Source organism: Panthera pardus, unplaced genomic scaffold (assembly GCF_024362965.1).
Source record: "Panthera pardus isolate Hobbes unplaced genomic scaffold, ASM2436296v1 HiC_scaffold_13, whole genome shotgun sequence".
NCBI lineage: Eukaryota > Metazoa > Chordata > Mammalia > Carnivora > Felidae > Panthera > Panthera pardus.
The window spans coordinates 87,641,911-87,786,089 of NW_026526688.1; the positions used below are offsets into that span (position 1 = coordinate 87,641,911).

A 144,179-nucleotide genomic window follows, 5' to 3' on the forward strand; every position below is an offset into this window, starting at 1 on the left:
GCTCAAACATTCTCAAAAAAATTGCAGTACAAAAATCTGAAGATTTTAAGTACTCTGGGTGTTTTGGAATTGCTCATCTATGAATGATTTTTGTTTGTCAACCGTCTGTTACAAAAGAGTACTCTCTGGAATTCCCTGATGATTGATAAGAATTTATATTATAGAACATTAAGTACTCTTCCCCAAATCTCTTTCATGTCACAATTTAGGCTTAGTTGAGTAAAAGAGTTACAGGCAAGACTGGACACATCGTATTATTCCAAAGATTCCAGTAATTCCCTTATGTGTGTGCTATGAATTCTTACTGGAGTTGATGGTGCTCACTGGGACTTTAGGTAGAGTCTGAGGTATGAAATTATTTCGTTATATAATTCAATTAAACTTAAAAATTTTTTTTAACGTTTTATTTATTTTTGAGACAGAGAGAGACAGAACATGAATGGGGGAGGGGCAGAGAGAGAGGGAGACACAGAATCGGAAGCAGGCACCAGGCTCTGAGCCATCAGCCTAGAGCCCGAGGCGGGGCTCGAACTCACGGACTGCGAGATCGTGACCTGAGCCGAAGTCGAACGTTTAACCGACTGAGCCACCCAGGCGCCCCTAATTCAATTAAATTTTATTGTTGAAATAATTCAAACCTACAGAGAAAGTTAGAAAATATATTACAAATATGGGATGGGATGTATGATTTAGATTTAACAGATATTATTTTGCCATGTTTCCTTAAGTTCATACCTTATTTTTATTTGAAAGAGATGAAACATTAAAGATCCCCACAAAACCTCATCCTTGTAACCCTTTTTTCTTTTGCCTCCTCAAAGGTAACCACTCTTCTAGCGTTAGTTATATCCCCACGTGTGTTTTCATTCTTTTACTACGCATGGAATAGATTCATAAACAGTATGCAAAATTGTATTGTGTACTTTTAAACTTTACATAAATGGTGTCATACTTTGTGCATCTTACTGCACCTGCCTTTTTCTCATGTGAGCTTGTGTTTTTGAGATATTAATGCATGCAACTTTAGTTCATACTCTTTCCAGTTGTATTACGTTTTATAGGAATAAACTACAATTTATCCATTTCTTTATGATGAATGCAGGAGGTATTTCCACATTTTTGCAGTTCTAAACAGTACTGCAGGGAAAGATCCTTGTACTTGCCTCCTTTGAGCAGTTGCATGGGAATTTCTTTAAGACAGATTTCTGGAAATAAAATTCATAACTCATAGGGCAAGTGCAACTTTAACTTTTCTAGATATTTCTACATAGTTCTCTGAAGTTGTTGTATAAATTTACACTCTCAGATCAACATGAAGGTTTATTTTCTCTCATATCCTCACCAACATGTGGGTGTTATCCATCTTAAATATTTGCCAGCCTGGGAGGGGTGAAACATGAACCCCTCTTTCTCTCATTTCCCTGCATAAAATAGCTGGTTAAGATTTGTTACTATGAGACCAGAAGGTACAGTTACGTTCTCTTATTTCCTTGAGGATCTCAAGCAGAAGGAATTACATTTATCATGTTCCTAGGTTCATGATACAAAATCATTAATAGTCCATGCATGATCAGATTTTTATTTGCCTGTTTATTTATAAATAATGTCATGGACACCCTTGAACTTTTAAACCTCTCTCTTTGCATCATATAATCCTGAATTTTATTTTTATTAAAAAATATTTTTTTAATGTTTATTTATTTTTGACACACACACACACACACACACACACACACACACACACAGTGTGTGAGCGGGGGAGGGGCAGAGGGAGAGGGAGACACAGAATCTGAAACAGGCTCCAGGCTCCTAGCTGTCAACATAGAGCTCCACTTGGGGCTCGAACCCACAAACCACGAGATAATGACCTGAGCTGAAGTCGAACTCTTAACCAACTAAGCCACCCAAGCGGCCCGTATAACCCTGAATTTAAAAGTGTTTATCATTTCCTTGCTTTTTTAGGAATTGTGTATTTGTGTGTGTGTGCGCGCGCATATGTGTGTTGTGCGTTTGCTTTTTGAACTTCACGGAGACAGTATCATACTGAGTGATTGTGGAGACTTTATTTTACTTAACATTATGTAAGCTTCATCCATGTTGCAAGCAGTTTATAGTCTCATCATAATCACAGTCCGTTGTGTGAAGAAAACATAGTTTTTAAAATATTCTCCAGCAAAAGGAATTTGAATTGGTTTGTGATGTTTTGCTTTCTGATTGTTCTTGTGGACATCTCATGGTGCACGTCTGTAAGCCTTTCTCTTAGCTAAATTGCTATGAGTCGAATTGGTGGGTTGTAAGGTGTGCAAATTGGCAGCTGTACTAATCTTTGAAAGCTTTTGTAAGACTCACCTGGAAAACCATGTTGATTTGCGTTACTTTGTTATGCTTTTGCAGCTCTCCAATTTCTTTAGTAGTTACAGTGCCATTCAGACATTTTGTCTTCACAGGTGAGTTTTGTTAAGTTGACCTTCTCGAAAAACTTGTCGCCTAGGTTTTCATTAAGTTTGAATAAAGTTGTTGATAATAGTCACTTATTTTAAAATTTCAATTGCATTATTAGTATTCTGTCTTCTTTATCGTCCATATTATTTACGTATTCCCTGTCTCTTTTTATGCCTCAGTATTCCTGGAAATTTGCTTTTATTTTGTCACCCTTCAAAGATCTGACTTTTGGTTTATGGAAGTTCACAATTACATGGTCGTATTCGATTTCATTATTTTAATGATCTTCTTTACTTTCTTTGGGCTTGTTGTTTGTTTCTAATTCTTTATATTAGACACTTTTTAATTTTGTAGTCTTCTTTTCCAACATGAGCTGTGAAGGCCATGCATTCTTTTCAGTGAGGCCTTAACCCCTGTGTCTAAATTTAAATACAGCATTTTGATTTTTATTAATCTCTACAAAGTTTAAAATTTCATACCATGCATTTTGTGACCAATGAGTTCTTAATGGGGATTTTATTTTTTCCTGCTTTCAGCTTCTAACTTAATTTTGTTGTGGGCAGAGAATATGACCTGTATGATGCCTTTCATCTGAAAAGTTGTGGGGTTTGTTTTATGGCCTAGTGTGTGGTCAACTGTGGTAACCCTTTCACATGTATTCAAGAATAATGTGTTTTTCTTCTGACTCTATTTTGAATGAGACTATGTTAGCCTAGGGTGGGTGAGGAAGTTGGGTGAAGTTTCTTCATGTCTAGGCATAATGTAGGTAAATTGCAATCAAATTGTAGATTGTATACTTCTGAGATAAACCTGGCCCAGATGTGGTGGTTTTGGCACTTACCCAGATTAGTTACATGTAGAATTACTCAGGATTATTTAGGTCAGGTGAGGTCTGGAGAGTAGATGTCATGCTAACAGAAAGTCAGGGGGGACCTCACTCATTTATATGTTATGTTCTGCAACCGGGCAACTAGAACCTCCATTGGTGCTGGAGAATATAGCTGAGATCTCTAAGGAATGTCTTGAGTATACTTGCTTCCTCCTCTATGCTTCAGGTAGGTAAACCTCATTTGATTCTTCCAAATGGTGCTGGAAGTGGCAAATTTCTCATTGCCATTTGTCAGTAAAGTAGTCATGTACCTAAGGTGGTACACATTTTCATGTTTCTTGCCAGTTAGATTTTCTTTTCTGTGTATAGTTTGATTAAATCATACCTTTGTTTTCCTTTTCTTATAGATTTGCACATATCTTTATATATTCTGACCTTGAAGTCTTTCTCTGATGGGGAATATAAAAGATCTTTCAGATATGGCCTATTTCTACATTTGTGAAGACTTCTACAGAAAAATTTCAACTCACTGTGGTAAATTTAGAAATCTTTTTCTTAATTTTTAAATAAGTTTTGTAATTCTACAAATGTTATTGAGAGAATACTATGTGCTAGGTACCTGATCTTGGGTAGAGAGGAGTGAACACAATAAAGTCCCTACTCACATTTTAGCAGTGGTATAATTTCTATGATGACAAATAAAGCAGGGTAATAATATAGAGAATATCAAGCATCAAGTATGAGGACTAGTACTCTATATCTGGTGGACAACGATGGCCTTAACGATAAGGTGACATTAGAGCAGAGACCTTATTAGGTGAGAAAACAAATCATGTAGATATCTGTATTGTGTAAGAAATCTGTCACTAACTGGTGATACAAAATTTACTTCTATATATTCTTATAAAAAAGATATATATTTTAAATTTGCTTTTCATTATTTAGGGATTTATCTGTGTGTGTGTGTGTGTGTGTGTGTGTGTGTGTGTGTGTGTGTGTGTGTGGTGTGAGGTAGGGGTATCATTTAAACTTTTTCTGCACGGACATCTTTTCCTACACTGTGCCTTAAATAGGCCATTCTGTCTCCGCTCTTCTGTAATGCTGGCTGCCATATGCCAGTAGCTCCATATATAATTAAGTCTTTTTTATAAACTCTTTGTTCTCTTCCATTGGTCTACTTATTATTATTATTATTATTTTTTTTTTTGGAACTAACATCACATGAATCGAATTACCTTGTTATTGTAATAAGTCATGATTTCCAGTTGGTTGAATCCTCTTCTTACTAACACTTTTATTGATTGTTCACTAGATGGAAACAATATATTTTTCCATATATTAGCTTATTTAGTTCTCTGCCGCAGAGCCATCATTTAGCAAGTTTCAATTAATGATACTATTTAAAAGATTATATTTTATAATTCTTTATGCTTAGAAATGTAAACTTTTTATATAATGGTTTCCTATACAGCAACCTTACTAAAACATTCGTATTACTTTTAATATATTTATTGGTAGGTTCTCTTGGGCTTTCTATTTATATAATAATGTCATCTGTGAATAACAAAGATTTAAAAAAAATAATTCTTATACTTTTAATTTCTTTTTCTGTCCTTTTCTTGTTGGTTAGAAATTCCAATAAAACATTGAATAGAATATGTATGTGTTTATTTTACTATATATGCATATGTAAAAATAACATATATAAAGGAAATGAAATTTATAATTTTTAGCATCCACTAATTACATAATTTAATCATTGCACTGCTTTTTCATTGTTAAACTAACTTTATATTACTGGGATAGCATGACTTGATTATTATGAATTATTAAATACATTGTTGACTATAGTTTAATAATATTTTTATGATTAATGTGAATACTTTAGCATGCACTTACCTGTTTCAAGTAAAACTGGACTCTCATCTTCTTTATTTTTACTGTCTATTTTTTGATATCAAGACTGCACTAACTTATAAGAAGAGTTGAGATTTTTTTTCTCTCTTGCTACTTTGGGTAACAGTTTGCTTAAGACAGAAAATGTGTTCTTTGAATGTAGATTTTCCTACAAAATTACCTTATATTTTCTGTTCATTTCTCATATATGAGTTTTCAAGCTGTTGATTAGTTTCTAACTCTTAAAGAGGTCAAAATTTCTATTCTTGAGTCATTTTGGTAATATTATAAATAATATTTGGAAACATAATTCAAGGTCATGTGAATATTCTCTTTCTCAACACGGTTTCACCCAGTGGTGATCTTTATCTGAATCAATTACTGCATTGAATTGAAAAATAATTGATTTTCTAATTCTTCACTCTTTTTACATATTTTAGCTGTGAGTTGTTAAAGAAAAACTTTCCTTTTTTTCTCCTCCCTCTTCTCTCTTTCTCTCCTAGGAAAGCTATACCATCATTTTTTTTTAATGATTTAAAAATTATTTAAAAATTTATTTTTTCTTGCCATCATTATCTTTCCTGATGCTCAAATTATTCCAGGTTTGGCCAATAAGAGCTGCTTCAAGAAAGCTTCTCTTTTTGATCAGCTCTACTTATCATTGAATACATCCTTGATTTATGGAACTGCATTTCTCTCAATATGAGTAAGCTTGAGCATCTTTTCATATGTATGGAGGCATTTGTATTTCCTTTTCTGTGAATAATTTATTAATAGCCTTTGCTAATTTTCTGTTGCATTGGATATCTTATTTTCCTATTGATTTGTATAAAATTATTAAGTTTAAAGAGACTAGATCTTTAGCTGTAATATTAAATATATCATCCCCATTTTAGTTTTTGACTTTTTGATTTTTTTGTGACATGGATTTTAAAATTTGTATCTTCTTAATATCATCATTTTATGGCTTCTGAATTCTGTGTCAGTTAGATAAACTTTCTGCACTCTTAGATTCTATAGGAATTATACTATGTTTTGTTACAAGACTTCTGTGATTTCATTTTTACATTCACATACACCCTGGGACTATTAGGATTTTATTTCTGTTTATGGTGTGTAGAATTGATTCAACTTTATGTTTTTCTAAATAGGTATCTAGCTTTCTTTATTTCTTTATTTCTTTATCTAGATTTATTTATCATTATTGAATTGTTCATATTTTCCTCTCTGGTTTGAGATGACGTTTTTATCATGTGATAAAGCTCTGAATGTATTTAGGACAATTTCTGTGTTTTATATTCTGTTCTATCACTGTATTTTTAAAGTACTGATGCCTCATTTTTTTAAATTTATTTATTTATTTTGAGAGGGGCAGAGAGGGAGAGAAAATCCCAATATCTTTTTATTTGATCAAGCTGATTTTTTTAAATATAGGTTTTACCAATTTCTTGTTAATTTCATTATTTGGTTTTAAACTCGTTATCATAAATGACATAAGTACTTTGGTTATTTTATATAATTGTTTACATATATACATATATATGAAATCTGCTGTTCTATGGATTTATTTTTATTCATTACCTTACATGTACTTTGATTATAGTAGGGATTTTTCATTGTTGTTAAACATTTTGTCTTTTCCAGTAATTATAAAATAGTGAGAAATTTTCCTTTTGATTTTTCATGTTTTTAATGTATAAGTTCTTTTTTCTTATCTAATTGCAGTGGCTAACAGATAATGGCCAAACAGATAATGTTGAAGTGGCCAAACAGATAATGTTAAATGATAACAGTGACAGTGAATTTCTTTGTTTTATTCCTGACATTAAGGGGAATGCTTCTAGTGTTGTCAAATACCAAAGAGTTTGTGCAAGGCAGTGCATCCCTTTCCAACTGGTTTTATCCCAGTTCATCTCAGATGAAAGTCTTAGTAATTGCAATACAGCAGCCTGATAGGGGCTATTAGGACTCTACTTGCCACTAGTCTTGGGGTCCTTACTGCCATTTGACAGGTGAGTGAGTAAACTACAAACCTCTTTCTTAGAGTTTGCATTATAGACTACTTTCAAAACCCACCATCTTAGGTCAGATTCTCCATAAAAATACTGTAAGGTAAAGAATCATATGCAAGTGATCTACTAAAGAATGTTTTAATGACTACTTGTAAGGGAATACAGAAAGCAGGTCAGAGAGAGAAAAGAAAACAAAGATACAATTTCATGTAAAGTTCCAGCCTGATCCTACAGGAAGAACTCTTAAGACTCTTAAATAACTTCTCTAAGAAAGGATTACTTATTTTTTGAAATTTTGGTAGGTTTTACATGTAAAACAAAGGCCTAGTTTTTTCATTTTTGTTTGTTTGTTTTTTGTTTTTTTTCTTTTTTTTTTTGAGTCAAGTATATCCTTGAGTACCACTTTTAATTGTTATTCAATTTTTCAATTTTTTTATTTACTCAATTTTTATATTTTTTCTAGTGCCATTTCAGAGTCCAATATTTGTTTTCCAGAAACATGTCCATTTATACTAGGTTTTCATATTATTTGGCACATAGTAATTGTATCTCTTTATTATTTAAAAACTCTCTAGCTCTCTAAGATAGTTTCTCTTTTTCATTATAGATTTAATTAATTCCCTAATTTTTCCTTTCTCACTTTTGTTAGACTTTTATCTGTATTAGTCTTTACAAATAATTAAAATTTGCTGGTGGAAATGTTTCCTATTGCCTTTTTATTCTTACCTCCATGCCTCCTAGAATTATCATTTTTCTTCTTTGAATATAGTCTTTTTCTCTCAAATTTCGTGTTGGATAATTGGCTTATTTGCCTAAATCTTTCTTTTTAATTTTTAAAATTTTATTTTTTATTAAAAATGTTTTCATGTTTATTTTTAAGAAAGAGAGACAGAGTGTGAGCAGGGGAGGGGCAGAGAGAGAGGGAGACAAAGAATCCAAAGCAGCCTCCAGGCTCTGAGCTATCAGCATACAGCCTGACACAGGGCTTGAACCCATGAACCGAGAGATCATGACCTGAGCTGAAGTCAGATGCTTAACTGACTGAGCCTCCCAGGCGCCTTTAATTTTTAAAAATTTTTAAACATTTTAATCCCAGTATAGTTAACATACAGTATTGTATTACTTGTAGGTGTACAATATAGTGATCCAATAATTCCATACATCACTCAGTGCTCATCCTGGTAAGTGTAATCCCTTTCACCTATTTCACCCATCCCCATTTCCACCTCCCCTATGGTAATAATAAGTTTGTTCTCTATAGTTAGGAGTCTGGTTTTTGGCCTATCTCTTTTTTCTTTCTTCCATTGTTTTGTTTCTTAAATTCTGCATATGAGTGAAATCATCTGGTATTTGTCATTCTCTTATTTCGCATAGCATAATACTCTCCAGATCCATCCCATGGTGTTGCAAATGGCCCAATTTCATTCTTTTTTTATGGCTGAATAATATTCCATTGTGTGTACATATTATCTCTTCTTTATCCGTCTACTGATGGGCACTTGGGTTGCTTCCATAATTTGGTTAATGTAAATAATGCTGCAATAAACATAGAGATCCATATATCTTTTTTGGATTAGTGTTTTCATATTCTTTTTCAAAAATTTTTAAAAATATTTATTTATTTTTGAGAGAGAGACAGACACAGTATGAGTAGGGGAGGTGCAGAGAGAGAAGGAGACACAGAATCCAAAGCAGGCTCCAGGCCCTGAGCTGTGGAGCACTGAGCCCAACATGGGGCTCGAACTCATGGACCATGAGATCATGACTTGAACTGAAGTCAGACGCTCAACTGACTGAGCCACCCAGGCGCCCCTAGTGTATCCATATTCTTTGAGTTAATACCCAGTAGTGGAATTACTGGATCATATGGTAATTCTATTTTTAATTTTTTAAGGAACCTCCATACTGTTTTCCACAGTGGCTGTGGAAATTTGCATTCCCACTAACAGTGCATGATGGTTTCTTAATATTTTGATTAATGCAACGTACAGCTTTAAATTTTCTTCTTATAATTTTTTACTGAGTCTCACAAATTTGAACATATATCTATTATTTAATTTTAAGTATTTTGTGATTTTTTATGTTTCTTTTTTAATGTAATGATAAATTGATAATATATATACACACACACATATAATATAAAGGTAAATTGATAATATATGTATACACACACACATATAATACACACACATATATATGTGTGTGTGTGTGTGTGTGTGTGTGTGTGTATTTTTAATTTCAAGACATGCAAGATGTATTTTTTTTAGTTTTACAATTGTTATTTTTAATTTTGTTGCATTATGGCAAGGGTGTATAGTATGCATGTTAATTCTTTGGAACTTATTAGGATTTCCCATGTATCTTAGACATGGTTTTTTTTATGAAAGCTTTATATTTACTTCAAAATGATCTGTATTTTCTATTTGGTGGACAGGAAGTTCTCTATAGAGCTACTGTCCTGAGGTTGTTAATCATATTCTTCATATTTTCTGTAGTTATGCTTATTTGTCTGCTTGGTCTGCTTTTGAGAGGATATCATAAAATTTCAACTAAAATGTTTGTTTTAATAAATTGAATTTTTATATAAATAAAGTAAAGTACAAAAATATATGTGTACAGTCCAGTGAATTATCTCAAAGTTAAAAAATGAATGTAATCACTCCACAGGTTGTTAAGTAGCACATTACCAGGACCCTAGAACTGCTTTTGTGCCCTCTCTCAATCACTAGAATCCACTTACCTCCAAAGAAAATCATAAGAGTTCTTACCCATAGAGTAATTTGCTTGTTTTTAAATATGTAAATTAAATCATATAGTATGTATCTTATTTTGCATGTCTCCTAACATTATATGAGAGTTATCTATATTGTTGTACACAGCCATTGTTCCTCTTTTATTGTTGTCTTGTATTTTGCTGAATAAGTAAAGGGATACATCTATCCATTCTACCCTTTATGGACATTGGTGTTATTTTTATTATTGGCTATTATAAATAAAGCTACTATGAATATTTTCATCTATGTCTTTTTGCACATGGATATCCTGAATTTGGGAAATGGAATTTATTGGTCAAAGAATACATGTATGTTTAACTTTAGTAGATTATACTAAACGATTTTGCATAATGAATGCAACAGTTTGTACTCCCACCAGCAGATTATTGCACCACACTCTTAACACTCTGGCTGTTGTCACTCTTTCTTATGTGAGCCACTATGATGATAGGAATTAATATCACATTGTGATTTTAGTTTTAATTCCCCTAATGAGTAGTATGGTTTTGCAGTTTTTTTAAAAATACATTGACCATTTTATCAACTGTCTGTTCATATTTCTTGACCATTTTCTATTGGGTTGTCTGTCTTTTCCCTATTAATTTGTAGGTAGGAATTTATTATTTATTCTGAACATGAGATCTTTGCCAGTTGCAAATACTTTCTCTTATTTTGTGGTTTGCTTTTTTAATCATTTAATCATGTCTTTTGATGAACTGAAATTCTTAATTTTACTATATTTAAATATATCTTTCTTTTATGATTAGTACTTTGTATGTCCCTTTTAAGAAATCCCTGCTTACACCCATTGAAGAATATGTTTTATATTTTCTTTTAGATCAGCAGTGTCTATTAGAACCATAATGTGAGCAAGAAATTTATACCACATATATATTTTTAATTTTAAGTAGCCACATTAAAAAATAGAATGAAACGGGTGAAATTAATATGAATAATACAATTATTAAGGAGATTATTTTGTTCTTTTTTTTAAAAATAAGATTTCAAATTCTAGTGGATATTTTACACTTACAGCACATCCCAGTTGGACTAGCCACATTTCAGATGCTGATAACCACATGTGTCTAATGACTATCATATATCATATACCAACCCAGTTTAGAAGCTTTAATGATATGCCATTGTCATTTACATTTAGCTACACCATTCCTGTTGCTGTGTGTGTGTGTGTGTGTGTGTGTGTGTGTGTGTGTGTCATGAAGTAGCTTATCTAACAAGGAAACTATGTAGCTTATAGGATTGAAGAAAGATCTTCAGGATCTAAAGCCAGTCTGGGTCCCTTAGGAACTATACCTGGCCTTGATGATGCTGGGATTTTGTAAGTGTCTCTTATCTCTGCATATTCTCTTTTATGTCATGAGGATTTACTAAACATGGCAGGACACATGGCCACCAGTTGTTCTGGGTCATATCTTTACAACTTCCAATAGTTGAGAAAAGATAAATCTAATTTTGTTTAATAATATCCTGGCTCAGGTCACATTCCTAAACCCTCCAACCAGGAAGGGTATTTTTTTAACTTTTTTTTTTTTTTAAACGTTTATTTATTATTGAGACACAGAAAGAGAGAGAGACAGAGCATGAGCATGGGAGGGGCACAGAGAGGAGGAGGCACAGACTCTGAAGTAGGCTCCAGGTTCTGAGCTGTCAGCACAGAGCCCAACGTGGGGCTCGAACTCACACACCACGAGATCATGACCTAAGCCAAAGTCGGACGTTTAAGTGACTGAGCCACCCAGGCGCCCCTAGGATTATTTTTGGCCAAGTCATTACGTGTCCATATTTATAATCATGAGACAGAAATTATTACCAGAAAAGGGAAGCTACCACAGTATATCACATCTGCTTCTTATATAAGATAATTTAGAGATCTGGGGTTATCCATTGTATACAAAAAGCACTAAATAAATATTTGTAAATAGGGATAACCTGGGATAACCTCCTGATTTGACAGGAATGCTTAAAATAAGGACTGAAGCAGGTGGAAGAATATAAATGCATTTGCTTGGAATTCGTTTTTATGATACACACATATTTGAAGACTATAAATTTTTAGTTTATAAGTTTAGGACTGTTGATTATAAGGGTTTGTTAATATTGAAGATAACTTAAAATTTACTGTGTAACCTGAATTTTCTGCAAATTTGTGGGTGGCTGGAAGAGGTATGCTCATGTCTGCAGCTTTGCAGAATTTTTGAATATGACTCTCTTACATGACAGTAATAATCCTTTTGGCCATTAGTCTGGCTTCAAGTTTTCTCTGTACATATGTTTAAAATACTGAAAAGGAGGAGAATGTTATTTAATATTGAAAAAAACATTTTTTCTGCTTTTAGAATTTATCTAACTTCCTGTCTCAGTGGGATCTTAGTCTCAGCTTATTAATTCAATCATTTAGCACAAAATTTAAAATTGAAGTGTGGTTTGGTGTGAGGTACGGATAAAAAGTTATTCCCTGGGATTTCCAGTGTTCTACTTTTAAGTCCTATTTCTTCAGCACTAACCTATTCTCCTTTTGGGGAAACAAAAGCCTCTCCCTTCACTTGTGTGAGGGGAAAAAAGGTAGGGGGGAGGAGGAGGAGGAGGAGGAGGAGGAGGAGGAGGAGGAGGAGGAGGAGGAGGAGGGGGAGGGGGAGGATTTTCCTTTAGCTGTCTCTTTTAGGGATATCAACAAGGTTAAAAGAGGGAAACTACCCATTTTTACTTTATGAAAGGCATAACGACAGGGAAAAACTATTTGGGCTGTATAAAAACCCTGACTTGGGATACCTAAAGCAAATTATATAGGAATTAGGTGGAAAATATGAAAAGGAAATGATACAGCTGCATTTATTTGGATGGTAGAACACTGACATGGTATAATTTTCTCAGGTGCCAAAATAACAGAAAATGGTTCTGACCTTCTTTCTCCACGCTGCTTTCCTAGTGGCTATTTCTTTCTTGCATCCTCTGGACCTCCCACCCACCTCATCCCCCACCTCTTGCACACGAGTTTTTTTGTTTGTTATTCTTGTTCAGACATTTCGAAGTATATTTAATGGTGTTTGTAAACGTAGCTTCAGGATAATGATAAAGTCAAATTCTTTCCACTGCATCTAAAACCACCTACAACCACAGCCAAAAGTGATATCTAGAATGAAATCTGGCCATTTGCAACAATATGGACAGAACTGGAGGGTATTATGCTAAGCAAATTAAGTCAGTCAGAGAAAGACAGATACCACATGATTTCACTCATATGTGGAATTTGAGAAACTTGACGGATGATCATAGGGGAAGGTAGAATTCCTTTTCTGTTGGTATTTGTTTTAGGGACACTAGATTCAGAAAGTTAGTAGGGTTTTAAAGTGTTTTGCCTTTCTTACCATTTTAAGTAAACATTTTAATCTCAGCTTATATTTTCAATTCATTTTAAATTTATAATCATGATATAACAATACTTCATACATGTTAGAAAAAAAATCATACCTAATATCATCACCTTCCCAAACTATTATTCTATGTGTTCCTTTTTAAGTTTTTGCTATATGCATAGTTTTATGTCATTGTAACTACTGCTTAATTTTAAAATTACTTTTTTTTTTTTGGTAATTCAATGAAACAACATGCAAATGAAGAATATGTATCTTTTACTTTAGGACGACACCTAGAGCTGATGAGAATCAGAAAACAGCTGTTTTCTGGAGTCACTGTGATTTTTAAATTTGTCACACTCAGGTAGTGACTTTAAATACAAGTTTACTACTGGTAGCAAGAAATAATTTTTCTCTTTTAATGTTGAGTAAGTCTCACAGTTGTATGTCTGACAGCAACCATACAGAATCAGTCTCGCTTGACTGTATTGTTCAGAAACCCAAAGTAAAAAAAAAAAAAAAAATAAGCAGAAAACATGAAATCTCAAAATGTTTTGTTATAAAGAATGCAGCTTTGGGTTACGCTCTATTATCAAGACAGCTGCGCGTGACATGTCTTTATACGTAAGTTAAAAAAGAAACTCCTCGCAAAGCAGTGATCATTTCCTGTTTCATTTTTCATTTTCTTTTCGCGCGAAGAGCTTTTGTCCCTCACTAGGAGTTGCTTTAAATCTCTGGGAAGGTCTGTTCCGAATTTACTCCTCCTGGATTGGTTAAGATCCCTTTTAAGTGTGTGCTTTGTTCTCTGAAAAGCTGAGGTCAGTTGAGCAACATGCTGCTAATGTTTGGGGGGGAAAAAAAAAGAGCTGAGTAATGCTGGAGCCTTCTCATGTGGCTGATGCAAACCTGGAGAATTTGCATCATCATTAAGCTGGAATAAGTTGGTGTGACAGGCAGGAGCTTAAATACCAGCCCACGAGGAAGCTGAGCTGGTCTGTAATGATAGGGCGGTAGCAGCAGCCGCAGCCGCAGAGGTAGAGTCGGAGGTGGTGGAGGAGCGAGAGCACCATGAACACACAGGTGTTTCTGAGGAGTAATCAGAGAGCTGTGAAGGAGAAAAAGGCACCTTTGAGTTTTTACCTGTGAACACAATAGCCCTGAGAGAGACAATCTGAAAGCAAAGAGGAAGAGATTTGGTCAGTCACACCAAGAGAGACCAAAGTGGAAAGTTTTGGGTTTTGTTCTTGTTTTTGTTTGGTTTTGTTTGGTTTTGTTGTTGTTGTTGTTTTTTTTTTTTTTTTCCTGTGTTTCCTTTTTCCCCGCGTGTCACTACAATGGTCAAAAAGCCTGTTGTGTCCACCATCTCCAGTGGAGGTTACCTGCAGGGGAATGTTAATGGGAAGCTGCCTTCTTTGGGTGGCAAGGAGCCACCTGGGCAGGAGAAAGTGGTGCTGAAGAAGAAAATCACTTTGCTGAGGGGCATCTCCATCATCATTGGCACGATCATTGGAGCAGGAATCTTCATCTCTCCTAAGGGCGTGCTCCAGAACACGGGCAGCGTGGGCATGTCTCTGATTATCTGGACAGTCTGTGGGGTCCTGTCTCTGTTTGGTGAGTGCAGCTTCTTCTCTGGGGGGTATGTCTGTGGAGCCGGGCAGTTTGCTCTCTGGGAAAGCAAAGAGTACTTTTTAAGGAGTGAATGAATGGCAAAGGCTACGCCAGAGGCTCTGATTCTTGTTGAAGTATGCGAACTACCCAAACACAGCGTCCACTGTTGGCAGGATCCTGCATTCCACCGACTTGCTTCCACAGCCCCTACTCTCTTCCCCTGACTCCGACAGACTCTTTTCTGACTTTTCCCTGTGGCCATGAGAGCAAAGGCTCACTTTGATGACCCGGGAAAATAGATGCGAGCTTTCTGTACCGGGCAGTGGTTCTCAGTGACTTGTGTTTGAGGGATCTTGGCAGCTGGCCCGCCGAATGAAACACCTGTGAAGTGAAACCCGGCATGGCCTATTTAGACACAGAGCTTAGTATTCAACAGAAGTTTGACAGTGTTTTTATTGGCAAAATAAACCGCGGGTGGGGGGGGGGGGGGGAGGGCAGTCTTCTTCTTTTTAATTTTTTAACTTGGCGTGCTTGTCCATTGCTGCTATTATTTCAAAAGTCCTTGCTGTGGAAATGCGTTGTGGCGGCACATAACTCAATTCCTGTGATAAGTGGGAATATTGCAAGGGTCTGAGCGCATTTCAAAGTTTTTCAATCTCTCGTCTCTCCCTGTCACCCCTAAATGTTTGCAACATGAATAGTAAAACCGGAACTGAGTGTTAGTTTGCTGTGCTTGCCCAGATCTACTTTCTTCATTTATAGTTCACTGGGTCTTCGCGGACGTAGATAACTTGCCCGCCTGTTCACTGAGTTAACCTGCACAGAACTAGTAGTAGAAGATGACTATTAATTTTGCTTCAAGTTCTAGATCTCTTTTGTTGATTTGATATTGACAGCAAAGAGGTAATAGATACCTTTCACGGGGTGCGCAAGTTACTAGAAAGCTACCCGAGTTCCTTACAAAGGTGACAAAAGCTGGTGAATGGTCAAAAAATAAAATTTTATCTACACTATGGGGGAAAATGTCCAAGATGTATCTGCTCTTTCGTGGCAACCAGTATGTTTTAATTCCAAAAGGCCCTGCTCTTTAAAGGTACTAACAGAAAGCTTTGTCCTAACTCTAGGACTAAGTACTAACTCTTGGTCCTACATGTACCAATCCATTCATTCTGAAGGCCTTGTGGTGTTTTAATGCATTGGTTTGGGTATTCATCTAGAGAAGTCAGATTTCCATCAGGAAGAAGTAAAATTCATTAAAACAACGCTGTGGTATAGAAAGATGTGTAGAAGAATTATTTTAGGTTTTTAAAAAGAGTTGGTGGTATTCTGTATGGTTCTGGCATGTACATTTATTTTTTTATTTTTTTTTTTTCAACGTTTTTTATTTATTTTTGGGACAGAGAGAGACAGAGCATGAACGGGGGAGGGGCAGAGAGAGAGGGAGACACAGAATCGGAAACAGGCTCCAGGCTCCGAGCCATCAGCCCAGAGCCCGACGCGGGGCTCGAACTCACGGACCGCGAGATCGTGACCTGGCTGAAGTCGGACGCTTAACCGACTGCGCCACCCAGGCGCCCCTGGCATGTACATTTATAGACAAAGAGAAACCTATTCATTGCTCTTCTTAACTGACTTTGTGCACCCTCAGTCTTTACTCTTCTACAAGTACTTGTAAATTGAGAATAAATCAATGTCTGATAGGAAAAACCATAACCAATTTCCTGGACTTTTCATACTTCTATACATGCAGCTCCCATTATGTGATTCGATTTTTATACATAATAAAAGGTTATTCACATATAGTAAAATGAATTGCTGTGAGGATTGAACTAGTTAAAATGCTATTCCACTAGGAAAATATGGTTCTGTGTAAGTATATCAACTCAAGCAGAAGCTCAGGAAAAAAAAAAAATGTTAAAAGGACTAGCTCAGGTTACATTTGAGTTGATATTCTTTGATTACTAATCCCAGGGAGCATGCTCCTGTATTAATCTTCTTATCTGTATTTACATTTTATTTGTCACTTAAGTTCCTAGGAGCTTTTTGACAGGAGTGCCTTCCTAACAGGAAGCAAAGCAAAATGTAAGGAAAACAAATACTTTCTCTTAGAACTCTAGAACTCGGGAACTACGAGTAAAGAATCTGTATATTTGGTTTACAATTTTTTTAAAGCCAGGGTCAATACATGGATTTTTACATCTTGTTTTGAACTTTTTTCATCTGGGTAAAATGGTTATGGAGCTTGAGACTTTTAAATGAAAATCTCATTCCTCCCGAACTCAATTTAAACCTAGGGCAACCGTCCTGGAGTTTTAGCAAAGCAGACACAGGTCTAGGTATTGATTGTCTGGCAATAAATTCTGAGGTACTTAAGACTTTCCAACAACATTTTATATGGGAAGCTCTTTTATACAGGCTACCAACATGGCGACTGGTTTCCCCCAGAGTGAATTGCAACCAGTTACAATTAGTTACAAATAGGCAAACTATATTAGTGGTCCTCAAATATTAATCTGCAGACTAGGTGTTTTAAAATCATCTGTATAGGGATGCCTGGGTGGCTCATTTGGTTAAGCATCTGACTCTTGACTTCAGCTCAGGTCATGATCTCATGGTTCATGAGTTCAAGCCCAGCATGGGAGTCTCCTTGGGATTCTGTCTCTCTCTCTGCTTCTCCCCTGCTTTCTCTCTCTCTCTCTCAAAATAAATAAAAAACTTAAAAAGATAATAAAATCATCTGTACAAAATTTAAAATAATAGACTTGTTTGGCTGTCTCTGTTGGAGAGTTTGGACTGACTTGGTAGCGAACAAATTGTAGGGTATGGCCTTAGATTCTGTTTTCGTGTGTATGCTTTTGTGTGTGTGGAAATTTACTCTCAGGTGATTCTGATACAGAGCTAGGTTTAGGAATAGGATCAACGATACTAAGATATAACTGAATATCCAAATTTTATACATGTTGACGGTTCTGCATGAAACTTTACTATAATAATTTCCCACACTTCTAGTCTCTGAAGTAGTTCAAGCAAAAATCTGTGTTACATTTGAGTACTTTGCGGAATGAATAGAATTTTTCACGTAGTACCAAGATGTATTTTTCATTTTCTTGGTAGTTAATTGCTCAAATTAATAGGCATATTTCATGAAGTATTCTCAATGTATCAGGCCCAGTACTGTCCTTGGAGCCCAATATCGCATTTATAAACACAACTCCCTTATGAGGTAAGAATTGAGATCTCATTTTATAGATAAAGAAACTTACATTTGGGGAGGTTACATAACTTGCTCAAGCCCATGTGGATTGCGTTGCTAAATGTTAAGATGGCTAAATGTTTATAATTAATTTTACCTAATATACATAAGTTATAGCATCTCTTTTTAAACAGTATGTTCTTTTAACTACTCAGAAGTGTCGTCTTCAAAAAATATCCAAGAAAATCTTTTCTAGAAATAGAATATTGGAGTCAAAATTCATTTTCTTGACAAACCATATCCTACAAATTAAATGAAGTCTTGCAAGGCCAAGAGTCTATACTTTTCTGAAGCACAAATAAATTTTGTTAATTTTGATGTGCAACAGAAATACCATTTATTAAAAGGATTCTTAATATAATAAGGTCAATTTGGGATAATTCCTTGTCTTGGTGTGTAGTTCCTTTTAAAATAGGTTGGTATTATTGGCATCTATCTTCTCTTTTTCTCAGGTTTGAGATTCATAATTCTTAATAATATGATATTATTTTAGAAGTTTGTCTTTACCATTTCAAATAAAATTACATTGTTTGAACAGAATGAACTAGATCTCAACCATGCAGAAGTTAGAAAAGGAATTTGATGGCTCCTAACAATCAGATGACTGTTACTTCTCTTGAAATAAACACCTCACTCAGACCAAAGGATGTAGTAACATGTTACCTAAACATAAATATTGTTGCATCAACTCTACCTTCGGATGACTAATTAATATTTTAATTTTGTACCTTTTTTATTATGAATACTTCACAGGAGCCTTGTCCTATGCTGAATTGGGAACAAGTATAAAGAAATCTGGTGGTCATTATACATACATTCTGGAAGTCTTTGGCCCATTACCAGCTTTCGTACGAGTCTGGGTGGAACTGCTCATAATACGGTGAGAGCATAGATAAGAAAACAGTTAAGGAAAAATAAATCCATTCATTACACCCTTCTTTAAATCATCTTAATTGTTTTTAACTGATTAGAAATATGTGTGTCATGTGACTATGTTGTAAACATGTCTATTTCAGGATGTGAAATCTATGATAAGATACCTCTCTCAATGTTTTGAATGCAGTTTTCTCACTGGCAATAGTTCTCAGTTCCTGCCAAACTTTTAAAGTGTCTGATTTTCTTTAATATTCAATTATCTTCTGACATTTCTAGAAAGTATGTTGACTCGAAAGGATACGAAGCATCAAAATCCACCTTGATAAATCATGCGTTTTGACTGGCCAGACAAAATTAAATGTTATGCTAGTAGGTGGAGTTTTTCTTCCTGTAGATTCCATTGTCTTTTAACTTTCCTCAATTGTCGTGACTAGGAAACTTCTGTGCCTAACAACTTAGTGTGTCACTGAGTTTTATACTTTGCACACAAAAATGACTTGACATGAATGACTCATTTCCTCTTGTTAAGCAAATCAGCGAACTATAGTTGCCAAAAAAAAAAAAAAAGCTTTATTGCTGTAAAAAATTGTCTTCATTTAAAATCCAAACAAATATTGCTAAGTCACTCTGAATAGCAAATTTCCTTTCACATTGTGGGAAACCTGTGATGTCATGTGTACAGTTCAGAGTAACATGCTTCCTTAAGGTAACTGCTGCCATAAGATGTGACTTAAACATCCTGATTGTAGAGCTTAACGGTAATAACTGGAGAAACTTGTTCTTACTGTAAACTTATCAGACATACACAGCTGAGAGCACCAGCGAGCTTTTATCCTAGTATTTGGGGCATAAGTGGCAAATGTAGGGCTATTAAGTATCGATTTAACACTAGCCATGATTTTTATAGTCATAGGCATTTCTTTTTTAACAAAGAGCTTAGATTGGTATTTACTTCTCTGCTAAGTCTGTTCTCATTTTAGACAATTCTGCATTATTTAAAACCTGTTATAATGAAAATAATATTAAAGAAGTATTTTGTTCCTTTTCTAAAATCTAGGATTTGCTTAGGATGTACCTTCTGCTCTTTTTTGATTTATCTGAATATTACTCTTCAAAGGTTAACCTAAATCTTACCTCTTCCACAGTTAATTTCCTGGTTACCCTAGTTTCTATTTCTTTTCTCTCTTAATTCTTCTGAAAAAAATTCAGTCTCCCATTTTTATTTGGCATTCAACATATCTTGTGTTCTTACTTAATATGTCAGGTGTCTATGTTCTATTTACCCATTGGAACTACAGGCATTTTAAGTGCATAAGACCAAGCCTCACACTTTTGAAACCATTATACTTCTTAATCAGTGTCCTGAGCATTATAGACAGTAAATTCTTTTTGAACAACAATATTAAAGTCTTTTTGGACAATTTAATTCTTTTTGGCTGAAAGTTTAAGGTTACAATATTTTGGACTTGACATTCTCAGCATTCAAATGAAGACACTTGGGGCACCTGGGTGGCTCAGTCGGTTGAGCATCTGACTTCAGCTCAGGTCATGATCTCACAGTTCACGAGTTCCAGCACTTTGTTGGGATCTCCACTCTCAGCAAGGAGCCCACTTCCGATCTTCTGTCTCCCTCTCTCTACCCCCTCGCTCTCTCTCTCTCTCTCTCTCTCAAAAATAAATAAACATCAAGTGAGGACACTACTTATTCAGGGTGCTGGGCTGTTAGGATGGTGGGCGCTTTGGAGCCTGATATAGCTGCACCTGAATCCCTCTTCAGCTAGGTATATATTGCATGGCTTTAGCTAATTACTGGGCATTGTGATGAAGGTGATCATTGTGTTCACAATAGCACAGATACAGTGTTCATTCACTTATTTATTCATTCCTTAAACAGCTACTGAATGGTGAATGGTAAGTTAAAGAGACTGTAAGTAACAAAAAAAAAAATAAAGAGACTGTAAGTGGAATGACCCACAATTCTTTCTCCCGGGTAACTCATAATCAAGTGTTATTTACATTGCAAGACAGGTGCTTCATGGGGTGTGTGTGTATGTGTGTGTGTGTGTGTATGTGTGTGTATGTGTGTGTGTATGTACTGACAGAGGAAATTATCCAGATATACTCTAGAAGCTTTTTTTAAAGGGTTCATATATTCCTTTGTAATAAGAGACTCCCATTGCCTGGTTGGTCTTCTAAATAAACAGAGTAATGAATGACTTGTGGAGTGACAAGATACCTAGGTACTTTAATATTTCTCATCTGCTCATAACACCCAGGATGCCTAAATACTTAAAATTTTGCTTCAGGGTAAATCACTCTTGTCAGAAATAATCTGTAGAACACAGATTTCAAGAAAATAAATATCATATATCAGTACATAGCAGGGTCATTAGATGATTGAATTCACACATTAACCATATATTCAATGTTTATTTGGTTTCTACTTACGATAGATACTATACTAAACACTGGCAAATAATAGTGACTAAGATGGACACAGTCTTGAACTCATGATCCTCAGGGTCATGTGAGGGAAAGAGTTATCAATCAAGAAATCACATAGTGAAGATAAAGTTGCTATTGTGATCAGCACTATGAAAGGGAAGCCATGGGCCTTGGTAAGGGAGTATACTCAGAGACCTCTCACCCAACCGGAAGGGTAAAGGAATTTCCCTGGGCCAAGAAAGACTGAACAAAGATATAGGGTATAAAAAACTACCAATGAGTTGTAGGGGCTCCCGGTAAAGGGTGTTCAGCTCCTTCCAGTGAGAAGAAGCAAACTAAGAGGAAGGGAACACTTAGACTAGATGTAGCCTTCACGGAAGGATTTTGCATATTCTGAGCATGTTTTGAAAGCACTAAAATGAGGTGATCAGATTTTAATTTATGCATCAAAAATTTACAAATGATGAAGAACAGGAAAAACAGTCTTTTGTTGGGGTAAGGGAGAAGAGGGGGTCCTTGGGAAAAGAAGAAAATGAAAAAAAGTATGGTGCTATTGAGTACAAGCAGGCCAAGTTTGGAACGCGATTGTGGTTAGTTTTCTGACAATCTAAGGTGTTGGGCAACTATGAGAAGAGAAGCTGAAAGAGAAGAATGGCATGAGAAATTAGATAATTTCATGAACTTGCCTGTGTATTTAAAGAATATATATTCATACATACATGTATTTAAAGGCACATGTAATTTTCTCATAGAAATATTTGAAGAATTAAAATAGAACGGTTTCTTACCTATTTACTATAAACCTGCACTTATTTCATTTTCTCATTCATGTTTTCTCAGTTGTATAAAATTACAAGAGCATTTTTACTTTTTGACTTTTACTTTGCATCTAAATATTTCTAAGAAATTAAGAATAATCACTTGCCTCTTCACGCTTTTGTCTGTACTAGAAAAATAAGAACATAATGTTAAGGACATAAGCATGTATTTTCAATGAATACTTATTAATACTAATTTTTAAATCTGAATTTTGGGGGCCCCTGGGTGGCTCAGTCGGTTAAACATCTGACTTTGGCTCCAGTCATGATCTTACGGTTTGTGAGTTCGAGCCCCGCGTTGGGCTCTGTGCTGACAGCTCAGAGCCTGGAGCCTGCTTCTGATTCTGTATCTCCTCCTCTCTCTGCCCCTCCCCTGCTCATGCTCTGTCTCTCTCTGTCTCTCAATAATAAATAAACATTAAAATTTTTTTTTAAAAAAATCTGAGTTTTGTATTCATTTTCTTGACTGGGCTCCAACTCATTAGATCTACACCCTTAACCCATTCATGCTGTGGCTGGAGTTTAGTTGTTGACTTATTTTTTTTAATGTTTATTTATTTTTGAGAGAGAGAGAGACAGAGCACGAGTAGGGAAGGGCAGAGAGAAAGGGAGACACAGAATCCAAAGCAGACTCCAGGCTCTGAGCTGTCAGCACCGAGCCCAATGTGGGGTTCGAACCCATGAACTGTGAAATCATGACCTGAGCCGAAGTTAGACGCTCAACTGACTGAGTCACCCAGGCACCCCTAGTTGTTGACTTATTAAGAAGACTGCTTCTTGTATAGCCCAGTTCTGCCAGGATCTCAAATAATAAACTAAATTTTTAAGGAAAAAAAAAGTCAAATATAGGAGAGCAGGGGCAAAACTGATAGCACCCAGTCTTGCTTCCATGAATATGTGAAGTGTAAGTTAGCCACCAAAGTTATAGGCAATATTTCATTTGGACTATCTGTGACAACCTAATCAAATGTGGAGTTTGGAAAACTATAGGCTTTCCTATTTAACATGTTCTATATGTTGAATGACATTACCTCAAGGTAGAAAAAGTTTAGCAAAGATGCTATTTATTTTTTCCTTTGTTAACCTGAATATTCTTTTCCAGCCCTGCAGCCACTGCTGTGATTTCTCTGGCATTTGGACGCTACATTCTGGAACCATTTTTTATTCAGTGTGAAATTCCTGAACTTGCAATCAAGCTCATTACAGCCGTGGGCATAAGTGAGTATCATAGGTCTAAATATGAAAAAGAAAAAAAAAAAAAGAGCAAAAGTGATTGATAACAAAGCTTCTTTAGACATATATGATGGGACTGCTTTCCACATCATGCTCTTTTCCCTTCAGTTCCTTGCCAAATTTATGTTGGAAAATAAAGAAAAGATTAAGGATTTGGAGTGATCCCTGGTATTACATTACATGCCAGTTTTGCCTTGGGTCAATAGATATGATGGCTAATCTTCTGATATAGGCAAACAAAAACCACCTTATTAGTAAAATAACAGTTCTCATGGAGTACATGAGAAGAGAATTTTACAGATGAAAACCCAATTATTTCATGGGTTTTTGAATTAGAATTTTATCCTTTCTCACTGATAACATGTTACGTGATAACTCATTCTCACGGAGTGCTGTTCATGTGTAGGGTGTGTGCATTGTGTTGATATATTTTATACTGTCAGCAAACTGTCACTCTCAGTGTTACGGTTTTAGCTGCCCGTTGATGGTCACGATAAAAAGTCTTCTTTTTCATATTCGCTTAGTAGTAGCACTTCTCAAATTGGATCTCCAAGTTAGAAATTTGTTCACGTTTATCACTGTGCCCAAATTCTGGATAGTTTTTAAAAGAAATGGAACAGGGGAACATGCACAACATTACCTAAGCGATGTGAAGCCAAACCTTTGAATAGTATGGGAAACAATAATACTTCTAGATGCTAATTGGCTCAGTTTGAAGAATCAATATGATCGTGTTTGATTAAGTTTGAACTATTTGGAAATAGCAAGCAACGCAGGAATAACTAATTGCATACTTATGAAGAATTTTCAGTTAGGCATGTCTAAGGTGTTTCAGTACAACGATGAAGAGAACAATGTATGGTGAGTGGTTCATTTGCAGGAATTACACGTAAAAATATCTCTAGTGTAGATACATGTATTTTTGAACTTAGGTTCATCCTGGATTTCCTACTTTACCCACCAAACATGTACCCATTCTTCTTCTGTGAAATCTCTGAAGAAAGACAAAGAAAAATACTCAAAGTACATATATCTGAGTTTGGGAGAGGTAATGGCAAACTGAACTCATCATGCCCTTCATGCACACTGTAGATGTGAGACTCAGGGACAAATCATTTAGCCTTTCACATCTCAGTATTCTTACCTGCAGATCCTGTGGACTCTCAGAGAGTGTTTTGTGAGGATTAAATGATATTCACTGAGACAATGTATGTGTAGTGTTTAGGTCATGCCTGCAATTTATTCAGAACAATTACAAGTGGTAGCTATTTATACTCTTGTGGGAAAACATCATTTGAAGTTCCATGAGACTGGGGGCCCTTTTACTGCCATATTTCCAGCCCTTCTCATGGCTCCTAGTATGGCGTTTGTGTTCAATAAATATTTGTTGACTGATTTTTTATGCGGAAAGATCTACGAAATTTTCTCTAGCAGAAAAGTCTACTCGTTAAACCTGGAGGATTACACGTCTTCAGTTTTCTCACACAGCAGGACAATGGTGGGAAATGAAATACAGTTTGCTGAATGTGATATTCAGAACTAATACCATGAGCTTTTGTGGGATGAACTATCTTAGCATAGTAGTTACAGCTTAGGCTTTGAAGGCAAACAACCTGGAGTTGAAACTTAGTGTCACAATTTCTTAGTTGTGTGATTTGGAGCTAAATATTAAACCTTCTTAAGCATTACTTTTATTTATTAGTAAGATACCTGTGAAAAGATAATCTGTCTTGGATGGCTGCGGAGAGGTGAAATTACGTCAGGTTTTTAAGGCCTTTAGCAAAGTGCCTGGCCCAGAGAAAGTACTTAATATATCTGGTGTCCCACTGAAGGATTGGACTAATAGCCATTATTGTAACCATTTTATTCTTGTCCCTCAAATAACTGAGGCAGAATCATACCGTGATTATTTGAAAAGAAGACAGAGGTCATCTCTTTGAGAGATTTGTAAATTTACAATAAAAGTTTTAAAAGGTATCTCTCGTGTGGGCGTACGTATTTCTCAACTTAAATAAAGGTTATGATTAGCACGCGTTCAGTAGATTTTATGTAAACACAAATCTATAAATATTACCTGCTTTGGACTTGAAATGAGATAGATAAAAGCAATATATTACTATTTTGGTAAGTCTAGATGACTCTTTTTCCTTATCCCAATGCTATTACACTTTTTTGGAGGGAAAATCTGTATTTTGCAGGAGGAAATGGACACTGTACAGACCAAAATTTTGTCACTATTATAGGGAAGGGTAACTACGTGTGTTCTAGTTTACCAAACTCCAGTAGTAGAGATTGGTGGTAAAATAGTTCACAAAGCCTGTGTTAATCTTGGATGAACCTAGACATTTTCTTCCATTTTTGCCATTGTTTATAACATCAGCTTAAAAGTTTTGATGTTCCATTTGCAAGCTTGAGACTGTGAGGAATTGGGTTCCTATAATTTGGAGATTTCACTGAAAGAGAAAACAAGGTATTGTTATGACTCAGTGTGGTAGGTAATGTAAATCAGTGGTCTGTCTGGGACCGTGAAACTAACTTTAAGAAGAATTTAGCTTTAATGGGGCAACCAACCAGGGGTGGAGATGGAGACAAAGAAGGAGAAACGTACCGGGGGGGGGGGGGGGGGGGGGGGCAAATCTTTCACATTCCAAGTTGTTACATATGAGTGTGTGCTAAGGGTGGAAAGTTGGTGAGACGTAGAAAATAGAGTTTAACTGCATGAATTGCTTCCGTGTATTCTTTAGGGAAGGAAAGAGTTTGTGATCATTTGAAACGGCTAGTTCAATTGTAGAAAAGAGAGGAAACCTGAAAGATCTTGCTACAATCAAGTCACAGAAAGAAAGATTTCAAGTTTTGTGAAATGTTGACCAAACATTTGAGAAGGGACACTGGGGTAGGAGTGGGCAGTTACTGAATGCTAATCGATCTGCCCTTTGTTTAAAGTATTGGACTTCCTTGCTGTCAAATTAATAAAAATGAAAAGGTTTTGCTTATCCCAAATCCTTTCCATTCGAGTAAACATGTCAGGCACAGGGAAGTCGAGCTGGGAAATCTTAGGCATTCGCATCAGGTGCTCTCTGCTAGCCCATTGTGGACATTACTCCCTTCTGTGCGACATCATCAAGTTTCACTGTCCTTGTGGCTTTGGTAAAAACTGAAGGATGTTCAATACTTAAAATGATATCCAGTCTTTTGTTCTGGTCTCCTGAAACTATTCCCTATGTAGGTATACAATTCAATGGCAGAATATTATGGTAAAAATACTTTCTTTAAAATATGAAATCTAGTGCCAGATCCATTCCTAACAATCTTCAATCCCAACTTCCTTCCTGGCTTAGTGTGTATAGGTGAGTAAAGAGCCCCACCCTGCTTCTCACACCTTGCGGGAATAATTAGAGGAAGGAAGAAAATAACACCGTGAGTGCATTATAAGAACAAATTAGCCACTTCCATTACTATATGACTGTACTTTCTTTTCCCAAACTGTTTTCCTGCCATCACTGAATTGCATGAAAGAAAATCCAGGACCAGTTCTGAGTTAGCATTTCAAATATAGCTTGTGGAGTGGTTTTGCTTAAATATTCTGAAGACTGGCTATGCCTACACCTTTTTTCACCATAGCTAAATTGCCAAGACAATGAGTTCTTAGGTAGGTATACATGGTATTGATATATATATAAGGACTGAAAAATAATAACCATATCCTTCTGGAGGATGACAAACAAAATGTGGGAAATTGCTGCCAAGGTAAACATGAACCTTAACAGCGAGAGGCAGAGCCACTAGGAGTTTGAAAGGACTAGGTATATTAGTGAGATCATGTCTTTGGAGCTATTCCTGCATTATCTCCTGTGAGCTAGGGGTAAAAGTGTGGACTCTGAGGTCAGTTTACCTAGGCTCCAATCCTATCTTCACACTTACCTGTGTGAACATGAGCGAGTTAAATGCTATCTCAAGTTTCAGCTGCCCATCTGAAAAATTATGCCAGCAATGATGGTGACCACATCATAGAGAGATAAGGATTAAATAACATTATCCACGTAAAGTCTTTGTACAATATCTGCCATATAGTAATAGTTTACAATTATTTGATGCTTGCATTTTTATCCCAGGCATTGAGATCCTAGATCTCTCTGGTTTTTAAAGATGTTTATAGCTAGAGGGGCTTATCCTCTCTGAAATTAGTACGTTCAGGCAATGAATGCTAACAAAGAGAGTGGTAACTCAGGCAGATGTTATGAAAACCAGTGGACTGATCGACTTTAACTCACCATGCAGCATCCCTATATTTTATCGATTTAGCGTGAAACAGTCAGAAGCCAGAAGCCAGAGAGAACCTGAACCTGAGAGAAAACCCAGTACACCCAGCTTCAGTAATCTCACTCTGCAAATCCAAAGATAGACTTGAATAGAGAAGTGCAGACAGAAAACCTTGTCAGTCCTTAAATCCCAGTGTAAGTCCTTCGCGTTCCCCTAAACATCTTCTTCAGATACAGCTCCCTTCTAAACATGTATTTCTTATCTCCAGGGCCGGTTGGTTGGTGGGTCGGTCAGTTGGTCGGTCAGTCTGTCTGTCTGCCTACCTATCTATCTTTCATTCTTGCATTTCAGTTCTTAGCAGACTCACTATAAGTAAGTAAATAAAAATGATATATCACGGTATTTTCATTTGGGCAAGAGAAAAAGCCAAAGTTGATATAAATATTTTCTAATTGTGAAATTTACAATTATTATTCAAATGAAGTAAAGCTAAGTAGGACCACAGAACTTACTCAAATTTCTTTTATTACAATGTGGGTAGATAGTCTGTATAAAAACAAAGAAGATATGATGTGTTTCAGAAACACAGAAAGCTCTTGCATTTAGTGAATCCCAAATCCCCTTTTCAATATTGTTGGATAAGCAACATATGTAGACTTAAATTTCTGTGTAAAGACACATGATGAAGCAGCATTTCTAGTCACTTGAGGACCTTCACAGTGCCTCTGTACTTGCTGCCTTGTTACTTGTTAAGCCTTATCCTTCAGGGTCATAAAGGTACATCTCAGCTGGAATTTGGTATACCAAATAATGAGTGCAATGTCTGCATGTTCAGATAATGTGAGGTTTTGAGAAACCTTTGAGAGAAATCAGTTTTAACCAGAGTTTTTTCTTCAGCTGCCTGAGAGGAAAGCAAGGTGAGATTATCAATTCATAAGATTGCTTTGATTTTTCTAAGAACACTTTGCAAAGTATAAAAGAAAACCCCAAATGCTCACTTTTTTTTCTCTTTCAATAGACATTAAGACTTACACTCTTTATGAAAGTAACAAATCCCCTTTCCTCTTCTCAGATAGAGGTTCCAAAAATAAGAATGCCTCTTTCTCTCTCCCCCCCCCTCTCTTTTCTTTCCCTCTCTCCCTCTCTCCTTTCTCCCATCCACCTTTATTTTCTCCTTCCTCCCTCCTTCCCTCCCTCCCTCTTCCCTTGTCTTGTCTTGCCTTCCCTTGCCTTCCCTTCCCTTGCCTTCCCTTCCCTTGCCTTCCCTTCCTTGCCTTCCCTTCCCTTCCCTTGCCTTCCCTTGCCTTCCCTTCCCTTCCCTTCCCCTCTTTCTCTTTCTCTTTCCTTTGTACTTTTTTTCCCTATATACAACTCTTTTCTATTGTGGAGTACTTTCAGAAATAGTGTTTCAGGTTTTAGGAGCTCTATTTAAAAGAAAGCAGTGCTCTTTTGTTGGTGGTAGGAACATGAGTCCAGTTTTTTTTTTAGGTCAGTGTTGTCCCTTTAACTAAATAATGCTCTTCATATGATGACTCATTTATCACAGTCATTTGTATAGAAAAAAAGAAAGGGATAAGTGGATGATGAAGTGGGGAACAGAGCTGCATTAAATTATTTCCAACATATAAGTGCTTTATGTTGGAGAAAGAAAAATAATTTTATTTTTTATCCATCCTCTGACAAAGTAATGCACTCTGCCATTAACAATGGACCTGCTTTTTTTCATGTTTTTAGCTTCAAACATAGGTAAAATATTTCCCTTAGCCTCGCATGGATCCTATATGGGGTTCCAGCCTTCCTGATCATTCTTATCATTACTCCTTTGAGACATTTCTTCATTAGTAGTCTCCTGTTTAACTTTGTGTGGGATCTCCTGATCCCTTATTTTCCCATCTTTGAGATTTTTCAAGAATGAAAATTGCTTTATTGATTTTCACTTTAAAAAGCTGCAGGTCCATTATAAAAATTATTAAATGTAGAAAAAGAAATACAAATTGAAAATTACTGACTATTCCATCATCTATAAATACCTTCTGTTAATGTTTTTGGTAAAACACTGTTTCAGATTCCCCACCCCCCCCCTTTATATCTCTCTGCCTTTGTGTCTCCATTCATCCATCCATCCATCCATCCATCCATCCATCCATCCATCCATTCTTCTCTCTGTAACTTGCTGTATTGGTCAGAAATATATCATGAATGTCCTTTCGTGCAATACATATTTAACTGCATCATGATTTTAAATGGTTACATAACAAATCATTAAAAAAAGTGTACTTTAGTCTTCCTTTAGGGGTCTAGGTTATTTTTAAATTTTGCCATTACTGTATATGTTGTATGTCGATAACATTTCACTGATTCTAAAATTCTGAAATGAGCTAGTGATTATATGATGCAGTGGAAACTATGGAGATAACCGATTACTGTAGAATATGAATACTTCCTATTGCAACTTGAATTATAAAAATCCTGTGTTTTGTTTTATCCCCTGAGAAGTATATTCATACATTTGTGTTATTTGCTTAGGGGGGATACACCTTTTTAAAAATAAAGCTTAAAGATAATAACTGCAAATATCAGGTATGAAACAGCTTTGGAGGGGTGGTTAACACTGAGTATTAACTATCAGAAAGAGCATAAAGTTGAATTCCATGGTCTAGAAGAACCTCTAGAAGTTATTCCAGCAGAGGATAGTAGGCAGAGTCTTAGAGTATCGTCATTCATTTCATGCATTCTTGCCTGAAGGTATTTTTTTTTTCTTTTTTCTTTTTTAACTAAGGATCCAACTCAATCATTTATTCAATAAAACTGTGTTGATTATCTTCCTGGGTCAAATATAGAGTTGAACACAAGCAATACAGAGATCAAATATACTTGTTCTAGTCTCCAGATTCTCATGGTCTACCACATGGGAAAAGTGGATAGTTGAGTGCTACTCAGGAAACTAGACAGCATCAGTAAGAAAGGGAAATTCTGCTGGCTTTAGACCCAAGGTGTGTCCTAGACTGGGAACTCTTTTGGACTCATTAACTTACAACTTTTTTTTCCAAGTCTCCAAACACATTTTGGAAGCCTATATTTTTAAGGAAGGTTGAAAGTCAGTCGTTCATGTGCTGATTGGAAACTGGAGAGGAAAACCAAAGAGTGCTAGATAGGGCTAGTTTTGAGAGTGAAGAATAGAGTTGTAGCCAACTTCTGGACATCTCACCCCTTCTTGAGTGGTTCCATACTGGCAGGTGCATATGGGTAACATCATCACAGGAGGAAATAGTCGCCTGACCTACCAAGCTAGAAAGTCATATTCAGCAATTTGATTGAATATTGTGATGACTTCAGGGTTTTGTTAGAAGATACTTTTATCTGATTTTTAGGAAGCTATAATATATGCCCAATCTTACTGACATATACAAAAAATGAGATAAATTTTTACTGTCCATTGGTTTTATTCAAGCATCTCAAACTTCAATGTGCATAAAAACCACCTAGAGATCTTGTTGAAAGGTATCTATTAGGTCAGGGGCAGTGCCTGAGATTTCACATTTCCAAAATGCTTCTAGGTAATGCCAACTTTGCTGATTAATGGATGGCACTTTGAATAGCGAGGTCTTCATGTCTTCATGCCAATGAGAAATCACCTTTTGTAACTTTCATTTATTTGTTTGCAGCTGTAGTGATGGTCCTAAACAGCATGAGTGTCAGCTGGAGTGCCCGGATCCAGATTTTCCTAACCTTTTGCAAGCTCACAGCAATTCTGATAATTATAGTCCCTGGAGTTATGCAGCTAATTAAAGGTATGGACTGGAAAGTAAATGCTTTTTAAAATACGTATCTGCTTTTGATCTCTTCTAGCCCTAACTTTTGCTTGTACTAGCAGAATCCCTTAATTAGTCTCTGCTTGTGGAACTTAGACTCTATACTGTCATCTAATTGATTTGAAAGACGGTTGCATTGGGGTGTGTTGGTATTTACAGCTGAATGGCAACAAGAAGATTAAGACTGGGCCAGGCAACAAAATAAGGCATTAGTGAATTCTCTCCATCTATAAACTCTTTGGAGTGAAACTCAAAGTGGAAAAAAAATTGCAATTAGTTTTAACTACAGATACCTATATCCTCTTAGTTTTACTTTAAAATAGTTCAATAATAGTAATAAAGACTAGAGAAGAAAGGATATCTGGAAAATGATGAAAGATGACCAATAATTCTCTTACTCTATGGCTATTACTGCTTTTATCTTGAGAATAGAGTCTTGACAGAAAGGGAGTCAGATATGGGACTAGCATTCCTAAAAACCAAATATTATCTGACAAAAAAGTTGTAAAACTTAATTTTTATTGTTACATTAACAATAATTAGGAGCTGCTAATTGTCCATTTATGAATAGAAGATCTTAGAACTGTCCTGGCTCAATGTTCGCATCAAATCCAGCAACTTCAGCCAACTCAGAGGAGATACGATAAAGATTTTAATGCCATGGCTTACGCTAAAGAAAGAGAAGACATGAGCTCGCTCTTCCAATTCACATTGGTCCCCATAGAGCTAGCCTGCTCATTTTATCTGATCAATTAGAAATGCAGAGAAAATAATCTGTTTTATTGCTGCTTTCTTTTTCTGAGCTAACTCGTTAGTCTTCTGTAAGGGGTTTCTTCCATTTGTGGAAAGTGCAGAGACTCTGAGTTGTTGACCCTACTTTAGTTCTAGTTTAGGTTCCAAAAGATGATGTACTATCCTTTAAAACTAAGATTTTTTTTTCTTTTTGGTGTAATATAACACTGTAGTCATTTTTTTTCCACCTATTGATATATGTATGAAGTGAGGTTTTCCAAAGGTTATTTTATTGCAAATTCCTTAAGAGCAGAGATCACAGTGTATTTTTTGGGTCGTTTTTGACATTTGAAATAGAATGATCTTTTAATTAATACTTATGCTATCAGTGCTTAATGTGAACAGGCTTCCTCTTCTAGTTCACCTAGTAGAGAAATACCGTAAGAATATTACTACATTTAAAGTAAATTTTAATATTTTGGAGATCATATTTAGCAAGTGTATTTACTCTATTACTACAAAATGTTGATTTTCTTTCTAACTTAATCACATATTTTTCACATTAATTTGAAACTCCAAGAAGAGAAAAGCTTTATTGATACAGATTATGCACTTATTTCCACTCTAATAAGATCTTGAAAATATTTGTGTGGTCTATATTTATTTATGAGGATTTGGTAAACTTTCCTTTGAATATTAGGATTTTCATATTCCTGAGACCTCTGTTATGCGGCCAAAATATTCCTGAAGTTTAGAAAAGCCTGTCTTTTGTAATATTTTAAAAATAACATTTTTTAGGATTTATGCTTTAGGACCTGGTCTTTAACAAAGTTTAGTTTCTCTTCTTGATTATTCAGTACTGTACTCTTAGAATATTATCTCTTTTGGCCAAGGAGACAATAGGTCATGATAAAAGAATATTCAATAGATATTTTTATCTGAGCCCCAGTATTTATATTTCCCTTCTATGAGGTATTTCTAAATTCACTGTGTCATTTTTTTTTTTTTAAATGAACTATATTTTGGAACTGGACACTTTGAGGGAAAAATTATTTAGCACACAATTCAACTTTCTTTGTTTTTGGTCTCAAAACTCATACTTATTATATTAATATATATTGTTGTCTGGGCAACCCAGGTAAGAATTGAGATTTGAATGAAGAGAGAGGGTCGTAATCACATACATCATCCAACTTCCATCCTCCTTTTATTTACTTAAGTGAAGACCAATTTCGAAACAAAGTCACATTTCCCCTCTGGGTGATCTCATTTGCTATTTTCTTTGGGAAAGAGACTTTTTTTGTATTTAACTTTGAATATTGGCTGAATAAATCTGAATTTTGGTAGGGTTTTTCTTGGTAGTTATCCAAAGATACACACGAAAAAGGCCCAGTATCATTCATGAAGTAGGGAAAAATGTTAAGAATTAAAGCATTCAATCCACATGTTGATGCATAATTTGTTAAAATCTATCCATTTTAAAATTTAGTATAATTCCTTTTCAGTGTTTGTAAAAGGAAACTACGTCATTCTCTAAGACGTAGTATTAGTGGACTTTCTCCGTAAAGGCCAGACAGTAAATATTTTCAACTTTACATGCTATACAGTCTCTGTCACGACTACCCAATTCTGTTGTTGCAGGGTGAAATCAGCCATAGACTGGTAATATCAATCCTAATACACAAACAAGTAGGCCTAGCTGTGCTCCAATAAAATTTTATTTAACACAGAAGCTTTGAAAGGCCAGATTGGGTCCACAGGGTTTACCAACAATGGTGGATGCCTAATAGATTACAGGTTGAAAACAGAAAGAAGAAAGAAAGTTAAATGATATGAGAAGGTGGTTCTTGGATTTTTTTGCTACCTCCTCATTGAGAGTAGACCTGTCGATATTTCTTTTCCAAGTATAGAAGACAGAGCAGTCTGCCAGCAAGATAAGACACTTTGGCATGAACATTATTTTGAGTTAAGAACAATCCAAACACAGTAGGTTCAGGAAAAACTTTTTACCCCATCCTGCTTATACCAGGAAGAGAGCTATTAACAGAGATTCTTTTTTACTTAAGAGACTCATCTGCATAACAGGGCAACTTTTGTTTTCCAAACATCTCCTTTTACCTTCCTACAAATGTCTTTCTCCCCTTTGTATCCTCAGAATGCTACCCCTCTTCTTAGCTCATCTAAGTGTCATACTGTCTCACTGTCTTTGGAATCTCCATGTCTGTGGAGGTTCCCATATGTACGTTTACTAAATTTGATTTTCTCCTGTTAATCTGCCTCATGTCAGTTTAAGTGTTAGTCCAGCTAGAAGGATATGGAAGGGCAGAGGAAATTCTAGCTTCCCAACACAAGCTTTACATTATCTTCATTTAAAAGAATTCTACTACACTCCTATGAACTATAGCTTACAGAGTATTCTTTAGTCTTCTTTCATGCTCAAACTCTAAAAGAGCAGAGGCACACTCAAACACGGAAATGGTTTTTAAATGCTATTTTCCTCTTTGCTATAATTTTATTAGAAAAGAAATGTGAAGTAGTTAGTGTTAGTGGTGATCCATATACTTTTGGGCCTCCTTCTCTAGAACGGATAAAGTATTAATAGATAAATCTGGCAATGAGCAGGGAGTGAGAAATCTGGACCTGGAACAGCATAGTTCATCCCCAACCCTCCCATTTCTTTCCCCATGTTTATGGCTTATTCTTTGAAAAGTCCTAAAATCTTTCTATTCTCATCGCAGGGCAAACACAACACTTTCAAGATGCCTTTTCAGGAAGAGATGCAAGTATCATGGGGTTGCCACTGGCTTTTTATTATGGGATGTATGCATACGCTGGCTGGTAAGTTGATATCTCTAGATCTGGTGGTTTGTATGGTTCATTAATTCCTTCAAGTAGTTTGGCTAAGTGCCAAGCAAGGTGCTAGACAGTGTGAATAACCACAATCCAGCACAATCTACTTTTTCTTAAAGTGAGAAAGATGGTGTGGCTCCCTCCACCAGGGCAATTACTGTGCATATGACTTAACGTAAACATAACTGAGTTTTTCAGTCAAGGTGACTATTAGATTTAGCCTGGTGTTGTAAAAAAACAAACAAATGTGGGCCTTAATGTTACTGAAAGATCTATCACAGCCATTAAGTCAGGAAACAAATGGGTGAGCCCTGGTGCATGTTGCCAGGACCAACTGCTCCATCCTGGTGACTCCTGAGGGGGCTGGACAAATTGAAAGTACACCTCCTGGGCTGAGCTTGCCAACACTGTTGCCGAACAAACTTGGATAAACGTGTCACAAGAGAAGCCAAATGCAAAGAGGGTTTGGAAAAGAGGAAGAGAGAAATTTGTTCTGGGTGCTGGCAGCGGGGGGAGGTGACAAGCTCAAGCGTTAACAATCCACCTCTCCACCGATAAGAAGGACACCTAGAATTTTATAGGGAGAGGTTGGAGCATCTGTGCAAAAGAGCGGACAGTGGGTATGTTTTCAGTCCATGATCATGGGTAGGGACTGGGATGTGTGGGGTGTGGTCTTCTAGGCATTCCGTTGCTATCAGGGCTTTTCTGGTCTGGTGGTTAGAACATTCTGGTCATTGCAAAATGTCTTTGTCAATGCCTCAAGAAAGTGCGATAAGAAATAAGCACAATAGGTTTTAGTTAGAGCATGAGTTAAATGGTCTTATCTATTTCCGGTTTTAACTGCTGGGGTCTATGAGCAAGAGGGCTTGCTGACATTAAGAACCAATACAAATCACTTAGAAGTCTGTATCAGTGAGGACATAACAGTGCCACGGGAAATTAAAGATGAGTTCTTTGCTTGTCAAAAGGCCTTTCAGCTGAAGCTCCAAGGTTGTTTGTGAATAGTGATTAATTGATTTTTCTCTGCTTTCCCATGAGAATGAAATAATTCAGATATAGAAATAAGTAAGATGTACCCAGGAGGTAAAATGATACTCTAAAGGCAGGGTAGGAAAACTAAGATAATGAAATTAGGCATACTAGATAATCTACATTTTACTGGTTCTTACAAATTCCTTAAAATTTCCTCCACATTTGAAAAATAAAGTATGCAGCAAAAATGATGAAAATCACTCTGCCATGGGTACATTGCCTTTGTGCTTTCCAACTGTGATAACCATTCTGGTTGAAGCATTAGAACTTTGTTTCTAATTTATGCCTTACTTTATTCAATAACTTGAATAACAATACTCATGGATAAGAATGGGATTTTTCTCTAATTAAATTTTATCGATGTAAGATTCAGTTGAAGTGACTATTACGAGAAAGCCCACCAGGTAGCAAAGTATTGCTTAAGCATCAAAATCTTTGCAGTAAAATTAAATTTCACAGTTTTGGCATAAATAGTGGCAAAATCTCTTTATTATTATTATTTTTGGAGCTAATAGTTGTACAATTTTAGCTATGAGAGTGTTCTGTAAACATAAAAATAGTATCAGGAAACCACACTAGCTCAAAAATTATGTTAAGTGCATTACAAATGCAAATAAAATGTACTTTCATTCCTTTACTTTTTAGATTTGTACCTTCCAGCTAGTGCATGGAATATAAAGATGTATTTCAAAATAAATGGAATGTTTACCATATAAATCTCAATGAATTATGAAAATACAGCATTAGAGGAAAATCGGGAGGGTACAGGAACTTAAAAAAAAACTTTAACCTAGCTTTTGAAAGACATTCAAAGATTGTAGCTCTAAGGAGTATAGTGTAAAATATTTGTATATTCAAGAAATATTCTTATAGCCATTGTGTGTGTTAATCTTGAATCACACAGTATATTTGAAATCTTTTTATTTTTGTCCAAAGCATAATGTGATGCTGGGCAGAGAGAACAGAGTTGTGATCACAGGGTTCGTAGCAGAATCAACTATTCTATGGCCATTCAGCTTGGATCAAAGCTCTGGTGCCCTGGGGCAGCAGCCAAGCTACTGGGAAGGGCACCCGGAGACCAGAGTGAAGTGGGGAAGTGATAGAAGCTTTCAGCTAGAGCCAAGTGTTGGGAGCCCAGCAATATTCACTCAGGAATGTGGAATGTGGAGATAGTCACAAGGGAGATTTGATTAATTCTATTGAATGAAGTTTCTTTTGCCTGTGACTACCATGCATCTGTTCCCACGGAATCTTAAAATACTCTTCTACCCAACTCACTCTCCCACTACCAGCACCAAATATTCGGGTCGCCCGCTTCATGTAGAGCAAACCTTCTCCACTTCTGTAGGCTTTTGAGAGCTGATCGATTTCTCCATTTCTCTCACTCTTTTCATCTTGAATTATCTTATTATCTGAATATTTTGTTTGATTGGTGCTGAACCCAACATGTGCCTCTCGTTAAAAGGATTTAAGAAAGCAATTTAGGTGATACGGATCAACTTTCTTTAGCAATGCATGAAGTGGGCAGTCTCCACTTTCAAGAGTCCAGAGAAGTGCAAAATGGGATGGAAGACAGGGAACTTTTATAGGATGGGCTTAAATTAGAATTAATTAGAATTCTTAGAATTGTTTCAAAGAATAAGGAACAAGAAAGAGAAAGATAGAAAATGAATAAGGAACAAGGAAATAAAGATAGATCCCAGAGTTGGTGTTTGGGGACTGAGTGCCCTATCTTGGGCCTAGAAGTTTATTTCAATTTCTGTTTACAGGGAAAGTGGGTTTTACGTGAACTTTTGTTTATACTTTTACGCATATAATCCTCATATCCACTCCCTATTTTAAAGAACAGAAAACTGTTGATTTTCTCATATTCTTAAGGGATCAATTCTAGTACTAGAAATTAAGGCCAGGATTTTAAATGGAATGTTATCTGATACAAGTGGTTTGTGGAGAGACAGATAAGTAACTGTATTTCTATAACAAGGTGTTTATGCTACCTGAATGCTGCTTTGTGGATAGGCAGAAATAATCTGGTTATTAATCTATGGCCATCAGTCTTAGAAAAAGGAAGCTGTGTTTAGAAGAAACAGTTCTGTCGGTTTGGAGTTCCAGAGGAAAAGTTAATATCTGGCTGTAAATGGAACAAGATGGAGACTAAAAGAGTTCACAGAGACGGGTATTTATTCCCTTCCCAAATGTGATCCTGCCTCTCTGACCTCTGTCTGTCTTTCACGGTATAATTACAAGACTAGGTGGTGGAATTATAAATGAGGCACTGTAAATGAGCCTCTGCTCTCTGTGCTGCTGCTGTGACAACGTTTGATGCAAACAAAAAGTGTGGGGGGCATTGCAAATAAGTCAGACAGAAGCAGCCACTGTCATCAGAACTCAACCACCTAGGGTGTAAGTAAAAGCAGCAAGACCTTTGTTGTCCAGGAGGCCTTGCTCTGTTAGCAATTCAACTCCTCCATGGTGAATGGGAAAAAGATCCTGCCAAACCTTGGGTCTGAATAAAGTAGGCTTTTGGCCATGAGGAGTGCAGAACCTTTTTAGAATGATGAAAACTCCTTCACAGAAACATGATTAGGGGGAAAGAAATCATTAACCCAGCCAGGTCACAGAGTTGGGTCAGAGCAACTTTAATATCATTGCCAATGTCTGCATTCAGAGAGATAGGTCTGCCAGTGTTCCCTGTGGCCCAAGGGAACTCAACCAATTTCAGTCCCATATCCTGATCCAAAGCTAAATATTGCTTGGTGGGATTTTTTTTAAACTGTGTAATAGAAAGTTTTCCGGTGTCTTTCTTCTCCCTTTTAAATCCTATCCTCTAGTGGATTTAGTCTTTCGAAAGCACCTGCTGGGATTATTTTGTACCATTGTGTCAAATCTAATCTAAAGAATAAGTTTTTTTTAAAAATAATTCACATAGTTGGGTACTGGGATGCATTCACAGCTTTGTGGTGCTTTTTATACACAATTATGGAAGAGCTGAAACAATAGATCTTGTGAACATTCTCTAGAGGCCTTGAGGAGATGTACAGCAAGGAGAATGCTATGGACTCATTGCTGGAAACTAGGAGAGCATAAAGGTGTATTTCCCATAGGATGTGAATGTTTGGACCAAAATAGGAAGCTTTCTCCTTTGCACCCCCACCCAGCCTTTTCCTTTTCTCTATTCTCTGGAGCTATGGCAAATATTTCAAATTGTGGCCTCCCCCCCCCCCCCCACAAATGTTTCCTTTCTTGCTGTAAACATTGTTGGAAAACACCAGTTTCTAAAACAACTATTAAGAAGGAACTGGATATTTTTGACGTGAGAAGCCTGGAAACCTCTCTCTCTCTCTCTCTCTCTCTCTCTCTCTCTCTCTCTCTCTGTGTGTGTGTGTGTGTGTGTGTGTGTGTGTGTGTGTGTGTTTTGTTTCATTTTGGGGGGATTTTTTTTTCTTTTTTTCCCCTGCATGTTCTTCCTGTATTTCCCATTGCTTTGGCCTTATAACAAACACATGAAATCCCTCAGAGTGCATATTCCAGATATAAGTATTGATTGTTACTTGCCTTCCTGGTATAACTACAGCCTCTATTTTTAGAAACTTACTCTCCAGTCATTAAAAAATATCCTTGGCTGCTAACTTTTTAGATCACCTTTATTGCTACTATTCTGTCAGCTATTCAAATGTTTCTACTTAAGACACAGTCCTTAAAATATTAGATGTCTTCACCTTGTTAAAAGATAAACTGAAGCGTATTAAAATTTTTAAGACTTTATTTGAGCAAAAATCAATTTGAATCAGGCAGCATTTAATCTAGCAGATAGAATGGAGCTCAGAGGAACTGTACAAAATGAAAAGACTTTTATAGGCAGAAGGGAGCAGGAACAAAGAAGTTAGTGTAGGCAAAAAAGCAGTTGGTTTTTGCAAGGTTACTTTCATTTAAACGATGGCAGAGATCTATCAGGCAGATTACCTAACTAGTACTAATCAAGTGATTCCTGAGTGGCTGGTTTAAAGTTCCGTTACTGGGAGAGTTGAAACTATAATTGCCTTGGTTTGGTGTTGTGGAGCTTAGCATAAGTGACTCCATTTGGAGCTTATTGTCTAGTGTTTAACAACCATGAACATCAACTTTCTACTTGTGAATTTAGATGGGTTTTTATAAAGATGGGATAAGACAGGTTTTCTCATTCTTGTTTTAAGCTATGACATACTTGATATTAAAGTCTGTTGGGCTAATATTCTAGCCATTTGGTTTTAGGTTATAGAAAATTCACACTTACAGACCCAAGCTTCTGTGTACCTATATTAATAGCTATTTTATCTTCCATGGAATAAGAGAATAGAAAAGTGTTTTGAAAATATGACTTTTTTTATTTTGTGGAAATGCCCTAAATGTATGAAATGAAGAAGAGAAATGTCTTTGTCTTCATATGTTTAGCTCTCCCGTTATGATCTCTTAGCTTTCCCATCTTCGCAATCAAATTATCTACATATGCTTGTTTGAGGATGGAGTCTGCCTTGGTCATACATCTTAGAACCTTGAAAAAGAACTATAAGGGCTTAAAAGAGTATCCAGCAATCCCTTTAGATTGGAAAAAGAAGTCAAGGTTGCAAGGTGGTAGACATTTCTGGGTGGGGTGAGTAGAGTCACAAAGTCAAGGAAAGGAATCTGAATTTCTTTCTCTAGGGCCATAACTTTAGGGGGATATTTGTAATCCTATCAAACTTGAAAGTGAACTATTTTGTGCCTAGAATACTTTTTGTCATGTAAGGGACCCAGAAAAGCGTTCAGGACTTGGGAAAAGTGTCCAAAATGTTCTGCTGTTTAGTTATCCACTTATAGTGTAATGACTGTATGTCTAAAAATGCAACTTCATAGTCTTGTGACTTGAGGTATCTGGATAGGCACATACCAGAAAACAGTGAATTGAAAGGAAGAAGTGAAGATTAAGAATCTATTATCTTTGATCCCGTTGTCAGTTCCTACTTGCCCTTGTGTGCAAGTATGAAGCCATGAACTCTAAAACTGAGAAATGCTATTGTCACACTTCTATTGTCCTATAAGCTTTGATTGACCTGCCACCACTACTAAAATCTGGATTCCTGAAGCCTAAGGCCATCTGGTACTTAAAGTCTGTTCTCACTACCCCTGACACACTTTAGAGCTGCAAAATACTAAACTGTGGCTTCCACCCCTGTGCTTGTGTGCTATACTCAGTCTGGAATGTTCTTACACCACTTCACTAGGGCTAGACGTTAAGCATTTTTGAGGACTCAACTTGGGTGATGGCTTCTCTAGAAAATCTTCCCTGACTTGCCAGTCTGGGTTAGACCTTGCCTCTGGCTCCCATGGTACCCTGTGCACACTCCAGCACTGGCTCCTATGCTACATTGCACAAGTCTATGCTCCACTGTATATACTATGAGGTCCTTGAGGAGAATTAGTGTGGATTTTCCACTTTGTTTTCCCTAGTGGCTGACACGTGATAATCTCCTATATTGCTGGGAATGCAAAAATGGAAAAAAATAGTTTGACTCTAAACATACATCCACTTGTTGACTCAGTGATTATATTCTGAGTATTTTGGGGATTGCCTGGTCCCCAAAAGAACATGCATAGGCATATTTATGGTATCTATTCATAATAGCTATATATTGGAAGTAATCCAAAACCATCAACAGTAGAATGTATAGTGTAACAGTACAATAGAACACATCAATAAAAATAATGAATTATTGTTACATACAACAACATGGGTGAGGCTCATGAAAATAAAGCTCAGGAAAAAAAAGCCAGACACAAAATAATAAATATTGTATAATAGTTATACAGGCAAATATTAGTCTAGTGTGATGAAACAAAAAAACTTAGCAATGGTGATAAAAGTCAGAATAATGGTTGCCTTTACAAGAGAATGAAAGAGATGATATTGACTAGAAAAGGTGATAAGGAAACTTTCTAGGGTTCTAGGAACGTTTTATCTCTTGATCTTTTTGTTGGTTCCATGGGTATATAAATATGTAAAAATTCACCAAATTATAGATTAAGATTTATGCACTTAAATATTCATATGTTATACCTCTGTAAAAATATTAAAAAATAAAAAATAACTGGGGAAGCCTGGGTGGCCCAGTTGGTTAAGCACCTGATTCTTCTTGATTTTGACTCAGGTCATGATCTCACGATCGTGAGATTGAGTCCTATGTCAGACTCCATGCTTAGTGTGGAGCCTGTTTGGGATTCTCTTTCCCTTTCTCCCTCTACCCCTCCCCCACGTGCTCTCTCTCTCTCTCAAAATAAACATTTAAAAAACAAAAAATAAAAAAATAAGAAAAATAAGAAATATGGCTTAATAGAAAAATGATTTGTTGGGGCTTTTGAGTATTGGAGATTTTCATCTCACAATAATTATTTGTTTATAATTTTTTATAATTCTGAGTTTGATTGTAGATATTTAAAACTTGAAACTTTGGTTTATAGTCATAAAATATATTGGTAATTTATAATTCATTTATATCTTTTTAGGTTTTATCTCAACTTTGTTACGGAAGAAGTAGAAAATCCTGAGAAGTAAGTGGCCATATTTATTCTGAAATATTTATGAGGAATAAAATGTAAGATTATAGAGTTGAAAAAGTACACCTAAAGAAGATCCTTAGTGTGGGCTAATTAACTTTATCATCATCATCATTATAATTATCATCATCATTTTCTCAGGGAGATAAAATTTTATTTGACTTTGTTACAGATTATATGTAAACAACTTTATTGTATATTCCACATTCAACACTAAATTATCTGATAACCTGAAGATATAAAGTTATCATATAGTTATGTTTTAGATAACCAATTTCATAAAAGTCTACATATGTTACGTATGTTAACGTATGATAAGTCATACAAATGTTCTGTAAGACATGAGCTCCAAAAATGGATTATTTCTAGTAATTCATGTGAGTTTTTTCATAACTATTCTATTAAAGAGAATAATGCAGTTAATGAACAATTAGTTATGAAAGCCTAGAAGTGACTGTAGAATATTATAAGAACTTACAAACTTTAGTAGCTAGATGATTGCTTTTACTTTTTGTTCCTAGGTAATACTTTTGGTGATTAGGTAATTTGATGATGATCTATATAATATTCCTAAAATGAATTATTTTTAATTCAGGACTTAGACAAATGAATTTTGTGATTTGCATACAAACGCTTGACTTTATACAGCAAAACAGCATAATCTATGGGCAGAAGAGGGAAATTTTAAGAAGTACAATGTAAGATATGGACAGAATTATAAAGTAATTTAATTCATCTGACATTGATTTTACACCTACCCTATTTCAACCATTGTGGTAGAAATTTCTTACATGACGATAAAACTTATATTTAAGATTTTATGGTCTAGTCAGTTAGTCAAATGTGTAAACAAATGAAAGTAACATAGTATGATGCCATCATAGATTATTTACTCATCTGACAGAGAGTAAAGGAGGAAACACTTAACTCTGTCTAGGGGGATATACCTATACCGAGTCTCAAATGATAAACAGGTATTTTTCAGGGGAGAAAAAAAAACAGGAAAGAATGAGAGAGAGAGAGAGAGAGAGAGAGAGAGAGAAAGGGGAAAGGGAGAAAGACTTCTGAGAAACAAAACATGTACAAAGATGAGTCAGTATAAAATTGCCTAGACATCAGAGACGAGGCTCAAGTGTTCACCATTCACTTTAAGGTAGACTGAGAAATCCTGGGACTATGTCTGTCTGTCAGGAGATGGTAAGCCAGTTAGATCTGGCGAAGTACCACGTCAGAATTTTGAACACGCACACCAGCAACTAAGGTTGAAATGACGTCTTATACCATCTGATTCAACCATTACACAAGTCAATATGTAATTTAAACATGTGAAAAGTTTATTTTATTGAGAAATATGAGAAATTTATGATAGTACTTTCATATTTAGAACTGGAATTGTGGTACAGTACACGCATTTACCGGGAACTAGTATCTTCTAGCATTCCTTTGAAATGATAAGCCACTTTCTGGCTCTAAATCTATTGATGACACAGATAAATAGGTTGCCCTGTTTTTACTATTTTTGAGAAGTGTGTAAATGGTAACACAGAGAAAAGGCTGTTCTTACTAGATTTTATATATGTAAAATATTTATTGGAGTTCCATTGCAAAGAAGAGATTACTATGGTTTATGTCTTTTAAGTTTAAAGGCATTTTAAAGAGTCTAGTTACTAAAAACTAGTATTAGAGAATATTTCTTATGTAAAAAAAAGGCAAACTGTAGGTTTGTGGATGTGACCTATAATGTAACATTTATTGTATGGTACATCGATGGCATAGAGATAGCTCATGTTCTCCTGTAATGGTATTTAACGGTTTAAATATAGGTCTATTTGCTGTGTATACACTACTCTTGTGTATATTGAATATATTTTAAACCTATTTATGCCATAATTACCCTGATCTGAACTTCTGATGATTTCTACAAGAATAGTATGCTTTTCAAGATTCTCTCTTTCTTTCTTAAGGGTCTTATTTTCACACATTGATAATGTCTGTGATTATGTACAACTACTAAAGAACAGTGATGTATGCATTCAGTGGTTTTTTGTTGTTGCAAAGAAGTTTCCTCATCTCGAAAAGTGAGAATAATTGTAGTGCTTACCTCATTGGGTTGTGGCGATGAGTTAATACGTATAAAGTACTTAGTTTAGGGACTGTACTTTTTAATCACTACATAATTGGTTGTTGTTACTATAATTATATTTCCTGATTGTAAGAACAACATAAAATGTTACTCACATAAGAGTATTTCCTAAGCAACAATATCCTAGCCAATTCTCTTCAGTGTTTTTGAAAGAAAAATGAAAAGTATTTCACACCTGTTGAAACCTGTTCTATAAACTTTCAGCACTGAAATTGAATATGTATTTTATGATCTCTCCTATTCTTATGTACAGATTTCATATAACATTTTATATTTAGAGAAAATAAGACGTTTATAATAATTTAAAAGTAGCTATCAAAACTGATTTAGACTGATTATTATCACTGGTTATACCAGATGAAATGTTTTCATTTTCTGGAAATTATGATTTTGCCAACTTCATTAAATATTCCTAGAATACTTTTAATTTGATATTTTAAGGTCTCAAACTAAGGAACTTCTCCGGAGAAATTAAGTAAGAATCTGTGGAATTTGGGATCGAGATAATTAATAATTGCTAATACTTAAGGTGAAGAAGGAAACCTCTGGTACCTTTTTGTTCTGTTATACAAGGTACTCAAATATTCAGTTTTTGTCTGAATGATTCTGTGTAAAATTTAGCTAACAAATTTATTTTCTCAAAGTCAGAATATGAGAAATCCACAAAATCCCCTTAATGAAAAGTAAAGATTAAATTTGTACTGTGTATTTATCAAACCAAAGAAGTTCAAGCTTTTAAGCAACGTATTCAGTGTCTTAATTTTAAAAAATAACATTTCTCTATAAGGTTGGCAATCAGTCCAGGTCTTTTAAAACTAAATCTTATTTTTTAAACACAAGGAATGATTTGGGAAGTATTTGTGGTTGAACATAGAGAACAGATGGTAAAATTATGTGAACCTCATCCAGATGTGTAATTTGTATTATTTTGTAGGTAGATACAGCTCCAAAATGTATTTAGTTACAAGGGAGAGTAATTAGAATTCCATCTCCTTTGTGACATGCCAAGATAAATGTGTTTCCCAATCAGTCACGGGTGCATGTGTCCAGGTGTGCTGCAACGTGTAACTTTCTGGCAGCTGGTGAAATGAATCATCAGCTGAACATACAACACCTTTTACTATCCTTCTCCACCTAGGCAATAAAATTTTGCTACAATTGTGCCCTAATAGAAAAAGTGATCATTAATTTAGATCACTGAAAATAACAATGTGATTTAAAATATATAGAATGTAGAAAGAGGTTTCATGATCACAATGGACTGCCCTTTACATATACTTTAATTTCAGTGGCGATTTTTTCAGATTACCTAACATCACTCTATGGAGTCATTTCTGAACTGCTATTATGAGAATGACTTATAGAACAGCTCCCTAAGTGTTATCACAAGTGAGAGGTAAACTGAGAGATTCATGGAATCAAAATAACTAGCTCATGACTTCTTTCTTCTGTTAGGTCTCAGTTCCTCTTTAAAGCTTTTAAAGCACTAATCCTAAAAATTGGGGCAAAATCCCTGCTATATGATTACATTTATAAAGTTAAAAATGTTGCCGGTGTCCTTTTATAATGTTTTCTTCTCTAAGAGTGGCTTTGGATCTATGGGAGTAGCAATCTTTTAAGAGGCATTTAACATATTTATGTAAAATGACAGTAATTATCACTGAAACTTTTGTAATAATATAAAAATATTACATTTAAAAATTATCTATAGCATGGTGGCTGACTCTCTAAGAGTAAAAATAGTATTTTGCGGAGTTGGAATGTCCAAAGTTTGGATCATGAAGGTGATAGAATCCCAAAGAATCTCTGAAATTTAAAATGCCCCCCCAAGAAATGAAATGGGTAGTAGTAATGATTGGTAATGTGTACATTTGTTTTTAAAAACCAGTGTTTTTATTTGCAAATATAATGAGTTTTGCCTTATGACATTATTTGTGTGGCGACAGTGCAATCTATCATTGTTCACAAAGTTACACAGTGCAAAGAACATATCATTGAGATGTATAATGTTTGTAATCCTGCCCTTCAATTGATAAATCATGTCTTGTGTTGATGAAAGCCAAGAAATGAATTGCTTTTCTTTGACCTTGGGGGTCTGAGATTAGTCAGTTTGTCTATTAGACTTGTTCCAGTGTTCTTCTCACTTCATTTATTCCTTCTGTCTTGAAGAGTTGGAAATAGTAGACTTGGTGAAAGTCAGTAAAGCTCGATATCATCAGTCATTTTTGAAGAACAGGCTATCAGCATGGTCTGAATAATCAACTTTAATAGAAGGTTTAAATAATCAGAGTGTCATGTTTAATTAATACTTTGCCTGCTTTCAATTTATATTAATTGATGCCTGAAAGTCATTGCACCTTGTACCAACGATAACTTGGAAGAGAAACTTGGCTTGGGAAAAATGCCCAAAGACCTTTAAGGCAGTGTAATTGATCAGACTGATTCATAAATGGTCGATAATCACGTAATTTATATTCAGTTCAAATGTTGCCATTCTAAATTCTTAGTATATATGTTTTTATTCCTATTGACTTGTATTAAGCCAGTGTAAAGGCACTTATTAATAATATCATACTGTTTTACCAGGCCCATTGCTTATAGGACATGTAAAACTGGTAACCTGATTAAAAAAACACGGCAAAGCAAAACAATCTAAAAATCTTGTCCCAATGTGCTATAGCTAATTGCATGACAAAACATTAAAGGTTGATTTGAGGTCTTTTATTTTGCATTTTTGGCATTTTAAGGATGCAGTTTTCTGTTAGAGGCAAATTTCATCTTTATATGCTTTATAGCTTTCTAACAGTTGCTAGAAAATAGCATATAATGTCTTGACTATGTATGTGTAGATTATAGTAATGTTATGATTTTTTATTAGAAAGCAAGTTTCTCTGCATTCTTAGACCATTTCTAGAGTTTATTTTACAAATACTCAAGTGATATATGTTCTTAAGGTATATAAACTAATTTCCCAGAAAATTACCTCACTGTAAATAAAGGCATTTAGAAAAATCTGGACTAGTAAGCAGAATTAATTTGTAAAAGTATTTGCTGGAGGAATCTCTCAAAAATGATTCATTCATTTTATGCTAATTGAGTTAATACATAAATTGAATTTATACCCAACTTAACAAAGATTTCTTTGGCAAAATGAGGCAGCACTTTATTAATAACAATAAGGAATTGTTAGAATTATCTTAATATGTGACAGTGCTTCTCTTTAATCATTGATAATTGATACCTAAGTTAAGCTCATTCAGTTTTGTGCATTTCTTCTGGAAATACATGTAAAAAGTTTTGTGAATCCATTTTTCAATATATTTCAAAATATGTGTACAATTATACTGGTTGAGCAACTGAGGCAGTTGGTCGGTATCTGGCCAGACGTCACAGAGAAGAGATGGTTCTATGTTCAGAGAACAAGGTTACCAAGTTACTCTTCCTTGCCCTTGCTCAGTCTAAAAATTTCTCACTGATGGGACATGTAGTTGATATTCCCTAGGATCGAAATTCTTGCATTTCTCAGTTTCACATATGTCTTTATTAAGGATGCTAACCCCATTGTGTGGCCAAAAAATTTGAAGGTCAATGCTTTTGATTGTTTTACATCCTTTCATAGTACTTGTATCTAAATTTGAATTTGAATTTTATTGGAGCTTATATTTTGAGTTTAGAATCATGAACTCATGTTTTAGGTACAATAACAGCGGCTGTCTTAATTTTACTTTATGTTTCTGTTTCCTTTCATTATTTACAAAATAAGAGACCACAAATGGTATAATGAGTAGAATCAAAGAATTTGAGAATTAGAGGGGACCTTGAATACTATGTAATCTAGCTTTCCACCAGATGCATGAATGTCTTCTATAATATCTTTAAACAGATGTAATTCATATAACATAAAATGAGAAACTGACTATAACTTCCCTGAGCTGGGCTACAATTATTTTTAACTTTCACATGTTGATTAGGAACCTGCTAATTTCTATGACCATTTTAAGGTTTGATGAATGTTGGTTGGGTGGCATAAATAGAGTAGGGCAAATGTTTTGACTGTAATAGGTACAACCCAGATGAGAAATTGAATGACATTAAGTCAGAGGTTACAGAGTTAGAATCCTTTTATCTGAAAGGAACTACTTTTGCAATCAGAAGTAAATGTCAGTCATTACATTGTCTCCTGTTTTTGAGTTCACACTTTAGCGACTCCCCTCATCCATATTCTCATTTATGGAAATCAGCTACTTTTCTCTGTGCCTGGATTTGAATATTAATGTTTGTACCCACAAAGTGGCTCATAAATACCTTTTACATTCTGGGTTATACTTGGTGAAAAACTTCTTAGACCACTAATATCTAGTCTGTGGCCTGCTGCTTGGCATTCATTCAGATACAACGTTGTTTAAGATCCTCACAAAAATAGAATACCCCGTGTTGTTCCTTAGGCACAGAGACAGTATGCATCCAGGCCATTATATCTGCACTGGCCAAACACAAGAATGGTTTTGTTAATTTTGTTCTAGTCATTATCAAACATTGACTCAGTTTATCGATCTACTCAGGAAAATGAGCAACTTTTGAATTTGTATAGGCACAAGCTAAAACAGTATTGCCAATGTAAACATCTAAAATGAGTCAAATGAAGTCGAGACTTTCCAGTAAAGAAAGATTTCCTTCACTTTTATGAACTGTGGAAATATTTACTTACTGAGTCTTTGAAAAGAGTACTCATTTAGAAAATCAAAATTCTAATACTGTCTCCTCTTAACTAGCTGTTTGACCTTGGGCAGGCCTCCACGTTGCTTCTGAATCTTTGTTTACCAGTTTTAAATAGAGGGTGATAATCCCCATATTAAAGTTCTCATGGGGTTGCGAGGATAAAATATGTGAAATTCAAAAATGTTAATGAGTTCGGCAAGTAATACACAAATGCCATCTGCAACCAACACCCATATTCTTGAAAGATTACAATATTCATAATTTTTGAAAAAAAAATGAGAGGATTAGCATAATTGTTTTATGAACAGGGGTGCCTCTTCTACACACATGACCTATTAATCAGCTTGAAAAGTTGTTCTGCATCATCAGCAAAGAACCCAATCATTAGTAGTTAAAAGGTTCAAAAGATGATGAGAACTGCTTTTTATTTAGTAGTCTCTGATCTCCCTTAGGTGGCAATATGCTCACTCATCATAATCAGAATATATTTCTTGGCAGAATTTTTTTTCCTTCGAAACCAAATATTTGTATGCCCACACCCACACTGTCACCGTCACACTGCTGGCTGATGGTGCGGATATAATGGATGGACTATTTGTACTTCCACTGCAGCGACTTATTTTTAGGTTCACGATCTTACCAAGAAACTCCTTTATGAAATCTGCCAAAGAAGGTTTTGACCTGAGTGGCTGGTGTCATGTATTTAAATTTTTATTTTTATTTCCGGCAAAGAAGCTATGGGATTGTTCTAAAACAGGAGAACACAGGTGTTAGTTTGTGTCCCCCCCCCATATGTTTTTTTTTTTAAGATTTATGTCTAATTTAAAAATGCACAGCCTTAATTAAAAATATAAACAGTGTTTGTTGTCTGAGTGATAGATGGATTACAAGGTAGCACTTCAGATTATTTTTAATAAGATGATGTATTTTATTTCCATTCCTCAGTTGAGAAAGTTAAAGCTTTGAGAAGTGAAGTAACTTTTCATGGCCCTGTAATTAGTACATGAGAAGATTAGGATTATAATCCATGTTTGATATAATGTGATATAATGCATGGATTGTTTGGCTTCCGAGCTCATACTCTTTCCAGCATGTCAACTAGTCTCTTTGAGAGGCAAAGCAGAAGTGACCCATGGGTGTACAAAGTGTTGTAATGACTAAGAAAGTAACTTTGCTGTGGAAGGGGAAGTTGGAAGAAGAGTAAGATTTACAAAGGTAGAATAGAGAAATAAAACTATTTCAACAGGGCATGGGCACACACAAAGCCATGGTTTCAAGGAATAATGTGTAGACTGCTCTAGCTAAAGAAAAGATTGTAAAGAAGAGAAGAAGGCAAAATGGCGGTACGATGTGGATGCTGGTATGGGATGAGCCTCCATTAGAAGAATTTTGGACCTGATCCAGTAGCCAATGGGATGTGGTGAGTGGTGGTATGGTACAAGTTTTTGGTCTATGAAGTTGTGTTTAGGGAAGATGAACCTGATGGCAGTTTCAGTGGATTTTCCTTTTTTTGACATATGTACAGTTTAAGGAGAGTTATAATCCAAAAGGTCACATTTAAGTCTTGTTTTATGTTTATTTTCAATAAAAGCAAATGTCTGTGAAAAGTTAATTGCCTCCTGGACATAACCCATTATTACAGTCAGACATGGTGGCAAATCATGTGATAGAATTTTCTGGCAAATAGCATCATAATGGCCACATTGTCCCAGCTCAAAGATATGAACTAAACTGCTTAGAGAACATGGATGAGTCAACGTGGTGTTCATATACTCTTGAAAAAATAGAGTTGTCTTCTTTTTTTTTCTTTTAATGAAAAAGATCGGATCATTTATTCTCTATGCCAGAGGAAGAACAATTGAAATCAAGTTAAATGAGAAGAAAGTTCATTTTCAGATAAAATTATATTCAAAAGTATGGAAACAAGAGAATTGCATTAGGCATTGGAAATCCCAAAATAGAGAAAAAAAGAACTTACCATTTAGCCGTGATTCTATAGATACTGAGGTGGAAAAATGAGGCAGACCAAGTTTGCCTAAGTTTGCTTCTAATTCTATATTTTGGTTCTACATTTAAGTCAGTGAATATATACGAACCAATGTGGGGCATCATGTACTGTATTATGGTCTGTGTTATTGGGGAGGGATGTCACATGCTAGGGAGATAAAGGAAACCCTTTCTTAAATTTTAAGGTCAGATAGAATCCTAAGTCAAATTTGGAAATATTTCAAACAAGATGTGTCAAAAACCTGACTTTCACATATTAGGTATTCGAGGGAAGGGTGGGTTAAGGAGGAGAGGGAAATAGCAATGCCATTACAGGAGAAGATTTGGGCTGGGAACCAGCAAGCACAGTGAGATTCACGTTGGTGTTGTGGAAAGAGCTCTGTACCTGGAGTCTAGTGACTAAAGTTCTAGTTCTGGTTCTAGAGTTATGTAATTTTGTGATCATAGCTATATTATTTATCCTCTCTGAGCCTCTGACTTCTCAGCTATGGAAAAAGAATGGTAGAGGATCAAATTATCAAATGTGTGTGATGATGAATCCTGACTTTTGTTTATTGTTCTTTATAATATGTGCCTAGAAGGTATAAAATGGTCTATAAACTTGTGTGCTGCAGGTTGTTGTTAGTACTAGTCTTTTTCTATGTGTTTCTTATTTGTCTCAAGAGTCTAGATATATATTATGAGGGAATTGCCTATGTAAAGAGGTATCTTCTCTGATAGGTCTATTACTTTAAGCATTAGACATTTCCAACAGTCCAGATGGATTTATTTATTCATAATAATAAATATTTTATGTTGCCTACCTAAGGAGAAAAAAGAGGGAGAGGGAGAGGAAAGGAGGAAAGAGAAAGAGAGAGAGAAAGAGAAAGGGGGAGAGAGAGATTTGTGATAACTTTAAAATATATATATTCATTACTTTAGCCATCTGTTAAATGGATATTCTAATGCTTACCTTGCAGAGTTTTTATGAGAATTAGAAATAATATACCGATGCTTCTGACAATACTTTGCTCAGTGAGGACACTTATTTAATGATAAACCATTTACTTCTTATTTTTGTTATGAAACATGTCATTGGCTCATTTGTAATCAAAGAGGGATTATCAGATCAGGATTTGTGAATTTGGCCAAACTGTTTGTTTGTTTGTTTGTTTCTTTCTTTCTTTCTTTTTCTTTCTTTCTTTCTTTTGCACTAGTTAAATGTTGGGTTTGAAATCCATCATTATAAGGTAAAAGACACCCTTGTTTGAAATACTTTGCCACGGGAATCACAAATTCTCTCAGTCTCAGAGTTAGGCATTTCTAATCTCTCATACTGGAGGTTGTTTTTCAAAAACATATAGTGCTTTGTTGGTTTTCTAAGGAGACATGCTCATAGCTTTTAATGGTCAGATGGTTTACCCGGATAACTGTTTACTACTGTGTCATTTTCTCATTTGTCCCTTTTCTCATTTTCTCTCTCTCTCTTTTTCTCTCTTTTAAAGTTAGATGTGTGGAACAGATAGGGAGAGCTATCTGTGGCAAAAGCTTGATAATAATCAATACTAAAGCATAATAGTTGAGAATGCAGTGATTAAATACCATGGCCACTGTTTCATATAGTGAGATATACAATATTACAGGGAAGATAATTTATGAAATTAAGTCTGTGGCATAGCACTCAGATATTTCATAATATGTAAAACTAAAGCTTTTGACATATATTCATTTATCACAAAATAAGAGAGACTAAAGATTATAAAGCATGACTTTGTGAGCAGTCATTTCTAGAGCCTCGTTGGTTGCCTCATCACACAGCTTTATATAGACCCCTCATATCTCACTTCCTCCAAAGTATCTCTCCTGTTGGTCTTTCATGATGTCACCTTTTTATTTTTCCCTGACATTCTACTGTCATGGTCATTCTTTTAGGGATAGATAGCAAGGGATGCGAAGATGTCTCAAAATTTCCAAGTTGTTTCAGTTTTCACGTTACCTGTGTGCACATAATAACTAGTTCTCCACTCGTTTCCCTTCTTCCATTCACATGCTGGCATGGCTGGCCTAGTTTATTAGACTAACTCACTGTTACAATTAAAAACACAGTGAACTTGACCTTGAGAAAATATATCACAAAGGCCTGGGATTTTTGAATCGGGAGGAAAGTAGCCATCAAATTTCCTATCCTTTCATTGTAAAGAAAAAGAGTTGAAGCCAGAGAGATGGATTAATTTGTCTGTGTTTACATTTGTTTATATTTAAAATACTGATCCCTTTCTAGTCCTCTTTTCAAACATTTAGCCTTGTTGACTACAGATCTAAGAGTGATGGATATGGCAAGATTGTAGCCTCGAAATTAGCTGGGGGAAGAATGTAATCATTAGGAGTGACCTGTATGTTATTTGAGAATGGAACAAAACTGCCTTTTAAAATGTATAAAAGCATTAACATTTGCCTGCATTCGACTTTCTAAAGCTGTTTTTCAAACACGTAATGAAAGGGGTCCTAGGCTAGCTGAATTAAATAATCTATTCCAGGTCGTTTATTGAAGGTCATTTGGTTACAAGATTAAAACAGAAACTTTATGACTAGGAAATGCTGAAATGTTAGGATCCTATAGGGAAATAGCTACTTTTTATTTTCTCTAACATTTTTACAGATAAAACTGATTCTTAAAATAGTTCTGATATCTCTTTGGGGGGAACAATATTTAATTTTTCTGTATTGATATTGTCAAACAATCAAAATCTCACTTCCCATATTCTGGCCTGAGGCAAGCAAAAGAGAAATTGATATAGAAGACATGATTAACTTCATTTTGAGCCAGAAAATGACAAAAGAAATGAGTGAGATAGATAGCAAGAGGAGATCATGATTTGAAAAAGCTGTTTTGTAGCTGCTCAGGGTCTGGTGGAAGAAAGGTTAAATGTATTTTAAATGTATGTAAGTGTTTAGCTATTCGATCCTCGTAATGTCACGGCCTCTGGCCAAGGAGAGGTGATCAGTGGCAAATGCTGAGAGAAGACAGCTGCAGATTGAACTCAGCAACATCCCTCCCTGGTACACGGAGCCCTTTGTCTTTTTGGGCTACAACCTGAACTCTGAACTGCAGTGAGAGAGACAGCTTCAGCCTCGATATGTAGGTGCTTTCAAACCATCAAGTTTATGATGCAAGTCTGACCAGGCAGGGCCAGAGTTTCCTGTTCTCCAAAAGACAGGCTACTTCTGCTCCCGGTGTTGCTGTTTCTAAGGCATCTCCCTGCACACTTCCCTCACCTCTTGGCCCGGTCTTCCCAGCTCCACATCTCCCATCCAAGAGGCAGCCCAGAGCACGGGACATCCTGACTATCTTGTTCTCATATTTCTCCTAACAGACACATCTTGTCTGTCCTATTTTTAAGTGTCTAGGATACAAATTTCCACCTAGCAGTTATGGTCAGGTGATCCATTTAATCAAGTAAGCTTCTTTCTATGTATCCTGTACATAGAAAGGGAAGGTTCTTTCTATGTATCCTGTACCCTATTAGAAAAATTAAAACTTTATGATTTTCATAGTATTTTTTCATAATGGTGTGTGGTTTTTCTTCATTTTAATAATAAATAATAGTTAAATTTTAAAATACCAAAAATTATGTGGAAGAAAAGTAAAACCACCTATTATGTCATGATTACATAAAATAAAAACACTTGTTACTCTGATGTTTTGCTTCCCCTCCCCCCGTGCGTGTATGTGCGTGTGTTTGTTCCATGCACGTCTGTATTGCATTATATTACTTGGGATAAATGCACATATGCATTTTTCTTTGTAACTTTGGCATTACATTATAGATTTATGTGTTTGTTTACTGTCTGTTTCCCCTATGGGGGTCAGGGGGTTTACTGACACAGGACTCCATCTGTGTCATTCACTGTTGTATCCCCCGCAGCTCGATGGCACCATGAAGTCTGTCTGCCTCTAGATTTGCTCAGCTTTAGCTCTTTGTTTTTTTAGGTTTATTATTTATTTTTGAGACAGAGAGAGAGAGAGAGAGTGAGTGAGTTGGGGAGGGGCAGAGAGAGAGGGAGAAAGGATCCCAAACAGGCTCCACGCTGGTCAGCTTAGAGCCCGTCAAAGGGCTCCATGTCACGAACCATGATGTTTAACTGACGGAAGCACCCAGGCACCCCAAGTTTTTTGCACTTATTATTCATCTAGACCTATACTGCTTTTTTTCACTTAATGTCATTTCATTGGATTTTCCTAGATCTCTAACATCCTTGTAAACGCCATTTTTAATGGTGGTATAATATCTCATTGGGTAGGTATACCAACAATTACTCATGTTTCTGGGAGCATTAAAATGCTTCCAATTTCTTTTAGGGTGAAAGTGATGTATTATGCATTTAATATAGAAATCTTTTTGTATATTCAATTATTTTTTTAAGAAGATTGCTGAAAGGGAAGTACCATGTCAAAGGTGATGGACTCTCAAAAAAGTCTCTTTTTGTGTTGCCAAGTTGCTTTCCAAATTGGGTACATCCGTTTCCTCACTCAACAGCAATAGTTAAGAACACTTAATTAGCATTGACTATAATTTACAAAAATCTTTGTTAATTGAAAAGCAAAAGTGATAGCTCATTGTTTTAAATTACATTTTTTAAATCACATATAAGGCTTAATACTTGTCCCAAGTTTAGTAGCTGTATGTGATTGCCATTTTGAGGCATGAATATTTGTAATTCAACAGAATTCTTTTTTTTTTTTTAATTTTTTAATGTTTATTTTATTTTTGAGAGAGAGAGAGTGAGAGAGAGACAGAGTGTGAGCCAGGGAGGGACAGAGAGGGAGACACAGAGTCTGAAACAGACTCCAGGCTCTGAGCTGTCAGCACAGAGCCCAATGCGGGGCTTGAACTCCCAAACTGTGAGATCATGACCTGAGACAAAGTCGGATGCTTAACTGACTAAGCCACTCAGGAGCCCCAACAGAATTCTTTATATATTGTGGGTACTAATTGCTTATTATATTGATTGCAAAATTTGGCCTCAGTTTTTCATGTAACTAAATTTTCTTTATGATTTAGCTTATAGAACTTTGAATTTATATGTACTAATTTAATAAGTTAGTATTTATATTGATTACATTTAAATATGAGTTTTTTAATATTTCTGTATATTGGTTTGATATCATAAATCTTCATTCAGCCCTGGATCATTTAAATATCACTCATATTTTCTGTTTGTTTGTTTCTTCTTTTTGACATTAAGCCTTTTAACTTATCTGGAATGGATTTCTTTAGCATGACATAATGAATGTAGGCTTTTAATCACCCCCCCCCGCCACCAGCCAGTTTTCCAATATCCTAGCATTTACTGAATAGTCCTATCACCCCTTAGTTTATGATATTTACTTACTTAGTTTATAATACTTATAAAGTATGACAATTGTTATATATTGTTTTTACATTATATACTGTTGTATTTCAAAGTGATCTATTCTGTTCTACTTGTCTTTCTATTGATACATCAGCCAATTACTATACAATTTTTACTGAAAGTTTTAATATTGTTATCTGGACAAAAAGATGGCCTTAATTATTACTTTTTTTCCTCTGAACAAATTAATATAAATAATAAATTCCCTGAATAAATTAGTATAACATATTTATACGGAGGTGGCTTTTCATGAATATGAGGAAAAACTGTATCATTCTTAGAAATTTAAAGTTCATAATTTTCAAATTATCTTGGTAGCATTATTTTACAATATAATTTGCCCTAAATAAAATTATTCTACATGTATGGTTAAATCCTTTATAGTCCCAAAATTTCCTTCCCTGTATCCTATAGTTAATTATTAATTTGTTTTCTTCTTTCAGATTTTGAAAATACTAACTAATTAAAGTAACCTACAAGGCATCTGCCAGTGATATGAGTCTTACTTTTCCCCTTTTGGCCTTTCTTTTTTAATCCCTGTACTCTACTAACAGAGTACTTTTTATAATGATTTTCTGTTTTCCAGAATATTTTTTAACTGAATACCGAATACCAAAATATTAATGGAAATATCAGTGGAAACATGAAAAAAACCCATTTCCTTGTGATCCTTATAATTGCTGAAACTTCCCTATATGGGATTAAATATGGATGAAGTTAATTATTTTATATATCTCCAACTAGTTGAATTTATATTCCTGAGAAGAAATCCCTTACCACATAGGTTATGAACATGGTAATAAACACAGTTCCTAAGCAAACATACATGAAAAAGAATAAGATACTTTTTTTTTCCCTTGACATCTTTCTTACCTTTGGACCAAATACCTGTTGGAAAATATTTGAATCATGTTTTTATGCATCTTTTAGATGTTTACTACTTTTTTTGCAGGATGAGAATGGCAATGTTGGATTATTTAATTACTAGCCTTTGTTTTCTCGTGCTGGTTTCCATTCCTTTGGTATATTCTAAATTTATGCATAAAATTCAACACAAAAATACACTTGTGTTGCTCTCTCAAATGTAACAGTCAACCAGGAAGCTCAGTGTTCTGACCAGAAGTGTGAGCTGACTGCTCTAATATATTTAGAAATGAGTCTTCCTTGAACTCCTCTCCCTTCCTCATTGACATCATTTCAACCTGTGTTTCATTTCTATTGGCTGCTTTGTCTAGATTGTGAGGCCTGATCCCTCCCATGGTTCAAACACCCTGTTTGTTTGTATTGCTGACGCCCCACTGATGGCTGCCAGAAGATTGTGCCGTGCTGTGTTTGTGTTTTATGGGGAAATGTTCATGTGTGGCTGCTGTGTTTGATATTAAATCTGAGATGAACTTCAGGAGGTTTCCTGCTTTTTATTAAAAATGATTTTGGCTAGGGGCTGTGTTATCCTGTTCATAAATCAGGTGAACTCAGAGATTTAATAATTTAGAATTCTCATGAGGGTTTGGTAGAATAAATATTTCTTTTCTGTGTTAAAGCTGCCTCTTAACATTTTTTCCCCCTTTTTTCTCTTCATGGCTTGATTTATTAATTTTTTTCAAGTCTTCTTTTGGGAGGATTGTGCAGTTTTGGTCTCATGGCTGTGAAAACAAGGTAAAAGAAAGAGTCAAGATGATAACATAGTTTGGTTGAAGTAATTTAAATTTATAAGTTTTATGAGTCCTCCCATCACTATTGTAAACAAACTTCTATTCAAAAAATTTCTTAAATCCCAAGTTGTATCTTCCGAAATACTTATCTTCTCTCACTGTTTTAATGAACCACATGTCTTAGAAATAAAAGATTGATAAAAAGCAAAAAGAAATAAAAACAAAAAATAAAACAAAACAACAACAACAACAACAACAACAACAAAACCCAGAAACCAAGGAGGCCAGGAACTCTCTCCCTATGTGGTTACAAGCTACACAAAAAGCAGAGGTATCTTTGAGGATGATGAACAGTCCTGGCAACAGCTCTAAAAAATGTTTGCACTAGATATTTAGAGGCAATACTTTGAGGACACTTCGTAATGCTCAGTGAATGGCCTCCATTTCTTTGTAGGATTTGGTGTATTATGAATGCATAAAGATATTGAAAAAACTATTAGGAGTTAGAAGACGTTTTGTTTTGTTTTTCTTCATATTGAAAATGATAGGGAATGGGTAGTTCTGGCATTGGGGGAGGCATACTTAGAAAAAGGAGGGAAGATTTCTCTGAGGGGGAGACTTGATATGAGCCTAACTGACAGGAAGGAGGCAACCATGTTAAGAATGGGGGATGGGGAGTCCTCTGTGTCTTCTTGTTTGAATTTTAGATTCCATCCATGAGAGAATAAACTTTTTGTTGTGGTTGATGTCGTTATCCCTGTACTTACAATGTCTGGCATAAAGAAGATATTTGATAAACATTGATGAAATGAATGAAGTCTTTATAAAGAGCTTGATGGATGCAAATGACAATATTGCTACAAACGTCCTCCTAAAATTCAGATGGTTTTTAAAACTATGTTCGCAATGAAGTTTGGATAAAAGCTGAGGCATAAAATATAGTGATTTGCAAAGACATTCCATGAGTGTCTAGGATAATATGACCTTGTAATGTGGCCTTCCAGAGGTCTGACCTGATCCACAGATACCATTTTAGGATCTGGAAGAATGGACGGACCACTTTTCCTTTAAATGATCTTTTGTAATGATCAATTTTTTCAGCCAGGCTGACACTTTGAAGTTTTAATGATGGAAGGTGCTTTGATGTGCTGGTATTCCTGGTTGAGAATAGAATCATAATCTTCAGTGTTCAGGAGAAGAGATTGTAAAGTCAGCATCCTATTTCTTCCTCTGAATGACAGAACAAGGCAAAGGCAGGCATTTCCTTAGAATGCTCTGGTACATGAGTTCCACTGAGTTTTTAAAGTGTTCTGTTAAACAATCTCTATGGATTAGCTTTATTTGCCAAAGTGGTTGAATAATGAACTTTCAAGTAAAATGGACTTTAGACTCTATTAACTCAATACCCTCTTTAACTGTTAAGGAAGTTTAAACCTTGAGAGATCCAGTGATCTCTTGAGTCCCTTGCTATAGTGACTGGAATGTGACTAGACTCCACCTTAGGATTGGAGTCCAGAAAAATTTTCAAAATTCTATGAAGTTAAAACAAAATCAAAGGTAAAACTCCAGAGAAAAGATGTTGCTAAAAGAAAATTTACACCTGGGATGGTATGTATAATTTTTTTCTTGGTTGTAGGTATTTGGGGAATAGGGCCAAGAGAGAAATTATGAAGGAGAGGGTGGGTAAATGTCAGGATGACTTTAATTTTCCTAGTCCCTCAGTCACTGCCCAGTGTATCTGACTTGAAAAAATTATCCCTAGTGAGAGGTTTGCCTATGAATGCTTGTAGTCTAAGAAAAGGCGCTAGTAAATATAAACTAAAGCACAAAAGCTTGTTGTTGGAGGGGATTAACTTTTGAGCAGAAAGATAAAAGATCATGAAATTTCCATTTCTGCTGAGCGTATGAATCTTTGTGAATAGACAGCCTGCGGAGAGGAGAGGGAGGGCTTGCGGGCGATTCTGCCGTTCTGTGGACCTCTGTGACCTCTTCAGGGAGCTATGAACAGTTCTAATCTGGCGTCTTCATCACCACTTTCTTGACGGTGGCATATTCTCTCTCTCAGCGGGCGAGCCACTTAGCCCCTCAACCCTACTTCTTCTCATCCTTGCCTCTCCCTACTGCTCTATCAGGTTGTTGTGTCATGTTTTCTGTGGCCCTACCATGTGGATTTGCCGCTTACTAAAGCCAGGCCATAGCTATTGGCTCCTCTAAGAATTTTTCCTTCGGGACACCGGGGTGGCTCAGTCGGTTAAACGTCTGACTCTTGATTTTGGCTCAGGTCATGATCTCATGGTTCGTGGGATCGAGCCCCGTGTGGGGCTCTGTGCTGATAGTGTGGAGCCTGCTTGGGATTTTTTCTCTCTCTCCTCTCTCTCTCTCTCTCTCTCAAAATAAATAAATAAACTTAATTTTTTAAAAAAGGATTTTCCCTCAATCACCCTAAGAGTATAAATAGGGACTTGTTGCAGTAAAAAAAATTATTTTCAACTTTATAGGGTCAAATATATATACACATACCTATATAATCAGTCACATATGGCTCCTTTATGAAACCAATTCATATATTTTCAAAACTGTACTTTAAGAAGCCAGAATTGGATCCAAAAAAATTGATCCAAAGACATAATATGACTTGTAGAGTGTAGAGCAGTGATGTTAAAACTATTTGAGAGCCTCTATTGTGTGGCAGAATATCAGTGCATAAAGTAAGTAAAAGAGGACTGATCTGGTTGAAGCCAGTGAGACTAGGGGGGGCGTCTGTAATCTTACCAGTTGTCCAGTATCTGTTCTGACTCCCAGAACACCCAACTGGAAACTCAGTTATCTACCTGACCAGCAGATATCAAAGTGAAATTATTACTAATAATTAGATTTGTCACTGTTGGTCGGAAATGTTGCAGACAATTTTTGGTGTAGAAGCAGTAGTTTTTCGTCATGGTTGAACGTCTCCAGGTTTACCTGTTCCATTTCTTATCGTGTGACTGATCAGAAATGTGACCGGACCTGATTTATGCACAGAGTAAGAGAAATAGTATCAGTTCCTTCTAAGATATGTGTTTATGGCCTGAGTGGGTTTTGACTCTAATTCCCATTTACTGTGCCAAAGTGGGTATATTTATTTTATGTTGCCTTGTTCTTGGCATAAGATTACATTTATTTAACATTGCACTGTCTTATTATATGTCCTTGGTCAAAACAAGAGGCAATTGTGCTCTGACCTTTGTTGAATTGGTGGCAACTGGCAGAAGTGTAGGGGATTTTGTTTTTTAAAGTAGAGAGCGGTGGGGTCTATCTTTGCTCTGTTGAATAATGATGAATTTTCCCTATTGTACTGTTTTCAGATATGAATGTTTTTAGTTGATTTTTATAATTTGGGACCTTATTTTAAGGATTTTATATCTTAATTTTATATATTATACAACAATATAATGTAGGATACAATTTGGTGATGACCAATTTTAAGTCTTATATGAACTAATTAACTGAGATCTTGATATAATGAGCAGCCTTTCATTCCTTTATTAGGGTAATGCCAGCTGCTACAGCAAACAAATGACAAATTTTCAAGGACTTTAAAAAATCAAAAATTTCATTTTTGATTTCCAGTTGGTGTCCCTCGCTAACCGGTGGGCTTTCCTACGCATGTTGATTCTGTGACCTCGCTTCCTTCCTTAGTGTGGCTTTGCCACTGTATGGATTCTCTGTAAATGGCTGTCCATTAGGGAGGGGGGTGTCAGGTCAAGTCACTTATAACCACCTTGGCCTTTACTTGCCACATCAATCGACACCAAGAATGAGTCCCATTCCCACCTAGATACAGGAGAGTCTGGCAAATGTAGCCTATCCGGGTAGCTGCTTCTTGGGAATAACTTCTGCTCTGGACACAAAATTGTGGTAGGGAGTTAAATGTTTCAGCCATACATCTGAATCTTGGGAACTCTGTTATGATAGAACGGTTCACTGAGATGTTGTATTCTTCTAGTGTATGTCAGGCCAAATCCTGAGGGAAATAATGAAATTTTAAAAGGCGGGTTGTAAAAACAGTGTAGCAGAAATAAGAATTGAACATCAGTGTGAAATTCATTGTTATTTAAATAATGTATCTTTTTGGTAGTTTAATTGCTAACATCTTATTGGAAACCAATTTTGTTTTTGTACGTTCAAATGTGCCTACTAATATTGTTATGCTTACGATAAATACTAATAACTGTAATATATCTAGAAGACATACCATAAATCTCTAGAAAATGAGAAAAAAATGAGATGTAGACAATGTTAATTTTTTTTGTATGAAACTCAGGCAAACGAAAATTTACTCTCAAGCTACATTTTGCTGAATAATTTTATTTAGTGATGAATTTATTCTAATAGGATAAAAAAGTGAAGGGTTCTTTTAGAGATTAAATGCTTATACCAATTCTTCTGATTGCTTATCACCCTATGTTTCTGAGTTGTAAGTTTCCATGTTCTTTTTTCTGTTTGGTTTCGCTGTACATTTCTCCTTACATTTTCCCATGAGCCTTCTTCAGCCCTGCAGCCTTTTAATCTGTGTCTGTTCATTTCTTACGTCTCTCTACAGGTCTCTCTGTCTTCTCTTTCTGTTTATGGAGTTCTTCATCTGTGGACAATGGAGAATGGTGAGATTTAGATTAGACCTCAGCGGTATTGAAATTTAAAGTGTCTCAGTGAAAACATCCATAGCCTTGCTGTGATACTTATTGTAAGGAGCAGAGGGCAGGTGTTTAATGCCTGAAGTCAGTGGGATCGCCGTGTACCTTTATATGACAATCTGCTTGTCACATCTCTGTGTTCATCCTTGGCCCAGAAATTGTCATTAAGTTAGAACATGAACATGGTTCTTCCTCTTGCTACATTTTTTTTCAGTGACAACCCACACCTTTCCCCCACTACTTACTATGTTTCCTCAAGTGCATTTCTTTCATGTTATTAACAGCCCGATTCCCACTCACAGTGGATAAGTAGAGATACCGCGATAGCACTAAATGACAATGAGGCAAAATCATTGAAAACACACAAAGGAATTTGTGATTCCAGCCATCTGTAATCTAATTGTTTCAAGTCCTGGAAAATTATCAAATACACTTATTTGTAATTCAATCCCTGCTAGAAATGTCAGAAATCACATAGCCAGGTAGTACAATTATGTGTCCAGGGCTCTTTGGAGAGTTCGGTATGAGCAGGAATCAGGGAGAGTGTATAAAAATGTATACAAGAAAAACCATGTGAATGAAAAATATGGATTGATTTTCTTTAAGGTATACTTTTTACTTATCTTTTTGTCCATAACGTATGACTGAAGTTTGAGGAGTGAGATGAAATTAACAGCAGTGTGTAAACAGAGTGATTCAGCAAAAAATAATTAATTAATTCATCAGTGGATACAAAAAAGGGAAATAAGAGATGGTTGAGTCATTTCTGTGTCAGTTCTACAGAAAAGCTTTCAAGGTCTTCCTAGGGCAATTATAAGGAAAGTGTGAAACAACTATGATTCTAAAATAAAAACTTGGAATCAAAAGGTACTTAATATAATTTTATTTTTTATTATTACTATTTTTTTAATGTGTATTCATTTTTGAGAGAGAGAGAAAAAGCATGAACAGGGGAGGGGCAGAGAGAGAGGGAGACACAGAATCTGAAGTTGGTTCCAGGCTCTGAGCTGTTGGCACAGAACCTGATGTGAAGCTCGAACTCGCACACTGTGAGATCATGACCTGAGCCAAAGTTGACACTTGACCGACTGAGCCACCCAGGGGCCCCTGGTACTTAATATAATTTTGAATACTTGGTGTTGAGATGAATCACAGTTATGTTTCAATTATATATAAATAAATAGTGCCTTGTTTATTAATAGAATTAAAATATTCTGAAAATTAATGTTTTAGTTTTTTTTTCTATCTCACATATTGAGAAGTTTACCATTTTCTTGTTCTTCTTAATCCTTCCTTTTCTCCCTCCCTCCTTTCTCCTGCATGTCACCAGTGCATGTGAAAATATTAATGATTTTTAAATAGAAAGTGTGAAGCATCAATCACTTCTCGTAGAAGATTCTTGAACACAAAAGAGTAGGCTTTAACAGAACTGACTGTCATCATGCCCAGTTCCACGGCTCAAAGACAATTTTAGATGCCCTAGGATCAGTGAGTTCTGTGGTCCCCACTGTATGTATCCAACACAGGGGATTGTGTGAAACTTATTTTGTTTCACACAAATCTCAGAAGATTTTGGTCAAGTTACAAAACAATTTTAGGACTATCCCAAATTCAAGGGATTACCGAATTACTCATATGGTTTGAAAATCAGAAATCCCTGTAACCTTCAGGTATCCTCAGGTATCTGGAGAATCAAGCTAGATTTACTCATTCTGTGTTTGTAGCAAGAGTTTTTGTTTTTAGCCAATGCAAAGCACTGGAAACAATGGTCATTTCTGACGCTCTGTCATACAGTTGCAAAGCATATTAAAACATGCGTTCTATGCTGCATTATTTGCAAGTTTATTTGTGATCACTGTTTGGTGCATGAAGAAATACACTTGGCTTAAAATGTGTCGCATTGTTACATTCAGCCTTCTGATATTTGTGCTACTTATATAAAATATATCTTTGTCAGCATGTAAGAATCCTAGGGATCTTATACAGGGAGGTAAAGTAGGGACAAAGCAGCCATGATATCATGGCAGGATATACCGTGAATGTGAAACTTGGAGCTGAAAGGTTCAAGTAGCAGCCCTCCCACTTAGGATTTTTGTGGCCTTGGCCACAGCACTTAACCTTTCTGAGCCTTGGTTTCCTCATTTGGAAATGGTGGGAATCATTTCAGGAACCTATTTCATTCGGTTGTTGTGAATTTTGTTTGTTATTTGTTTATACTCTCTCTCATTCCACAAAGGATTTGAAATGGCATGTGTATATTTGAAGATAAAACGTATTTGTCAGTGCTTTGTAGATTACACAAATGTAAGCTACCAGCCATTACTTTGGGGACCTTTTGGGTTCCTGGGGAAGTCTATTCCTTAGAATGAAGCATTTTTAAGCAGATGTTCCAGACAGTTCTATTTAACAATTTCAAATAAAACAAATATTTATCCATGTGTGACATAGACTGGTTATAGGTGCCAATTTAAAATAAACCCACGGGAAAAGAAGACTCTCCAAGGCCTTTTGGCTGAAAACTAAGTGCAGCTAATAAAATTATTGGATTCTCACATACTTAATGGCCCTTAATTGAGAAGGTTATGTACAATGACTAGAGGTCTTAAGGAGTAACGCTTCAAAATACATTTGTGTTTTGTTAATCATCACAAACATGCATAAACATTTGAAAAAGGGCAGCGCTCATAGGTGCGAGTCCTTTTTCTTCAGCTTAAAGACAATGCTTTTGTTGCACTTAGAGTTGAAGGATACCTCACAAGAACACAGAGGCTTTGAAATACCAGTGGTCTGCTAGTTCCTTTAATTCGTTTTATTATCGTGTGCCATTTGCCTTAATCTGGAGTTGCTAACCGTGCTTATCTGCCCTCTGCATCTAAAGCCTCCAGAAAGATTGCTCTGGCATGGCCTAATAGCTTTTATCAGCTCACCCAGTGGCTCTTAAGCTTTGATGCTTGAAACTCAGGAGTTAACCACACGGTGCCAAGCCCTTCTGAATACGTCAACTGCTTTCCTCCGTAATTGATTGCTGTTTATGCCAAGGCAGCCACAAACCCTTCTCCTCCTTCCCTTTGTCAAAGTGAAATGGAACCTAAGGACAGAAGATAGTGGCTCTTTTGCCACACCCCCTCCGATTCTCATGGCCTAATTTGCTCAGAGAGGAATTACTTCTGGACATATGCATTGCCACAAGGTTGGACCCTCTCCCACTTTTGTCTTCTGCTGTAAACGCCTTTGATTTTTCGGTCTAGTCTCTATATAGTATATCTGAGCTGATAGTAAAATTGTTAATCATCTATACATTTTGGCTTCTCTGGCAGACATGCTTGCTTTTCATCCTTTTCTGTAAAAATGGTCTAGGGAAATTTACTTATTTAATTTTTTAGAGAGAGAGAGAGAGAGACAGAGCATGAGTGGGGGAAGGGAGGAGGCGCAGAGAGAGAGAGAGAGAGAGGGAGGCACAGCATCTGAAGCAGGCTCTAGGCTCTGAGCTGTCAGCACAGAGCCCAATGTAGGTCTTGAACCCACAAACCGTGAGATCGTGACGTAAGCCAAAGTCGTATGCTTAACTGACTGAGCTACCCAGGTGCCCCTGTCTAGGGAAATGTATTAAGTGAGCCTCTATTGTCTTTTAAATCTAAAAAATACCCCATTTCTAAACATTGAAACTTCTGAAAACATTCACTTGACATTCCAGTTCATGTTGCACAGAAAAATTATAAAAATCATGGAATAAGTTTTTTTCCCCACCCTTATAGTAAATAAAGCTGCATTTTCAATGACTACATGAGAAATACAGGCTTGAGAAGAGTTTTGCAATAAATGTTATATTCAGCAATTATGATTTCTCTGAAAATGAATAGTTAAGAGGCCGAGGGTCCACATGCATGAGAGAGAGAACGCTTTAGTGGTTAAAATGCTCTGACTTTAGCTAGGATGGATCAGCTGAATTCTGGGTTCCCATTTACCAGTTGTCTATCCTCAAACAGTTATTTAAACTCTCCAAGACTTCATTTCCTCACATATGAAATGGTGATGATGTTCCTAACTCACAGGATATTCGGGAGATAAAATGAGGCAAATATGTAAAGCACCTAATAAAATACTGGGCACATAATACCCAGCAAGTTAATGGCAGCAGCTATTGCTGTGATTTTTGTTGTTGACAAGCTGAGAAAAAAAGTTGCATTTTTTTTTAGTGTTCCTTCTGCTAAAGTCAATTTAGAAAACTTCCCTCAGACATACCATAATCTCTAAGCAGGAAACAGGCAGCCTTGGAAGAGCAGAGTTTGGAGACTGGATTCTATGTGGGGAGGGCCACAGCCCAAATCTCAGACTGCCTTCTCCCTGCTAATTTGTAGCATCATATGATGTGACTGTACCGTCCTGAAGAGGTTAGTTACTCCTCTGCACTTAACAATGTCACCTCAATTTTTATTAACAGGAACTTTACACTTCTTAATCCCATTCTTGCAAGGGAAAGAGAATCTTTTTCCCCCCTTCTCCCTCCCACTTCTCTCCCCCAGAGAAAGAGCTTCACACACCATTTGGGATGTTATAAAAATGGAAAAGACTCAAGTTTAAAATAATATAGCGAGTGGTTGAAAAGCTGCTCATCTACCTTCACGTTCGCCTTCTTAGTCCTTTGCGTTTACATGTAGCCTTTCTTTCAAAGAAACAATTCATCTTTCATATGTCTTATGCCATTCACTCCTTTATATCTAATTGGCCCAGTGATTTCCTCTGCTTAAATGTAGCATTTATCAATCACAACTAGCAATGCATGTTATGGTATTAACAGAAAATTCCACAGGACCCTCTTCACGCTGGGGAAAGGGAACATCTGCTACTTTTATATTAGGATGCCAGGATTTAGAGGTCAATGTGTTTCCCCATCAAGGCTTAAGGCTTTGGGGATCAGGGGAAGTGTCAGGCTCCAAGCAGCATAATGAATGGCAGTTGCTGACTGGCGAGGTTTGCCTGTTCTCAACGGGGGATAGTGCTGTTCAGCATAATGAGCTGGGTCTCTGTGTGCTAAACGTACCCAGCCTGGGGAGGGAGGCAGACTCTGCCTCCCCCACCCCCCACCCCCACCTCCAAGTTCCGAACTGTATTTTCATCTTGGAAGAAATTATATTGAGATCTTCATTAGTGGCACCCAGCAGGGTTAAGGCTCCATGAGGGCTGATAAGCTCTATGGCTAAAAAACCCATCAGCCTTTGTGCAAGGAGCTGAAGGTTTAAGTTGCTTGAACTGGAAAGAGTCTGAAGAGGTGATTATGTTAAGCAAGTAATGTGTATCGGTAACATGGAATCAAATTATTAGGGTCAGTAACTCCTGGCTTTCCCAGTGCATTAAATGAAGACATAACATTGCATTTGTGCCGGGTTCTTCTTGATGCCACGAGTGTCAGCACTGACCGGTCATATGTACTTCACAGCATGTCACCTCTAATTTCATGGGATTATCTGCACTGTTGCTTTAATAGATACTCATGATCTTCAGCTTCCTTTGAACTCACAGCAGGGCAGTGCAAAGTCATTATTGTGAGCACTTCTGTGCTTTTTGTGTTACATATAAAATTATCATTACTACCATTGAGAAAGGGAGATATATCTTGCTCTCATGCTTCCAAAAGCGTGCAACTTACTTGCTGATGAGGGAAGCTACCGAAGGGGAAAAACTGAATGGGAAAGACCTTTCTGAAGGTTAGTGTTAGAAAGGTGTCAAGGCAGTAACTTAGTATTAGAGAGGTATAGAGGACCATGGTTCTCAAAGAATGGTCCCCTGGCCAGTCACATGGGAATTGCCCAGGAACTTGTCAGAAATGCAAATCCTACTGAATCAGAAACTCAAGGTGGGTTCAGCAAACTGTGTTTTGAGAAGCCTTCCAGGAGGTGGCTGTATGCTCAAGTGTGAGAAACACTGCTATGGCATTTACGGGGGACCAGAATGGGATAGACCCATTTGTTCTGGGGGTAGAGAAGTAGAGAAGACAAATGAAGTATCTGCTCCCATGGACCTTATCAAATTACAAAGGAATATGTAGTACTTCTCCCCAGTAAAACACACATACAACAACAGATCCTGTAATTATCGTGTACACCATTTTAGTCTTTGTCTGAATCAGCCTGTTATCCTATCGTCTTTGCTTTCAGAGAATGACTAACAAAAGATGACTAATAAGCAATTCCTTTGTGCATTTCAGAACCATCCCCCTTGCAATCTGTATATCCATGGCCATCGTCACCACCGGCTACGTGCTAACAAATGTGGCCTACTTTACGACCATTAGTGCTGAGGAGCTGTTGCTTTCAAATGCAGTGGCAGTGGTAAGTCCAAGTTGGGAACATGCCAATTTGAATTTAGGTTAATGAGTTGATGCAATTTTACAGTAGTTCCCTCCAGCAGAAAGTGTTTTGAAATTCAGTAATCTTTTCTTGACCTGAATGATAATGAGTATATAAAAAATTTAGAACACACCTTAGCAATTCCATTTAACTGAGACAGCCAAAGTCCTATATGGTTTCCTGCATTGTTCGTTTCCTGTAAAACATTTCCACATATACGTGCTGGGAAATGCATTTCCACATGTTCATGTTGAATAGAAGATACTTTTGCAACGTGACTTTAAGGATAGGTGGGCAGTTACTGAACTTAAATGAATGTATTTTTTGGCATGCAAATTGTGATTTATTCTTTATTCTTTCCTGTTCATAAACTTTTCAAATGCTGAGTTCAAATCTTTTTTCCAAAGCACCACTTAAGAATTTCCAAAGGACCATACGTATTTGTTTTTTCTAGTATATCCTTTTGAATACCAGTAATGGGATATTATTAATTTTAGGAAATACTGAGTTATTCAAAGTTAAGCAGATGTCATTGCTCTAGCACTTCTCAGAATACTAAAGATGCTAATGTGCATTTTAACTCCCTAAGAAGTGGATACTTATAATTTTACAACACTTTCCAAAATTTATTTGACCTCAGGACCATCTTTGCTCTCAAAGGTCATGTTACAGGAATGTTATTCTGTGACACATACTTTTATTTTGTATCAAAACTTAGCTGGTAAAGGAGCATTTATTTGTGACCTCATAACAATGAAGGGTGAAAATATAACTTCCCATCGCTAGATGTCAGTTCCTTTTAAAATAGTCACTATTACCTCATATCGGCAACATCCACAGGGAACAAATTATCTCATTTCGTGTGAACCTCCGTGCGTGTTCACTGTATTAAAGCAAGACTTTGCCACTGCTGTAAGTCCTAACAGACAACCAAACGTACAAAGTTTGCTAATGTCGGGTCAGTCATCTCATCTTCCCAGACAAAGGGCAGCACTTACTCTTTGAGTGCAACTTGGACCATTAATTACATAGCACCAGCTGCATCAAGGACAACTAAAGAATCCCACATAGTGGTTGTTGGGTTTTCGTTTTTTGTTTTTTGTTTTTTTTTGAAAATACATCCTTCATGGAAATTTGCAGTGTTGCATATACTATGGCATGAAAGGAAATTTTGGAAGTTTTGTTTATCTTTCATATTTTCTGTGGCTTGATCTTCTCAAGCTTGTATTTGTATTCTAGCCTTTTTATGGGAAACCACAGAAGGAACTGGCAGATCCCTGAGAGGGAGGGAGTGACTCAATACAGAGAGATTCAGCTAATGTGATTATTCTAGGCACAAGATTTTTGGAAGTGGTCGTATATAGGTGAGATAAGCGATTAAGTCATCAATTATTTCTCAGTATACTTTGTGTCCTAACAGGAGGATTGGGATATGAAACAAGTTATCTGTAATACTTCTCAGTGTACATTTGTACCTCACTATAAAAATGTGGCTTTCCAGGTTGAAGAGAAGGCATTGAAGGATTTCTGTCTCCAGTGGGAGAACTTCTGAATTGAGCTTTTTTTTTTTTTTTACTTACCAGAATCAGAGATGATAGACATCGTAGTTAATAAAGATTCAATAAATGGATCGTTGCTTTTTGAAAGTAGAGAGAAGGTGCTTATTTAGACCTTTGGCCATAGTTTTGCAAAAAGCAATGGCACGATACTGCTTTTGATTATGGTCTAAGAAGTTAGCCTGACCCTCACCACAAAAAAAGATTATAAAGCATACACGTATCACCAGACTAAAAAAGAAAGTCAGAGAGCGAGTTTGGACTAAATTGTTTCATTTTATTCCACTTTCTGGCAGAGCATTAATTTGCTTCGTTCTGTCTCTCACTAGACCTTTTCTGAGCGGCTACTGGGAAATTTCTCATTAGCAGTTCCGATCTTTGTTGCCCTCTCCTGCTTTGGCTCCATGAATGGTGGTGTGTTTGCTGTCTCCAGGTGAGCGAGTTCAAGCATTTCCAGAAATGCATTTCTGTTTTTGAGATTGGATGTGATAAGAGTAGGCTTAAAAAGAAAAGAAATAGTGCCTCCAAACCTGTTGTTTTTAAAGAGACATGTAAGATCCAAGTCCTCGTCCAAGTATCAATAGCATGTCTCATTCTGCCCAGTAGAGGGCACTGCTTGTCTACTCATAGCCTACACTGAAGCCTGGCAGGGAACTTTTTTCTTTTTCTTTTCTTTCTTTTTCTTTTTCTTCTTCTTTTTTTTTTTTTATAGTATGTATACAGAGTCTAACAACAGCATTTTATTTCTGGTGATAAAATCTCTGTTTCTCTAAAGGTGACAGGAGAAAAAGTAAAGCAAGAGACGCCAGAAATCACTACCCCACCACGTGTGTCCCTTTTGTTTTGTTTGATGCAAAAGTCCCCTTTATTTTAACATAAGATTAAAATCCAATCAGAAAAATACAAATATAAGGTCATACATGTGCATGTCTGTGCGCGCGTGCACGCGTATGTGTGTGTAGGTGTATGTATTGGGCTGGATCGGATTGACAGCACGCATACAATACTAAGAATCTAGAACTAGATTCACCCTCAGCTATTTACATGTAGGGAGAGCTATGCTGAGTCGAATGTTGCTATTGTTTCCCCTCAAAGAATAATGTAATGTGTTGGTAGATTTTCTGAAATTCGAAGTCAGATTTCTCTTGATTCTCTGCCTTATCTGAAAAGTGAAACCGAAGTGATCTCCTAAGAAATGACAAACCATATGGTATAAAATTAGATGCAAGTGTTCTCTTCGGTTTCTGGATTTTTCCCTTTGAAATGATCAATTATCCAGTCAACTCCATCCACATTTTTCTCCCATCAGGTTATTCTATGTTGCGTCTCGAGAGGGTCACCTTCCAGAAATCCTCTCCATGATTCATGTCCGCAAGCACACTCCTCTGCCAGCTGTTATTGTTTTGGTAATGCATATTAAAAAGTATACCTAGATAGAAGCTTGAATAATGGGTTAGCAAAGAGGAATTCAAACCAGACTGTAGCTAGTGCTTTACTTTCTATTCGTTGCTAAATCGGATCTATATATATCTTGGTGGAGAGTGAGAGGCAGGATATTTTCCATCGCTTCCCAGTATTTCTTATTCAGTATTTCTGATGTGTATTTGATGCTATGGGACAATAACCACATCACTTCTTTTGCACCTTTGTAGAAATGCGTGAGGTCTAAGGGAAGTGATTACCTTGGCTTCTGTCATCGACACAGAGTCTCACAGAAAAGAATGTAGAACGAGTCCCATTTCTACATACTGAAAGTGGAGCTAAAAGCCACAGTCCAACAGCACCAAGATGTCATATCATAGGCCCCTTATAATGAAATGCACGCAAAATTAGAGGCAAAATTGGATGAAATCCTAGACAGTGCAGTGATTCTGTGATAAAAAAGGGAAATATTTGAGTGCACCTCTAAAGGGAAGAAATAAAAGCACCAAACCTGAGATGCGAGTTATAGAATTCATCATGCAGAGAAAAGTAGTTGTGAAGGGTCGGGTACAGAAGACTGTGCAAGGTATAAAAGTCCTCAAATACCCATTGGCAATGTTATATTCACTTTTACCTACTACTTTGTAACATTTTTGTCAAATGGAATCTGCTGTCAGGGAGCAGAGTAGAATACATTGGACACTTTGCTCTATGCATTTAATCTGTTTCAGAATGTTTCCTTGAAATTTCTTTGTAAAGTATGCATCCTCTCTGTGCGGAATCTGGAAGTTAACGTCACTTGTGGGAACAGAATGTATTATTCGGTGAAGAGGGCTTTCATTTTAAGCCTCTGGTATCAGTGGTGCTGTCCTTGGCATGTGCAGCTGCAGAGACATTGCTAAGCTGATCTCTGTGCTTCATTCTTTTCTGCAGTCTTGAGGGTCACACATGGCAAGCACACGGGCAGAGTAAGTGTGGAGGAAGAAAAGGTCAATATTTTGCATTCGGGAGACGGCAGAATCCCCTAGAAGTGGCTGTGTTTCATGTGTGTGCATAGCCAAGGGCCTCTCAGAAACCATTTACAGAGCCCTTTGCGCGTTTTCTAATTGGGCACACTTTTGATCTGGGGCATTAGTTATTTACCAATCCTCTCAGTCTCTAGATCTTTAAATTTAAGTCATTGACTATCCGGTGTTTTATTCTTTGAAAACACATTCTCTTCTCTCAAATGAAAAAAAAAATAATAAATAAATAAACCGACTAAAAACTAAACATCCACATAAAATTCTCTCTGATTAAGTGGTAATGGTGTTCTTCTCATGCTGCTACTGCGTAATGGAGTATAAGAGCAGAAAATACAGAATATCAGTGTGGTAGATTATCAGTATAAATAATCATGAAAAAGATCATCATAATTTGTAGTGATGTTATTGTTTGTTATCAGCTGTGTTCTCTCTTAACTCACTGAGTGTGGTTTTTCTCCCCCTTCCCCCAGCACCCCTTGACGATGATAATGCTCTTCTCGGGGGACCTCTACAGTCTGTTGAATTTCCTCAGTTTTGCCAGGTGGCTTTTTATTGGGCTGGCGGTTGCTGGGCTGATTTATCTTCGATACAAACGCCCAGAGATGCATCGTCCTTTCAAGGTAACCTCAGTAATCTTGATGGGTTTACATAAATCTTTCCCCTAATACCTAGTCCTCCCTTAGTCATAACTTGATGATGAGGAACTTGGGCGGGGGGCAGCATCCTCTGGAATAAAATGCTTAACTCTTGCAGGCAGTGCCTTCTTATCGGATTTATTTTAGCTTGGAAAAATAATTCAGCAAGTTGTTTATGTGCAGTGCCTAACTTTATATGTCACATTTCTGAAAAGTGGTAGATATATAGGGCATTTGTCATGTTGCTTTCTCTTGAATGTGTCTAATGACCTGATGTGTTCAAAGTATGGGATACTTGTGTTTTTATGCTGAGTAATTGTGGATAGCCATGCTGAGAAAGACAGAAGCAGATACATATGGAATCGTCACTAATTGAAACTCTAAAAAGGATGCTACTTTACAAAACAGGCACTTTAAGTATTCTTAGATGTTATGACTTGTTATGTTGCTCTTCTTATACATCCTAGAAGGTATATTCTAGAAGGAATAAAAATGTAAAATAAAGAGGGAAAGTGAAGATGTATCAACATATCCTTAATAGAATACCCTTTACCGTGACTAAGCATTTCCTTTTGCAAGAGTTGATGAATATGTTTCTCATCTCCTTTAGCCTTGAACGTTCATGGATTGATTTGACCTCACTATCTATTTGCTTTTAAGAAATAACACAGATAATGTTGTCAGTCATGTTGTCAGAATTTGTTTCTAATTACATCCATTGCCTAATGCTGGCAACATCTTTATTAGCGGTTGAATAGGAGTTGGTCTGTTTTATTCCTGTCAGTTCTTATTGTGAGTCTCCCAAAGAAAATCAATATGCACTGAAAGGCTTCAACACGTAACAAGCAGCCCGTGCTCTTGACTCTACATTCAAGCAGATTCTAATCATAATTATCAAAGAGCCAACCTTTTAAAATCAAAAACATAAGTCACACTGGTACTTAACTAGTGAAACAATTCAAAGAAAACATCTCTCATGAAACATACTTCATTATCCTAGGTTTGTTCTTTTCAAAGATTTTTTTTTAAAGATTTAAGGGAGTAGGTTTGCTACATTCTCTGTGCCCTATTAAAGAGCTGTTGCTCTTACGGTAAGGTGGGATGGTGCCTGTAACCTGCTCACATGACCAGCGGGGATCATCTGATCGTATGACTTGACCGACACACTCTTCTTGAACCCTTCTTCTGTCTCTGGAACTGTTTGAAGTGATTTTTTTTTTTCCCCCTTGTGCTGTGTTCCAGGTGCCACTGTTCATCCCGGCTTTGTTCTCCTTCACGTGTCTCTTCATGGTGGCCCTTTCCCTGTATTCGGATCCATTTAGTACAGGGATCGGTTTCATCATTACTCTGACTGGGGTCCCTGCATACTATCTCTTTATCATATGGGACAAGAAGCCCAAGTGGTTTAGAAGAATGTCAGGTAAGACTCTTACACAGTTTCAGGACCTCTTGAGAGACTATATTGTAGAAGACCCGTCTATGTGTACATACACACATGCACCTTAAAGTTAAAAGTATGAGTAAGGCAACTGCTAGTTTAAATACATTATTACATGTTAATTAGAACTAGGAGAAGAAGCAGCAGGAAGGATGTTTAGGGTAGAGCCACTCAATCCTTTCAGGATATTTAGTTTGAGCTGCTCTAATCACTTCTTCAGAGAGCTTTTTTAGATAGAATTTTATCAGCAGTTCTATAAATGACCTAATTGCTTTCTCGAATCCCTTACTAACCTAATTATTTTTTACTCTGGGTTGAGCTCAGCTTATTGATTCTATAGCATAACCTGCTCTTGCTGAGTGATAGGGAGTTAGGCAGAGCCCTGCAAAGGCCTCAAATATCACGATTACGACACTACCCTATTTCATAGGCATGGGGAATCGCTAAAGGGTCGTAAGAACAGCAAGAACAATGAAGAGAAGAATTATACCTCACATTTATGTTGTGATTTCTGTGTGTTAGCACATATATGACCTTATTTAATCCTTGTAACAACCTTCTGAAGTAGGAAAAATCATTATCTCCATTTTCCAGATACTGAGTTATAAAGTAGAAGAATTCGTATAACTTGTTCCAAGTCATGCGGATATTAGGTAGACGAGCTAGAATTCAAATTCAGGCAGTCCTGTATTTTATAAAAATCGTTGTGGGTACAGTGAGGATGGATTACAGAGGGTCAAGGCTGAAAGGGCCCACGATTGGTAGTTACCACGGTAACCCTGCATAAGGACTGAGAAGGCTCTGATCATGGATGGTGCTGGCAGGGTCCAAGAGAAAGTGAAAGATATTAAAGAGGAAAACCTAAAAGGTCTCAGGGACCAGGTAAATTGCGGGGAGAAGAAATATAGGAGAGGAAATATTGGGGAGAGTAGATAGAAAGGGTGCTTAGGACAGCCTCTGTTGACAGCCTACCTATCTGTCAGGGCTCTGCTGAGTGAGGTTTTTCCTTACCTCATCTTGTTCTGTCTTGCACAAGCGCCATATGTGAGATGGTGCTTATTAGTCCTATGTCTGATGGGAAACAGGACTCAGGGAGACAGAGAATTTATTTTTGAGTGTAAAGATTTTAAACCATTGAGCCAGGATTTGAACCCACATCTGCTGGACGTCAAAGTCCATGGTCTTTCTAGAGTGGGCACCTGAAGGACACGAGAGAAGTGAAAAATGTAGCCAGAGGAACAACCATGTTCTTGCTACTGAGTTAGGGGAGTTTAGAAAACAACTTTTGTTCTCACCCACTTGAATTTACTTCTTTTACTGTAATTAATTTTTAAAAACCTGGTAAAAAGTTCAGGGAGATTTCTGATATCTCTGATAAAATTGTGAACAAATAATGTCAGTGTTATTAAAACTCAAAAACAAACAAACAAAAAAAAACCCTGCAATAATATGTCTACATATTGACTCTCTAGTGTGCTACAGAAACTCATTTAGAAGTCAGCCATTTAAAATAGACTTTTGATACTACTCTTTATTAGCTTTTAATTGGTATTTGGTATATTTAGACCTTACACTGCTATTTATATCTGAATTTTGTTTTCTAGCTGGTAACACTATTCCCTGAAGAGGTATTACTATAAAAATTGGGTTCCTCAAGGCTAACACGGGCACACTGATTGTCTAGCAGGGTATTTAAGCTCGATTTCTTGTTAGATCACACCAGTTTTCTGTGGGATATTTTTAGTTCCGTTTTCTCCATGGTAGGCAGCAAATATAGAAACTTTTCTGAAAGGAAAAAGAATCTTGTTGAACAATAACTACCATCCTGATGACCAACGTTTAAGACGAATTAGCATTCATCACTGTGAGGACTGGGTCTATCTCAGATCCTGGCCAGAGACAGTTCAAACCCCTGAGCACCATGGAAAAGCCAGAGAACTAAAGAGGAAAGAGCTAGTACTCCTACAGTTGGGCTATGATGAGAAGGAGTATGATGAAAGAGCCAACTCCATGCTTTCCCCCACGTAGTAGGGATTGTGTTCTTCCTGTTGGGAGGCAGGCAACTCTCAGTGCCCTTTCCTGTTGCTAACATGCACGTATTTTGCACCATTTCTTTGTCAGTGCATGCCAGCTACCCACTTTTCACACTTGACCCCTCTTTGATGGTTTTCCACGCTCATGTGATGTTGACGTTTTTTGTTGTTTTTCTGTCTCTAATGATGTTTCAAACATCTCCAAGGACTCCAAATTTAGTGTAGCTGTTTGTGAAAGCAGCCGCCATGCAGTAGTCCCCTAATGGTTATTTGGATCTCAAAAATGCCATTAAGTCTTACCAGGGAGCATGGCAATTCTGCCTTTAAACTGTGAGCCTTGTAACCCTTTATCTTTATAGCTGCCTTGAAAGTGAGTAGCAAAAACAACAATCCTCCATAATTTTGTTTGATTTTCCTCTTAGGCGGCATTCTTGTAGTAAAATAAAGAAAATTCATAATATTTATTGCTGCGATAGCAAGTATTTTCCTCGCCTTTGGCCAAAACAAAACACTCATACACAGACACACAAACAGCAGAGTCTTGCCCACTACCTTGCCTCTTTTCCCAACTGCCTCCTCATTAGGAAAAAAACTCAGTGTGAACTTGGAGAGCATCTGTGATTTGATATCAAATTTTTGTTGTTGTTGTTGGGTAACATTCTTTAGACCTTCTGTTGTCATTTATTTTCACCCTAATATACATGAACAGGTTAGCCTTCTGAAATGATAGTTGATCAAAATACATCTTTGCCTAAGGTGCTTCCGCAAACAATGTGAGGTGACCGAACAGCCTTCAGAAAATGGTGAAAAAGCCACGCGGTACAGATAGCCAGGAATGTTCAGAACCAGAGGATCTGAGATTTTCTGAGATTTGATGAATTTCTCTGGCCACAGGATGCCAGTGTTGAACCACATTTTGTTTGATAGCATTCCTAGGGTGAAAAGAAAATGTGTTCTTAAGGGAATAGTCAGATATACAGAACACATTTTTCTGCCATCTGTGACAGAGTAGTGAATTTTTCTGGGTATTTTTTTAAATGTATTTATAGAAACATGAGCTTCTCACCCAAGGAAAATGGGGCAGACACCCCACTGACTTACTCAAATACATAGAGGTAGCTAGACGTGGCCAGCCCTGGCTAGGGCCAGCAGCAGCTGTTTTACTTGGCTGCCCCTATTTATCAGCCCAACTGTGTCAGGGCTGAGATGAGTGGGGTGACCGGAAGTTGGTCCCTCTTGTCAGGGCAAGATATGGAGGGCAACTGTATTTAAGCAACATCTTTGATTACGAAGAAGGGTACTTGGGAGCACCAGCAAAATGATCCTAGGCCGTCTTTGTAGACAATGACTTTGTAATTCTGGGGTTCTAAAATCATATGCTTCTTACAGTCTGTCACGATAACTTCGTTTATGATACCTCCTTGAAAGCTGTGTAATGCATTTGACTGGCTGTTCAAGAAGACTGCATTGCCATATTTTAAATTAGTTAAGCTTGCCTACATTGCTCAGGGGCCCAAACCATCTTCACTGTAAGGCTAAAATGAAACTATGCATGAGAAATGTTTTGGAAGCTGTTTTTTTTTAAACAAAAACAAACAACAACAAATAAAACAAACAAAAAACAACACACATACTGTTATTTTTACTATGGCTTGTGGAGAAGATTGGTTTTGTGCTAATACTTCACAGACTTAGCCCGTTTTGGCTACAGGTCCCCATACTTGTACCAAGTGTTCTTGGGTAAATCAGCTTTTGCAAGGTTAGTTGTTTCAGCTGATTTCAAAAATGACTGAACATGAAAAGTAAAGCTAAAAATACTGCAATTGCTATTTGCTCTTGGGGCTTGCAGATACTGAAAACACCAAATTCAGACTCACTGGCTCAACTTTGTTTGAAAGGATAGTGTCATGGAGTTGATTATCTCCAAAGGCAAAAGCCTTAAATGAGCATGGATGCAGCTGAATTCCACATGCTCTGCATCTTTTCTGGGCAAGCAGGAAGCTTCTATAGAGGGTTACTTGGGTCTGCTGAGTACCTCTGTCTGACCCCATGGATGTAGATGACCTAGAAGGAGAAGATGGTTTAGCTCTAACAGCTTACTCAGGCCAAAATCAGTCACTTCTGCCCAAACCTCCTTTATGATGACAATTATTCAAATTTTGAGATCCCAGGAGAGAATATGAGAGTCAGAGGAGAGAATGTAACAGAACTGATTGAACACGGAAGAAGGGAATGGGTGTGCAGAACCAGAAGACAGATTCTTTGCCCCTCTGTGTGCTGCTGAATAGAAGATCTAAATTGAGCTTTCAGAAAGGAGAATGTCACACTAGCAAAGCATCAGGATCTCTAAGTTGTTCTCCTTTTCTCTGAAACTGATGCTGTGTTGTGACATGGATAAGTAAGAGGTCTAAGAAAGCAAAGGGCTGGGGGTCCCAGAATGCAGAAACAGACTTTTGGAAAAGGCTTTTGTTCAGTAGATAAATGTGAGTAGGCAACCCTCCCCCCGCCACCCCCCCCCACATGCACAGAAGTGAGCGCGCACACACACACACACACACACACACACACACAAGCCAGTCATGGGAGGAAGAGTTGGAGAGGATGTAAATTTAACCTCACTGCTTTGCAATCCACTATTGCAGATGCCTGAACTCTCCTACTGTTTCAACCTACCAGATAGCCCTGGTTCCTTCTCTGCTTACAAAAGCCATATATCCCATTCTATTGATGGATACTTACCTTCCCACAATCTATTTTTCTTGGGTAATTTTACCACTTCCCTTTTCTGTAAACATGGATTTTTATTACCCTTGAGCACTCCCTTGTGTTCCACACACATCTCAGTATAGAATAGGCTGTTAACAAATGTAATTTATTCAAGAAAAATTTACATGGAGTTTGCCATTTGCCAGAACTGTGCTGGGCTCTTTATAATTAATGTATATTATAAAAATTAGTGCGTGAAGAAAAACAACTTTGAAGAACACTATTGCAAAGCAAAGGATAAAAAAATATACCTTTTGCAGTGACATGAAATGCTGCTTGGAAGGGACTATTACAGTTGACAAGTCATGAAAGAGGAGAAAGATTGTATGTCTGGATGAGAGACGATGTGGGTCTGAAACTATCAAGAAGATCGGCTCTAGAGGCTCCAGCATCAGTAGCAGTTTGAAGAGGTTCTGTAGGGATTGATTACAAAGATCAGAGATGAACAAGAACTAACACGCTGAGAAACTAGCATTGCTGAGTTCTAGGATTGCCAAGATAAAATAACCTTAGAGATCATCCAGCCCACTAGTTTCTATATTTTAGTGTCTAGTAGAATCACAGATTTCTGAGCCCCACCTTCAGTTTCCAATTTAGTAGGTCTGGAATAAGGCTTTGAAAAGTTGCATTTCTGGTATATCAGCCTATGCTAGTGATCCCAGTCCAGTGATTACATTTTGGGAACTACTTTCTAATCTAAGCCCCTTCTTTTAATTAAGTTGTTTTTTTTAATTGAGTTATACTTGACGTTATGACATTGTATAAATTTCAGATGTAGAATGTGTTGGTTTGATACATTTATATATTGCAATATTACCACACTAGCATTAGTTAACGCCTTTTATCATGTCACATCTTTGTCATTTCCTTTTGTTATTGAGAACAGTTCATATTTAGTCTCTTAGAAATTTTTACAATACAATATTGTCGACTATAAGCACTATGTTTTGCATTAGATCTCTATAACTAAGTTTGTACTCTTAAACAATATCTCTCCAATTCCCTGACCCCCTAAACTCTGGCAATCATCCTTTTACCATCTATTTTAACAAGTTCAGTGTTTTAGATTCTATAATATAAGTGATATTATACAGTATTTGTCTTTCTCTGACTCATCCCACTTAGCATAATGTTATTGCAAATGGCAGGATTTCCTTCTTTCTCATGGCTGAATATATTCCATTGTGTGTGTGTTTACGTGGGTGTGTGTGTATAATCACATCTTCTTATCCGTTTTTCTGTTGATGAACACTTAGGTTGTTTCCATATCTTGGCTATTGTGAATAATGCTGCAATTAACATAGGTATGCATGCAGATATTCCTTTGAGATATTGACTTCAATTCCTTTGCACAAATCACCAGGAATAGGATTGCTGGATCATAGGTAGTTTTATGAGGAACTGCCATTATGTTTTCCATAGTGGGTATACCAATTTACATTGCCACCAGTAGTGTATAAGGGTTCCCTTTCCTTCACATCCCCACCAATATTGGTTATCCCTTGTCTTTTTGAAAAAAAAAAAACATCCTAACACGTGTAAGGTAATGTCCCATTATGGTTTTGATTTGCATTTCCCTGGTGATTATTGATGTTGAATACCTTTTCATTTACCTGTTAGCCATTCCTATACCTTGGTATGACATTTGAAGAAAATGTCTATTCAGGTTTTTATTTGGATTATTTTCTTTTTTGCTATTGAGTTGTAGGAGTTATTTATCTTGGATAGTAGTCCCTTAGCAGATGTATGATTTGTGAATGTTTTCTCCCATTCAGTAAGTTGTCTTCTCAACTCGTTGATTATTTCCTTTGCTGTGCAGAGCTTTCTAGTTTAGTATAGCCACGCTTGTTTTAGTTTTTGTGGCCTGTACTTTTAGTGACTTATCATTGCCTAGACCAATATCAAGGATCTTTTCCCCTATGTTTTCTTCTAGGAATTTTATGATCTTGGGTCTTACACTTAAATCTTTGATCCATTTTGAGTTAATTTTTGTGAATGGTGTAAGGTAGGGGCCCAAGCTAGGGTTTCATTCTTTTGCATGTGGATATACAGTTTTCCTAGAACAATTCATTAAAGAGACTCTCCTTTCTCATTGTGCGTTCTTGGCATTCTTGTCAAAACTTAGTTTGCTATATATGTAGGGATTTATATATAGGCTCTCTATTCTGTTCCCTTGACCTATGTGCTTCTTTTTATGCCATTACCATACTGTTTTGATTACTGTTGCTTTGTAATATGGCTTGAAATCAAGTATTTTGAGGCCTCCAGTTTAATTCTTCTCTCTCAGGATTCCTTTGGCTATTCAGGGTCTTTTGTTATTCCAAACAAATTTTAGGATAGTTTTTTTCTATTTCTGTGAAAAATGTCTTTGGAATTTTGATTGGGATTGTATTAAATCTGTAGATTACTTTGGGTCATATGGACATTTTCACAATATTAATTCTTCCAATATAGGAACATGAGATATATTTCCATTTATTTGTATCTTCTTGAATCTCTTTCATCAATGTCTTATAATTGTCAGTATACAAGTATTTCTCCTCCTTGGTTAAATTTGTTTCTAAGATATGTTATTGTTTTTGATGTAATTGTAAATGCAATTGCTTTCTTAATTTCTCTTTCAGATAATTTGTTGTTACTGTATAGAAATGCAACTGATTTCTATATGTTGGTTTTGTATCCTACAATTTTACTGAATTCATGTATTAGTTCTAGCAGATTTTTAGTGGAGTGTTTAGAGTTTTCTATATATGAGATCACCATCTGTGAGCAGAGATCATTTTATATCTTTCTGATATGAGTGCCTTTTATTTCTTTTTCTTGCTTAATTGCTCTGGCTAGGATTTCCAGTACTATGTTTAATGCATCCTTGCATCCTTGCATCCTTGCATCTCATTAAGCCTACGTAATGATAGGTAAATGATCCTCTTATTAGGTTGTTGAATTTTATTTGCTAATATTTTGTTGAAAATTTTTGCATCTGTATTCATCAGGAATATTGGTCTGTAGTATTTTTTTCTTATAATGTCTTTGTCTGACTTTGGTATCAGCATAATGCTGGCCTCATAAAATGAATTTGGGAGTGTTACTTCCTTTAGAATTTTTTGGAACAGTTTGAGAAGGGTTGGTGTTAACACTTCTTTAAATGTTTGGCCAGTGCAAACCATCTATCCCCAGGCTTTTCTGTGTTGGGAGGATTTTTACTAGTGACTCAATCTCCTTACTTGGTATTGGTTTGTTTAGATTTTTTACTTCATGGTTTAATCTTAGGAGGTCATATGTTTCCAGGAATTTATCCATTTATTCTAGGTTATTCAGTTTATTGGCATATAATGGTTCATAGAAGTCTCTCATAATCCTTTGTATATCTGTGGTATCAGTTAAAATGCCCCCTCTTTATTATTTTAATTTTTGAGTCCTCTTCTTAGTTAATTTCACTATATTTCTTGATTTCCCTTTTGATTCCTTTTTTGACCTATTGGTTGTTCAGGAGAATCTCTACATATTTGTGAATTTTTTAGCTTTCCTCTTGTTATTGATTTTATCTTTATACCATTGCAGTTAAAAAGATACTTGGTATAATTTCAATCCTCTTAAATTTGCTAACAAGGTTTTGTGACCTATCATGTGATCTATCCTAAAGAATGTTCTGTACGTGCTTGAGAAGAATGTGTATTTTGCTATTGTTGGATGGAATGTTCTATATATGTCTGTTAGGTTCATTTGGTCTAAAGTATCATTCAAATCCATTATTTCCTTATTGATTTTCTGGTCTGGGTAATCTATCCATTGTTGAAACTGGAGTAGTGAATTTCTCTACTATTGCTGTCTATTTCTCCCTTAATAATTGCCTAATATATTTAGGTGCTCCAGTTTGGGGTACATATATGATTAAAATTATTGTATCTTTTTGATGAATTGATCCTTTTATCATTATGCAATCATCTTTTTTGTTTCTTTTTACCATTTTTAGTTTAAGGTCTATTTTGTCTGATATAAGCATAGCTACCCCTGCTCTCTTTTGGTTTCCATTTGCTTGAATTATCTTTTTTCATCCCCTTACTTTCAGCATGTGAATGGCCTTATGCTTAAATGTGTCTCTTAGAGGTAACATGTAGACAAATCTTGTTTTGTTTTTTTTTTTTAATCCATTTAGCCATACTGTGTCTTTTAATTGGAGATTAAGCCATTTATATTTAAAGTAATTACTGATCAATAAAAACTTACTACTGGCTTTTTGTTAATTATTTTCTGATTGTTTTGTAGTTCCTATGTTTAGTTCTTCCTCTCTTGCTTTCTTTATGAGTTGATGATATTTTTGTAGTGGTTTGTTTTGATTCTTTTCTCTTTAACATTTGGGTATCTATTATAGGTTTTTACTCTATGGTTACCATGAGGCTTTCATAATACATCTTATATTTATAGCCATCTATTTTAGGCTGGTAACAACCTAACTTCAATTGCATAGTAGAGTTTTACCCATTTACTTGCCTCCGCCACACAATTAATTTTGATGTCCCAATCTGCATCTTTTACATTGTGTGTCCATTAACAAAATATTGTACCTATAGCTACTTTCAACAATTTTGTCTCTTAACCATATTGCAAATCTCAAAGTCATTCACACAATACCATCGCAATACGAGAGTATTTTCAGTATGACTATATATTTACCTTCACCAGTGAATTTTACACTTTCATATGTTTTCATGTTACTATTTTTTTTATCTTGAAGAACCCTCTTTAGCATTTCTTATAGCCAAGTCTATCGGCTATAAATTCCTTCAGCTTTTGTTTGGTAAAATATTTACTCTTCTTTATTTCTGAATGACAGCTTTTCTGAATGAAGTATTCTTGGTTGGTGGCAGTTTTTTGTCTTTTGGTTTTTTGTTTTGTTTTGTTTTGTTTTTCCTTTGAGGCCTTTGAATATATCACCCCATTCTCTTCAGGTCTGCAAGTTTTCTGCTAAGAAGTCCGCTGATAGCCTTAGTGGGGTTTTTTGCCCACAGAAGGAAATTCTAGTTAAGGAGTCCCTCCTTGGCACCTGGTCTGACATGCTGGCACTCAGAGCCCCCAGAGTAGCATTGGAGCTGGCATCCTCAGATTAGACCACCGTGCCTGGAACCTGAGGCATAGGTGTGCTTGCTGTGGCTGTAGCATTGATGTCTACAGTGTGGGCGTCTGCAGATATCCCATGCAGCTGGTACCTGGGTCTCAAAAGTTCACCAACCGTGGCTCCTGCTGGCAGGAGGGAATGCAGCAGTGCCAAAGGTCCTGGCATAACAGAGTGCAGTGGTGGCTTGGGCCCAGAGGGGCAAAGTAGCACAGCCTGAGGATGTGGTGAAAATCTCAACTCTGGCACCAGTGCACTCACAATAGCAACAGCATAACTCTGATAGTGGTCTGTTAAAGGCACATGTTGGGACCCAGGGATCCGGGCACAGAGCAGTAGCAACACTGCCTTGGCAATGACATTTCAGAACTACAACCAGAGACCTGGGGAGTAGGGTTAAGGGCAGCGGTAGCCTTGTCCCAGCAGTGATGGATCAGAGCTCTGCCTTGAAGCTTGAGGGGTAGGGCCCAGGGTAGTAGCAGTGCCCCTAGCGATGATAGGTCAGAACTGTGACCTGGAACCCACAGGACAGGGGTCAGGGAAGCAAATGCCCACCTTGGCAATGACAGTTCAGAGTCCTGGGATGGGAGTTCTCAGAGCAATAGTGGAACAGCCCCAGTAATGGTAGCCAAAGTGTGACTTGGGACACAGGAAGTGAGTGACACTTAGGGTAGTGGCAGTGCCCCTGGCAATGATGAATCAGAGCCAGGACCTGGAACCTGGGGGCAGGGGGCAGGACAGTAAGAGTCCGTCTCTGAGCAGCAATGACAGTTCAGAGTCTTGACCTGGGCGAGTTGTGAGGGGAGGGCTCAGGGCTACAGTAGCACAATCCCAATAATGATAGCCAAAAAGTAGCTAGGGACTCTGAGGTTGGGGCTTAATGGAAGGGAGCTTGCCTGAGTAATGGTGGGATAAAGCCCCATTCTGGGGCTAGAGTGGGCCAAGAAAAGTGGCAGTTCCAGTTGAGTGCATGGTGCTGTGCCGTGGCACCCAATGCTTGACGGCGGGGTAGGTACATCAACAGCCAAAGCCCGCAAAGGCCAAGTCTCACCTCAGCAGCAGCCCCAGCCTCAGAGAGCAGATGAGGAGTGGGGGCACTCTAGGATTCTGCATCAGCTGGGACCAGCATCACTGAGGACTGTGGGAGACCTCAGTAGCAAAAGCTGCAGTCATTCACAGGATGAGGCTTGCTGGGGTCTTCCAGCTTCTGACTGGGGATGGGGTGATACAGGCAAAATGCTTTCTCTATATTTCTATGTAGACATCAATTTTTGAGCTCTGCCACACTTTTGTTCCTTTTTCTTTGTTGTTTGGAAATCTCCCTGAGCTGTTTTCTTCAGTTTGTAGCTGTTTATTTATTGTTCTTGGGTCTCTTCAGTTTGTGTGCATGCGTGCATATGTGCATGTGTGTGTGTGTGTGTGCACGTGCGTGTGTGTGTGTGTGTGTGCGTGCGTGTGTGTGTGTGTAGAGGCAAGTGTTAGGACTTCCTAGCCCTCCATGCTGCTGATGGCACTCCCAAATCCCTCATTCTGCAGATGAAGTAATAAAGCCCTGAGACATAAGATGTTTTACTCAGTAATATTCTACAAGTTTGAGACTGGACATTACAGTATGAGTCAGTTTGATTTTGCTGAGGAATTGGCTGTAATCTCACAGGTACTAAAACAACAAAACAATTTTAAACCGAATATGAAGTGTAGTTTTGAATGTTTATTTATATCTTCCTTCTGTTGCCTCAAAATATTTTCGGCTTCCTGGTCTATGAATTAAAGTTCCTATTTGAATACAAAATATTAATGTATTCTTGCTGAGAAGCCATCATGGGAAGTTGCAGAAGTGACAAATAAATTAATTGAGCATGATGGGATTCTAATGAAGTAAATAATTCTTGAAAGCGCTCTGTGAAATAGGCGGTTGTGTATTTTCAGTATTCAACCCCAAATAATTCTCATGTTGCTGTTTTTATACATTTCTGATTTCTGTACATTTTTAATTTCTCTTCTTTATTCCTTTGTAGACAGAATAACCAGAACATTACAAATAATACTGGAAGTTGTACCAGAAGAAGATTGTCATAAATTATGAATTAATGCATTTGAAATCTTGGCAATCTATGCTTGGCCTTGTTTCTGCCCAAAGGGCTGAAACAAAATGTGGATCTTCACTTCATTTTATGAAAATCCAGAAGATTTCAACTTTGGTGATGGACTAAAGGAATCAGTTATTTCTATTTGTATCTTTTAGTGTATTCAAACTGGTTTCTAAGAAATTTAGTTATAACTCCATGTAGTTATAGAAAGTGGATATGCAAGCCTTCCATGAGCTCACATGATTTTTGAATCCCTGATACCTATATGAAGTTAGAGGAAAAAGACTACTGCATGAAAAATTACTTCAGTGGTCTTTATAACATATGGCTAAGAACCTTCAAACTGAACACCAAGATGTTTTCTGTATATATGGGATCTATAACAGATAATTTTTGCATACTGTAGTTGACTATACTGTGAAAAGTGTTTTCTATTCTTCTGGGGGATAAAAGGCATGCGTCATCATTATGGACCAAGCAAAGGAAGAAATTTATTTCACATCAGCATTGTATTGCTTCCCCATAGATACTAACTTAGATACCATCTTGTAATGAATTATACCCAGAGCATTTTGAACAAAGGGCAGGGGTGATATGCCCAATTTTAATGAATACATTAAAGAGCTTCTAGGGGCTGTTGTTCATGAGAAAAATCCAGGAATTATGTCTAAAAGTTATTGATAATTGATGATGTTAGGGTGTTTTCACTCATTATCAGGAAGCTCCATGGTTATGGGCCACTTTATTTTCATGGCAGCCCATTTGATCAGGAAAGGATGTAGCATCTTTCTTAGCAATACTCAGTTTGGTATTAAATACCAGTTTGGTACTAACACTAAGCAATACTCAGTTTGGTATTAAATCATCTTAAGCACAGTCACTTGTTTCGCTAATAATTGGCCCCTTGATAACATATCTAAACATGTGCATTTTTGAATCTTCAAATTGCCATGTCCATAAAAGACAGAAATCACCAAGAAAGAAAATACCCAAAATATTATGTCCAACACTATAATCCCATCTATATGCAGTGTTAGTAATTATGAACATTTTTTTAAAATTTCATAGTTATTTTTACACGGTGATAAATTTTGACAGTTTATACATTTCCTTTATATATTTTATATTCTGTTAAAATATCTCTTCAGCTATAACTGTCCAGATTAATTAGGAAAAGGCATATATTTACATAAAAATTGAGGAAGAAAATGTCACAGTTAAATAAGTTTTACAACTGATGTTTCTAAAAATTTCCCATTCTTTATCTCAACTTTGTCAGTAATTTCCTCACCTTAATTATCATTCAACTTGCAAAAGAGATAACTGATAACAAATTTACTGAAAGGTGAAAGTGTGTGTGTGTGTGTGTGTGTGTGTGTGTGTGTGTGTGTATTCAGACAGGTGTTTTAATGCTAAGTTTGGAAAATATTGCGGAATTTTCAAATAAGTGTCAAATAATGGTAGAAAGCATAAATTATTATTTACATACAACCAAGATCAAGTAGTCCATCATACCTGAGTATGTTTATCCTTTAATTTTAAAAGTAACAATTTTGGAAAGAATTACACTGATTAAGATAATCAAGAGCTGATAGTTCATAAACAATTGACCAAAGTAGAAATTATGACTTATATGAGGCAATTCCAATTCACTAATTTCAATTTTTGCTCTTGATAACATTTAATACACATCCAAGATGGACATTTTTTTTTCAGCCAAACCTGTGTTTGGGTCTCTAAGTGAATTCATAAAAATTCCTTCCTTCTTCTCTTACCATATGGTTTTCAAATTTTGATCTGTAGTCTCTGCTTCCTGTATCCATTTGTCTGTATCTCTCCCCACTATATTGTTACTGAGGTAAAAACACATTTTCTTTATTTTCCTTTATTATTATTATTATTATTATTATTATTTTTATTTTTTTTTTTACAGTTTAGGCCCATATATATAAACCAAACTCTTCTTGAGATTTTTTTTTCCCTAATGAAAAGAAAACTGATAAAATCTCATGGAGAGGTTTGCGTAGTTCTTGATTATTCTTGAGAATAATGTGCCTATATCTTACCGTGGCATATAGGTCTCATTTTGTTTATCTTTTTAAAAATTTTTTTTTAATATAACATTATACAAACTGACTAGGATACGTATTCATTATTTTTTCCATCATTTTCAAAACTGATTTTTGCATTGTTAAATTTCTAATGCTACCGTCATAACATTTTAACCACAGAGAAAGTCAGCCAGTAGTTTTTTTTTAAAGTGATGAAGATTAAGTTGTGCTTCAGCTTACTGTTAGGATACATCACAGCAAGATGCAAGGTTTCTGAAATCAGCAAATTGATATTCATTAATTATTATTCAGATGGTATCACATCAAGCCAATTCTAGTTGAAAACTCACCTGCACACTAAAATGTATATTTTTATTTGTGGTAAATAAAATTTTCTTTCTCATACATTTAAAATTATATATAGAGAGAATTATATATAAACCATTATATGCAATATACTCATACCAGTGTGGATATTCAAATGTTTATATACATATTATGAATTTATTATAATGCAAAGAGTCAAAGTGGCCCATACAGTTTAAGACAACTGATATACTCTCTTTCAAATGTATACTCTTTGGAGAACATAGTCTCAAGTATTTCATTACGAATTAAACAGATCTAGTAAAGACTTCTAAAACTAGAACAGTTTGATTAAAAAATGGACTGATTCTCCTTACATAATTTTGAATATTTCAGTAAATGTTTTTGACTCATTTTTAAACATGTTGGATTATTTTCCCGAGATTTTTCTTTGATCAAATGAAGAAAACCGGACTATTATAAATGATTCAGTTACCTAGAAGTAGACCTTGTTCTTGTCTCTAGGAGATTAAAGACTTGGAATAGAAAAGATGGCAGAGTCCATACCGAACATAAATGTTAAGTGTGCACACGCACAAATACACACATGTGTTTATACTGTATCTGCCCCATCCCTGCTGGCACAGAAGTAGGACAGGTTCTTAGGTTACGTTAGCAATGCATAGCGGTTTCTTGAACACTAAAATATGTACCTTGAAACAAATTTCGGGATTATTTTATGTGGCTAGTAGAATTGTTTCTCCAGTTGCTATTTGATAGATTAACAGATGGTTAACACGAGTATAATTACTTAACATAATTTTTTTATGAACTGTAATCAGTCATCAGGAAACTCATTATTTTCTATTTATAGATGAATGTAGTGCTAACCAAGAAAGGGGGCATCTTTGATCGATAGTGGATTTCTTATAATTGAGGTATAGGTTATGAAAAGATAGAATACTGAACGTCAGAGTAGCAGGAAATGACGGATAGCACGTGACTGGAAGTGATGATATTTTGGTGTAATTTATCGTGCAGCATAGTCAGAGAACTATTGGATCTTAATTGTTGTGGAAAGGTGGATATCCCGAGTAGCTAATGGGATGTAGCTTCAGTGCCCTCACTTAGACATGCCCCTTTCAAGTCTGTACCTAATTTTGCATTAAGAATTTCTCATTAATTTTCTTGACGGAGATCAGAAAAAGTATATACATTTCTGGCCCTACAAAATCTGCATCTATCCCCGTGAGTAAGGTAAAATGACTTCCATTATTTTTTCTATTAGAAATAAACATGGGCCGTTTATAGAATGTTTTTAAATAAAGTTTTGAGTTAATTTAAGTATCTATATATAAAACTACAAATGAGTGTCTCATAATATATATTACTTGATATAAATGGAGGGAGTTCATTTTTGACATTTTTTTTTTACGTTTCAGTTCTGAGTGATAGAAAAACAATGAATGGGGTTTTCATTGTTACTCTCTTTCTTAGTTAGGAAAAAAGAACTCTCGAGAGATTTGGGATTTGAGTGCAGATGAGTAAAAGACTGATTTTACTTAAATGTAATCTTGCTTCATTTTACCCTACATGATATGCTGTATGTTGGTGCTGATGATGTTTACAGAGTCGCATTTTACTTGCTAACAATTCAAAGTCAGGAATTAAAGTATGACATTGTGTAACTGGCAAGAAGCTTGTGGTGGATATAGAGTAGATAATGAGTCATCTTGACAGCTTCTGTTTACATACTTTACATATAAAGTAAAAGAATTGATTACCTATAAGTGTATTTTAGGTTTATTTTCTCATAAACAGTATTTTACATGTATCTCAATATATATAATACCTAAAAGTGTAACCTCTAGGTAGTATTATTAATGCACTTAAAAAGGTATTTTAAGAGCCAATTTTTGAAGATAATCCTTGCTTCTTTTTGTTGCATTTTCAAATTATTTGGTTTCTAAAAAATGTTTGGCCTATATTTAGATCCTATACAAAGTCACAAAGGCATAAATCATGGTCTCACAGAAAGTTCTCCAGGTTTCCATGTTGTGAGATATTGTCCTTCTTTAGAACTTCCTAAGGATATTAGCTTGATATTTTTGAATCATTCTGGTTTTTTTTTAATGGATCAATGATTTCCTTTATTTTGTCACATTTTGGCATGCTATCCTTTCGATGGGAGTGAGTCTTAATTTGAATTTATACAATTACCTAGATATCCTTAGTGTGAAACTACCACGTGGCTTACATTCCGGAAGTCCTCATTTCTCATCTCTTTGTTACCATTGGCTTTAAAATATCACTGGGAGGTAGTTATATGAAATAGTTATCTGTTACATGTGTGTATTTCAACTACTTGGATCAAGGGTACATTTATGGTATATATCTCTCAAGAAAACTGTGGAGCAGTAGGCATCTGAGAGCCATGCAGATGGGTGCACTGGTTTGAAAGTGAACATACTTGTTTTTCCCTCAACATACACACTACTGACTTTTTTCAAGGCATGACTTTCAAGTGAATTAATTTATTGGTTAGCAGACTTGCTTGCCGAGTCCTTATTACCTCTTGAAGCCTCTAAAGGTCATGCCGAACGCTAGAGAAACAAAAAAGACTAATGCACAGTTACGTCTTTTGCAGAAGTGACTGTATTTTGAGCACCTTGGGTGACAGTGTATTTTGCACAGAGTCTTGTGGGAAAACATTAGGCTTTTGGGTGTTGCATCTGTGTAATTGGTTGGGTTGTGAGGGATCTGACTTGCATGAGGATTGTGAAGATAGACCTCACTTATCTAATTAACCGTCTTCAGCACTTGCTCAGAAGCTCATTTGTAATCACACCTGGAGGCAATGCAATGTGGTTCCCTGGTTCTAGGTTTGAACTGTCTTATTTCAAAGGATTTCTGATTTATTTTTTCCATAGAATTTCTCCTTCATTCCAAATTTCCATATACTGACTAATGCGATATAAAGAAATATTATATTCAAGTAAAATAATGCTTTGGGGAAATAAAACAGATTGTTTCAAATGAATGTATGCTTTTCACAGAATAGAGGTGATCTACATGAAACTGTGTGTTTTAATGATTTCAAACACTACCATATAGCACTTTTGAATTGCTTTGGAAGCAAAAGAACAATATATATCTAGGGTTATTACACAAACCACAAGAATCCTCCAAAAAATTTAAGTAGTCTTGTATTTTTTTTTATCCTCTCCCTGGAGAAGTTTTTTTACCTAATAGTTTCCCTTTAGGATTATTACTAATGCTGTAAATCTGGATCTAAACTTTTTGATTCTTACATCTTGAAAACCAGATTCTTCTTTTGACACTATCCATGTACAGAGAGTGAGATATGGCTTTACTCTTTTAGGATATTTGGGGCCAATGTTATTTTGAACACAGGCATGGGCCTCAAGTTTCTATTTCTTTGTAGATGGGTTGCAGTACAACAGTAATGAGTTTTCAGTGGTACCCTCAACATTTTGAGAACTTTGCAAATGTACGCATCAGTCGTGTTAAAAGCGCATTGCTTAGTATCATGAAATATAGTGTCTTCTCTCTGTGCCAAATTGGTGAGCAGACATGTAGTTGTGTTTTACTAATGCTGAAGTTGGCTACCTGTGGTTTTATAATAAGTACAAGTCAGAAAAAGGCAAGACAAATGGCCTCTCATACTGAATGCTTGGCGAACTTAATTTGTCCTACTTTTCTGACGAAGCTTTGACTCTAGATTTCATAGAACTTATTTTTTTTTTTCTACTTATCGTAGAGTGGATTAGATGGTAGTGATGCACTGGTAGAGATAGTGTTTAGTTATTGACTCAGAATTCATTTCATGATGAATTTTTTGCGTCTTCTTATTGTATGTGTATCTGTATTTACTTTATAGGAAATGGGTTTAGTGAGCTTTGTGTTAAAATCTGACCTAGTAATGGTGACTTCTTCAATTATCAAGGGGTAGAAAATATGTGTGTTGGTATGTTTGTATCAACACATTATTAGGTACTGGATATGAATGTATTTAAATGCCTCTGACATTCTACGGCAAGCATCAATAATTTGCACTCATGGAATCAATTAGCCCAGTGAAAAATGGTAGAGTATTCTGGAGGGTTGTGCTGGCAGCCATCTCTTTGATCTATGCTTAAATTGTAATTTACAGACCAGCTCTATCCCTTAACTTGAATCTGGAATTCATCTGTCGTGACCTTGTACCATTCCCCTAAGTAAGGAGCAGGGGGAACAGGGTTTGGTCTGGTGATCTAAAGTACAAGAACAGAGAAATCCAGCTGAGGAAGAATGAGCCTCAGTATCCTAAATGGTCCTCATCTGTGGTGGGGTTTCTTCACTCTGGCGTTATGATGATAAAACTTGGTAGAGGGGTTTGTGCATCTTTTATACAAATTTTATACAACGTCTTATATTTATAAATTCTTAAATAACAAAATTCCTTTTCTGCATCTGTATTCCAACCATATTAGGAGTACTGATTTTTTTAGATATTTGATATAAAAATATAAATGGTGTAAAGGGACTTTCATGTGTGAATTGTGTTGTGTTGCTTAAGGTTCTCTGGCACTGATGCCTATGCCATCATATAAGCATCATATGTGAAATAAAATGGATTTTTCTATAGTTTAATGATTTCCCTCTGGGGAGAGTTCTGCTGCAGCAATCACACTGCCAGATGATGTTTATGGGCTATTTGTATAAGTGGTAAGATACTATGAAATAAGAGTGCTTTCATCTGGTAGAAACATGTCTTGACACATGTGTTTTGGATGGAATAAATTTTGGTGCAATATGATGTCACTCAATTTTGCAATGAATTTAATTTCAATTGTATTTATGTATATGCATACCAGTCATGCTTCTAGTTGCTTCAACCTTCATATATGTATTTTTGTCCATATTTTTACTTGAAAATATTTTAAATGGAAATGAAATAAACATTTTATAGTTTGAATAATAAAAGTCCTGCTTTGCTTTTTTTTTTTTTTAAATTTTAAACCAGTATACATCCCAATAAATTGAAGGCTTTCATTTTAATGATTGAATTTATCAATCATTGACTCTGATTGCCCCAGGATGTTCTTTCTGAAACACAAATATATTAAAAGGCTTCCATGGTTTCACATTTACTTATTTATTTTTCTGGCTGGATAAAATCCAAAAGCCTCTGCACAGTGCAGGACTTTTCATAATCTTCCACCTTTCTTTCTCCAGCTACAAATGACCACTTCTAACCTTCTCTGCAGCCATATTAAATGTTTTATCAGTAGTTTAACAGCAACAGCAACAAAAAGATGCTATTATTTCATTCGACATACTGTGGATTCTTACAGGAATTATATTTTCCTCCCCCATTCCTATCTTCTGCTTTCCACATAGCAAATTTCTATCCAATGTTCAAGACTGAGTCCAAAAGTCACCTCTTCCAGAAACCTTCCCCAAGACTGATCCCAGAATACCTCCACCATCTTGGATGCACCTTTTTTGTAGAACTCATTACACCAGTGTAATCAATAGACTTGACTCCCTTCTCTGCCTAAATTTGAAATGGGGTGTGTGTGTGTGTGTGTGTGTGTGTGTGTGGTTTTTTTTGTCTTTCACTGACTAAAGCATAATAGGTATTCAATGTTAATTAAATTAATGTATTCAGTGAATGAATGAATGAACAACTTTTATTCATTAGGTTTCATGATAAGCTTTTCTTAAATGCATTTTTTATTACCTCGAAATTTAAGTAATCCATTAGATTCTATGGAAAGAATATTTCTATGGAATACCTTAACTTCAGAATGTAAGAAAACTAGAGAGTTTCAGTCTCTGTCCCCTCTTCCACTCTTCTCCCATCTCATCATCTCCTCCACTCCCCTCCCATTCTCTCTTTTTCTCTCTTCTCCCCCTGTTCCACCCCCAGTTCATGTAAGTAAGTGAGTCTTGATGGAGGAAATAAACAGTGAAATGACCTATACTACAAACTTTTCCTATGAAAAGACATTTAGGCTTTTATATTTTCAATAATATATATATATATATATATATATAATTTATTTGTTTCTATTTTCATAATAATAACTTAAAAAATGCTCAGAAATGTAGAGCAAAAGGAACCTAAAGTTCTCATGACCAAAACTCTCTTTGAAGTAGACACAGGAGATTGAGTAACATTTTCCCTGGTGAAATGCTTTGGGAAAACAATAAAAATATTAAAGTAATCACTTTGACGCCTGTTAAATTTAAACAATTTTGAAAAGAAATATAACCTATGGGATATGTAGATGTACTTACTTTAAAATTAATGAATATGACTGGATATGTGTTTAATAAAATATATGGAAAATTGAGAGAATACATAATGTATAATAATTTGCTTTTAAACGCTCATTAGGCTATTACATATGCTGGTTTAGGTTCACAAAGACTTTTGCTGCTGAAACACATCTAAAATTTTTCTACTTGAATTTGTAGCCTATGTCTAACTTACAAAGATTTGAGATCTTTATAAGCTGTAATAAGCATTATGTAAGCTGGGATGGGGTGGGTGAGCCATGGATAACTATTGCTTTTGCCTCCACATGCCCTAAAGATTATATTTGCAGACTTCCTAGAGCCCTGACTTTGACAATCAAGTCTTCATAGCCATCTTGTTGTTTTTATAGTCTTAAGCCTAAGAACACCTGGTCACCAGCAGGCATGGGATAATTCTCTCAAAAAATGTTTGATGTTTGAAAGAATTCAGAAACAAAAAATGTAATTAGGATTCATTACCTTTTAAAACTTAAGCTTTGAAGATTTATTAATCTCTGAAAGATGTGAAGCAGGACTTCAAAGTTGTTAATTCAGGTTAAATACTACAAAAATTGAAACACCCTCTGGCTATAATAAAATAACTAAGTATAAATGAGTATAACCCTAGAAAAGTGTGAGCAAGCCAGTTATTTTCCTCTCACTTTAATTTTTCGTATAAGAAAATCTTGCTTTTGTCACAGTAATTAACATTGTAATTATACAACAACATGTTATGACCATCATTCCTTCCATTTCCTAAAAGCTAAAGACACCATAAAGATTTGTTTCATTTTCTGGATTCTGCCTTAAACTTATGTTTACTTCTTACCCCCACATTGCTGTGTTTCTTTCACAATTTCTTGCTTAAGGAAGCAGTGAAAGCAGAAACACCTCCCCAGCCATATAATGGGTAAGGGGTGCAAGAGATAGAAAACGATTAGCAGTTTGTATTGTGTCTGCTTCATGAAGTTGGGGCGCTACTTTTTTCTCCTAATCGTTCAGATGTATTGATAACATTAGGGCCTCGGGTGCCATAAACAGTATACCCAGATGTGATCTAGTCCTAGGACGTTGGGAAGGCTTTCCTGAAGATGCAGTATGAAATGATATTGAAGGATGGGTGAACGTTAACCAGGTAAAGTGGAGGCTGGATGTGGAATGTTGTAGGCAAAGCAAACTGTGTGATAAAGGGCCTGAGCCAGAAAAAGTAGGGCTTATTTGATTAAGGAAATAAAAGCAAGACCAGTGCAACCAGAGCACGGAGACATCAATAATGCACCTCTAAGAGAGAAGTAATTGTGGAGGACTTATTTGTCAATGTTCAAGATTTTGGTTTTTACCCAGTATAATGGAGATGGCAGAGACAAATGAAATTCACTTATAATATGAGCATTCAAGTTTACCAAAGTTTCAAATCTTATCCTCTCCTAAAATCCCTGAAAAGAATCATTTCAAATAGTAAAAAATCATTTCCATTTACTTCTTTTCATTTTATTTTTTTCATATTTGAGAAAGAGAGAGAGAGAGAGAGAGAAGAGCACAAGCAGGGAAGGGACAGAGAGATGGAGACAGAATCTGAAGCAGGCTCCAGGCTCTGAGCTGTTAGCAAAGTGCGGGGCTCGAACTCAGGAGAGGTGAGATCGTGACCTGAGCTGAAGTTGGAGGCCCAACTGACTGAGCCACCCAGGCACCCCTACTTCTTTTTTATTATTGTTATATTCTATCCAATTAGTTTATATCACCAAATAATAAGCTTGAGACATACACTTTGCAGGAATTACATAAGCAACAAATACAGGAAATCTTTTTTTTTTCCAGAAATTTTGTTTTCTCTCCTTAGCATGTTTTCCCTCCTCTCCTCCAAGTTAGATTACATCTGACCCACATTGCTGAGTGCTCACCAACATTTATCTCCAGGACAATCTGTGATTTTTTTTTTTTTTTTTGAGAAATATTTTTCTGGTGCTATAGTTTTTTAACCTAGTGATAATTTCTAAAATGTATTTTTTTGCCCAAATGAAAATATTTAAAAAAATACCTTGCATGACATATTATTAAACAGAGTTACTATCTTAGAAGAAAAAAATTCTTCATTTGAATGTAATGTTTTAATATGAAAAATGCCAATAAAGTAAATTGCTTCAATTTTTTCCTGGTTCTATAGAAATAGAATGAATTTTTAGTTTTTTCTACTCTTCATAATTCACAATGTATGACAAGTGACTTTCCTGGCAATATAACTTGAATTTTGTTTAAAGAATTAGGGAAATAAACATTATTTGATATCATTTTAAAAACGCTTACATGGAAAACAGGGAATTATCTGATATCCCTCCCACCCTAGCTTCATTAAGATATAATTAACAAATAATATTATATAAGTTTAATGTATATAATGTGATGTGATATATATATATATATTGTGAACATGATTATCACATTAACATTAGGTATCACATCCATCACCTCACATAGTTACCACCTTTTTGCAGTGACAACTTTTTTTTTTTAATTTTTTTTTAACGTTTATTTATTTTTGAGACAGAGAGAGACAGAGCATGAACAGGGGAGGGGCAGAGAGAGAGGGAGACACAGAATCTGAAACGGGCTCCAGGCTCTGAGCTGTCAGCACAGAGCCCGACGCGGGGCTCGAACTCACGGACTGTGAGATCATGACCTGAGCCGAAGTCGGACGCTTAACCGACTGAGCCACCCAGGCGCCCCTTGCAGTGACAACTTTTAAGATTTACTCTCTTAGCAAATTTCAACTCTACATGTTCATTATCCATTCATTTGCCATCAGGCACTTAGGTTGTTTTTATGTCTTAACAATTGTGAGTAATGCTGTAATGAACCAGGTTGTGTAGCTATCTCTTTGAGATTCTGATTTCACTTCCTTTGGTTATATCCAGAAGTGGGATTGCTGGGTCATATTATAGTTCTATTTTTTTTTTTTTTTGAGGAATCTCTACACTGTTTTCCATAGTAACTGTACCGATTTACATCCCTACCAATAGTGTGCAAGGACTTTGTCCACATCCTCACCAATACTTGTTATTTCTTGTCCCTTTGAAAAAAGCAATTCTAACAGATGTGAGGTGGTATCTCATTGTGGTTTTGATTTGCATTTCCCTGATGATGAATGATGAGCACATTTTCATGTACCCATCAGCCATTTGTGTATCTTTTTGGAAAATGTCTATTCAGGTACTCTGCCCATTTTAAAAATGGATATTAAAATGGATTTTTTTTGGGGGCGCCTGGATGGCTCAGTCGGTTAAGCGTCCGACTACAGCTCAGGTCACGATCTCGCAGTCTGTGAGTTCGAGCCCTGCGTCGGGCTCTGTGCTGACAGCTCAGAGCCTGGAGCCTGTTTCAGATTCTGTGTCTCCCTCTCTCTCTGCCCCTCCCCTGTTCATGCTCTGTCTCTCTCTGTCCCAAAAATAAATAAACGTTAAAAAAAATAATAATAAATTAAAAAAAAAATAAAATGGATTTTTTTCTTTTGCTATTTATAGGAGTTTCTTACATATTTTGGATATTAGTCCCTTACCAAATATATGGTTTACAAACACTTTCTCCTATTTCACAAGTTGCCTTTACATTTTGTTGATTATTGCTTATGTGGTGCAGAAGCTTTTTTGTCTTAATGGAGCTCCACATGTTTAATATGCTTTTGTCACTTTACTTTTGGCAATAAAACTATTGCCAAAACCAATGTCAAGAATTATTTTTTATTGTTTTCTTCTAGGAGTTTTATGGCCTCGAGATTTACGTTTAAGTCTTTAATCCATCTTGATTTAATTTTTGTGAGTGGTTCCAGATAGGGGTTAAATTTCATTATTCTGCATGTGATTGTCCAGATTTCCCGGCACTATTTATTGAAGATTGTCTTTCCCTATTGAGCATTCTTGGTTTCCTTGTCAAATACTAGTTGGCCGTATATGCATGGATGTATTTCTGGGCTCGATTCTGTTCCATTGGTCTATGCAACTGTTTTCATGCCAGTACCATACGGTCTGATTACTAAGCTACATAATAAAGTGTGAAATCAAGACGGGTTGTCCCTCCAGCTTTGTTCTTGTTTCTCAAGATTGCTTTGGCTATTCAGGATCTATTATGGTTGGTTCCACACAAGTTTTAGAATTTGTTTCTATTTCTATAGAAAAATGCCATTGAAATTTTGATATGGATTGTATTTGATATGATTCCATTTGATATGGAATTCTGATAGGGATTGTAGATTGCTTTGGGTTGTAGGGACATTTGACAATGTTACTCCCTCTGATCCAATAACATGGGGTATCTTCCCATTTATTTGTGTCTTCTTCAGTTTCTTTAATCATTGTCTTACGGTTTTCAGTGTACAAATTTTTCATTGCCTTGATTAAACTTATTCTTAAGTATTGTTTTTGATACTATTGTGAATAGGATTGTTTTCTTTATTTCTCTTTCAGGTAATTTGTTGTTAGTACCTAGAAATGCAACTGATTTTTATGTTATTTTGTATCCTGCAACTTTACTGTATTCATTTATTAGGTCTAATAGTTTTTTGACAGAGTATTTAGAGTTTGCTGAATATATGATAGTGTCATCATCAGACAAAGAAAGTTTTACTTCTTTTTGATTTGGATTACTTTCATTTCTTTTTCTTGCCTAATTACTCTGGCTAGAACTCCCAGTACCAATCTGAATAAGAATGGTGAGAATTGTTGTTGGTCTTAGAAGAGCTTTCCACCTTTTACCATTAAAGGTGACAGCTATGGTGTGTCACATTACAGCCTTTAATAGGCCGAGATATGTTTCTTCTACACTTAATTTGTGGAGAGTTTTTATCATAAAAGGATGTTCAATTTTCAAATGCTTTTTCTGCATTTATCGAGATTGTATGATTTTTATCTTTAATTTTACTAATGTGGTTTATGGCATTTATTTATTTGCTTATGTTACACTGTCTTTCCATCCCAAGAATAAATCCAATTTGGTCATTATGTATGATCCTTTTAATGCTGTTGAATTTGGTTTGCTAATATTTTGTTGAGAATTTTTGAATCTATGGTCATCAGGCTAGGCTCCCCAGCCAGATGGTGCCACTAGCTAGACTCTGTGTTCAGGTTGAACGGCAGGCTGGGCTTTGTGATTAGGCAGTCAGTTGGCTGTGATCCACTCTTTGGCAAGGCCTGTGCCTGGGGTCCCTAGTCAAGCAGGGTTCCCAGCTGTACCTTATGGTTGGGTGGGACTGTTGGCTATGCTCCATGATTGGGTGGAGCTACTGGCTGGGCTCTGTGCCTGGAAGACACCACAGGTTATATGGGTAAATACTGTTGGCTCAGGTCCAAGTCTGTCTGGGGTCGCTGGCTCCCTTGCGGACAAAGCCAGAGGTTAAGCTCTGCAGTCGGGCAAGTCTGCTGGTTTGACTCTGCCTGAGAAAGGCCCCAGGATGGGCTCCACAGTTGCCCAGAGTGTCTGGCCAGGCTTGCCGGGCAGGCAGGATTGGAGACTATTCTCAGCAACTGGATTGGGCACTGACTTTCTTCCCTGCCTAGGAGGGCTCTAGGATGTGCCCTGAAGTTTTCCACAGTATCCCAACAAAAGATTTAAGTCTTTGAGTTTTCCTCTTGATTGGAGGAGATGTATAAATTTAGGTATTGTATAGCAGAGGCCAGTACCTGGAAGAACAGAACTATAATAGTATTATAGTCACACAGTGCACAGAGATAAGAAATAATAGTCACACAGAGCACACAGATAAGAAATGGAGAGAGAATGTTGCCTGGTTTCCTGTAGCTTTCCAGTTCAAAGTTTGTAGTTTCCAGTTCAAACTGCATTCCTGATAAAAGATTCTTTAAGACATGGTTATTTCCTTATCATGTTTCCTCTTTTACTTTAATTACTTGAATTGGTATTTGTTCCTTACAGCCCAAAGAGTTTTAGATAATAGGATATAATACATCATCACAACCTTTAAGGCTGAAAAGTATGTTTTTGACTGCTTCTGGGAGCAGAAGACAATACAGCAATCATCGCTGGACATGTTTTCAATTACCACATACCTGAAACCACAAGGCCAGGGTAGCTGCCAACTTGAACAAAATATGAGACATAGAGGCTAGCATCAATGGACTACCATACATTGGGTCATCGTCCCAAACAGACATTCATCTTAGATCCAAATTCTCAGTAGTTTCCCATTGTGGTTTTCCCTTTTAATTCCTGTCTCATTCCATTCCTCCTCAGCTCGTGCAAGCTTGCTCCCTGGAACTATGCTCTTCCCTTTTACATTTTCTTCAATGGAAAACCATCAATTCACATAATCTTCAACTGCCAATTTTATTTGCTCATGCAATCAAAAAGTATCCGTTGAGTAACTGACATTTTCTAGGCACCATGCTTGAGTTAGATTATGGGTGCAAAGTGCAAAAGACATGTTTTCTGAACTCAAGTTTCATTTCTATGTAGAGTACTCCTAAATGTGATGGGGTAGGGGAGAAGAGGTGGTTTGTTCTTATACTTTATATTTACTTCCATGTGGAAGGAGCCATGTTAGGGAAACACTCTTAGCCTCATTCTAAAGGAGTCGTGTCCTAATTTTACTGGTGAGCTTGGAAAGGAAAACAAAAAACAAAACAAAACAATACTAATTATGTGTGTGTCTTTTCTCTCTTGGGAGCCATCCTGATCTCAGAGGGCATTAATTCCGCATGCCGCCCCATGCCCTTACAGAGTCAGAAATCCTTGGGAAGAGGCCAAAAATGGTACAATGCCCGCAACGGGATGGGCAAATCTTTCTAATCCTAGAGTTCAATATTAGAACGTCTACTTGCCCTTAGCTATGAATCACATTCTTTTACATTAGCTGTATCAGCAATAAAGATGATGTTTTTGTGCCCTTATCTGCCTTAAAATCTTCACTTATGTTTTCTTGATTTATAATTTAGGTGGGGAAGAGAAGTGGTATTTATCAGCCTCCCCAAGAATATTAACAATGTGTGTCTCGAATCCTCTCCTCTCACCTGAGCTCTTGCCTGTAATCTAATGATTAGGAGCTGTGTCCAGATGGAACTTTCACTACTTCAAATTCAGCACTTCATAAATGGAAATGCGCTCAAATTTCCAATCATTTCATCAAAAGAAATTGGGGGGGTGGTAGTAACTCAGGGGTAGAGCATTTGACTGCATAAAAAGAAATCAGGAGTTTACCACCAAACCTGCCTACTTCAGTCCCATGCTCCTTTATTCATCAGCTCATTCAGGCTTGAAAGTTAGGAGTTCCCTAGGATTCTTCTTCGTCATCATCCTCCATAAACCAGGCACAAACACCTGTTGTTTTTTTCTCCTGAATTTCTAATTCATCTGCCTTTTTATCTCCAATCCTAATCTAGACTTTATTGGATTATTGGAAAGCTCATCAGCTAGATTTTGCTGATCCCAAACTTTTCCTCTCAAACTCTAGCAGAGCTAATGATGTAACCTTGCTCAGTAGCCACTTTGACGATATTATTCCCTTCAGAAACACCTTCGATGGCTTCCATATTCAGATCAGACTCACTTTCCTGGCTTACAGGCTTTGCTGTAAGTGGACATGATGCAATCAACGCCTCTGTATTTACTACCCTTGAATTTACTCAGACTTAACTCTTGTAAACCAAAAGCATGGTATGCTTAGCATAAATGTCTTTTCTCAAATTGCAAACCACATACACACATCATTGAAAATCAACTTCTCCCCTCTGGACCATCTCCTCCAGATGCTGAAGGACCAATGCAAAGCCCAATACTCTTGATCTTTAGTGCATTTACAGTTATAACACTTAGTTTTACATTTAACCACATACTGTATTAAATTGTATGTTTCTGTGGCTTATCTTTCTTCTTTATATAAGCTGAATTACTGTGAGTTTCTAGGGCTGAAGAATCATTGTATATTTTCCATACCATAACATTTATTGTTAACTATACAGCAGATACAAAATAAATATTTAATGACTGATTAACTTACAAATTAAAAAAAAAACAACCTGTCTTCACCTAAGAAATGGTTTGATTTAATAGCCTGAAATTTAAGAGTGATTTGATAATCAGAATCTCTACTCTGACCTCTTTGACTTTCTGTGTTGCTCTAGGCAAGTCATTTTAGCTATTCTGAATGCATTTTCTTAATACAAAATGGAAATAAGACTTGTCATCGGTCTTATTCATAAAGAGTGGTGAGGAGTATCCTAGTCAATGCAAAGCACATGGCTAATACAAAGTTTAATAAAAGTGATAAATAACACCTATTACAAAATTGAACCATTGTTCAATTTCTTCTGCCCTTTCAGTTCTTTGATTCAATATTCTCTCACTAAAATCTGAGAGCTTTAATTTGAGAAAGTGTTTTACTAATAATCATAGACTTTCTACATTAACCTTTTCTTATCATTAGGCACACCTGGATGATATCAAATTATTCTTTTAAGGAAATCAATATATCACTATAAGTGCATAGAGAAACATCTGGTAATGAAACTTCAGATAAGGGAAACCTGGGTGTGAAAAATGTTTATTAGAGCAAGATAGTAAAACAGGTGGCCCCAACTTAAGTTCTCTTCACAGAAAGAACAACTAGCAACGACCCATAGATAAGACACCTTTTTGAAGATCCCAGAACCTGAGGTTGGGGCTGACGCAGCCCCTTGGATGACCAAAACCAAGAAAAATCACGTTAGAAAGGTAAGAGGACTGATTTTGTTTTGATTGCATCTACTTTCCAATAGATGTTGTCAGTGCCACACCACATGTAGGGGGTCCCCCTGCCCCCCGCCCCAGCCTATGATTTCTCTAGTGGGAAGAGGAAAACCCAAAGTGGACACCCAGTTTCACCAGTGTTCTGAAGACACTTTCTATGAGCCCCATTTAGGTCTTGCCTCACAGAGAGGGATCGCCAGGGAAACCTGCTAGAGATGGAAAAGGGGAGCAAGGCTCCTAGTCACGGGCATGCAGACCTTGGCAGACAGTGTTCCTGTTGGCAGAGGTGAGCATATGCAGACCCAAGCTGGTGGTCCTGTCTGGCCATGGAGCTCGGTCAGCAGTTCTGCCCAGTTTGGAGCCAAAGCCATCAGGCTGTCCCAGTGGCAGAGCATATTCTATTGCCCCACTCAGACAATAAAGCGAGCTAGCATCCATTTAACTGATGGACATAGTTTCTACCTCCACCCAACCACTGAGACCCAAATGTTTTGTCTGGCCAGGTACCTTGAGAAGCCACAAGTCTTTTTGACACAATTATAGGTAACATCTGTAAAATTTAACACCAAGAAGAATTCAGTAATAGCCCTCAAGTCCCTTCACAAGTGAAGGGGTAAATGGTTTTTGAGGTAGCGGAATGCCCAGAGATTGTACCAACTCGTAAAGATTTCCTGTAGGTGCATATATACTGGTCCCCCTCCCATACTCAGATGTACATGCGTATAGAGCATGAATAAATCAAGAAATTGGAAAAAAAAATAGGAAGTTAATTAGAAGTAAAATCAAATGCAGCCAGAGATAAGATAAAAACAATTAATGCTTAACAAATGTATACTGTGTGCCTTTAGCACTGCTCTGAGCACTAAGTATATACCGACTCATTTAAACCTCATGACAACTTTATGAGGTCCACATTATCAGGAAGCAACTGAGGTAAGTTGCAGTCAAATAACTTGTTGAAAGTCACATACAAAGCGTTTGGCACATTTTAGATGTCTTTAAACAAAAACATTGAAAATCATTCCAATCCTCCAAACGCCAAAAGTTTTATCTTTTAGTCTGTTTGTGAAGTATTGAAATTTCCTTGCTTACTGGGCAAGAGCAAAGAAACTTCCATCAATAAGAGTATTGATGATGAGTTTTACTGATTCTTTAGGATATCCATAGGTCACGGGACATACTAGTGTTGATCTGGACAATTCTTACCTAGCTGCAGGGAGATGTTAGGAGTAGAAGCATAATTTGTGGCATTCTCTCACCACTGAAACGTCCTGCTAATAGTAAGGCAATTCAGGCCAAATTGCAGGCATCATTGCTACATCCTTTCATGAAGCTAGTAAAAATAATTTTACTTCTTTGTAAAAAAAAATTTTAATGTTTGTTTAGTTTTGAGAGAGAGAGAGAGACAGAGCATGAGCAGGGGCGGGGCAGAGAGAGAGGGAGACACAGAATCGGAAGCAGGGTCCAGGCCCCGAGCTGTCAGCACAGCTGACAAGTTCAAGCTGTGGGGCTTGAACTCACAAACTACAAGATCATGACCTGAGTTCAAGTTGGAGGCTAAACCCCCTGAGCCACCCAGGTACCCCAAAATGACTTTACTTCTAATTAACGATTCCAGATTCCTCTTAGTTTCTTGGTCTCAGAGTTTCCTTCTATCTTTCTTTCTTTCTTTCTTTCTTTCTTTCTTTCTTTCTTTCTCCTTATTTTACCATTTTTAGTGGGAAATTTTAACACTTCCTCAGAAGTTCCTTAGTTCAAACCCACAAGACATTAAGATACAGAATGTTTGAAAATCATGGGGCACCTGGGTGGCTCAATCAGTTAAGCAGCCGACTGTTGATATCGGCTCTGGTCATGATCTCACCATTTGGGAGATTGAGCCACACCTTGGGCTCTGTGCTGACAGCATGGAGCCTGTTTGGGATTCTCTCTCTATCCCACTCTCTCTGCCCCTCCCCTGCTCATGTGCTCTCTCTCTATCTTTCTCGCCATCAAAATAAATAAACTTTAAAAAAATGTTTGAAAATCACAATTATATATAAGTAATCATATATTTACATATAATTATATTTATATAATTAGTTGTATATGTTATATATAAAATTATATATATGTAATACCCATTAGGCAAATATTACTTTTGAGTATCCATGGGCCACTCATAAAACCTGAGTTTCTATTGGGACTCAATGAAAACCTACTAAATCTCAAGGAATCAGTATCTTGGAGACTATGACAATAATATAGCAAATTTGGAAATCAATAATAAACGGATAGCTTTAAAAAGTTTGTGTATCTTGGGGCACCTGGGTGGCTCAGTTGGTTAGGCGGCCAACTCTTGATTTAGTCTCAGGTCATGATCTCACGCTTCTGAGATGGAGCCCCGCCTCTGGCTCTGCATTGACAGTGTGAGCCTGCTTGGGATTCTCTCTCTCCCTCTCTCTGGCCCTCCCCTGCTCATGCTCTCTCTCTCAAAGTAAATACACATTTTTTTTAAAAAAAGTTTGTATATCTTAAAAATAACCTGCTAAGAAACTCCTGAGTAGAAGCCATGTATGAAATACTTGGAAGGAGAGGATAGCGAAGAAAACAACAATCCAGCCCTCTTGGGTTGCAGCGAAGCATTCTAAGCAGGAAATTTAGGAGGCGAGGGGAATGTAGATGTCGGTACAGCAGAAAATAACAAGCACAGTACATCAGGACGGCGGCCACAAAAACAGGAGATGAACTGCACCCACTGATTGGGTGAAAGATCATGAACTGAGGACCAGCCCAATAGTATTTTTAAAAGATAATAGTTTTGAGTGAATTAACCATAATAAGGCAACAATGTGTTCCACTAAAATCGGTTTTTAAAAAGGAAGGGAAGTTATTTAACAAGAAATTTAATGATGTCAAGGCACTTGACAGAATGGCGCGTCCCAGTGAGATCATTGTCAAGGCGTGTTGCAAAATACCCCAACTTTTTCAGTTATTTATGCATCTGAGGTTCATAAAAGAGAGCATAAAATAAAGAAGAATAAGGATGGTTAATCTATTTTATCCATAGACTAGTGCTATCTGCTATTTCACTGTCCAGGGAATTCACACTATTATTGAGGATTCAGAGTAAAACCAAGTGTATAACAACCTTTCTGGCTTCTCAGATTGCCTGGCAGAATTTCTGACCTAATAATTGGAAGTTTCCATGTGGTGTGATTTTTAAGTACTAATATCATATGAATCACAAGATATTCTCCACAAAGTTTTTAGAAGTTTATTTATTTATTTGATGGGGGGGGGGGGCAGTGAGTGAGTAGGAGAGAGGAAGAGAGAGAAGGTGAGACAGAGAATCCCAAGCAAACTCTGTGCTGTTAGTGCAGAACTCAAAGCAGGGCTCGATTTCACCAAACGTGGGATTATGACTTGAGCCAAAGCCAAGAGTCAGATGCTTAACCAACTGAGCCACTCAGGTACCCCAGATATTCTCCACAATTTACCTGTAATAACCTTTTAGCCACATGATATAATAAATGTGGCAATGGAAGATCATTTCACTGACTTTCATTTGAGTTCCAATATGAATATGGATTTTAAATTACTGATTTATCCAATAAAATCTTTTTCCTTCATTCACCAAATGGGAGTCTTATCTCCATTATACAAGTGCAAAGGTAATTTATGCTTTTAAACTGGAAATTGACTATTGCAACCCTGATTTGCTTTATACAACGTTTCCTGTCTTAGCTGAATTTTCCAGGTTATAATAAATGAATGATTGTGATGTTTTATAACATACATTAAAGTTTCTTTTACTGGTGGCATATGTTTCTATCATAGTTCCTCAATATTGTTAGTTCTATCATAGTTCCTCAATTTGCTGTTAAATAAGTCCCTTCCCTTTGCTAGAAAATGATTTTTATAAATGTGCAAATTATGTAGTTTAATTCAAAAATTTAATTCATTCAACAAAGAATAAGCAACCACAATGTGCCAGGTTGAGTGCTGTGTAGTTAAAGATAAAGCACAGTTTTTCTCAAGTAATTAAGAGTCTGGTGATGAAAGAGACCCATAAACAGATACAAGATAGTATTTTAAGGGCCTTATAGAGGCATGCGTGGGCATTAGGGGAGCATTTAATAGTAACACCGAATTCCAGTTAAGGAGAATAGAGATGAAATCCTGGAGGATTGATTCATAAACTGAGCATTAAAGGTGACGTGAACAAAGGGTCATGGGAGGGTTGGGATTGTGGAAAACGTTTCAGCATGTGCACTGCCATCGTGCAACATGTATAGTGCCAAGGAGCAGGACTTAGAGATAGAGATAAGGGGATGTATTCATTTCCTATTGCTGCTATAATAAATTACTACATACTTAGTGGCTTCAAACCACACGAACATGTTATCTTACAGTTGTGGCGGTCGGAAGTCTGAAATGGGTCTTACAGAGCTAGAATCAAGGTCAGCAGAGCTGTGTTCTTCCTGGTGCTTTGGGGAAGACTCTGTTTCTTTGCCTTTCCTGGCTTTCCTGCATTCCTTGGCTCATCGCCACTTCTCGGCATCACTCTGACCTCTGTTTCTGTTGTCACATCTCCTCCAGCTGTGACATCCCGCCTCCCTCTTGTAAGGACTAGGATCCCATTGGATCTGGCTCACCCACATAATACTGAATAATCTCATCCCAAAATACTTAATCGCATCTACAAAGTCCATTTTGTTATGTAAGGTAATATATTCACAGGTGTCGGGGACTGGGACGCAAGTGTCTTTGGCAGACCCTTATTCTGTCCACTGCAAGGAACACGTTAAAAAAGTATTGAGGAGGACTGGTCTCTTACGAACATGGTGTGGGATGAATGAAAAAGAAAGTAAAAACTCTCAGGTGTTTAAACTTATCTCACTTTTAGAAATGTTACCAACTAAAATGGAGAACACAAGGGGTGCCTGGGTGGCTCAGTCGGCTAAGCCTCTGGCTTTGGCTCCGGTCATGATCTCGCGGTTCATGGGTTTGAGCCCCGAGTCGGGTTCTGTGCTGACAGCTGAGAGCCTGGAACCTACTTCAGATACTGTCTGTTTCTCTCTCTGTCTCTCTCTCTCTGCTCCTCCCCCACTCATGCTCTGTCTCTCTCTCAAGAATAAATAATATTAAATTTTTTTTTAATAAAATAAAATGGCGAATACTGGAGGAAAAGCCTTTTCCTCCATGTGGAGCATGTGGAGGTTGAGGTACCTGTGGAAGCCAACAGGAGATTTCCAGCAGGTATGTTGCTATCCGGACCCGAAGCCTGGAGGAAAACTGTACTGGAGGTTTAGATTTGCATGTTCCCAGCCTCCAGAGAGCAGGGTTGGATTCATGTTGGATGAAAATACACAGGAAGAGATTGAGAATGAGAAGCACAAGAATGAGAAGCTAGTATTTAGAGGTGTTTGGAAAATGGGCAGCTCTCCATGTTGGCTGGGGAGGACTTGTCAGAAACGGAAAATCAGGAGAAGAGAGTATCTCGGCAGCCAAGAGATAGAGCAATGGTGTTGACACTGTGCTCCCCCAAAGTCCCACTAGGTGTCACTATAGTTCATGGTAGAGAGAGGAGGGAGTAGATGGGACTCCAAGCCTGTCACCAAAATCAGAGAGGCTGCTTTTATTTGAGTTATTGGTCTGCAATATTTTTTCATGGGGTTTAATTTAAGTAAGGGGTTTTGTGATAAAACTGCGTTTATGTTTGGAAAACCTCTAGAGTAGAGAGTTTGAGGTAGAGTGAATGATGAATGTCACATGGTTGTTTGGCTGAGCATCCTGTGAATGTAGCCAAAAAACAGTGTGGCTACTGATTACTTTTATCAATCTGGGTAATTGATGGTGAGTGCTATCGGTCCCCTGGGTTCTCAGAGCATCTTTACCTCTCATGGTCCTTTCCACACTCTATTTTCATTTTTGTTTTCACTCCTCTGTGTATCCCTCTCTACTCTGTAAACACACTCAACATCATACCAGTGACTTTCACCTTTGTATTGCAAGTGTAAAAAGATGAAGGAAAATGTATTCACTAGACTTTGTCTTAAGGAGAACACTGCCTGTCTTCAGGCAGAGGCGACAGACCTCATAAGCATGCTCAAGCAAAACAGGATGCTTCCTAAACTGCTATGCATGAGAAAGAGAGATAAATGTCTTGTTCCTGAGGCAAAAGGAGAGAGAGAGAAAAGAAGAAAGAACAAAGAATCAAGGAAGAAAGAAAGATCGCAAAGAGAAGGCAGATTGTATGACACAACTCTGTCATACAATTGCCTAAATTGTCAATAATGTTTGGATGCTTATAAACCCTTCTCTTCAATAACTGATAAAAGCTATGAATTTTTGGCTGAGCTAATGTAGAGCAAAATAGAAACAGTGTGTGCGGAGGAGGTATTTGAAAAAAGTGCCACGAAAATGTAATATACTGAGAATTTGAAGCTATCACGAAGAGGCTTTGTACTATAATAGGCCAAGGGTATTTGAAATGGGACATTTTAGACCCGTGTTGCCCAATAAAAGTATTATATGAGTTAAAAAAGCAAGCCACATATGTAATTTTAAATGTCCTTGTAGTCACGTTGAAAAAGTAACAGTAAGAGTGGAATTAATTTCAAGAATAAATTTTATTTAACAAAATATATCCAAAATATTTTCATGTAAGCATTCAATCACTATAAGAGTTATCAATGAAATATTTTCCTTTTTGGGGGGACTACATCTTCACAACCTGATGGGCATTTTACACTCGCAGTGCATTTGAGTTTGAACTAGCCGCCTTCCAAGGGCTATTTCAATAGTCGCATGTGGTTAGTGGCTTCCATATTGGACATCAAAACTCTAGGTCTCCACAATATAGGTAGTCTGCAGCCAATACTAAGATTTCATTTTCATTTCTCTTCTGGAACTGCATCTTGGATGGTGCTTTGTCGTCTTCCCACTTGGCCTGTCAATGATTGCTTATGGCAGTCTGTGGAGTTTTAGAGATTGGAATCTATGCATGTATGGGCATGGCATCAAGGAAATGTCAAAAAAGCTATTTAGTATAAAATGCAGATATTTCATAATTAAAATAGATTCCTTCTGTGTAAGCAGTGTCATAACATACATTAGTAGTGACCTCATGTATAATCAAGGCCAGAAGTTATTCTGATATGATGAGGAAGCACCGGGAGCCACACTAGGGATCTTAGACTTCACTTTGCTTTGCCTATGCTATGGGTAATTTTAAAACTCAAAATTATTACTAAAGCTTGAAATTCTTTTTTTTTTTAATTATGTTAATGTTTATTTATTTATTTTGAGAGAGAGTGATAGTGAACAGGGAGAGGGGCAGAAAGAGAGGGAGACTGAGAATCCCAAGCAGTGCAGAGCCTGATGCGGGGCTTGAACTCACTAACCGCGAGATCATGACCTGAGCCAAAATCAAGAGTCAGACGCTCAACTGACTGAGCCACCCAGGTGCCCCTGAAGCTTGAAATGCTAATTCATGTAAGTCTGGTTTGATAATTCAGCCCTTTGTATTTTTTTTTCATTAAGAGGGTAGCATATTTAATATGGAGAAAATGAAGTCTATGAAGATATGCCTAATAACTTGGTTGCTAATACAGCCCTAATTATTAAGCAAGTACTTGATTGTTTGGCGGAGCTTACTTCAGCTAGAGTGGTGCAGTCCTACCCGGGAGCTACTAGCCACAGATGGCTATTTAAATTGTAATTAATTAAAATTAAATAAAAATGCAGGGCTTCATTTGTACTACTAGCCTTATTTAAAATGTTCAATAGACATATATGACTAGTAGCTATTCTATGGACAAGACGAATATCCAGCACTTCCAACGTGGCAGAAAGTTCTGTTGACCAACACTGCTCTATAACTTAGAGGTATGATTGAGACATAGAGTGTCACAAGTTAGAGAGAGACTTGGTTTTTAGTTAGGGCATTCCAGTAAAATAGGCACAGATATTAAGAATGTAACAAGAAAAATAATTTGTTTTGGTTCTGAGAGATGAAGGAAGGTTCAGGAAAGGGGAATGTTCTAATGGGGAGAGACAGAGGGAATTGGGGAGCCAGGTGAAGCTATATGTTCTGCCATTTGTGGGCACTACGTGTTTAACAGCATTACTGAACTTGAGACTAGGCCAACGTGTGTGTGTGTGTGTGTGTGTGTGTGTGTGTGTGTGTGCGTGTGTGTATTTCCTGTTAAAACAACTAAGTTTAAGTTTCAGATATGGATCGGTCTGGATGTAGATGGTACCAAGAAAAAATAAGGCTCTGGAATCCTAGCAATTGTGAGAAAGACCTTGACTTTACTAGTATTTTAGAATTTGTGATTCAGGCCATATATCCAGGTTCCTAAGAGGCACAAGGAAGATGGATTTAATATTTTGATTATATTAGCCCATGATGTCTAGCAAGGTGTCTAGCATTAAATAAATCCTCAATAAAATGGTTGAATAAATGGATTAATCCAGTACCAGTTAATTGCCTTCCTTGAAGCAACTTTTGTTCATAGACAACTATTAGTGTATGGAAGGTTAACACAACCTAATCTTTGACTTGCTTTCATTTTGCAGTGACAGTGTAAATTTAGATTGATGTTAGTTCGGATAGAATTACTTTTAGAAGCTGAAAGGCAGACAACCTTGTACCGGAGGCCCCTTAACCTTTGGAAGTCTATAGTGTTTCTTTATGTTAGATTTACTGCTGCCTTCAAAACTCTGAAGTAACTAAGTATGCACTAATCTGGAGCACATCTTCTTAAGCTATGGAATAAACCTTATAAATTGAAAAAGACTTTACAGACACCATCAAGTTGAAAAATGCAAAAAGTAGATGCTATGAAGACATTGACCCTTTTGACACATTCCAAGAAAGACAATTCTGGAAGTGCATCTCAGTTTTGATCCCAGGAAACCAGTCCTGAGGTCTGATTTAAGTGCCAAAATTGTCTTGTCTGGAAGCTGGTTTAAATTCAGTGTTACTAACTGTATAAAAAAGACTTCATTAAGTTGGCTTTCATTCTATTTATGCCTTTGTCATTTCCTTCAGTGTTTAAGTGAAAATAACACATAGGAAATCATTGCTGACAGGCCTAGAATTTATCTTCTATTATTTATTGTGATGGTCTCCTCTCCACCCACCATTACATTCTAACAAGTCAAATATCAGTTAAAGGGATGTTTAAGACCCTGTAATTCACAGCATGGTATCTGTTTTGACTATAGTTAATGGCCAGCACTTACTCCAAATGAGTTAAAGCATATTATTGTGTAAGCATTTATTTTCACTACTTTACTGCCTTGATAAACAGTTTCCTATTTGTCCACTGCTTTTTCTGTTCTCTTCTAAGTTTAAACCCCAGGATGTAACCAGCTAATGAACAGAATGAGAGCCTGCACCAACTAGATTGATAAGTGTATGAAATTGCTACCACACTGATGTGCATATGTGTGTTTATCCATTTGTCAAACACATTTTTATGCATGGCCATAACTAGATGAGACTTTTCTCCCTTCAACTAATCCCCTCAGCGTGGGTTTCTCTCTCATAGAGAATGACATCACCATTCATCTTATTGCTCATGTCAGAAATCTGGCTATCATTTTTGACTGTTGCCCACACTCTGTCTCCTACACACATTACATTTGGAGACTGTAGATTTAATTGTATAGCATACAAGATAAGTTGAGCAAAGCTAAATTATCTCCCTTGACCCCCTTTTAGAATTATGTAGATTGCATAAATATGTACCATTTACAGGTGATTAATTTTAGAGACCTTAGTTTTTCTTTTATTTACATTACCTTTCTGTCTCACAATTGAATTCATAGTGACCTTGGTTTTGTGAAATCACATTTTGTTTAATAGCTGTAAGTTATTGAATGAGAGAAATAGGAAATGGGATATATTAAAATATTGGCTTTTACTGTTTTCCTTCAATTGTCTTCCAAAGAATTCTGATGAGACCTTGGCCATCGATGTCAAATGTAGAGTAAAACTCAGTCCACATGCTAGAATTAGCTTTCCTCAAATACATGTAAACATTTATGCAGTTAGATCACCCATTTAGCAGCTACTGTTAAGAAAACAGTCCACTATCCTTTCAGTTGTTCCTATCAGAGTCAGAGAAAAACATGTTTTTGCTCTATTGGGTTAGTTGGCTAGTTATAATTATTATATGTATTAGCTCTGTGTAATTTACTGGAATAAGTATCAAGGGAAATTAAGAGAAAATAATGAACATAATATGTGCATATAAGGAGCTGCAGTCTCATGCAAAGGACAATACAAAAAGATATTTTAAATAAGCGAAATCTAGAGTCAACTAAGGCTATAAAATTACATTCAAAATTTGAGTGTCAAAATGAAGATGTTTTATAGTATCATTGGCGATGATAAATCATAGGAGGCAACCTAAATATCCTTAGCACAATAAGTAAATAATGATACAGAACATCACCATTAAAAATGTTGCTTTCCCAAAGTATTTAAAACATGAAGAATTCTCATAATATTATGTTGAATAAGAGTAATGTATGAATCAAAATCAAAGAGTGCAAAACCCGAATCTGTGCAGCTTCCAAAAACGTGTCTTTCACTCTTATGTAAAAAAGAAAATCTTTTTTGGCAGGCTCAGTTCTTACAGCTCTGTTTGGCTCTATCCCTTATTATTGGTGTCTTCTGTTACATCCCCCATCGGTTTGTGAAAGCTTTGGCACCTGGCCTGTGTCCATCAGAAGAGGTTATTCTGCCTTGCGGTAATGAACAACACAAAAATCTTGTTAACTTGTAATGATAAATTATTATTTCTCTTATGCTACTGTTTATTTCTCCTTCACTGTTTAGCACTAGTTGTATTCTTGTATTTCCTCTGGAACTCAGAGTGATGGAGACATCTCTCTCTGGAAAGTTGTCACTGCAGAGAGAAAAGAGACAAGGCAAGCCACACACAGGTTCTTAGAGCCTCGGCATCTCATCCACTCACATCACTTCATGCACCCTTAATTGGCCAAAAAAAAGTCCAAGCTCAGCAGAGTGAGTATGTGAAGCATTCTTTCAAGAAGGACACTGAAAAAAGGGAAGTAATAACATTTGATCTCACAGTAAACAGTGACCTCGTCTATCATTTCTTCCAGTATCTCCTATTAAATAACTTTCACCACGACTCCGATTTTAATGATACATACTCAAGTCACATCCTATGGTATGGTTTCAGCCTCTCAAAGGAGCTCAAATCCTCTTTAGCCACACAACCTCCTAACTTCTGATTCAAGAAGAGATGGAAATACTTCATTTAATGAGCCCCTAGAGGGTATGTTGCTGGAAGCCAAAGATGCGTTATCATCCACTTGAAAATGGTTAGGGGATTTCTTTGTGCTGAACTAGAGTGGTTTGGTGCTGTGGGTCAACTCAAGCATCTTCTTTCTTATAGATGGCTGGACCATTTATATTTACCTTCTCTCCCCCTTTCGGATTTTTTTCCCACATAACCAGGTAGGATAGGCGTGTGAAATGGGATAGAACCAATTATCCTTAATAAAAATCGAGGTAACTATTCTTTGTCTCTTGAATATCTTTCTGTCTGTTTTTGAGATGGTGGCTTTTCCCTACATTTACTGTGCAAAACATGTGGCCATTATTTGTGCTTTGGTCTAGAAGTAGAAAGAAATTTCCTATTTTCCTATTTAACACTTTAGCTGCAGAACTTTTAGACTTAACACATAGTAGGTTCTCTCTAAAATGTCGTGATTGTCTCTGTCTTGTGGCATTATACATGAGCTTTCATTTCTCTTATTTTTGTAGTTTTCCAAATTTTACTTTACAACAAACCCCTCACTACTGTCACATTCAGAAAAGAAATACAATAATTATTGTGCATTTAAAAAAATACAATAAAATTGTAAAAAAAAAAACAACATAAGAAAAAAATAAAAAGGACTGCTAGGAGAGACTGGCATCAGGAAAATCAGAACTAATTCAAGGTCATTTCTGAGTATATATAATATCTAGTTCATTTTTATACTTTTCATAATTCCCAGTGTTGAAAGATATTCATGTGATCTTATGGTGGTAATAGTGCTAGGGACACACTCAAGAAATACTCCAAATCTACACTAGACAAATCAGCCATTTTTTTTAAAACTTCTGGGGAAAGATAAACAGAGAAGCTACCACCAGGGGTAAAAAGCAAAACAAAACAAAACAATACTGGAGATTACAGGGCTTCTGACTCACATTCCAACATAGAATTTGTGTGAGTTATCTTGAACCAAATAGTTGAACATTTTAGATGTGGTTTGTCCAGCTAAACTATCTAGGTTCTAGAACCTAGAAGTAGACTACCTGTCCTTTCTTCTTACTTGCTTATTGAAGCATAAATGTGTTTAAGAATTTGTAATCAAAAGCATACCCACCAGTAAGCAGAAGAGAGTGCAGGAAACAACATACCAAGCCTTGGCTGCTTGTTTGAATGTTTTCTTAGGCACAGAAAAGTTTTCTATTTTTGTATCTATTTGCATAACAGAAGTAATATAGGGAGAGATAGAGTCAATAGAGTCAAAGACCCGAAGAGAAACACACAGAAGGGGCGGGGGGCATGAGAGAGAGAGAGACAGAGACAGAGAGAGACAGAGAGTGAAAGGGAAGGAGTTACTGATTTTCTCAAGGGTTTTAGGTCATGGGACATTATTTTATGATCCTGGAAAAAAAAGCTATAGGAAAGGTATACCCACGTGGGTTCACTAATAAAATGTCCAATAAAATATCCCAGGAACTGAGCATTTCATGACAACACTTTCTCTTTCTTGAAGAAAAGTAAAACTTGTTCAAAACATTCTGTAGTCAAAACTTGACACAATTGTAGAAGCTAGTCACCCAATGTTGAAATGAAGAAATAGAAGTTAAAATGAATGAATCTTCCGATATTTCAAATGGGTTGGAGGTAGATTCTGGTATTTTTTCATAGAGATACAATCTTTGGCTTTGATTCGTCACAACATCAAATCTTTACCCCAACCAAATGGAAGATTTATTACCAAGTTTTCATGCATACCATTTATGAATAATATTAATAAATCCTAACATGTAACAGATCTTCTAAGGAGTATGTATCTGAATTATCAAATTAAGGATCATAAAATGGACACACTTAACACTTCAAACATATAATTCTCTGCCATACTGACAGCTTTGCTAATATTTGCATTATTTTACAAATTGCTTTTAGGGCTGCTGTGGTTTACTGGAGCAATCTGTATCATCCTGGCTTCTCTGGCTGTTACACAATTTCCTCTGAAATGCTTCAGAAAATATTTCTGACAAAAATAGTCAGGTGAAATTATGAAAATTAAAACAATTCTAAGGTTGAATCTGACCATGTAAGAAGTGAGTAAAATTTGGGATAAGAAGAAAAGTTAAAGCAATCTGCAATCTCCAAGAGTTTAAAAAAAAACTAGTGTTTTTGTATAAAAAGAGAATTCTTTACCACCTTAATCCATTATTAAAGGTGACCATTCATCCTTAGTAATCAGATCAACTTGTGCTGAAAATTTAGTTCTATATGTGTGAATTGGAAGTGATCTTATTAGTGTTCTAGTACATCAAGTTTGATAAAATCCCCAATCCATTTCAGTTAAGTTCCTATTGATCCACTTAAGAGATCAATTTGGACTTGTTCGATTCTTTTGTCAAGGGATTTCATCTGGCTTGAGTTTAGCATTATGAAATAAATGTGATTTAGGAATGTAAGATGAAATAAAAAAGAATCCAGATGAGTGTTGACAATTATTTGAACTCAAATTTTTGCACTTGAGCATTTGATAGGGTATTGCCATTTAGAAGTGGACTAGAAAAACAATAGGACAAAGAAGTCAGAGTGCCTTTCAAAGTAGTTAGTCATACCTTCCCTCACTTCCACCAGCGATTATGTTTCCTGTGCCATTTAACAGTTTCACATCTATTTGCCAATCAAAATACAGTGTTAGCTTTATTCTTAAATATATTTTACATTTTCTTACACTGACTTCCATTAACCACCTATTTTCTTCATAGCTATTTTTCAGTTTCCTAGAATTTTCTGCATTTCGTTATAATTTTTCTTAGAAGAGAAAGAATGAGTTTTGATGTGAAGATCTTGGGGACATTTACAGGAGCTCCACATGATGGCCATTTTTTGGCTTCTTTCCCTCCCTTCCTTCCTTCCTTCCTTCCTTCCTTCCTTCCAGAATAGTTGTACGAGTGGTCCTAGAAGACAACTTCCCAGAAGTGTTTCTATTTCATACTTAATTCTGTTCTCTTATTCAGAATGGGTGAGGTACTCGTTTTAGCAGGAAGCAGTCTTCAAGACCTTGTCTTCCACGTGGTATAAAGAATAGATGTGTAGGTTTGCAGTGATTCTGCATGTATTACATCGTCAGGGAAGTTCAAAGTAAATGGAGAATAAAGAGATTTAAAGGTAGGGACTAAATGTGGTGCAAAAGGTCAGAGATTTTATTTGGAGACCGACATGCTCTATAATGCCATTGTACCAATTGGTTTTCAGTTAGGCATAAAGGATTTCGTAGAATTTAGAGAAGAAATTAGACTATGGAAAAATATGGAGGCTTTGCTGAGGGAGTGATGTTCTGGAAGAGGGATGTTGGAGAATTAGAGAAGGAGTTACTAAAAAGCATGAAAGTATGGGTACAAGCAGACAGACTGACGCTTGCAGGAAGCCCAAGAAACTAACCCCTCCTGGTAGCCCAACTGGGACCAGATGTGCTCGTACACCACTGCCACAGGTTCTAATGGTGAAAAAAGAAAAAGGAGAAAGAAATGATGAAGAAAGAAAGGACCATGGGCAAAGAGTCAAATGAAGGTACCCATTTTCACTTTATTTTTATTTCAGTTATTGAGATTATTAAATAAATACAATTAATCAATAATAATTAATTAATAATTAAATAGAATTAAATATAATATAATTAAATAATTATATTCAATATAATTAATATTTAATTAAATAATTAAATTATTGTTTAATAATTAAATTATTAAATTTAAATACATTTAAAGCTCTCTGTTAAAATACTTCTGTTTGTGGGTTTACTAGATGAAAAGTAATAGATGAGTTAGAAAATCCCACCCTGACATGTGGAGATTTGGGGGTTCAACTTTTTGCTTCATTTTACAGATGAGTAAATTAAGAACTGGAGCTCTTGAGAGATTCACTCAGTATGACAGTCGGGGCAGTGTCCCATCAGTCGACGCCTACCTCAGGGCTCTTTTTGCTCAGCCTTATTCCTCTTTGAAGAGACATTTTGACTAAACTGCTGGTCAGATCTCATACTTAAAACCCTTTGATCCTGTAACTAGCCTTATTGACATTTACCTTAGCAAATCTACTTCTCAAGGCTTAGTCTTAAGAGGGAGGTTGATCTCTTGCTTCCCAAGAGACTGTATTGAAAGGGGTGGGGGACAAATTGCGATTTACTGTATCTTTACAGCACAAGAATACTTACCTTTAACCAATTTCACCCAGAAATTCTGAGAAACTCTTACATACCATAGACAGTAGTAGGCTATATGAAGAGGTACAAATAGGGTGAGAGCGGACCCCTTTGCTTTAGGATGACAGAAGTTTCGGGTGCTTCTACTATTCCATTCTGTTTGCTTGTGTCACATTCAGCTACCTTCACCTTAGCTTGCTAATGATTGAAAATACTTGCTCAAGTTGATAGATTAAAAATTCAGCTCAAATTTGTGCCAGTAGGCAGCAAAAAACAAAGGATGTGAAAAGGGGTTAAATAAACTTGGTTGGTTGTTTTTGTTTTGGTGCGCACGCGCGCGCGCGTGTGTGTGTGTGTGTGTGTGTGTGTGTGTGTGTGTGAAAGATACATAAAGATGGGGGGGTTCCAGTATTTTCAGACTATTTTAGCATGAGAAAATTTTACCTTTTTGAAAACCAGAACACATTAGGAACCAAAGTCTACCCTACAATTTGACAATTTAAAGTCCAACTCTGCTAGTGTAGTAGTAATGAAAATCGGGATGCCTAGATTTCTGTGCCATTTAATATCCATTTTTTCTTCCATTTTCATGAGCATTCTAAGATCACCTGAACGAATTATAACCGAATTTAGTTGTGCTTATTAGATTATTGCTATTGCTCGGTTTATGTCATGTAAAGTAGTAAGTTGCTAATGCCATCAATTAATAATAGTGATAGCAACACTCGAAAGCTTAATCGATCTTCAAAACAATATATTCTTTGTGCAACTTACAGTCAACGCTGCAATAATGACTGTTCTTTTCATACACTTTAACGTCACAGAGAAATTACCTTTCTTTCTTCTTAGCGGTATAGGCTGTTCCTTCCCTGACTTCCTAGAAGTGGCTCCTAGGAATGAATTATTGTCAGCCTTTCAACAAGCTACTGAAGATGGAATCAATTTTTCAGGAGAATAGTGGCCATTTTACTATCCTGTTTCTTATGCCAAGAGAGGGTTGAGAGCAAAAGTAGTTTTGGGTGAATAAAAATATAACTAATGGAAGTGATACAGCATCAATTCCTAGAGTGGAGTTATTGAAGAATAAATGAGCCAGAAGGGAAGGGTCGTGAATGCACGCTGAACATGCAGAGATGATTCTGTTCCAGACTGTGACATTTGCGCTCTGCCTGATTCCTTCTGCTCCCTGCTTCTGGAAGCTCCCCACACACTCATGTGTTCTTGCCTCTCCAGCAACTCCACTCCTCTTTCTTGTCTGCTGCGGCAGCTAAATTAGTCCCCTGTGTTCCGTCGGAATGGAGTTTGACAAGCACATGGATGCAACTTGACTGGCCAAGAGTTGGATGCTTTATTTAACATAAAAAGCCAAGGGACAAGAAAAGGTGGGAGAGACTCCCAGTGGAAGGGTCCCCACCCTTTCCACGATGATAGTGTTCCTTCAACAAGCTGAAGAAACAGGGTTTACTCTCTGCTTCATTTCAGTTGGCTTTGTGAGATCTCTTCTCTGTTTCATTTCCTCATAGATTTTCTTGATGTTTATTTTAACCATACTTTATAGGGGAGAAGAAAAACCAATTTTGATTTGCCCCGGGTCTGATCCCTCTGCCCTTTTGAGAGCATCATTACACTGAATTTAAAAAGCTTACAAATGGTCAGGGAAGAGCCTAAAGATGATAAAATGATAGGGAAATAGAGCCCTATGAGAAAATATGTTTACAGAAATTGAATCATTTATTATAAAGAAATAAAAGAAGTGCAAGGATGATGAATGCACGGCAGCAAAGATTCCATCCAACGAGCTAACAGGGCATAAATAGAAACATGAAGCAGCTAAACGCACAGGGGATGGAAACGTAAACCCAGAATTGTATTATGGTACCTTTAGTTAGTGAGGCACTGGAAGGGGTTCCCTGGTTCTCACACGTCAGAATCACGTTATATTTCCCAATCACATTTTTAAGACTCATCTCCAATGTTACCTTTTTTACTGTCTCTTTTGTTGCTTCTTCCAGTTGACCCTTCCATCTAGAGCCCCGAGCCTCTTCTATTGCACTCATAAACTTCCATCAGTTATTATAGTAGCGTGTATTCAGGTATACAGCTTTCATGGTGACTTTCACGGGGACCCTGAGCTCTGTGAGGATGGCAATCATATTCTTTTAATATTTTCATAATTGAAAATCTATCACAGTGCTTCCCGTATAACTGGTGCTCAGTATTTTTTTTTTATTTTTTTAATATGAAATTTATTGTCGAGTTGGTTTCCATACAACACCCAGTGCTCATCCCAACAGGTGCCCCCCTCAATGCCCATCACTCACTTTCCCTTCCCTGCCCAACCCCTCCATCAACCCTCAGTTTATTCTTGGTTTTTAAGAGTCTCTTATGGTTTGGCTCCCTCCCTCTCTAACTGTTTTTTTCCTTCCCCTCCCCCATGGCCTTCTGTTAAGTTTCTCAGGATCCATGTAAGAGTGAAAACATATGGTGGCTACAATGAGTATTTTTTTAATCAGCTTAAAGAAGTTGCTAGAGGAGTAGTTTGACTCTGAAGCAAAGACTTCTGCGAAAGAGGTTTCACATGCATAGATCTCTGTAGAGCACTAGGAACCTTGCATCCCTGTACCAGCCTTGAGTTTTTTCCCAGCTTTATTTTTTTCTACCATCCTCTCAGCTCCTTCCCGACAATTCTAACCAGCTACAGAGACCTAATAATTAGCAATCAAAATTAACTCAACCCGAAGTTTTAAAACCCCAACTAACGGGAGCAAAAATGAGGACATAGAAGTCGTCCACCACCATTTACCCACATGATTCATTGACTTTTCAATAGAATCTAGGGCACCATATGGATGTGCTGAATGACTGATTCCCTGGGCAAGAAGACTGAAACAGCAACTCTTTGTGCATCTATGGGGAACAAAATAGTACGAAGAATATGTTCATTGTTGGAAACTGGTTCACAGGGCCAGAAAGTGTCCGTTTGTTCAATAATCAGTTATTTTTATGAGCAGTCATAATCACTTTCTATAAGTGGCAATTAGCAATCTAAGTATCCCGAAAAATTCTCCGGTCCTTATCCTGGGTCCACATTACCTTTAGTAAAAAGCAAAACAGAAAAAAAACACTGATCACTTGAAGTTTGTTTTGGACACTCTCATTGTCTCCTTTTCTTTAACATTCTTCACGTACTACCCTCACTTTCTGCTTTTTGTGAGCATGGCTGCAATGCTTAAAGTACTTCTTCTGCGTAAAGAGTTATTCTTTTTTAATTACTATTTTAGAGTCAGAGGGAAGGAGGTGAGGGACAGCAGGAGAGAGAAAGAGAGAGGGAGAATCTTAAGCAGGCTTCACGCTCAGTGCAGAGTCCAATGTGTGGTTCTATCCCACAACCATGGGATCATGACCTGAGCTGAACTCATGAGTTGGATGCTTAACTGATCGAGCCAACGAGATGCCCTGGAGCTTAAATCTTAAGTCTAATTGAGCAAAGGAAAGGCGTGTTCCCTTTTTAAGGATTTGGGGGAAAAAAATGAAAAGATCGCACGCTTCAATGAACACATGGAAAAGAAAACAATTTATCACATTGGATGAGGAGCATATAAGAGGGCACTAAAGTCTGAGCCCGTAGGTGACCACCTCCTCTGTATAGGCAGGTGACTCATGGCATTCAGAAACAAGGAAAATTTTGAAATACTTGTTCAAGTTTAATGGCTAATTCATTGCTTTGAATAATGGGTTTCTTAAAAAAGTTTTTAATCTGAGTCTTCTTGTATCCTGACTACATGAGGGAATGTGAGTCCCGAAGTAAATAAATAGGCTCTGTATGCTCTAAATGCATGGAATATTGACCTCCACTCTTGCCAGCAGTATGGTGGAGCAGAATGGCAGAGATGACTTATGAGGCTAGTCTACTACATTAATTTCGGTGACATACTCTTCCCTTCACAAATGGCTTCGACGTTCTCTGCCTACACAGCAAGTGCCTTCCTCAGAGTCAGCAGTAATATAACATTTGCTCACTTTCCACACATGTAAATAACCAGTTCATAAACAGGCTCGTGGAGAGTTTGTTTGCACGTATTAAAAAAGGATGGACTTTGCGTTTGTGAAATTTCGTATTTAGCGCTGGTCTTCCAATGACTGTTTTTAGTCAAAATATTAAATCTTGGAACATTTTAATTAGAAATGAATTAGCCATTAGATGTGAACTAACAAAAGCAAAATATATGTCAAAAAGGTTTGACAAAATTCTGTAAATCAGCTCCACATCCGAAGTTTTCATCTTGGTTTAGTGGAATAACTACATATTATAAAGGGTCTTTTAAGTGCTGCATAGCCAAGAATGTATCATATTTATGGTTTATTTTCTTGATGCACTCCCATAGCCTTGGAAAGCAAGTTCTATAATGAATATGACCACTCTACATTTCTTACCACCTTTCAGCTCTGTAACTATTACAAAGTATTTTGAAAGTCAAGATTTCTCACCTTTATATATACTTTATGTTAGAATTATGAAAGTAAGGTAGATGGGCAGATGAAAGTTTTATTTATCTTACCCTTTAGAGGAGAAAGTAAGAGACAAAATTAATAAATGGATTCCCTCAATGTTAGGAGCAAATTAGGAGACCAACAGATTTTTCCTGAACCTTTCAGCCGGTTTTGAATTCATTCTACTTTCAAGAAAATGTACTTAAAAGGGTAAATTTCTTTCTTATATAATAATATTATACTTCTGTGTAACATATTTGACTTCAGGATGTCAAAATGTAAATAACAGTGGATCACTTTAATTTTATGTATTTATTATAAATACTGTTGTTAACATAAAAAGTATTGAAAGGGGCTTATAAGATACTATTTATTTTTATAACTTTTTAATGTTTATATATTTTTGAGAGAGAAAAAGAGAGAGTGCAAGTGGGGGAAGGGCAGAGAGAGAGGGAGATACAGAATCCTAAGCAGGCTCCAGGCTCCAAGTTGTCAGCAGAGAGCCCGACGGGGCTCAAACTCACAAACTGTGAGATCATGACCTGAGCTGAAGTCGCATGCTTAACTGACTGGGCCACCCAGGTGCCCCAAGATACCATTTTTATTAATTAAGAAAATTGGAGAATGGGAAAGTAAGTAGGAAAAATGAGATAAATTTGGGGATAATATTTAATCATAAAATATATTTTATAATACGCAATAGACTTTGCTAGGAGCTTGGCTGAAATTTTATCCTTAATCTTTCTGCAACCAACACAAGGAGAATTCAAGGATCATTTTATTTTGGATACTGCAAGATTTTTCCTTCCTTAAAATATAGATTTCAAACATGTACTTCCAAAATGGTGAACTTAATAAAGGGATAATATAGTGAAAAAGGATTGTTACATTAAGAAAAGCAAACTAGGGGTGCCTGGGTGGCTCAGTCGGTTGAGCGTCCGACTTCGGCTCGGGTCATGATCTCGCGGTCCGTGAGTTCGAGCCCCGCGTAGGGCTCTGTGCTGACAGCTCAGAGCCTGGAGCCTGTTTCGGATTCTGTGTCTCCCTCTCGCTGACCCTCCCCCGTTCATGCTCTGTCTCTCTCTGTCTCAAAAATAAATAAAACGTTAAAAAAAATTAAAAAAAAAAAAAGAAAAGCAAACTAAATTTTAATGAAAACATAACCTAAATTAGTCTTGGTATCAGACTTTTAGTTGGGATGAAATGATTTCTTGGCTGTGCCAAGAAAAACTGAAGAGAATATGAAAGTGGACATTATTATATATCTGTGGTAATATTTATTCCAACATCTTCCATATCCCTTAAGATTATGGTGGATAATTTTATTCTGACAAATTAGCAAATTGGCCCCTGTGGAACTGTAAGTAAATATTGAATATAAGCTGAATGTATCCAGCTATCTCTATAAAACATATTGTAGGAATGCCAATGATACTGGCCAACTAGGAAAGCATCCAGAGAAATATTTGGACCTTGATACCTTTTTCCTTGTTCCATAGATCATGCAAATATTTGTTCCCCATCCAGATGTTAGTTAATATTAACAGTATTTACTGAGCAACAATTATATGTCAGAGTTTGTAGTTGCTACAGTTGATATTTAAAAAGAGCAGATCCATAATTTGTAGTGCATATAATATAGTAAAGATGTGAGACAAATACGCCAAAGACTGTAATCCACAATCTGCCTCAGGAAGGCCACCAAGTATTATCAATGTGTACGATGGAGTGGCAGAGAGGCAAAGAGGGCCTCTTTTGAAAGGGTAGGAGAAGTTTTCATGGAAGAGATGATATTTGAGGTGGGTCTTGAATCACGGATGTGCGTGGGACTAGTGGGGGGCAATGTTCCGTGCAGAAAGAATGTATCAAGCACTGAAGTGGCTTTTAGCTCCACTCACATTCTTCACCTCTCTGTCCTGAGCCACCCAGAGAAGCAGACACTGTAGGAAAAAACATTTCATTTCCCCGCTCCTTTATACAGTGTTAGACTGCGTCTCAATCTCTCCACTTTGAAACATGTCTCCTGTCCTATGTCTGTCCTCCCGGGTCCACCACAGACTCCTTATTTCTGTAGCATTCATCTAAACCAATAACTTATTTAGATGTCTGCCTGATTTTTCTTATCAGCAGCTCTGAGAGATGATCTGACTCAGATCATGCCTTTAGTGGCATGCTAGCTGCCTCATGATAAGACTACAAGGAGCACCTCTTCCTCCCTATCCCTCTCCCCATCTTCCCCTGAAGCAGGCAGCCAGCACCAATACTTAGGATGAGTTGACTCTGGGACTCTGATTCTCTGCTTATCTGGGAGGCAGGACCAGATAATGGAAACCAGACCAATGATACAGGAACTGCAGGTAATCTGGTTTACTAGGAATAGGAGATTCACTCAGGAGATTGGTAAAACACAGGCTGCAAAGATAATCTAGGTTCATATAGTAGAAGTCTTTGAATGACAGGCTGAGGAAATTGTATTTGATTTGATAAGAAATGGGAGTCCAACAGAGGATTTTGAGCAGGGTCTACTGTTTGCATGCATTGCTCCCTCTCTAGATTGTGCATGTGTGCGTGTGTGCATGTGTGTGTGTGTGTGTGTTTTCCATGATACGCTCCTATAGGGGAAAGGATGGGGTCTATTAGATTTTCTTTACGGTGCCATTCACAACTGTGTGTGCACCAGAAAGACTGTGGTGATGAGGATGATGATGAAAGTGAGGAAGTTTGTTATGCCACAGTGCCTTTCAGAGTGTCATCTTCATAAAAGGTTCAAGCATCCTTGAAAGGGAAATGTATTGCTTATAAAAGAGAGTAGACAGGGGCGCCTGGGTGGCTTAGTCTGTTAAGCGGCCGACTTCGGCTCAGATCATGATCTCGCGGTCCGTGGGTTCGAGCCCTGCGTCGGGCTCTATGCTGACAGCTCGGAGCCTGGAGCCTGTTTTGGATTCTGTGTCTCCCTCTCTCTGACCCTCCCCCGTTCATGCTCTGTCTCTCTCTGTCTCAAAAAAAATAAATAAATAAACGTTAAAAAAAATTGTTTAAAAAAAAAAAAAGAGAGTAGACAATGCCAGCAAAAATGGAAACATGTATTTACGCGGTGGAAGTCTTTAGTTTTAACTGGCAGAGACTGGATGGAAACTGAAACAAATCTCAGAGTTTCATGCTCTACTGACAGCAGAGATGTGGTTCAGTTAGCTTCTAGCCGAGTGTTTAAAGGATATTGAAACCCTTCCAGTTTACAGTACATTTGGCAGCTCTCTGTTGGATAATCTTTTTTTATGTGTATTCTGTTTGGAAGTGAATTGTACACCAGTTATTTTAAGTAGTATTTTTTAATCTGCTGCTGTGTTAATTATAGCAAGGACAACGGCAACACAATCATAGACTGATGTGAATGTTTTATTCAATGAAGCAAAGAAATATCCACCAGGGCTGTATAGAAGTTGCAGTGGACTGAAAATAATCAAATATGAATGGGTTTAGGTAGCCAATGGCACTGACAGCTTATGAAGCCGAACACCAGATTTTTTTTTCCTGCTGCAGTTTATATGAGAGTCACTGAAGACAGAAACCCTTGGCATGATTATATTTTCTTGTGGAATGTAACTAATTTCACAGTGGAATAATTTTGACAAGAGTTCTTAGTTTCCTTCCATATGTTTTATTTCATTTTCTAGAAAAGGGGTCCTCGCCCTGGCACATTTGAGTGCTATCAAGCACCATAGGAAAACTGTTTATTTTTTGTGCACTCATCAGTGGCGGGAAAAAAAAAAAAAAGAAAGAAAGAAAGAAACACAAAGGGAAGGTGAGTCAGGGTGAACGCTCTTATGCCACTGCAGGCTAGCGCGGAGACCTAAAAACCAAACAAAGCAAGCAGACATCTTGGCGCCTCATCGAGGTCTGAACCAGAGAGACAATTATGGATGACCATGTGCGTGGGGGTTCCATACCTTCTTTCCACCCCTGCTAATCTAACAGCCTTTATTTTAGAGACAGCCTGAGGAGTTGCTGTGTTTTCAATCAACTGTAGAAACACTTGAGAAGCAATAAAATGAGAAGAAGTGGCTGATACAAAAAAAAAAAAAAAATCAAATTTTCACTTTTTTTCTATAAAAAGATATCCTAAAATTTGTATTTAGGGTACGCCAGGAAGAACACAAAGAACAAACAGATGTGCTCTAACTGATGTTGGATTCATTGAAAGGCCGGTCTCTTACTCTCTTGAATTTTCTATTAATTTACTTCAAAGATATCATTTCTAAACAGGTTTCTGGGACTAGGGATCTTGGCACAAAGGGCCAAGCCAGGAGGCTTTACTCTGGTAAAGCCTATTTTATAGACTAAAAAATGAAACTTTGTTTTATTTTATAGACTAAAAAAAGAAATTTAGGACCATAAATGGTTATGTGGGCCTGCCTCCTCCACTCTACCCCATACACATATGTACACGCACGCACAGTCATGACATTTTTTGAATTGTACTCCAGATAGAAGTCAGTCTTCTCAATAATTGCTGCTTGTTAGTATTCAGTTTAGCATCACAGAACAGAGGGCGCCTGGGTGGCTCCGTCGGTTAAGCGTCTGACTTTGGCTCAGGTCATGATCTCGCTGCTCATGGGTTCGAGCCCCGCATCGGGCTCTGTGCTGACAGCTCGGAGCCTGGGGCCTGCTTTGGATTCTGTGTCTCCCTCTCTCTCTGCCCCTCCCCTGTTCTCTCTCTCATTCTCTCAAAAGTGAATAAATATAAAAAAAAAAACATTGTTTCAAGTATCATAGAATCAGGAAAGGAGACGCAGAGCCACAACAGAGCAGTGTTGTGAATGCTGTTAAATGTAGCTAACACCAGTTTAATCATTCCAATTTAGCAGCAGCTTAAACTTAGAAGAAAAAAAAAATAAGCAGACACTAAAGATTCATTCACCGAAAATTTGTTGCTGAATTTTAGGCACCTGGCATTGTGCTGATGAACAGAGGCCTGAATAAGACAGCTGAATAAGAAACTATATCTGCTCTTGAGATTTTCAAAGCCTAATAGCAGCAATACGTGTGCCTATATGATAGCAAACATAGAAACATTTATGACATAATATAATGAGTTCAATAATAAATGAATAGTTAATAGGCAGCTAGAGAATGAAGGGGGTTACTCTAAACAGAGTTAAAAGCAAATAGCACAAACTGGAAAACATTTGTAGCTCATATAACAGAAAAAGATCCCATTTCCCTAATATATAAAGAGCATCCATAAATGAGCCAGATTACCCAGCAGAAGAATGTGGAAATCATATAAACAAATAATTAAAAAGGAGATACGCATGATCCTTAGAACTGTGCAAAGGTACTCAAGCTTAATCATAATAAAAGAAATGCAAATTAGTATTACACTGAAATAAGATCTCTTACCTATTAAGATTGATAAATATACAGAAGTCTGGTAACCCCGTGCTATCAAAAATATGGGTTAAATATGTACTTCACGTCTTTCTTGAGAAGGTGTAAATTGCTATACACACATATGTACAGGGCAATGGGAAATGTTTATGAAAATTTCATACTGTCTGGTAGATCAGTTCCAATTTATTCTGTAGGTATAATAGTCCATATTTGCAAAATGACATATTATGAGGCTATTAATTGCTACAGGACTATTGCTCATTATAGCAAAAATTAGAAACAAAGCTCCATCAGGAGGAGACAGATTAAGTACATCATGCAATAACTCTGCAGTAAAATACCATACAGTTGTAAGAAAATGAAGTATTAATATGCACTTTATGTATTAATATAAAACTACCGCTCTCCAAAACATTTAGCATTAAGTGAGAAAAAAGCAGGTGCAGAACATATTGTACAGTGTGCAGCATTTCTGTAAAACCAGAGGAAAATTATGCTTATCTTTGCTTATTTATGCATAAGTATTTTATGAAACACAAAACTCAATCAACAAGAAGAAAAATTGGATGACAGAAAACGGTGGTGTAAAACAGGCTCTTCACTGCATGCCTATTTATATTTTTGGTTTTTGAATCATGTGAATGCATTACCTGTCTGAAAAACTAAACACATTTTTAAAAAAGAAAAGAGGAAGGAACATATCATTCCAGTCTGGATGGTCAGGAAAGACTTTAGAAACGAAGTGGTATCTGAGATGAATCTTGGAAGATGAGAAGTTCAAGCAGAGAGGAAGAAAGGAAAGACGATCATGAGCAAATACTCAAAAGTATGAAAATATGTGGAGGGTCAGAAAAGCCATAAAATGGCACTTGGAAGGAAGCTTCAAAGAGCTACGAAGAGAGCAGTGATATATAAAACAAAGGGGATGGAAGGTTCAGGAAGGAGGGCATGATCATTAGCATCAAGAGCTGCAGGGAGGTCACTCAAGGCTATAGCACTCCTGCAGTCAGCCGGCAGCTGATTCTGCTTTTAGCTCTTAACTTTTTGCCATTGGATTCTGTGGTTGACGGTGTTGGTTTTATGTCTAGTTTTGTTAACCAGTAATCTGCAGATTGTTTTCTGTAAACACATCTCTGTTCAAAAAAAAGCAACAGGAGGCATAACAACAGATGACTTAAAAGATTTAAAAATCTATTTTATGAGAGCCATTGCACATGCCAAACAAATTGTGGCTGGTTACAAAGCAGTCTATCTAAAAGCACAAAGCTGGGGCGCCTGGGTGGCTCAGTAGGTTGAGCGGTTGAGCGTCTGACTTCAGCTCAGGTCATGATCTCATGGTTCGTGAGTTCAAGCCCCACCTCGGGCTCACTGCTGTCAGGACAGAGTCCGTTTTGGCTCCTCTGTCTCCCCCTCCCTAGCTCACTCTTTCTCCTTCTCTCCCAGAAATGGATAAACATTAAAAAAAAAAATTAAAAGTACAAATAATGATTTTCCTAGCATTTGGCTTATTAAGATACTTAAAAATATTTGTTGACCGTCATCAAGTGAAGTCACATCCATGTGAATAAACCACTAGGGAGTGCAGTATAACATACGGGATGATGATGAAGATGTTGATGGTGACGCAGTCATGGTGATCACGATAGTACTGGTGATCCTGAAATGAAGTGACATTTTCACTGTAGCCTTGGATTTGCCTTCACACCTAAGCCAGATCCCTCCAGTACTTTGCTTCAGACTTTGGTAAGTGAATAAAACTGGCTGGGGTTCCAAAAGGGCTCTGTGGATTTATGCTGGAAAAATGAGTAGGGTGCATCCGGGAGAAAAAGAGGATTGGGAAGTGTAGACAGAAGCAACAACAACACGAGGAAAGCCGTGGTCTTCTGAAAGGGCCTGATGGGTTCTAGAGTCAGAAGTGGGAAGAGCTGCTACTGTTCTGACCTGGTCATTAACTGGCAGGGCGGGGGCGGGGGGGGGGGGGCGGGGTGACACTGGCCTCATCATTTCACTTTTCTCAGCTTCAGTTTAGTCACTTTATAAAATGAGGAGTACCCTGGACAAGATCCATGTTTTTTTGTTTTGTTTTGTTTTGTTTTTTAATATAATTTTTTGTCAAATTGGTTTCCATACAACACCCAGTGCTCATCCCAACAATGCCCTCCGCCCTGCCCATCACCCACTTTCCCCTCTCCCCCACCCACCATCTACCCTCAGTTTGTTCTCAGTCCTTAAGAGCCTCTTATGGTTTGCCTCCCTCCCCCTCTGTAACTTTTTTTTCCCTTCCCCCTCCCCCATGGTCTTCGGTTAAGTTTCTCAAGATCCACATATGAGTGAAAAACGTATGGTACCTGTCTTTCTCTGCCTGGCTTATTTCACTTACCATAATACCCTCAGTTTCCATGGTTTTTAATTTTTCCCTTAGCTATAGTATTTTATTTTTCCAAGAGGACCCTGCTTAAAACAAAACAAAACAAAACACAAAGGAGGAGAAGGGTGGGAGTGGCTCTGAGTGAAGCAGGTGTGGGCAACTCCCTGCTCTCTCTTCTTAGCACCTTGACAGTAGCTTTGGAAGGAAGCCTCCTCACCCATTTGTAAATGACTGACTCAGATCGTCTTATGGCCCCTTCAAGTGCTACCTTTTTAATTGTCTGTGGTTGCAGTATTCTGAAAACACTAATAAGATGAATAGTCTAAAGGTGGAGTTAATATAAGAGAACTTTCTCAGGGCACCTGGGTGGCTCAGTCACCTTGAGCATTGGCCTCTTGATTTCGGATCAGGTCATGATCATGGCTCAGGTCATGATCTCAAGGTTTTTTAGATGGAGCCCCAAGCCCAGCTCTGTGCTGACAGCACAGAGCCTACTTGGGATTCTTTCGCACACTCTTTCTCTCTCTCTCTCTCTCTCTCTCTCTCTCCTCCTCTGCCCCACACCGCTCATGCTCTCTCTTTCAAAATAAACTTAGAAAAAAAAAAAAAGGCAAGAGAGCTTTCTCAATGCTCCCCTTGATCATTTTAGTAGTTTTCCAACTTTTCATTGTAATAAAGCTATTCACCTGGATGTTCTGGTGGTTTCGGCTACCCCAATAACTTTACTGAAATATCTACATACCAATTTCAAAATCTCATAACTGAAAAATAGATGGATTGGCAATTATTTATTACATAGACTGCAAAGGCAAAGACAATGTGAGTCATTTAAAACAATCTCATCTTAATATCAAATTATATTTACTGGCACTGTATTTTTCTCCTGCATTATGTTATTCTCCTATTATTCTCTTATATCTGCAAGATGATCAATTATTTTTTTTTAAATTTTTTTAACGTTTATTTATTTTTGAGACAGAGAGAGACAGAGCATGAACAGGGGAGGGGCAGAGAGAGGGAGACACAGAATCTGAAACAGGCTCCAGGCTCTGAGCTGTCAGCACAGAGCCCGACGCGGGGCTTGAACTCACGGACCATGAGATCATGACCTGAGCCGAAGTCGGCCGCTCAACTGACTGAGCCACCCAGGCGCCCCAGATGATCAATTATTTAAAAAAATTGTTTTTAATGTTTATTTTTGAGACAGAGGGAGACAGAGCACGAGTGGGGGAGGGGCAGAGAGAGAGAGAGGGAGACACAGAATCCGAAGCAGGCTCCAGGCTCTGAGCTGTCAGCACAGAGCCCCAGGTGGGGCTTGAGCCCAAGAACAGTGAGATCATGACCTGAGCCAAAGTCAGACGCTTAACCAACTGAGCCACCCAGACACCCCAATGATCAATTTAGAGCAGAGAAGTAATGTATCAAAAGTTAATTTTCCTCACAGTGTGGCTATATTTCTATTTTTCTAAATGTTTATTTATTTATTTATTTATTTTTAAAAGAGGAAGAGGGACAGGGAGAATGCAAGTGGGGTGGGGGGTGGGAAGAGAGAGAGAGGGAGAGAGAGAATTTTATGCAGGCTCTGCACTGTCAGACTTGAACCCACAAACCATGAGATCATGACCTGAGCCAAAACTACGAATCAGACACTTAACTGACAGAGTCACCCAGGCACCTAGATTTCTATCTATAATTGATTAGGGCACACATGTCAAAGTTCATGAAATTAAAAGCTTAAATGTCATGCCTGGGGCTAAACTTGGAGGCTATATTTGAAGCAGTCCAAATCAGTTTATTATAAAGAAATGCTATCACACAAATAGTTAATGAATCCATATCTCTATCCCTTATATGATGTGTAATTCAAAGTTAGTAAGCCAGCTTCTTGCTTACCAGAAAGATGGATTGATTCTATTACCTAACTGAAATTAATCAACATTCTCAGTGCATTTGCCAAAATAGATCGTTTAGGAGAAAAACTCATGGTGCTCAGTGCTCGCTTTATTCAATAAAATTGACTGGAAAGGGTTAAGAGCTGGTGAGTGAGGACTGCGGTGGCTTTGGCTGCCCTCTGATAGCTTGGGCAGATGTGCATCAAGCCTCACGCTTTACTTCATGCAGGGGAATAAAGGATGTCCCCTCATGTATACGCCCATGATTGGCGCCTGCTGCTGGAATAAATATTGGAATATTGTGCAGTCCTTGTAGTTCCTAGTAAATGATCTGCCCGATTGGCATGTGCTCCAGAAAGTAGCGAGACTGGATAGGAGACAGAAGGGAAAGCGAGAATGATATCAACAGCCTCCATGGGGGATTTATTTTAAAGCCTGCCATCTTGTCAACATTGTTTCAATATGACAGCTGAGGCTTTTGCCAAGTATTGAACATCTGACCCATTTGGCTCATCACTTTAAGCTGTGCGGTGTTCTAAATGGAAGGGCTGACCCTCTGAGAAAACCATACTCTGAATCTGCGTTTGGTTCATCACCAAGTTCAAGATGATTATCTGAAGTTTGTTGAAACCTCAAGGGAGAATAAAATTGAACCGAAATCTCACCAGAGCAAATTTCTCCAGTGATTTTTTGGCCTTTCAGCTTTGGCTTAGAAATGCCATGGAAGCAACCTTTGTCCTCTGGCCATTTGGGATTGGACAGTAGATTACAGATACATCATGTGCCAATCTGGTGATATTCCAGTAGCGAAAGGAATTTATTCAATCATTTTTGAAACGCGAAATAGGACGTGGAGTTTCGTGTCAGGTTTAAGCATTGTTTAAATTGTGTTTCTTCAGCCGACAGACACTTTCATATACAGCAGTTTATATATTTTAGCTCCCAGAGACTGAGATTTTTTTCCTACTAAAACTTCAACAGCAAGGATAAGTCAAATATAACTCTCAGAAATAGTTAATAAAAACGTAAACTTTGGAGTTAGACCTGGCTTTAAATTTTGGCTCTACCATTTCTTAGACAGGAAACCTAGGGCAAGTTACTAACTTCTCTGAACTTTGATCTCCTTATCTTTAAAACAAGGCCCGGCATGGTCCCTTTACAAGGCCTGAAATGAGGATTATACAACCTCTAAGAATAGTGCCTGGACCACAGCAAATTCTTTAGAAACAGTTAATTATTTTTATGTCAATAGAGCGCACAGTAGACATGTAATACATGCAATTAACCTACAAACTTTTTAAAGTCCCATTTGTCACCATCCTTTCCAAGGCAAGGGATTTTGTTGAAAACAATAGTGGCAGGAATGCAATGATGATTTTGGAGAGGGATTATGATACTAAATATTGCCCTTTTATTTTAGAACGTTTTGTAAGGCAGGGATTACATCCTTACATTTCACTGCGTATTGTTGGTATTTGCTATTTTTCCCTTTAAAAATCTGCCATGCACACTGGACTCCATCGGCCAATATTGTACCTATTTTTAAGAAACAATAATTCTTCTCATAATGATAAGAGCTGACAGGCTTTGTTTAGATTGGAGATGGTAATTTAAGAGCTTTTGATCCTCAGACTCCTGTCCTCCTAAATGGAGGAACATGACCATTCTTAGGATTGTAAACAACTATGCCAGGAATGATAATAGTCCCAACTGGCGGCAGAATTTGCACAAGTATTGAACTGGTTTAAAGTGACAATTGAAGACCAGAATACATCCCCAAGATTGTGACATTTAGGCGGGACGGTGTAGGCCACTTTTCTTCCTAAATGTTTATCTGGTGATACAGAGTAGCCCCATGTAACCAGATCAATAGTCAAGGAGGAGTGGATTAGTGGGTTGACTCACAGGCGGTCAGGTCGTCTATTCAGCAAACTAGAATGAAAACAATTTAGGAACCATGAATCTGTATTTAAATAAGTAGTTCTAAGAGTTTTATTTTTTACTTCTTCATTATAATTGTGTGGCTCTGTCAATAAAATGAGGAGGCAGTAACTAGTCTGAGTAAAGAATATTTATTTTGATATATTGAAAGAGGAGGCGGAATTCAAGCTCTTCCATGGCTTGATATGGGATATGGGAAGTGACAGTGCCCGATTTTCTGTATGACTGGTATTATGTACAGAGTTGATTCCAAAAATGGTGTTTTAAAAATACTTAGAACAAAGTTATTATTGGAGTAATAACTTTTGTGTAGGTTACTTTGAAGAAAAATACCCATTTAAGCGATAGGTAGTTAAGACAAAAAATTTTAAGTTTATTTATTTATTTTAAGAGAGACAGAGACAGTGTGAGTGGGGGGGTGGGGTGGGGGCAGAGAGAGAGGGAGACACAGAATCTAAAGCAGGCTCCAGTCTTTACACTGTCAGCACAGCCTGATGCGGGCTTGAACTCACGAAACTGCGAGATCATGACCTGAGCCGAAATCAGGAGTTGGACGCCTAACCAACTGAGCCACCCAGGTGCCCCATATGATAGGTAGTTTTAATGCCTACACAATTTTGTTTCTTTATTATGTCGCCTTTATTTATACATCTAGCCTTTCTCTTGAATACTATTCTTGTGCTGCCCATTTTCACTATGTCACTTTATTAGAGTATGGAATATTCTGAAAATAGATAATTAAAAACTCATTTAAATTCCATATTAAAAGAAAGCCACTTGCTACTAGTAGCCAGTCATTATGTGGTCCTAGTCCCTCTTAAACATCAGTCAACTTTCATGGGAAAAGAGCACAATGGATGCCTTGATTGTTTTTAGTTTTCTAAAAATAAGCACTTAATTTCCATCAAAGGAAAATGAACATTTTCCCTTCTAAAGTTGACTAGTTAAGTGTACGAGTAATCAAAGCAGCCGACTATGGAGCAAAAATGCAGTTGCTTATGATTTGGTTCATTTACTAAATGCACAAATTTATTTTCTAAACTGCATCACAGGGAATAATATTGAGACTGATCGTAATAAACAGGTCTGTAAGAAGGATGGCCATCAACTGTTTGAAACATGACAGTATATGTGTTTATCAAAGACTCAGAAAAAAGGCTGGAATCTTTCAGGTCCTGTGTACATTTCCCTAGATTTTACTTCAGCCTTTCATATTATATTCTCAATTTTATTCATGTGGGTGTTCTTAGGAATTATGGAAGATGCGGAGTTACCACTTCTTGCTGGCTGTTACATGGTAGGAGATCCTTAGTATATCCTCTGGGTTCAGCCCATGCCTGGAAACATATTGTATGCATTAATCTATTTCCTCCTCTAACCTTTGTCAATACTTCTATCTCCCCAAATACTTGAGGACTATAAAATGACCAGAGTGTTTTGTCAAATGTCTAATCATTCCAATGGCTCCTGGATTATCTAAATTGCTCCAAAGAGAGATGACTATATTCAATAGGAAAATTATGTCATTGTTCTTATTCACCACATATAGACTAATAATGCCCTTGTTCCTTTTAACAACAGCATTACCTTGTTGGTAATTATTTCTTGTAATCTCACTGAAAGGCATTTAAAGAAAACTAATTGTACTCTACCTAGTCTCTTCATAACTGTGTTCTATTAGTTTCTCGTTACATCTTCAATCAGTGCCGTTTTGAATACCGCTCCAGACTACGAAGAACAGCTGGCTACTTGGAAGATTAGAAAAAAAAAAAAAAAAAAAAGGATGACCCAGATTTAATGTTAAGTAAAACTTCTGAATGTCTTGTTTTTTCTGCTCCTTATTAATGTGTAAGGTCTTCTGCTCCTTATTAATGTGTATGGTCTTCAAGGGGCTTTATCTTATCTCTCATTGAATGATGGCGTTGACCAAGAATGTCCTAATTCAAATTCCACTCAAGTGAATCTTTCAAAAAATGTAATAGATTTTATTTTGTGCAATCAGCTGCTGTGCTTTCTAAAGTACTCTCACGGAGCAATGGGCGCAAGCAACACAGGTCTTGTCTTCCATGAGTTATTATGAAATAAAATGAAATGGTCACAAATTGCGCAACACCACTGGCCTGCGTTTCCTTTATACAAAATTACTTCTCCCAAATACACCCTGTTAATGGTAGGAACGTGTTTCCTACTTATTTTTCTACCTTTATGTTCTAGTAATTCTTTCTTTCATTTACTCATTCATTAGTAATATTTTCTAGGGAGTCATACTTTCAGGGTGTGCTGTATTATTTTCTTTAACCAACGATCTTGGTATTCCTGTCTCCTCTTGATGCTCCCTCCTTGCAAAAGTTCTATTTCTCAGTTTCAAACAAAGATGAAGAGATAGTGGCTTCCCTGGGCTTTTCAGAATCTCTTTATAGACTGTTACATTGCTCAAAGGATTCTCTCCCCAATCGCTAGTCCTCAGAAATCATGAGCCCATTTTTTTTCTTATTCGTACTTTTAACTGGTAGGTGTTGCTTGGAAAGTTAAATTTCCTAGTCTAAAACTTTCAAGTGACAAGCCTAATAGAAATTTCAAAGTCACTATTTCCTAGAAAACATACCACCATATAAAAGGGGAATATAATTAGTTTATTTAAAAAAAATGCAGGCAAATTTGGTCATGGATATTGAGACAAGGAAATAAAGGAAACGTGACAAGTCAAGGTAAAAGAATGTTTTCCAATTAAAAAAAAAAGCGATTTATATTCTAGGTCTATGAAAATCCCTTTCAAAATAGTGCAGAGGCCAGAAAATATACAATTATTTCTCTACCCAAAGAATGGTGGATGATTGGAATAACTGAGAATCAGTCCAAAAAAGCAAACACACCCGTATCTGTGCTTTGTTCCCATAAGCCATTTCACTTTGCTACAGCCTAAGGGCTATTAACCTGGAGTCTGAAGTTTTGCAGTACCCTGAATCCTGTTTTCCGTGAACAGCTGACATTTGCATATACTGAACAAAATGACGTTTCAACAACAGAACATATGATCTTGAGATCTTCTCGTGAGGGGTCGATAATGAACAGAATTAACGGCAGTGTTGGATGTCATCGAGCAATTTTCACAAAAGGCGGGGCGCATTCTAAACTCCACGAGTTGCATTGTAATCAAGCCACTCTTGTAATGAATGCAGGCCCTTAATTTATTGAAACTAATTTTGAAATCATGGTGCCACACATACCATCCGCTGTAGAAATAATTTATAAACATTAATTGCAGGAAAGAGAGGAGCCGTTTGCTTCAAAGAGCCCATCAGCAAGCTGTCCTTCCTGTTTTATCAGTAAGCAAAGCTGAGAGCAAATAACAGATGGAACTGTCCCTTGGTGGTGGCACAGAGCACTCATGAAATATAGCACAATCTTCCTCCAGTGTGTTATGTTTTTAACAGCGGAAGATCAGAAGCAGGCGAGGTGTGGGCTAGGATGAATGACTGCTTCTGATGAAACATCCTTTTCTTCTAGGAAGATTCCGGTAGCAGATTGGGCTTTGGCGGGTGATCTCGGTGGCTTGATACAGTGTCATTACAGAATGCATCTGGAAGATTCTGCGGAAAGAGACAAGCCTCGGAAGACCAAGGTGAAGCTGAGGCCTGATCTGTACTCTTAATGGGTGGTGAAATTCCAGTTCCTTTAAATAGCCATCAAAGACGCCGCAGAGCCTAAGCTAAAGCTGCCCCAGACACTGAAACCTGGGACTCATTTACCATCTGCCACAATCATTCCATCCTCTTGCAATATTTTATTCCACTTACTAAAACTACAAGAAGGTATTCGTGCATTTTATGTGTGTGGGTGTGTGGCTAAAATCTCCTTTTGCATCTGTTGTTTGCATAATCACATCGAAGGCTGTTACCAGGGCTGGGGAAGCTGGATTTAGTATATACTTTCTTTTTTTTCCCCCTAATGGAAAAATCTATCAGCCCAACTTTAGTGACTATTTTGAAACAGCTTTTTAGGTGGCGAGATAGGAAGTGGTCCTCAATTCCACTAGTACATCATTTATTCATGCATAGTTCACTATCGCTCTTCATCAAAGCTTTTCTAAATGTTTTCCACTCACCCCGGGTACCTAACTCTGACTCATTCCTTCAACATTGAACACTGTTCTTATCTTCTGTTGGAGTAAAAAAGATCAAGACTATTTGAGAGAACTCTTTTTATAAACGACTGCAACCTGCCTTCCTTCAACTCACAGCATCCCTTCCCTCATTAATTCTTTCCTTTTCTCCGATGTTAGGTAGAAAATTACCCTCCTCCTCATGAAGTTAGCCCAGACACGTGTGTTCTTAATTTTGCCTGATTCCGTTCATTTTCCATTAATGCCTTAATTACTGAAATATTCAGCTTTTTTCTCTTAAATACATCCTCTGATTGGCTTGCATTTATCCTTTAGAAAGAAACAGAAATAAAGCATTACTTTCAACACTGTGTTGCCCTTCAAGCTACTCTTGCTTTCACTCCCACAAAACTTCTGAAAAGATTGGTCTACAGTTCCTGTCATCAATTTCCTTCATTTATTCTACTCCTGTCTTCATTACAATCCCATTTTCTGCTCCCCCATTCTTTGAAACTGTTCTATAAGAGTGCACAATTCCTATCTACCGAGGACAATTGTCATAGTTTTATACTATTCTGCATCTGAGTGCTCTTTCTGTTTGGTGTAAATCCTCGGGTTTCTACTTCTTAGCGGGAAGCAGGGCTTCATGTTCAAGGATAAAGAGATCAGATGCTCTTTGTACCCCCAGGAAGCTAGGACATAGCACCTAGTACTGGTTTGGCAGTCAGATGGTTCCCACCTGGGGACAGAGGAGAATTTATTCGCAGAGGGGCAGCAGCAGAGCCTGGAACAGAGGTGACGGTGCTAGTTATAGAGCCTCTGGTGTCCTAAATTAGACTTTCTCTCTTCAGTGTTTCCCATTGATTATCTCTCTTGGTTCCTTTCTGCTTTCTGAGCCTAATTTTCCAAGTTTCCCATAATTCTGAAAGCTGCCTAATACTTTTACCATAAATTCCTTTCATCCCTTACTTTTAACATATTTGGTTTATGTTCTTTTGAGTTAAAGACCTCACCGATACAGAGAAAGGTACTTGGGAATGGGTTTAATGTAATGGAACCTTAGGGAAAGTGGGGTTAGGAGTGAGGATGTGGCTGGTTTTCAGACTGGGGCTGAAAGCAATGAAATTCCATTCATCTTCGGCCACCTTGGCAGCCCATTGCATGCAGTGGTGAAAGAGCTAATTAAACACAGCCTACGGGTCTCTGGAATGAAAGACTCCCTTGGAATCAAATGCCTATTCAAGGTAAGGCTTTGGGAGAACCAAGTTGCCACTATCATTAAACAGATAAAATAAAAGACTATAGGGTTGCCGAGAATGTTTTGAGAGCATTGAATAGATGACAAAGGCACATGGTAAGTTTCTCTCCTTAAATTCTTGATTATGGCAAAGACTGAATCTCAGAAACTCTGATAATGCTAAAAGAGTCTCTTCATTCTCTCAGCATCTTTCAACATCCATGTACTTGAAAATGAAACTCAGGGTTTGATATGGTTACCAAATTATGATAAAATTACCTTTGGTCTTGCTGTCTTCTTGTGTGAAAGTGAGAGCACTGATCAGAAAAATGTCGAACCCTAAAGCATCAGAATCAGACCATGTGAGCTGATTCCAAAGGCTTGCAGTTCCTTGAACTCCTCACCTCCTCTACCCCCACCCTCATCCCATCCCCCTCTGTGGTGGTGTTCTGGACCTGGCTTTTTATGGCTCATGAGGGCGGAGCATTTATCTCTTCCCACTCTGTGTTCAGTGGGACACAGTATTATGCCGACCACTTGAAGTAAGCCACAGAGTATTTTAAATGCTGCAAATCAGGATTCCCCTCCCCCTCTTGCTGGAGAGTGGGTTGTTAAACATTTACCAGCACATCCCTGTTCTTGGGATTTCAGAAGTACTTCCTTCATTATTTGATAGGTCTATCTCTTCTTGCTTGGAGATTGTATTCCTCTTTTCTCAGGGGCTAACTTTGCAAGAGAGAGAGCCAATTCACCCCTTGGAACTGTAGAGGAGAACTTTTTCCTTCTTCCCTTCTAAGTTCTTTGGTTGGTCTCATAGTTAAATTGACATAAGACAGAGTGACAGAAGAAACACACAATTTCATTTGTATGAGAGCCCATAAAAATATAAGACTCAAAGACATGACCAAAGCAGTCAGCTCTAATACCTTTTAGACAAGAAAGCAGTAAACTTGTGAAGAGTTGACAAAAAAAAAAAAAAAAGGGATTTGGGCTTGGGGTAACTAATTGGTGAAAAAGTAACAAGGTTTGTGTATACAGCCTCACAGCCCCGAATTTCCTATCCCTGGCTATAAGGATGCCTACTATCTTCCTTCTTAAAGAGGATACTTTCATGTGAAAGATTCAGGGGAACAAATGAGGGTCAGAGTGTTCTTTTTGTACTGTCTGGGTCTCAAGTAAGTTAAATTCAAAATAATCAGTATCCAAAGTGGCATATTTTGGGGTGGTATATTCTGCTCCTCTTCAGAATCTACAAACCTCCCATTATCTCCAAACTTCTAACTACTGGTCAGAGGCTGACATGTCCCAGAGGAGTCAATTGCGCTGTGAAACCTGGATGAGGTTTTCTCCTTTCATTTTTATGATGATAAAACTTGGGACTATACATAAGAATGATAATGACTAATAACAGTGACTGGCCTTGGATAGGTAAAGCATAATTTTTCAAAGTGATGACTGTATCATTCTGAGCTAGCTTGAGTGGGCCTGTTTCTTGGCTCATTTGTTTGACTATAATCTCAATTCAGTGGAGACTGAAGATAGTGAACTTGAGATTCTAGAAATTCTTTAACTAACACAGAGAAGGGTAGTAAGTACTCTGGGGTGAAATTACCATATATAAGTAATCTTTACCCTAATTTGTCCCCCAAGAAGTCTAGATCATTACCAAGGTCTTAAGAAATGTATTGGCGAGGGGACTGGCAGCAGTTTTGAGGAGTTTGTTTGTACTGTTCTTCTAGGCTGAGGATATCAGTGGCAGATGCTTCAGTTGAAATGGTTTCCCTGATTGATAGGAGAAAAAAACTGGTGTAGGGCAGTGGAGGTCAAGTGCAGCATTCAAAAGTAAAAGACAAAATTGCTGTGGTGGCCATAGTAGGCAGCAGGTCAAGTTCAGCAGTCAGAATGTTCTGAATTACAGGAAACTTTGGTAGTGGTTGGCTGATCAGGGGTCCCTTAACTGAAATATGTAATAGCACATTAGTCCTTCTTGATTTGTGTTATGAAAACACTCCACGACTGGAAAGCATAGGTCTGACACAGGCCCCCATTGCAGGGAGTTGC

The 144,179-nt window shown here is 37.0% G+C and overlaps 1 protein-coding gene across 2 annotated transcripts; it reads left to right on the forward strand.

The window, feature by feature from the left end:
* The first annotated feature begins 14,093 nt into the window (after window positions 1–14,093).
* SLC7A11 (solute carrier family 7 member 11) lies at window positions 14,094–105,189 on the forward strand. 2 transcript variants are annotated; one of them, XM_019419733.2, is made up of 12 exons: window positions 14,094–14,938; window positions 18,942–19,068; window positions 23,430–23,545; window positions 31,486–31,611; window positions 35,103–35,202; window positions 42,766–42,810; window positions 69,610–69,733; window positions 71,637–71,740; window positions 72,617–72,713; window positions 74,225–74,374; window positions 75,632–75,809; window positions 105,088–105,189. In XM_019419733.2, exons 1-12 carry the CDS (start codon window positions 14,662–14,664, stop codon window positions 105,111–105,113), a joined length of 1,470 nt encoding a protein of 489 aa, XP_019275278.1. In that variant the 5' UTR covers window positions 14,094–14,661; the 3' UTR covers window positions 105,114–105,189. The 2 variants fall into 2 exon arrangements, with proteins under 2 accessions (XP_019275278.1, XP_019275267.1); XM_019419722.2 differs by lacking the exon at window positions 105,088–105,189 and adding an exon at window positions 87,758–95,172 and having other exon boundaries at window positions 14,095–14,938.
* The last annotated feature ends 38,990 nt before the right edge of the window (window positions 105,190–144,179 follow it).

Excerpts from the sequence above, each read along its gene's own strand:
- SLC7A11 (XM_019419722.2), top strand. The coding sequence starts at position 14,662 with ATGGTCAAAAAGCCTGTTGTGTCCACCATCTCCAGTGGAGGTTACCTG. Across the intron at positions 14,939-18,941 it reads TGGGGTCCTGTCTCTGTTTG|GAGCCTTGTCCTATGCTGAA; the intron begins GTGAGTGCAGCT and ends AATACTTCACAG. Across the intron at positions 42,811-69,609 it reads GAAGTAGAAAATCCTGAGAA|AACCATCCCCCTTGCAATCT; the intron begins GTAAGTGGCCAT and ends TGTGCATTTCAG.